Source organism: Lontra canadensis, unplaced genomic scaffold, assembly GCF_010015895.1.
Source record: "Lontra canadensis isolate GAN:19392208 unplaced genomic scaffold, GSC_riverotter_1.0 scaffold1, whole genome shotgun sequence".
NCBI lineage: Eukaryota > Metazoa > Chordata > Mammalia > Carnivora > Mustelidae > Lontra > Lontra canadensis.
Window position 1 is genome coordinate 105,845,461 of NW_022630995.1, and position 144,179 is coordinate 105,989,639.

At 39.7% G+C, this 144,179-nt stretch overlaps 3 protein-coding genes and 1 long non-coding RNA gene across 9 annotated transcripts in view; 3 read left to right on the top strand and 1 right to left on the bottom strand.

Moving 5' to 3' along the window:
• Positions 1-22,652, top strand: part of DNAJB14 (DnaJ heat shock protein family (Hsp40) member B14) — a 52,773-nt gene extending 30,121 nt beyond the window's left edge. For 5 of the 6 annotated variants that reach the window (XM_032860944.1, XM_032860963.1, XM_032860970.1 and 2 more), the window contains 5 exons: positions 6,596-6,781; positions 9,246-9,340; positions 10,106-10,215; positions 11,060-11,232; positions 17,726-22,652. In XM_032860944.1, coding sequence (XP_032716835.1) covers positions 6,596-6,781; positions 9,246-9,340; positions 10,106-10,215; positions 11,060-11,232; positions 17,726-17,850 — 689 coding nt within the window. In that variant the 3' untranslated portion in view covers positions 17,851-22,652. Of the gene's footprint in view, positions 1-6,595; positions 6,782-9,245; positions 9,341-10,105; positions 10,216-11,059; positions 11,237-17,725 lie in introns of all 6 variants that reach the window. The other variant, XM_032860952.1, reaches the window with a different exon arrangement.
• Positions 22,653-28,243: 5,591 nt separating this feature from the next.
• Positions 28,244-43,439, top strand: LAMTOR3 (late endosomal/lysosomal adaptor, MAPK and MTOR activator 3). Its single transcript, XM_032861009.1, has 7 exons — positions 28,244-28,383; positions 28,687-28,732; positions 31,646-31,680; positions 37,587-37,645; positions 39,544-39,677; positions 40,757-40,820; positions 42,670-43,439. The coding sequence occupies exons 2-7, from the start codon at positions 28,724-28,726 to the stop codon at positions 42,741-42,743; spliced, it is 375 nt and encodes a 124-aa protein (XP_032716900.1). The 5' UTR covers positions 28,244-28,383; positions 28,687-28,723; the 3' UTR covers positions 42,744-43,439.
• A 6,775-nt stretch (positions 43,440-50,214) lies between these two features.
• On the bottom strand, positions 50,215-97,925 carry DAPP1 (dual adaptor of phosphotyrosine and 3-phosphoinositides 1). Its single transcript, XM_032861022.1, has 9 exons — positions 97,734-97,925; positions 77,342-77,464; positions 73,409-73,542; positions 61,011-61,141; positions 56,762-56,809; positions 55,428-55,490; positions 54,169-54,254; positions 51,704-51,791; positions 50,215-50,761 (listed from the first exon to the last, which is right to left on the bottom strand). The coding sequence occupies exons 1-9, from the start codon at positions 97,832-97,834 to the stop codon at positions 50,693-50,695; spliced, it is 843 nt and encodes a 280-aa protein (XP_032716913.1). The 5' UTR covers positions 97,835-97,925; the 3' UTR covers positions 50,215-50,692.
• A 275-nt stretch (positions 97,926-98,200) lies between these two features.
• Positions 98,201-100,521, top strand: LOC116869683. Its single transcript, XR_004383088.1, has 2 exons — positions 98,201-98,272; positions 100,341-100,521. It is a non-coding gene; the product is annotated as an uncharacterized LOC116869683 (long non-coding RNA).
• Positions 100,522-144,179: the final 43,658 nt, after the last annotated feature.

Sequence of the window (144,179 nt, forward strand, 5' to 3'; positions counted from 1 at the left end):
TGGAATAAACAGTTAAATGACAGAGGAAAGAATCAGTGAACTGGAAAATAGAAAAATAGACATTACCTAATCTGAACAGCTCCAGGCAAAAGTGGGACTATGACAGTGTTTACTGTTTATAGGGGGTCTTAAAAGGAGAGGAAGAAGAGAGCATAGCTGAAAAGTTACTCAAAAATAAATAAGTAAATAAAGATTGAATACTTCTTATACTTGGTAAAAGATACAAGCTTACATAATTCAAGAAACTGAATGAACCCCAAATAGGTAAAGCCCCCAAAATCCATACCAAGACACATCATATTCAAACTTCTGAAAACTAAAAACAAAAAGAAAATTTTGAAAGAAGCAAAAGAGAAATTACACCTTACCTGTGGGGGAAAAACAATTCAAATGAACAGTGAATTTCACATTCGAGACCATGCAGGCCAGGAGACAGTGGCCCATTTTTCAAGTTTTCAGCCTTTTGAAAGAAAAGAACATTTGTCCAGAATTGTATACCCAGAAAAGACATCCTTCAGGAATGAAGAGAAATTCCAGACATTTCATACCCTAAAAGAAAACTTCTCTAACCAAAATAAAAGAGTAAAAGAAGAAATCTTGAAATATAGAAAAGGACAAAGGAACGTGGTAAGCAAAAATATGGGTAAATGTAATTTACTTTGCTTCTCCTTTTGAATTTCTCGATTGTTTGACATTTGAAGCAAAAATTTTAACATTGCCTGATTTGGTTCTAAATGTATGCCAAGAAAATATATAAGACAGTTATGTTATAAATTGGGAGGGATAAAAGAAAGTAAACAAAAAGTAAAAGTTTCACAGTACCCTTGAACTAGTAAAATGATGACAGCAGTAGGCTGTGAAAAGTTGTGTATGTGTAATATAATACCTAGAGCAACCATTAAAAAGTTATATGAACAAATACACTCAGGAAATACTAGATAAATCAAAATGGATTTTTTTTAAAAAGTTTAACTCATATGAAGTCAGGAATAAAGGAACAGAAAACAAAAAATAAAATGGCAGACATAAACCCTAATTTATCAGTAACTACATTAACTGCAAAAGATTTAAATATGCCAGTTAAAAGACAGATTGGCAGGGTGAATTAAAAAAAAAAAACAACATGACTATGTGTTATCTATAAGAAACTCATTTCATTTATAACAATATAGACAGGCTGAAGGTAAAGAGATGGAAAAAGATGTATCATGGAAATGTCAATCAAAAGAAAGCAAGGGTGGCTATATTAATATTAGATAAAGTAGACTTAGACTAAAAAAAGTTACCAGAGAAAAAATTATATTGTGATAAAAGGGTCAGTCCTTCAAGAAGACATAACAGTATACATGTGTTCACATCAAAACAACAGATATAAAATATGTAAATCAAAAGCTGATAGAACTAAAGGAGAAATAGACAAATTCATTATTACAGTTGGAAACTTCAACACCTGTCTGTCAACAACTGATAAAAAAGATTGACAGAAAATTAGCAAGAATATTGAAGAATTAAACATTGTTACCCAACAAGATCTAATCAACATTTGTAGAACACTCTATCCAACAACAGGAGTATAAATTCTTTTCAAGTGCTCATAGAACATACTCCCAGATAGAGCATATCCTGAGTCATAAAATAAACCTCCACCAAGTTAAAAGACTGAAGTCATACAGTATGTTCTCTGACCACAATGAAATCAAAGGAAAAATTAATCACAGAAAGATAATTGGAATATGTCTAATCACTTGGAAACTGGACAACACACTTCTAAGTAATATATGGGTCAAAGAAGTCTCAAGAAATGTTTAAAATAATACATTAATCTGAACAAAAATGCAGCATATCAAAATTTGAGGGGAACAGCAAAAGCAATGTTGAGAGAAATCTTGTAACACTAAATGCATATATTAGAAAAGAGGAATGGCTCTAAGTCAGTCATCTAGACATCTACCTTTTTATATTTAGAGATACTTAGTACATTTCTGTATACTAGCTGAATATATAGATACAAACTAAAAATGCATTCCCATTTATAATCACACATATACAAACAAGAAATACTTAGTTGTAAATTTAACCTTCTACAGGATTTTTATGCTGAATGCTATAGAATATTAGTGAAAGAAATCAGTGATCTAAATAAACAGAACAATATATCATGTTCATGGATTGGAAGACTCAGCATAGTAAAGATGTCAAGTGTTCTCAAATTGATCTACATATTTAACACAATTCCTACCAAAATCCTAGGAAAACTTTTTTATAGATAAAAACATGTTTATTCTAAAACTCATATGGAAAGATAAAGAACCTGAAGAAATAAAAGTAATTTATTAAAATAATGGAGTAGGAGTCATCAGTTTACCTGATTTCAGGGCTGACTTTATAGGCTACAGTTATCAAAACAGTATAGTATTGGCAGAGGGATAGACAAATAGATAAATGGAAAGGATAGGGAACCCAGATATGGACCTATACAAATATACCCAGCTGATTTTTGACATAGGTGCAAAAGCAATTTAATAGAGGAAAGATAGAATTTTCAGCAAATAGTTTTGGAACAATTAGATATTCATAGGCGAAAAACATTAACCTTGACCTGAATCTTGTGTTTTTTTTTCCAAGAATGAACTTGAAATGAATCATGAAATATAAAACACTTTTTAACTTTTTAGCAAAAATCATGTGAGCAAATCTTTAGGGAACAAATCTTTAGGATTTTGAGCTAAACAATAATTTCTTGTGCTTAACACCAAAAGCACATTTCATAAGAGGAAAAGTTGATAAGTTGGATTTCATCAAATTTTTTTTTTATTTTGCTCTGCAGAGACCTTATGAAGAGGATGAAAAGACGAGTAACAGAGTGGGAGAGAATATTTGCCAAACACATATCTGAAAAGGACTAGTATCTAGAATATATAAAGAACTCCCCAAACTGAAAATTTAAAAAACAGACAATTCAGTTACAAAGGGAGTGAAAGACATTCCACTGAAGATGACATACAAATGAAAGATAAACCATGAAAAGATTTTTAACATCATTCATTAGCCATTAGGGATAATGTAAAGTAAAACCCAAAGAGATATCCCTATGTACCTATCAAAATGGATAAAATAAAAAATAGCAACACCACCAAATAGCTGGTATGGATGTAGAGAAACAGTATCAGTCATATATTGCTGATGGGTTGTAAAGTGACACAGTCACTCTGTAAAACAGTTTGGCAGTTTCTCAAAAAACTAAATATTCAGCTACCATACAACTTAGCAATTGCATTCTTGAGCATTTAACCTAGAGGTAAAAGTTGATGTTTATACATAAACCTGTACATGAATGTAAATAGCAGTTTTATTCATAATACCAAAAACTAGAAACAAGCCAGATGTTCATTGGGTGAATGATGAAACAAACAATAGTAAATTCATTGTTTGGGATACTATTCAGCAATAAAAAGGAATCAATTACAGTAGGCACCCCCCTTTTATTTGCAGAGGAAATGTTCCAAAACCTACAGTGGATTCCTGAAACCACAGATAGTACTGAACCCTGTATATACTGTGTTTTCTTCTTATACGTACCTACCAGGGATAAAGGGTAATTTTTAAATTAGGCACAGTAAGATATTAACAATAATAACTAACAACGATTATAACAATATACCATACAAAAAGTTATGTAAAATTTCTGTCTCTCTCACAATATCTTATACTTCATTCACTGTTGTTGTGATGATGTGAGATGATAAATTGCCTACATGATGAGATGAAGTGAGGTGAATGATGTAGGCACTATGACATAGCATTAAGCTATTATTGAGCTATGGATGATAGGTCAGAAGGAGGATCATCTGCTTCCAGACTATGGTGAATTAAGGGTAACTGAAACCATGGACTGGGGGTGAAGGCGGGGACTACTGTTTTGGCTTACATAACAACTTGGATTGATCACCAAAGAATTATGCTGATTGAAAAAACCCAATCCCAAATGGTTTCATTCCATTTATATGTTATATTATTTTATTTGTATAATATTCTTGAAATGCCAAAAATATAGAAATAGAGATTAGATTAGTGGTTATCAGGGGTTAAAGAGGAGATGAAGAGGGAGAAAGTGGGTGTAACTATACGAGAGCAACAAGATGATGATAATGGAAATGCCCTATATCCTGATTATATTAATGTCAATATCCTATTTGTGAGAGTAATTTTATAAGAAATTGCCATTGGATAAATTAGGTAACAGGTACAGGGATGTCTCTATATTATTTCTTACAACTTCGTGTAAATTTAAAGTTACCTCAAAATGAAAGTGTAAGAAAAAAGAATATGGTGGAAGGTACTTTTGGTGAAGAAAGTGATACTGAGGTAGAAATGTATTCTGTAAACCTTTTGAATACCAAATTAGATTTTGGATTTAATTTTTTAGGTCATAAGGAACAGAAAAAATTTTTGATTACAGGTGTTGCACAAAGTAAATGAATAGAAAATTACTTTAGTCACTGTAGATAAAATAGTCTTGCATATACGATTATGGATTATAACAATATTTTATATAGATCTTCTAAAATATCTTAATGTTTGGAAGTTATTTTTTAAATAGAAAAACTAAAACCTTAAGACCAATATATCAATAGTTTAAAAAGTAACGTATTGTGAAATTACCTGGAATACTCTATTTAGTATGTGAAGGTGAATCCTAAAACTGATATTATTGAAGTACGTCTCTGGCAGCTATTGATAGATACTCTTGATACTATTGATAGATATCTATAACTATTGATAGATATATCAATAATATACTATTGATAGATACTCTTCTTTTTTATTTGTTAATACCTTGGTGTTGTTTATAAGTACATTGTTTGGATCTCTGATCATGCTTTCCCATTAGAGCAATATTATAAATGATGGTTATGTTTCTGAATCATAGATCTGTTTGAGAATCTAAAGAAAGCTTTGGACCACCTCAGATAAATGGACCACCCAACTAATTTTTCATACATTGGGGTCCACAGACCACCTAAAAGCTATCTCTGAATCCCAGGTTTTAGAATCGCCATCAGAAGAAAAGTTCCAGAGTATATGGTATAATTAATTTCAGTGTGTTACATAATCATCCAAAAACAACTACCTAATGAGTGTCTATTTGCTTGTACAGTACCTATGGCAGCTACCACATGGGATCCGAAAAGTATTTTTAAAATATCCCATATTACAAAAGGCTTACAATCTACTTTAAGAAGTAAGCTATATTTATGAAATGATTATTAGACGTGTCAGAATGAGAATAGGGTAATTTCTACTTTTAGATCAAAGCACTGCAACTTTTGTAAATAGCCTCAAGAAGACATTTTGGTAACCAATGTACCATTGCCTCTTTTGGAAATGGGAGTATGAGATGGGAAATAGAATTCTTTACTATAAATGAATTATCACAAAACTAGCAAAATGAGATAGGAATTCTAAAAACTATCTGGATCCATTCAAAAGCAAAATCATACTTTTTACTGGGCCGTGGGGATATTGCAGTGAAAACATAGATACCCTCCCTACCCTCATGGAGGTTACAGTTTTAAGAGGAGTAAATTGTTAATGAATAAAAGAAAAAGTAGTTCACTCTGGGCTAGAGTATACAAAAACAGTTTTATAATGTCAGTTGAATAGAGTATACCTACTATGCTAAAAAATTTTTGACCTTGAACAAGTATCCTAACCTTTTTGAACCTCAGGAGGCTCATCTGTAAAACAGGAACAATAATGAATATTGTAATAACATATTGGGTTCAGAGCCTGTCACTTGGTAGCTACTATAATTATTATTGGTTTGAATAGCACTAATGAATGACCAGATTAGTATATTCAAAAGAAATAGGGTATTAAAGGATGTAGCAAAATAGTAAGAAAGCAAGATGAATGTTCCTTTATGTTCAAGATATTAGGGAGACTTACCAGTTTCCTATAAAAATTTGTATTGGGAGGTAATAATGTGTAATTACAAACAATGTATAAATTTAATGTACAAAGCTAATGTATAAACCTTTTTTAAGGGGGGAAGAGGCAGAGGGAAAGAGAGAGAATCTTTTTTTTTTTTTTCAAAGATTTTATTTATTTATTTGAGAGAGAGACAGTAAGAGAGACCATAAGAAGGGAGAAGGTCAGAGAGAGAGGCAGACTCCCCGTGGAGCTGGGAGCCCAATGCGGGACTCAATCCTGGGACTCCGGGATCATGACCTGAGCTAAAGGAAGTTGCTTAACCAACAGAGGCACCCACGTGCCCTGAGAGAGAGAATCCTAAACAGGCTCCACACCCAGCATGGAGCCCTCTACAAATCTTAATCTCATGAGATTATGTCCTGAGCGGAAATCAAGAGTCTGATGCTGATCATCTGCGTCATCCAGGCGTCATTAATGAATAAACCTTTAAAAGAAATTGTTACTATTTTACTATTTTCTTGATTAGCCTGAAATAGGATTTGTTTTGTTTTACTTTGTTTTTTGAAGGCTTTTTTGTTAATATGACAGTAGCTTTTATATGGGGAAGTCTTTTTATAATAAAAAAACTTTGCTTACCAACTATAACTCTTTACCTTTTCAGAAATTGGAAATGCTTATGCTGTTTTAAGCAATCCAGAAAAACGAAAGCAGTATGACCTCACAGGCAATGAAGAACAAGCGTGTAATCACCAAAACAATGGCAGATTTAACTTCCATCGAGGTTGTGAAGCTGATATAACTCCGGAAGACTTATTTAATATATTCTTTGGTGGTGGATTTCCTTCAGGTATTTTAATGTTAGTTGTAAATAATATATTTTATGAAGCTAGAGATTCTCACCTAGATTATCTACCTTCTCCCCTACATTTCGTACACTGTTAACGATCCCCTGATGATTTTTCATGAAGGTAGAAAAAAGTGTTAGACTTACTACCTTTACTGTGAGTTTACCTTATTTTGAGAAAATGTTTTATCTTTTGAAAAAAAGGAGTACAGGTATTCTCTATTTTATATAAAGCTGAAGAAAGGATGTATAAGTAGGAAATCCACTGGCAGTGTCTTATTTAGATGCCATTACAATTACAGGAGGTATCCTATACCCTAGATGAAAATTTGACTTTGGTTCTCTGAAGATCTGTGTAGATATTTCATTCATAACATTAAAAATTGCTAATTTGGATGTATTTGGAGGTACTTTCCATTGAAATATTAAAAAGTCTGATTCATAGGTTATATATAAAGTAAATGGGTTTTCAAAATTATATTAAGAGAGAAATAATTAGTTGAACTAGGCTATCAAAGTAAAATACTGTATAGAGGTACTACTAAATGAATTGATTTTATATTGATTTATATTGAACCCTACTTATATTTACTATGAGTTCTGTGAAAATTAATTTTCTTTCAGAATAGCTCCTATAAGGTAGTTAAAATTATAGCTCCAGTCATATTTACAACATTTATTTAAATGCTAAGTTTTAAACACTTGATTCAAAATTAGGAGAATCTTTACAAATGTAGCAATATACTTTGGTCTGATGGCCCTGTCTAAATATTATTGAGAAAGATTATGGTCATTGATATGGCATTTTGTAAAGCATCCTTGAAGGGAAGAGAATGTGTAAATACAAATTAATGACTGAATAATATAATATAGCATATATTTTGACATATTAGGACATAATTCTCACAGAAAAATTATTCAGAGTAGTAATTTTGACAGAAAATATGCTAGGAATAATCAGAAATCTTTCATGTAGTAGTTAATTTTGAGTTACAGTTCTTTTGTTTGTTATAATTTACTTTGTGTCAATATTTCTGATTGCTCACCTTATTTGAAAACAACCTAAAAGTCTATCAGTAGCAGAATGTTTGAATAAATTGTGGTCCATCTCTACCATAGTATATTGTATGAATATATTTTACTCTTTTTTTTTTTAAAGATTTTATCTACCTATTTGACAGACAGAGATCACAAGTAGGCAGAGAGAGAGAGAAAGAGGAGGAAGCTAGGCTCCCCGTGGAGCAGAGAGCCCAATGTGGGGCTCGATCCCAGGACCTTGGGATCACGACCCGAGCTGGAGGCAGAGGGCTTAACCCACTGAGCAACCCAGGCGCCCCTATTATACTCAGTTTTTTAATAGAAGTCTTGATTTCTAGAGGTTTTGTGATTCATTGATAAATGAGGAAAGCAGATTTTCAGAGTGATAACTCAAGAATTGTAAAAACAACCAACCACAACAGAAGTCCTCTATGAGTGCAATATTAGGCAGGAACTCTTATTCATGTTTTCATGAAGAAAGAACTTCTACTTTTTAATTTTTTTTATTTTTTTAAAGATTTTATTTATTATTTACTTATTTGTCAGAGAGAGAGGGCACAAACAGGGGGAGCTGCAGGCAGAGGGAGAAGCAGACTCCCCACTGAGCAGGGAGCCCCATACAGGGCTCCATCCCAGGACCCTGGGATCATGTCCTGAGCCAGAGGTGAACGAATACTTAATGGACCGAGCCACCCAGGTGTCCCAGAACTTCTACTTTTTAAAAATGTTTATTTAAATCCTAGTTTATTAACATAAAGTGCAATATTGGTTTTAGGAATAGAAGTCAATGATTCATCATTTACATACAAGACCCAGTGCTCATCACAAGTGCCCTCCTTAATACCCATCACCCACCCACCTCCTTCCATCAACCACCCACCTCCCTCCATCAACTCTCAGTTTGTTCTCTATCATTAAGAATGTCTTGTGGTTTCTTTCCCTCTTTCCTCCCTACTCCCCCCCACCCCACTCCCATATCTTCTTCTCTTTTGTTTCTTAAATTCCACATATGAGAACTTCTACTTTAAAGGAAGCAAAGTCTGGGAAGAATCATTTTTGTTTCTATCCCTCCTTTACTCACAGGAGAAAAGGGCAATAAGCATTCACTACTCAAACATGCATTATTTTAGTAGTTTAAAAAAGTCAAATAAAAATGTAAAAGAAGGGGCACCTGGGTGTGTCAGTCGGTTATGCATCTGCTTTCGACTCAGGTCATGATCCCAGGGCTCTGGAATTGAGCTGCATTGGGCTCTCTGCTCAGCAGGGAGTCTTGCTTCTCCCTCTGCCCCTTCCCCTGTTCATGCTCTCTCTCTTGCTCAGTCTCTCTCAAGTAAATAAATAAAATCTTTAAAAAATGTAAAAATGTAGAAGAAAATATGATTTTTCTGATCACAGTTGCTCTCCTTAATTTAACCTTTTAATTTTTTAGGTAGCGTACATTCATTTTCAAATGGACGAGCTGGTTATAGCCATCAACATCAGCATCGACATAGTGGACATGAAAGAGAAGAGGAAAGAGGAGATGTATGTTTATGATATGATAAGAAATCTCAAAATGGCAGATTTCTGCTCAGCAAAAGCAATTAGAGTTGTCTGAAAATAGGACACGATGTTTTAAAAGAAAATAATGAGTGTTCTCATACCAGATGTATTCAGTAGAGACTAGACAGTTTTTAGGGATATTGAGGGAGCAGGGGTAGAAGTCAAAGTGCAGGGTGGTGGGCAAAATGATACCTCTGAGTTTGTTGTTCTATGATTCTGATGAAAATACTCCTGCAGTATGCATGCTTTGAAGTTCTCATTGTTGGTCCTAAAACATTTAGAACTAATACTGAAGAACTTCAGTTGGAAGTTACTTTCCTTGTTCTAATGTGGTTATACCCAGCTGCATATAGCTCTTAAATTACATGGAGTAGAAAGAAGCTAAATGGAAAGAACACTGGACCAGAAATTGAAAGGCCTGGGCCCTAGCTCTGCCTCTCATCTGCTTCCGCATATCACCCTCAAAGTCAAGGGAAAGATAGTTTTGCAAGAAAGAGAACTTCCTCATCTGTAACAGGAGATCAGTTTATGTCAGTGTTTTCCAAATCGGGGTCTCTACATAAAGCACATGGAAAGTGGTATTTTTAAGAATCACTCCAGGAAGCTGGTATTATCAGGCAGATTTGAAAGCACTGAACCAGATGATCTCAAATGTCCTTTCTGTCTCTAAAAATATATGACAACTGTTAGATTATTAACAACTACAACTATATTACAATTTATTATTTTTTGATGATTTTTTTGTAGGGCGGGTTTTCTGTGTTTATCCAGCTGATGCCCATTATTGTATTGATCCTCGTGTCATTATTAAGCCAATTGATGGTCTCTAATCCTCCTTATTCCTTATATCCCAGATCGTAAGTAGCTAAGTGAATTTTTTTTTAATTGTTTTTTATCTAGCTTCCTTTAAAGGGCCTTGTGTTCTCTTCAACGTCTAAGTAATCTTCTCTTACTACAAGTATACCAGATTTTTAAATTGCTAATTTGAAAAATAGTTACTCAAGTGATAAGTTTGTATTATCATGTTAGTTACATTTCTGTTCCATGTGGATAAAGACAGAAGTACTATTTTTGAACCTGATAGCAATTTAATGTGATAGGTAATATGTTGAAATCAAAGGCAAAAAATAGTTTAAAAGACAAAAATACTTCAAAGACAAAAGTAGGATTATAATTAATGTTATATAGATTTATATCATTGAGGAGTAAATGACTTCATTCTTTTCTTTGTAAAATATTGGTTAAAGAAAAGCAAATATTACTTTTTGTTATATGAAGTATTTTTCCACAATATACTTATATATAAGAGATCAGGACAAAAAGGAAATTTAACACAATATGCATTCTAGAAAACTTTAGTGTAATATGGTGAACATAAAGGAAACTTGATAAAATCATATTGTCAGTGATTTTACAGTATTTAAAACAGAATGGCCTAAAAATGAGAAGTAACTTTTTATTTCTAAGTAAGATTTTTATTAAATAAAAATTGAAAACTTAAAAGAACCATACTGTATTAAAATATGATTACTTTTTATGACATGGATGGTGGTTTTAGGCAATTTGAAATAATGTAAATAAATGATTACCAATATTAACTTTTTAATTATTTTTAAGTGTTTTTGTTAGCTTGGTTTGTTGTAGTAGGATCAGAATATGCAATTTTAATTAAAAAATAATGATCAAGCATTTCTTTTACAGTGGATCAGGACAAACTATTAAAATGCAAACAGAAAATTTGGGTGTCGTTTATTATGTCAACAAGGACTTTAAAAATGAATATAAAGGAATATTATTACAAAAAGTGGAAAAGAGTGTAGAAGAAGATTATGTGACTAATATTCGAAATAATTGCTGGAAAGAAAGACAACAAAGTAAGTTTATGAAATCTTTAACATTTAAAAACTCAATCAGAGTCTTTGGAATTGATTATTGTAGATTTCCCTACTCAGAAAATGTTCTAGAATTGCCTGGCATCATAATTGGAGCTCAGTACGTCAGACAGTATGTTTTATATGGCCTTGTAACAGTATTTGGCACATAGCAAGCTCTTAGTCAATGGTATTTGTGGTGGTTGTTATCAATAAATATTTGGTTGAGTAAATGAATAATACCATATTGTATTTAAGGTGTTGTCAGTTGTAACATGCATCATTATTTTATGTACCACTAAGAAAAAAAAAACTCTAGCACATTAGCTATCTCATCAGTTTTAATATGAATCCTGTTTCAGAGTAAAGTTTGAAACTCTTCATTAATTTAACTTAAACTTTTAACACTTAATGTATAATGAGTTCTGTTGACATTCCATTTTCCTTTATTTATTCTGTACATAACTGGGAACACCTAGTGAATTTGTTTAGCCTTTTCCAGCCTCAACTTCCATAACTTAAGAAGCAGTTCCACCTATAAAAGCTTGACCATTAGAATCTACGGAGATGCTGCATATGAAGCTAGTGTTGTTATGGTTATTGTTTTTCTGAGTTATAAATAATAATGTAGACAGTATACTGTAAACTTCAGAATTAAACAAACTAAAGTTGAATCCTAGCTCTGAAATTTTTAGCTGAGTGATTAGGGCCAAATATTCTAACTTGTTTCTTTATTCCCTCAGGTGTAAAATGGATGATGATGATGAGTGGGAGGAGGAAATAACTATCATTTATATAATACCCATTGTTTCAGTGACTGTCCTAAGCACTTTATATATATTTAACTCATTTAATCTCCACAATAACATGGTAAAGTTATACCCATTTTAGATACAAGGAAACTGAGGCAAAGAGAATTTAGTAACTTGCCCAGGGCCATAGAGGTAGTCTATGATTCAAACAGTCCATTAGTCTCCAGAATCCAGGCACTATGCCCCACAGTCTTCTCAGTAATACCCAACTTTATGGATTTGTTGTGAAAATTAAATCAGACAATAAAGTGTTTCACATGTAGTAAAATGCCCAGAAATGGTAATGGTTATCATTTCTCATCCACTAGCGAGAATTCGATAAAACATAATCTTTGTATACTTCCAAGAAAGTTCTTATCTCTGGCCTTAGTTTCTTCATCTATGTTCTATCTAGTGGCAGTTAGAAGAGATACAACTTCCTTGGTGCCTCGGGCTCTGAGTCTGAAATCAGGGTGTTCTCAGTGTGGAGAATGTTACATTAGACTAGTGGCTTTCCAATGGGAGTGGTTTGCCTCTGCTTCTCATTACGTCTGATAATATCTGGAAACTTTGTGTGTGTCAGCACAGGATGGGGGTGGAAGAGATTATTGATGGCACCTAAAGGCTTGAGGCCAGGGTGCTGCTAAACATCCTAAACATCCCACAATCCACAGGATAGCCCCACAACAAAGATTTGTCTGGCCCAAAAAGCTGACACTGCTGAGGCTGAGAAACTGCGTTAGCAGAAGGTCTTAAAGGCAGTGAATGCCAAATCTTTCTTACTTCATTTCATTTCATTTCATTTCACTTTTTGATGTCTAGTGCCTTACACAATCCTTGGCACATCATAGGCAGATGGTAAACTTTTGATGGATATATGAATAATTAGGTGAAGGATTAATGAATTCATAAGAACGAATACATGAAAGACCTGCTTATTTTGTGTCAAAAGAATGACTAACACATTAAAAATATTACCTTTTGAAGTATCATGCTTAGCAAAATAAGTCAATCGGAGAAAGACAACTATCATATGATCTCCCTGATATGAGGGAGAGGAGATGCAACATGGGGGGTTAAGGGGGTAGGAGAAGAGTAAATGAAACAAGATGGGATTGGGAGGGAGACAAACCATAAGTGACTCTTAATCTCACAAAACAAACTGAGGGTTGATGGGGGGAGGGGGGTTGGGGGGGTGGGGTTATGGACATTGGGGAGGGTATGTGCTATGGTGAGTGCTGTGAAGTGTGTAAACCTGGCGATTCACAGACCTGTACCCCTGGGGATAAAAATATATGTTTATAAAAAATTTTAAAAAATTACCTTTTGAATACAAATTCTAATCTTCAGCCAAATAGCGGCGATTTTTGTATTATGCATACTTAAATCCTATTACCTTAAATAATTGGGACATTGACTATATAAATAGAAAGAAGGAGGGAAAAGATATTCATATTTATGGAAGTTATTATAATGTTATGGCCAAAGTGCAGGCTCTGAGGCTGCCTTGCAACATAAGATCCTGGCTCAACCACATGTTACCTAAGACAAGTTAGTTAACCTCTCTATCTCTCACTTATGTCATCATTAAAATGTGGATTGTAACAGATAATACACGTTACCACTTGGCATAATATCCTGCATCAGTAAGTGTTCAATATTCTTACTTACTCTGATTGGTTTTTTTTCTATCCATACCATAAGCTAAGTGTTTTTGCCTGGCATACTTTAATCTTCTAATCATTTGGCAAGATTGGTGTTAATATTTCACAGACTTTCAATCTGTGTTCTGTTTACTATACCAAGCTATCGACAGCTATATTGTACACAATTATGTGTGTGTTTTTTAAAGTTACTATCAGAAGTTTTAACTAAATCTGATTTTATTAAGTCATTATTTATAAAATAACTTGCTTATATTCAACAATGTCAGTGGAACAAGACATAACTCTTAAAGACTAAAAAGAAAAGACTACTAAATACAACTTATGATCCTGCATTGGATCATGGATGGGGAGGGGAGGAAATGTCTATAAAGCACATCACTGGGGCCACTGGCGAAATATGAATATGAACTATATATTAGATAATAGAATTATAGTATTGTTAAATTTCTGAATTTGAAAATTGTATTGTGGTTATGTAAGACAATGTCCTTGTTCTTATGAGAAACATGCTGAAGTAATTAGGAATGAAAGGTATGATGTCCGCACCTTATTCTCAAAAGGTTTTGCAAAATAATAATAACCACCACAATAATAACAGCTTTTATTATAGAGAGAGCTAAAGCAAATTTGACAAAATGTGAAGAATTGGTCAATCAAGGGGTAGAGAGTTTTAGAGTGTTCATTGTATTACTCCTAATTTTTGTGTAGGTTTGAAAAAAATTTTGTAAGATTTTATTTATTTATTTGAGAGAAAGAGAGATGGAGCACAGGCCAGGGGGAGGGGAAGAGGGACAAACAGTCTCCTTGCTGAGCAGGGAGCCCAATTTGGGACTAGATCCTAGGACCCTGAGATCATGACCTGAACCGAAGTGAGACACATAACCAACTGAGCCACCCTGCACCCCTTGAAATTTTCAAAATAAAATTTTAAAAGTTCAGAACATATAGAAGTTAGGGTTTTTTTTTTTTTTTAAGATTTTTATTTATTTGAGAGAGAGAGAGACAGAGATAGCGACAGAGAGCGCAAGCGGGAAGGAGAGGGAGAAGCAGGGAGCCAGATGCTGAGTAGGGAGCCCAATCTCAGGACCCTGGCATCATGACCTGAGCCGAAAGCAGATGCTTAACCAACTGAGCTACCCAGGCGCCTCTAGAGGTTAGGGGTTTTAAATGAAGATGGAAGTTAGAGGAACTCAATATAACACTAATTAATCCATTGATTGAATGTTTTACTTGTTTATTAGAATGAACTCATCTTGTTTTATAAATTAATGTCATCAAAATGTTGTTGGACAATAGAGTTTTTTTTTAACCAGTGTTTTTTCCGTTTTGCAGTCATTTCTAACACTCTCTAATGTCTAGATTGATACAATAGGTATTTTATAAAATACAAGCAGTAATTTGAAGTAATGGAAAGAATATTGTGTCAGGAGTTGGAAGTTTGCCTTAGAATCTAAATTGTCATTGATTAGCTCTGTGAATTTGGGTTTATCTACCTCATCTGGGAAGACGCATCTGCAAAAGGATTTTACAAGTACCTCAAATAAATGGGATAGAGCCAGTTTTTTACCAAGAAATGGAACAAATAATCCTAAAATTTATATGGAACCAGAAAAGACCCCGAATAGCCAGGGGAATGTTGAAAAAGAAAGCCAAAGTTGGTGGCATCACAATTCTAGACTTGAAGCTCTTATTACAAAGCTGTAATCATCAAGACAGTATGGTAGTGGCACAAAAACAGACACATAGATCAATGGAACAGAATAGAGAGCCCAGAAATAGACCCTCAACTCTATGGTCAGCTAATCTTCGACAAAGCAGAAAAGAATGTTCAATGGAAAAAAGACAATCTCTTCAACAAATTATGTTGGGAAAAGTGGACAGCCACATGCAGAAGAATGAAACTGGACCATTTCCTTACACCACACACAAAGACAGACTCAAAATGGATGAAAGACCTCATTGTGAGACAGGAATCCATCAAAATCTTTGAGGAGAACACAGGCAGCAACCTCTTCGACTTCTTCCTAGAAACATCGCCAAAGGCAAGGGAAACAAGGGCAAAAGTGAACTATTGGGACTTCATCAAGATCAAAAGCTTTTGCACAGCAAAGCAAACAGTTAACAAAACCAAAAGACAACTGACAGAATGGGAGAAGATATTTGCAAATGACATATCAGATAAAGGGCTAGTATCCAAAATCTATAAAGAACTTAGCAAACTCAACACCCAAAGAACAAATAATCCAATCAAGAAATGGGCAGAAGTCATAAACAGACATTTCTTCAAAGAAGATCCAGATGGCCAACAGACACATGGGAAAAAAAAAAGATCAACATCACTTGTCATCAAGGAAATACAAATCAAAGCCACAATGAGATGCCACCTCACACCAGTCAGAATGGCTAAAATTACCAAGTCATGCAATGATAGATGTTGGCAAAGATGCGGAGAAAGGGGACCCCTCCTACACTGTTGGTGGGAATGCAAGCTGGTGCAGCCACTCTGGAAGACAGTATGGAGTTTCCTCAAAAAGTTGAAATTAGAGCTACCCTATGACCCAGCGATTGCACTACTGGTTATTTACCCCAAAGATACAAATGTAGTGTTCCGAAGGGGCACATGCACCTGAATGTTTATAGCAGCAATGTCCACAGTCGCCAAACTATGGAAAGAACCTAGATGTCCATCAACAGATGAATGGATAAAGAAGATGTGGTATATATATATACAATGGAATACTATGTAGCCATCAAAAGAAATGAAATCTTGCCATTTGCAATGACAGGGATGGAACTAGAGGGTATTATGCTGAGTGAAATAAGTCAATCAGTCAATTGTCATATGCTCTCTCTGATATGAGGAGTTTGAAAAGCGGGGTAAGGAAGGAAAAAATGAAACAAGATGGGATCAGGTGAGAGACAAACCATAAGAGACTCTTAATCTCACAAAACAAACTGAGGGTTCCTGGGGGGTGGGAGGGGTAGAGATAGGGTCATTGGGTATTGGGGAGGGTATGTGCTATGGTGAGTGCTGTGAAATGTGTAAGCCTGATGTATTATTTGTACCCCTGGGGCAAATAATACATCATACGTTAATGGAAAATTTTTTTTAATTTAATTAATTTTTCCCAAAGGTAAAGCAAGGGGGGGCGGGGAATGGAGCACTTTTGAAATTTTGATTGAGTTGTTAAATCCTAGCTGGAATGACTGAATAAAAGGTCATTTCTGAAGATCCTTAAAAAGAGGATATACTTTTGCTGAGAGTATATTTTGAATGTGGTCCTGACTGATGTCCTTTACTTTGGCCATTGATTTCCAGAAAGTAACCGACTTTTTTACTGGGTCTTGTTACATCTTTTCTAAGTGCCCCACCCTTTGGAAGTGTTAATAAACAGTGAGATGACTGAGAGTAACAGAAGAGAGCAAGGAACCGTTCCCTAAAGATATATAGTCCATTTATTTTTCTTTAGTAATGCTACCCACATACTGAAGGAAGTCTCAGAAGTACTCATTTGCCAAATAACACTACGGTGATTCTATAGCGAGCTTTTTTCCCTTTTGTGTTCCTTCAGTAAAATTTTCTTTTTTAATTCAAGCAAACTCAGGACAATATTCCAAATTTTTCTACTCAAGTTCTGGCATAATTAATTGAAACCTTAACAAGAGGTCACAGCAAAACAACCACTAGCAGGATTGAATAGCATATAATTTATCTTAAGTATGAAAGGTCAAGAGGATGCTTCTTTAGAGCACTAGGTTTTAAACCATTGAGGACAGGAGTGAGAGAAAGTGTTGGGTTGACAGGGCTTTATTTTCATTTCTTTCCCAGAATAGCTCTCTGTTTGTTTTACATGCTAGGCTTCCAAAGTCTTTTAGAGCAATACTTGGATTTCTTTCTTTCTTTTTTTTTTTTTTTTTAAAGTCAGTTAATAGAAATACTGAAATATTGAAGGGTTTCTATTAAACAGCATTTCAGCTTAAATAGCTAGGTGACCTAAATTATTATGTACTTAGCAAAATATTTTTGTTTGTTAACAGAAACAGATATGCAGTATGCAGCAAAAGTATACCGTGATGATCGGCTTCGAAGGAAGGCAGATGCCTTGAGCATGGACAACTGTAAAGAATTGGAGCGGCTGACCAGTATTTATAAAGGAGGATGAACTGGAATTGTATTTATACCTTTTAGCGTACTCTTTATTTTTTCTGTAAGTAAGTTTAGTTTTATCATGAAAGCTAAAGAAAAAGATTGGATGTTAAAAACTAAACTGAATAGTTGGTCCCTGAAATCTTGGACTGTTTATGACCTACTGGCTCCTTTAAATAGTAGGGAACTGAAAACTAAAATTAATGTTTTAGTTACGCTTCTGGCAATTATTTTCACTTTAAAAGCTTATATTGTTCCTAACTAAAAATGTCTTGAGAAAGGATTATCACACCTGTAGCCGTTTCCAGTTTTAGTGATTCTTCATGTTTCCTTTGGTCATGTAAATATTTATGGAATGATCATTTTGTGTACATATGGGTTACTGCATTTTTATTTAAATTCTTTTAACATTTAACTCCATGAGACACTTTAGTTTAAACTGATAGAATACATGGTCTGTGACAAAATTACGTTTTTCTTGTCAGATGTCGAATGTTTGTGGAGTTTAAGCAATGAAACTTTTTCAAAAAGAAAAGAAACAACAAAAAGCTATTTAACTGTGTAAATCTTGTAGCATTATCAGCTTAGAGGGAATTGATATTTTTAATATTGCCATTATATTCCAGAATATATATTGAGATACATGAACTGGTGTAGAGTATCAGTTTGCTATTTAGTTTTATGAATTGCTAAGCCATGCATAGAAATGAAATGCTATACTGATAGATATTAAAGAAAATATGAGGAAATGGCTATGTAGATATTAAACAGAAATGGTCTTCAACAGTAAATTGAAGTTATGTAATTTGCAATTCCAGTAATTCAGAGGCCCCACTACATGTTTCTATGTCTGTCTTTAAAGGCTGCTAAGATTTATGAAGAAGAGGACCCACCTGTTTTGCCCCCCTTGGAAATTTTAGTTTCTTCTTCGTGATCATTTGAGCAGGATCCAAAGTAAATGGGTTCTTCTATAAATGAGTAATAAGAGAAAAATACTACAAAATTGAAACTTTGTGCCTTTTAATCTGATTGCCAACTCTTAAACATATAAGTAGATTACAGCACACTTACTTGATCAGAGCATGATCTATTTGGCCACGTGCAACAGTGAGCAGAAATATAGCAGCAGGTAGAATAGTGATTTATAGCAAGTTATCCTTACAAAATTCTGAGCTAAAAACTATTTGCCATTGAGAATTCAATTAATCTTATAGGAGTAAGCTCTCTGTAACTCAATCCATAATATAAATTAGAAAAATAAGCTGGAAATTGAAGTTTTTGGTGCCTGTATATTGAGTATGAAACTATTTGATTTCTAGTCTTCTATGTTTATCAGTTCTAATATTTTAATGATTTTGCTTCATACTCAGTTAATGGAACACAAATGCATCTTTGGTAATTTTTTGTATGTGTGAAAGCATGCTAGTTCTAGTGGTAGTATTCTTTTGTTTAAAAATTTTTTTTTCTGACTGTAGTTGATTTTATAGCATTTGTTGAATAAAACTGCTATAATGTCCATTCTCTTTAAAATGTTCTCTTGTATCCCCTTTTCCAGGTGAAATCAGTAAAAATATCTGAATGAATTAGTGAGTTACACTAAACAATATACTGCCCTAGGAAAACTGGACAGCTTCACCAGTTTTCTTTTAGAAATGAAACTTTTAAATTAAAAAAAAAAAGAGCAGTGCTTAAAAGAAAATACAAATTTAAATATGTTCTTGAGCCTGCAGAATGAATTTTTAGAAAATAAGTTCATAGCATTCTCACTTCGAAAATTCATATACATCCGAAAACTTAAAAACTTTAAATGAAAAAATTTCATCCATTTATTTTTCCAGTTATAATGGGAAATTTACACTACTGTGATTGATGCTAATGTGAATTGAACTCCTGTTGAGTGATTCTTTTTCCCTTAATCTTGGCTTTATAAGGATAGATGAAGTTATCAAGTTAAGTGAAGTTATAGATTATGAAGTCATATATGGCTTTTGGACAGTATTATATTTCCGTTGCTGCATTCCATCACATTTCGTAAAATGTTTGGGAAAATGTGTTTGATAAAATAAAATTTTCAAACAATTGTGAGAAATAACTGATCGAGTGCCTGATAATTTAAACCACATACAAAGTATGCAATGAAAGATTAAGTCTTCAATGTCATCTATATTTTGGTGTAAAGGCCCAACCAAGTAGTCTGAGAATTTTGTGTTAATTCTAAAAAGTAAGATTTGACCTGTCTTGAGATGTAAGGTTTTCATGTGTGCTGTTCTTACAATAAAAACCCCAACATTTTGCCATCTTATTTTTACTACACAAGCTTTGCAATTTCATTTGATAAGTTGTACTGTTCATTTTAACCATTGCCTGAAAGCTCTCAGTCTTTTAATGCTGCTTTACTAGCCTTTCAAACTGGTATTTTAGAAGTTTGGCAGCAACTATATTTATTAATGCTTTACACTTTTATCTCTTTTACACATACATATGAATGTTGTCCTTGTGAGGATTTGGTGGAAAGTAAATAGTACATTTTCTCCTCCTTTTTTGGTTCCTTAGTTCCGAAGTAGACTGGTGCTAGTCGCTTATAAGCTTCAAAATTTGTTTTGATCAAATCTGAGAATTTCATTCTCAATGAGAATAATTCAAGTTTTAATCCATCTAATAAAAACAATATATTTTGGGAACAAATTTCATTTGAATGCTTAAATATTTGTTTCATAATCATTGCATTTTTCTTTATAATTTACAGAGATTTGATAGATGAATAAAATCCTTAAGGCATGTATATTGCCAGTGCATTAAGCCACTCTACTTTCGTGTCAGCTCAGGTGTTCACAGGAACAGGAATGTGGAGGTCCAGCCCTTTACTGTGATTGTACTTTTATGCTCAAGTTTTCTTCTTGTTAAATCTTAACTTCACTAGTATTTAAAATAGTGTATAGTGAGAGAAATGATTACCCTCTCCAATTTTTCTTTGTTGATCTGTAATAGTTTTAAATGCAGCTGTTATATTTAATAACTGTGACATATTATTAATAATGCATTCCCATATATTTCCTTTAAAAAAAATCTCCCACATGTTAAAGCAGTGAAATATTTTTTAATGTTGACCTGAGAACCAAATGAGCCATCTTTCCAGTTAAGTAAGTGTTACGTCAAAGGACCATATGATTCAAAAGGAGAATCTGTGCATTTATTCAGCTTCCCCACATGAAGCTTAGGTTCATGTTACCATCTGTCTTCATCCTGAGTGAAGCAAACTGAAAGGGCATTCATAATCCTTTTTCTTATCTGAACAGGAAAACTTCTGAAAATGAACAATTAATTGGAATTTTAATCCTTACTAAATAGCTAAAAAACTGTCTATTGGCTACATTGGACTATTGCCTAGTTAAAATCTGTAAAATTCTCTATAAACCAATGAAAAAGGAAAGAGTAGTATAACAGTAACCTACAAAACTTTTTAAGTTCTAATTTGTAATTACAAAGAAGTGAGTAGAAAGGATCTTCAAGGAATTCTTGCATGTCCCTTTAATAATCAGACGGGCAACACAGTCCTAGAATTCAGGCTTCCTTTTTGGTTTCCATTACTATTAGAGACATTTTCATATAAATGGAAACATTTTCCCTCAAAACAGTACTTCAAAACATACTCCTTATATTAAGGATTATATAACCATGTTTTTTGTAAGTTCTCTGTGTGTAACTTTTTCCTGTTGGTATGTGATTCATTCTCATTTAATTTTATTATCTGCTGGTTTTGGGGCCAATGGACTTGTGAATATTCTGTGGATGTGTCTATGTATAGGTGTATATATATATATTTTTCCAGCTAATACCTCAAATGTGTGATTGTTTAATATATACCACACTGTGTTTGCACAAAGCAGGGCTTCCATTAGTAGTGGATATTCTTATTTCTAACTTTGAAAATCATTCCACAGAATTTCATTGGTGTGAATTCTTTGCATTGATCCTTTTCAAATTTTACAACTGAGATTCCTATTAGAAGTCCCATACTTCAAAATATATTTGTATGTTTCTGTCTCTAGCAATGGAACTATGTAGGGGTAAGAAGTGTTTCTCAAATTGTCTAGTTTAGTAAGTTATTATGAACAATTGGGATTATTGGTTGCCAAGCTGTCAAGCTGTCTCGTAACTGCACAGCGATGACACCCGGCATGAATTTGAGCAAGTCTTACTCACTTTGGCACAGGAGTTGGGACATTCCAGTCTGATTCTACTTTGCCATTTAAGAGTACCACTAAAATAATAGAGGTTTTCCGGTGACATTGGAGTATTTTAAGCATCAATTTCAAAATGAACTGTTTTTGAGTTGGCTGACTATACCAATGATAAGAAAGAAACTCACACATAAGTTATATTTTGTAATTTATTTATATTAAGAAATGCTTCTTACCTATTTTTGTTTTGTTTTCATTTTTTCAATGGCTACATAAGACTTTCTTCCATTTAAGGTTTAAATCATGTGTTTTTTAAAAAGCTACGGTAATTTTCAAGGTGTGATGAAATTTTAATGGAAGCCTTGTGTAAGTTAAATGAAGTGAAACTGGTAAAGGAGATCTTACTTTGTCTATAGTGCATTTAAGATTATATAATTAGATTTAAAAATGTCTGATTTGTAAAATACTTAATGTGATATCAGACTTATAAAATAAAATTTTCTGTGTGAGAACTCTGTTAAAGAAACTGCATTTGATTTTTAATGAATGTTCTGCTGAATGATTTGTGATGAATTTTTGTCTTTCAGTCTCTGCAGTTTATCTCAATATATGAATAAAAAGAAGGTCTGTTCTCACTATAAAGGATGTGTTTTTATCATGTTTTATATTCTTAAAGATTTTATTTATTTATTTGACAAACAGAGATCACAAGTAGGCAGAGAAGCAAGCAGAGAGAGAGAGGGAGAAGCAGACTCCCTGTCGAGCAGACAGCCCAATGCGGGCCCGATCCCAGGACCCTGGGATCATGACCTGAGCCGAAGGCAGAGGCTTTAACCCACTGAGCCACCCAGGCGCCCCTGTTTTATATTCTTAATATACACTTTCTTTCATTCATTTAACCATTCAACAAATGTATGAAAGCTTTATTGCAAGCAGTGAGCTGAGTGCTGGGAATTAATCACTGAACAAGACAGAAATCCTTGCGGAGTTTACATCTCTTCAGGAAAATAAATGTCAAATAACTATGGTGAATGCTACAAAGAGAATTACAAGGTACAATGAGAGCACATATCTAGAAGACTTAACCTACTGTGGAAGGATCAGGGAAGGTTTCTCTGAGAAAGTGAGCTTAAGCTGAAACCCAAAAGACAAGAAAAGTAGGAGTGAGGTGAATGCTAGAGATGTATTTCAGGCAGAGTATGCTAAGTTGATAAAGCCTTAGAAACTTTGTGGAAGTGAAAACAAACTTACATGAGAACAAACTTGTATGATAATAGCATAGGAAATGAAGGGTAAGTTAGAGAATTAAAATAAGATAGGGGCCAATTTCCATAAGACCATATATAAACTGTGATGATGATAACTGGACTTTATCCTAAGCCAGTAGAAAACCTTTGAGATTTTTGAGGATGGCATTACATAATGAGATTTGAGTTTCTAGAATATCATTTTAGTTTTTGTGCAGAGAGGACTGGAGGGCAAACATGAATATAGGAAGATAGGAAGTTACTGGCAAAGGAGAGATGATCATGACTTGGATTAGAATAGGAATACAGATAAATGAGTGATGTTGAGAGATAGTCAGGAAGTAGAGCCAAGAGAATTATTTGATTGATTGGATTTGGAATAGAGACAGCAATTAAAAACTTAACAAAAATTTGGCTATGAAAGGGAGTAGAAAAAGATATTAGCTGAAAGAGGATGTGGTTTCTAAAGAAGGCTTTTATTTTTTCAATTATTAATTACGTGAGATCTTATTTATTGCATGAGAGATCTGTTTTATTCTGTTTTTCATTCTGATGTAAAAGTGCAGGTAGAAAGTGAAAGTAAAGATAGAGGAAAAGAGGGATAGTAGCAGTAAGTGCTTGATATGTCCAGGAGGATATTATGTCCACTCGACAGAAGAATACTTTAGCTAAGCGACCACCAGCATTCTTTCAGAAAGGAATGCATGGAGGATAGGTAAAAGGCAGGCAGATCTGTAGTGTTGGTGGTAAAGATGCCACAGCTTTCACTGGCTTGATGAATAGGCAGTTTATCTGTGTAAAGTGGGGGAGGGAAAAGAAAAATAAACAGCCTTGGAAAGAAGACAGTTTAAGGGAAATTTTTTTTTTTTTTCACTGAGTCAGCTGACTAGTGAAAAAGTCGGATTTTTACAAGTCCCAGATTGGTGACAGAATTTAGTCTATATAGTTGTGTGTGTTTTCTCCAGCCTAACCTGTCAGCCTAGGCATAGGCAGTGGAATACAACTCACTGAACTCATCCAAAGTTGGGGTTCTATCAGGCTGGAAGGAAGGTAGGGGAGTTTAAGTTGTTGACATGTGAGTGATTCAATTGTCTATTATATGCAAGCCAGAGATCAGAGGAATTAGTAATTTCTCAGGTGACTGGCTAAATCCAGAGTGTGATGATAATGAGTGGTGGTATAAAAGAGAAAGTTATTGCATATGACCTTGTAATTGTATTCTCAATGGATCAAATCCCATACTGTAGCCAGAATCAATATTATCAAGACATTTTCCTACTTGGCCAATCTAAGTGATAAAATTTTCATATTTGTTGGAAAATCAGCAAGACTCTCTCTTCCCCATGAGTTTGAATACCAATTAGGATTTTCACACAAATAGTGGAGCCAAGCTAAACCAAGACGACTGGTAATTTTTCATGGGAAAGAAGAATAAAAAAATTAAGCTATCTCTGGCAATATATAAAAGCTAAGAGAAGCAAGCTAAAAATAAGCAGAAACAAAGGCAAACAATAAAGTTAGAACTTTAACAACATGTGCACGTTTAACTGTTTCATGTATTATATATACTAATATACTATTTCTCTGGTATGCTGTGTACTAGAAAATTTGAATGGTGAGATAAAAAACTTTATGTGCATGTGTACAGTTTCTACTAGTTACTTCCTGAACCTCAGGGATCATCTGGTACACCCCACTTTGGAAAACTGTACATAATGCTGGTAATTTTTTAGGCCAGTAAATATTTCCCCTAGTCCTATACCAGTGGCAGTGAGTAAATTTAAATAGATTAATCTCCCATTGACTGCCATAATTCAGAAACTATCACACTTGGAAATTAGAAATCTTAGTTCTTTCAGTTTGAGGACAGAGTGGTATTTGGAAGCTTGGAAAGCTATGCTTTCCCTTTTTTGCCACCCAAGATGAAGAAAAAAAAATCACTATTTTCCAGGTCAACTATCATTTATTAAGGTCAGTAGGATGGAACATATTAAAATGAAAAACCACTTCCAGAAATTAAAAGAACTTGCTAGAGTTCATATTTTTACTTGCCTCTAAACTTGGAAGCAAATGGTGAGGGGTCAGGGATGGATAAGAAGTTGTAGTCAGGCCCAGGATTAGAAGTTTCTTTTAACCACTTTTAGTCTACAAATGCTGAATGAGTTGCCCACAGAGTGCAAGACATTGAGGCATTATAGGAAACTGGAAAAAAAAGTCCAAAACATGACCTGGCCTTCTAGGGGTTATGGTGTCATTGGGAAAGCAAAACTATGACACATAATTATGCACAAATATCAATCATTCTTGGTAACATAAAGCAGTATGCAAGAGAATGGGATATGTGAGATGTTATCAGAAAACAAGATTTAAGTATCTCAGGTAGAGGGGCACCTGGGTGGCTCAGTCGGTTAAACATCCAACTCTTGATTTCGGCCCAGGTCTCAGGGTCATGAGATTGAGCCCCTGCATCGGGCTCTACTCTGGGGATGGAGCCTGCTTAAGATTCTCTCCCTCCCTCTCCTTTTGCCCCTCCCCCGCCCCATGTGGGCATATGCATGCTCTTTCTCTCTTTCTCAAAAAAAAAAAAAAAAATGCATATCTAAGAAAGTGAAAGGATTCAGAACATGCCACCCCAAAATATGCCACTTTGGCGTTTTTTAAAAAGATTTTATTTACTTATTTGAGAGAGCATGAGCTGGGGGGGGAAGGGTGCATATGGAGGGAGACCGGCAAACTCCCCTTGGAGCTGAGAGCGCAATGTGGAACTTGATCCCAGGACCCTGGGATCATGACCTGAGCAGAAGGCAGACCCTTAACCTATTGAGCCACCCAGGTGCCCACCACTTAGGCATACTGATTATTTTGAGCTGAAGGAACTAAGAAAACAGATACAGGAAGGATTCTTTGACCTCCCCTTTTACCAAAAACAGGTCATAAAATTTCCTGTGAGAAAGGTGCCCTCCCTCTACCAGGAAGAGAACATTCTTATCACCAGACGTGAGACTGATGCCAAAATGGACCTTTACAAACAAGCCTACTAAAATAATCCTTATCTTCCATTGGTTTCACCCACATTTCATAATCACTGTCCCACGATTTACTGTCCATTACCCAAGCCCCTTTCCTTGTCACATCCCCACGATTTGTTGTTCTTTGTATAAAAAGGTATGTAACTTGGGCCTAGTGATGTCTTTGGACCTTATCTCCTTCTGAATACTCCCATATACACATTAAAATATTAAATAAATGCTTTTTTTCACTGGATAATCTATCAATTCTTAGGCTCAGCCATAGAACCTAAGAGGGTAGAAGGGCAGATGTTTTTCCTTCCCTACAAGAGAAATAAGCATTTCAGTTTAAAGGACCCTCCAGAACCAGTGTGGAGAAATAATAAACAGTGATGGAAAGGTGAAGTAATCAATTTGGCTGGAGTATAGGATTCACCTTAGAATGTGCTCAGAGGTAAAAGATTAGACTGTCAACTTTATCAGTCTGCAGTGGTGCATCACTGAAGATTTTTTTGTGCAGCAGTAATGTGCATTGTTTTGGGAAAGTTTATCTGGCCATTACTAAGTGGCTATTAATATCATCTTGCTAGATAATGGTTTGAGTGAGGAATTAAAAAAAATATATAGATGAAAAAAATCTGTTACAGAAAAGAAGACACGAGGAACAAAAGATAGCAGTCAAACATGACACCTGACTAGTAGAATCATGGAAATGATACAGGCACACATTATGAAAAATGTTGATGGGAGAAGTTTTTGGAGCTTTTGAGTCAGAGGTGACTATAAGACATATATTTAGAAATATGCAACAACCGACAAGCAGCCAAAAATGTGAACCTAGAACTCTGAGGAAAGGTGCAGACTTAGGACTCACGTTCTCAGGGAAATGTGGAAAGAGAAAAACAAACTAAATACAAGCTTTAAACGCAATGATCTAAAGAATTAGGAAACTAGAATGGGTGAGGACCTAAAATAAGTAATACAGTATCTCAAAGCTAGGAAATCAAACGGTTTAAATAAGGAAAAGGAAGTGAACTTCAATGACGTGAGTTGCTATGGAACTGTCAGGTTCACTTGTAATAATTAGATCATTTTAAGAGCTGGGAGCTCTGTAGTTTACCATTTCGTCTTCTCACGGATAAACAGGAAATTAGTATCCAACTCTTCCCCCTGTCTTAAGCTAGAATTCCTTTTGGGATTCTACTTTTAGGGACTGGGAGTTGAAGATGAGTCAACAAGCTCCCATAGTCTTTGTTTTCTTACCAGCTACCATAAGTTTTTGTTACATGTGCAAATGAGCAAGGCCCCAAACAAAAAACATGACTGCAACTAAGTCACAGCCTTCTAAATCATGAGGCAAAGGAGGAAGGTCGTCCAGTATTTGCATATGCTGAGTCCCACAAATAACTGTTAAAACTCCAGAAAGCCCACGGCTGCTCTATTCAGTCTAGACAAGACCTTGAGTAACCACCCTTGGAAAAGCCAAGGCAGAGGAGGTCATCAGGCTCAGAAATCTATGAACCTGGGTTTTGTTTTAAGATTTTATTTTTAAGTAATCTCTTCACCCACCGGGGCTGGAACTCACCACCCCAAGATCATGTCATAAACTCCACTGACTCAGTTAGCCAGGCGCCCCAGGAGCCTGGGACTTCTAGACACAGGCAACTCCGCTGCAGTTCCCCCTGTAAACAACAGCCCTTCAAACGTTTTTTACCTACAATAAAAGATCTTAAGATAACAAGCCTTGAAAAACTAATGAAATCTGTGCACCCTCCCCACACAACGTCTTCCTGCATACATTTTCCGCAGGTCTTTTAGTGCCAGACGATAGCCAAGGAACCCTCTAACCTCGGGCCGGCGGCCCCACGTCCCTAGGTCTGCGCAGGCGCAAGGAGCAGCCCGCCCAGGGGCGGGGACGGGCGGGGGTGCGCCGGCGCAAAAGACCCCCGCGCCTCCCCGGAAATTTCATGTCACCGGGCTTCGGAGGCGTCGGAAGTGCTTCCTGGAGCACGGAGGAGGTCACAAGTCATGTGACGACGGCTTTCAAGGGAGACTGTCTTTGAAGCTGTCCCTGAACTTACAGCTGAGAGAACACCGCAGCCCAGAAAGCCGGGTAACTTGAGCCGCTATGCGTGGTATTGAGCCCGGGGCCCCCCGGTGGCGCCGGCGGAGACTCAGAGGAGGGAGAGGACTTGCCTTCGGGCCTAGATCTTCGCGGGTGGAGGGTGGAGTGGACAGAGATAGGGCATGACAGCTACCGTCTGGGTATTTGGGAACTCGCTCTCATTCCGGCTTCCCTGGTGCGAGTCCTAGAGCCGCGGATTCTTGCCTGGCCTTAATGAGAGCTGACCCCGCTTATTAGGTTGGAGGTGGGAAGAAGTGTCGAGGGGAGAGTCACCAGGAGTTTCTCTTCCAGGAGTGGACATTGATCCTGCGGGACAAAGGGGTTCGTCATGGCGGATGTGAGTTAACACACCCACACAAGAGGAAGGGGAGGATGGGAAGTTTAGGGGAGGCCTCCTGGGCGGGGAGAGGTAAAGCTTGCCAAGGAGAAATGTGTTCCCTTTTAGACCCCCACCCCCACCCCCACCCCCACACGGTTTCTGTAGACTCTGGAGTGAGTGACTAAGATGAAGAGATTTGCGGAGTCCCGAGTTTCTGCCCACAGTGGGTGTGTTGATGTCTTGAGGTTGAGAGAATTGTTTTCTTCCCACTCCCCAGTCCAGCGGGCAGAAGAGAGGCTCTGAATCCCATTTGAATTTCTAAATGTTTTGCTGCTGTGAATCTACTTTTTTCCAGTAAGTGGTCATGATGTCTCTCTAGATTCACTGGAGCAAATTGAGATGATTTCTGACTGATACCTCTTTAGCACAGCAGTAAAACCCAAATTTTAAGTTTAGGAAACTTAATTGTACTAGTTACTAGAAACAACCGGGAATTAATACTACTAATGTTTGTGTCTATATTTTCATTCTGTTTTATTACTTACATGCTGGGTACTCTTCATTGAACATACACTTATTTAATTCTTACAACTTTTATGAAGTAGGCACTGTTACTGTCCTTGTGTTCTAGATGGGGAGGCTAAGGCATAGAAAGATCATGTAACTTGCCTCTGGTTACACAGCTGGTAAGTTGTAATGTCAAGATACCACCCCAGGCAGTCTGACTCCAGGGCTTATGCTCTTAACCACTAGGCTAAATGATCACTCAACATTAATATTGAATGTGATTTTTCTTTTTAGGTTGCAAGACTGTATGTTTGAGTATTTAGGAACTTTGTATGCCTTTATCACTCCATTTTTGAGTGTCTGTCATTATGTTCTTGAGAACATATTCTCCAGTCATAGTCAAACACTGTGTATCTATTGATTATCACCTTGCAAAGTTTGTTGTAATAAGGGCTGTGTGTGAAATAGAGATGATGAAGGTATAATTCCTCTCCCTAAGGTTTTTTTTTTTAATATTTTATTTATTTGTCAGAGGGAGAGCTCATGCATGTGAGCACACAAGCACAAGGAGTGGCAGGCAAAGGGAGAAGCAGACTCCCCTCTGAGCAAGGAGCCTGATATGGGACTCCATCCCAGGATCCCGGAATTGTGACCTGAGCCAAGGCAGACACTTAACCAACTGAGCCACCCAGGCATCCCTCCATGAGGGTTTAAAAAAAAATTTTTTTAAGTATAATAGGCAGGTGGTCATAAATGTATTAAATAATTGTGTGAAAATTCAAAAGAAAGAGGGATTACATCTCGTTGGTGTGTATCAGGAAGGCCTATTTGAAGTATTTGGTGGTTGAGATTAACTCTAAATAATGAGTAACACTTTTTCTTAAAGTAAGGTTGATAGAGAATTACTATTAAAATGAATAGTGTAAACAAAGTTTGAGAGATGGGAAAGGGAAAGGTATGTGGAGTAGCTGTGAATAGTCCACTTTTGCTGGGGTTGAGAATATGTATGAGGGAGTGATAGGAAGCAGGACTGTAAAATTAGCTGTAAACCATATTGTAGAGAAGCCCAAATGTTGCAAGAATTTGTAGAGAATTTATTCAACAGTGGAGAGTCATTCAGACATTGGTTCTCAACCCCAGCTGCACAGGGGATCATCTGGGGAGCACCTGTAGCACAGGTAGAGAAGGAGAATAATATGGTTATTGGCATTATGTAGAACTAACTGTATGGGATAGAAGTGAAAGATCAGTTTACCAGTTGGGAGGCCAGCACAAGTCACAGATAATTTTTAAAGTGAAACTAAATTGTAATGTCGGTTGAAAAGGAAAGGAAGAGGGGCACCTGGGTGACTCAGTTAAACGTCTGCTCTTAGCTCAGGTCTTCATGCTTCTCCCCCTCCCTCTGCCTGCTGCTCCCCCTGATTGAGCTCAGTATCTCTGTGTGAAATAAATAAATAAAATCTTTAAAATAAAAAAAAGAAAGAAAAAAGGAGAGGAAGAGGTCATTTTAAAAACATTTGACTTCACAAATCATTTAAAGGTGATAAAGGTGAGGTTAGGGTTGAATGTTACTCTGTGTTTCAGACCTGAGTAATGGGATTGGTAGTGGCATTAGTAGAGACAAGAAGAGATTGAGGAAATCTGGATTCTTCATGAAACATAATGAGTTGAGTTTTAATGTGTGTGTTTAAGATAAGAGCAGAGGTAAGGTGGTGGTCATAACATGAAATAAAGTGAACATTCAGGTCTCGAGAATAGTAGGGAATAGAGGTTCAAAACAACAGATTCCTGATTTACCTATGTAGACCTCATAATTCCTACCTGGATTGTCAGTGAAATTCCCTGGGTGAGAAATTGTAACAAGAGGAAATAAAATAGTCTTTTTTTTTTTTCTTTATTCCTAATTATGTTCCATGCTTAACACTTGATACATGTTGTCATTTATCTTTAGTCATGAAAAGAAACAGAATTTCAGAGAAGTTAATTTACCCAGGATTGCTAAAAAGGAATGTGAGAAAGTTTATCTGCAGACATGGAAAGATGTTTATAATATATTCTCAAGTTAACAGGACAATAGCAACAGGATGTAAAATAGTATGAAAAATGTGATCTAATTTTACAGCTAATATGTATTTGTCCAGATATGCTACTCAGTTTACATACATCTTCTCAATAAATGTTAAAAACAGTCTTATGAGATAGGTTCTGTGATTATCCCTTCTCAACAGATAATGAAACTGGGGCTTAGAGAGAAAAGTTAAATAACTTGTTTTAAGTCACACAGTATCAAAATCAAAAAAAAAAAAAAAACCACAAGCAAAAAGATTATAAATTATGATTTAAAGTACCTGAAATGTGGGTAGGACAGTTTCTAGAGAACCAGTACATATTGATATAACATGACTTTTTTATATTCTCTTTCAGGACCTAAAGCGATTCCTGTATAAAAAATTACCAAGGTAAAAAATTACTAATTTGTTAATATATGTCGATTTTATGTAGCATTTTGTTTCTATTTATTTTAGACTAATAGTATGTGTATATTATATTGTTATTTAACGTTTTCAAATACTTGGCACTAGACAGTACAAGAAATGTTCTTTGATTTTGTGGATAAATACTATCAGGCCTAGAGAAGTTACATGACTTGTTGCCTGAGGTTAAATAGCTCATGAATGCCAGAGAGCTAGAACTCCTATTTCTTGCCACTTTTAGAGTTTTTTCAAATATACTATCATAACAGTTTACTGGGTTATATTTTGAGATAGAACAATTTTAAGGAGAAAAACGCTAGAGCTTGCCTTTTCTTTAGTATTACGTTTAAGACCTAATTGCAGAGTTTGCATAATCCAAAAATGCTAGATGTAGATAGCAGTTCATACTCGGAAAAATCACAAGGCTTTCTTTTTGCCTGCCCCCAATCCATTTGATGTACCATTATCAATTTGGCTGTGTGTGGAGAACAGCAGACTTCCTTTTAGATATTTTTATGGTTCAAAGGACTTTGTCATTTTAGTTATATTAAAATTCACATTTAGTTTAGTGTAAAGTAATACCTTAGAGTTAAGGACATGAGAGAGAGGAAGACATCCATTTTCACATTCCAGCATAATTGAATAACCTTTGAGGTGTAAGGTAGCAGAATATGTGGTGAGATCCTTTTTTTTTTTTTTTTTTTACTTCTTTTTTTATTCTCCTAATGTGTGAATTTAAAAAGGTTTTGGATGTCAGTTCATTTCCGTAGGTAGTTAAAAAGAAACAAAAAGAAAAACAATTCTCATTTAGATTTTTGCCTGAATTGTTTGATGTGGTTTGACTATTAACTTGTGCCTTTACCCTGACTATAAGCCAATAGAAATTAATGGTATTATCTCTTAGGCTTGATTTATGTATATTTGTCTGTATTCAGGAAAAAAATACTATTATATTCAGGAAGAAAATATTATTGAAGTGTTAAATAATTGTTACCTTTGGCTTCCCGTTAATGTAGTATTTAAATTCATTTTTACTCTCTTCTTTCTAGTGCAAACTGGAACACTGACTCTGTTCTCAACGTAATGATGAGCAGGCAGTCTTAGCTTTGCATGGTAGTTCAGGGCAGTAAAATGACTGTACATGCTGAAACTGTCCAAAGCAATTTTAGTAATCCCTGGGAAAAATGACAGTTGTTTTCTGATGTTTAGAAAATTTTGTCAAAACCTTAAAACCTCTTTTGTTGGTTCTGTTTGAGGGAATGGAAACAAATGCTAAAAGCAGTATTTGTTTAATATACTGCAGTTTAAAAACAGTGGAATACTGAGTACTAATGTTTATTTCTTCGTAGAAAACTTCTCGAGTATAGTTTGAACAGTGCCTACTTCTTTGCATATACAGTAAAATAATATGAAAGGTATAACCTTAAGATAAGGAGTAGGCATCTTTTCTGTGCCTTCAAATGAACATACTCCTTTCTAAGTTTGGATCAGCTTCCACCATTTTGTCCTTTGTACTATCGATGTTGTGTGAAGTTTTTTGCCAGCGTCAGTTCCTCTGGGCTGTCTTCATCCTTTTCATCCCAAGCACTTGCCTAATTACTGTCCGTGAACGCACTTGCACGAAGTTCCTCTGGCTGCACGTCTTGTGCACAACAGCACAACAGCAAAAGCGTCAACATTCTTTTGGCCGGTTATTTCTTCTCGAGGTGTTGACTTTCTGCTTGAATTTCACTTCCAGCATTGTCACTTTCCTTCCTTTGCCTTTGCTTCCTTTCCTTTCATCTTGATGAGCCAGTTCCCTATTTCAGTTCTGTTTTTCTTTTAAATGTCATATACTTTACCATTAGAAAACAAGGAGATAATACTCTGTACTTTACTGTCCCTGCATACACTGAGGAAGGGATGCTCGGTGACCAGTCACCAACACATTTTGAAAGAAGTGATGTGGCTGGTTCCTGATACAGTGCGATCTGTCACTTACAAAGTTGTTCATGTTAGTGAGGTTTGTACTGTATATATTTACTCACTATACCATACTTCCTAAAATTTGAGCCTTGCTTTCAGGGGGAGTGGTGTTATTTAGTTCAACCGTGAGAACTAAAATGTGTCCATATTGGAACTGTACAAAATGAAGGCTTTCTGTGTTTCTCTGTATCTGCCTTCTTGGAGATCTGGCATATTAAAAGGATGGTAAAATTGACCAGTAGAGTTGGAGGGAAATCCTGCACTGGCAACAGAATATAGGAGCAGAAGCATAGTTGATATTTGTAAAAAGGGTAATTGTTAAAGTGTCATGAAAATATTTCTATAGTGGAAGAAAGGGCTTTCCATGTACTTTGTTTCAGTTTGGTTTCCCCCCCATAATGAGCAAGGCCAGTTTGATTCATATTCATTCATGACTTTTTCTTGAAAGTAGGCTTAGTGTATCCCAAAAGCTAAAGGACTGAAGAAATAATATTGAACACTTACAAAGAAAAGTAATAAAATACACATTTGATTTGTTGCTAGATGTATGTAAAGTGAAGGGATTTGGACAAAGGCAACTTGGCTTCAGAGCTGTGGGTTCATGCTTTTAATTGTTAGAGCTATACTTCTCAACACGGAGTCAGTAAATGGAATACGTTTTTGTTCATTTTTAAATTCTCTGCTAAATACAGTTTTTGAATTTCTATTTTTAAGTCTAGTTGTGACCCAAAGTAGGCTCAGCTTTAATAGTCACAATTTTTGTGTTTTAAAATAACCAGAAGTTTCGTTATTATATATGTAAAAGGAAGTATGGTGTCTGATTACAAATACAATATTTGAGGTTTTTTTTTGGAATTAAAAATGTTTGTTTTATTAAGTTTAAGGTTTAGATGTCTGCAGAATATTTCATAACATTTAATTCCTTCCAGAAATGCAGTGTACCTATTAACGCATCATGCTTATTTTCAACTACTAGTAAAATCTACTTATGTTATTTTTTGTTCACTCTATGTAGAATTGGAAACACCTTATATATTTGTGACCTGATTTCTTTTAGTGGGTATTTTAAGTATATGAGTAATTTTTCTACTTTGTTGGGCATTTACCTCTGTGAATTTAAAATCCATTAAAAAGAAATTCTTTATTTCTTTTTTTTTTTAAGATTTTATTTATTTATTTGACAGAGATCACAAGTAGGCAGAGAGGCAGAGGGGGGTGGGGGAAGCAGGCTCCCCACTGAGCAGAGTGCCCTATGCGGGGCTTGATCCCAGGCCCTAAGATCATGACCTGAGCCTAAGGCAAAGGCTTAACCCACTGAGCCACCCAGGCGCCCCAAAAGTCCTTATTTCTGCCTCCCCTTTTGGTGCACTAGTTGGCATTTAAGTTAATTATCTTGAAAATAAGAGAAAAGAAACTATGGTGACACAGATATTTCTAAACATTTTTTGGTAGTACTCATTACCTGCTTTTTAATTTGTTTATCTTTTGAGTAGGCAGTACATTCATAAAGTTCAAGATTCAGAAGGTAACTGAAGGACAATAGTGAAAAGTTTCCTATCCTGTCCCCCAGCCACACAGTTCCCTTCTCAGGGATACCCAGTACCTTCAAAGATACTTTACACACCTGCAAACAAGCATGTATATAAACATACATAGGTCATAGTTGAGACTGTTAAAACAAAATACCATAGATTAGATTTCCTATAAATAACCAAAATTTATTTCTCACGGTTCTAGAGGCTGGAACTCCAAGATCAAGGTGCCAGCATGATTCTGAATTGCAGATTGCAGACTTCCCATATCTTCATACGGTAGAAGGAGGGCTAGCTATCTCTCTAGCCTTAAGTAAGGGCACTGTATGATATCTGAGGGCTCCACCTCCCCCCCCATTCCGACCTCCCAAAGGCCCCGCCTCCAGATACCATCACAGTGGGATTTAGGTTTCAACATGAATTTTGCGGGCTGACATAATCATTCAGTCCATCACAGCATATACATACATGTACCTACCCTTGTTATTATGTAAGTTTTGCTTCCTGTACATACTATTCAAAACTTGTTTTCACTTCACAATATACTTTTGAGATAAGTCCTTCGCAGTACATGCAAAGAGCTGTTTCTTTGTTTTTTGGCTGCAGAGTATTCTATTGTGTATGTGTGTTATAATTTATTGGACTCGTTCTTCTTGATAGGCAGGTTTCTAGTTTTTTCCTATTTCAAGTCATGTTGCTCTTGATAACTGTACAAAGTAGTTTCTGTGTGTGCAAGTATCAGTAGGATATACTTTTATATAACCTAGTTTTTAATTAAGAAGAATTTGTTTTATAAATTAACCTTACAAGAGCACATTTTAATGTATAGATAATTCCAGGATTGAATGATAATAAAAAATAATACCAGTAAATGTTTATACAGGTTATTTCATCATTTTTACTTTTAACGTGAGGTTCATAAATGGTAGTGTTCATAACATTTTCTCAAAAAAATTTTTTTTTAAGAATTTTTATTTATTTGACAGACAGAGACCACAAGTAGGCGGAGAGGCAGGCAGAGAGAGAAGGGAAGCAGGCTCCCCGCTGAGCAGAGAGCCCGATGCGGGGCTCGATCCCAGGACCCTGGGACCATGACCTGAGCTGAAGGCAAAGGCTTTAACCCACTGAGCCACCCAGGCGCCCCCATTTTCTCAAAATTTAATAACACTTCTCTTAAAAGTTTCTCTTAAAAGACTTAAAAGTTGGCGATTCATAGACCTGTACCCCTGGGGATAAAAATACATTATATGTTTATAAAAAAATTTTAAATTTTAATAAAAGGGAAAAAAATAAATAAAGTAAAATTGCAGTCTCAAAAAAAAAGACTTAAAAGTTTTTGCCACTGGGATCTTTAAAATTTAATTTCAGTGTATAATATGACTCTTCCTTATTTCTAACTTAAAACATTAAGGTTAACACAATAAGGAATGGATAATCTGAGTTAGAGTAGGAACGTTGAACGTATTTCTGAGTAGCAATCTTGGATATTACAAGATCATGGAACTGAAAGTTTGAGAATGTTTTCCCATTCTAATTTTTAGCACTTTAGTTTTGTAGCTCTAGAAATTCTCTTATGAGTTAATACTTAAACTGCACTAATAAATTGTCAGTGTGTGCAGATGACACTCTGATGCTAATTACTAATAATTAATATTTTTGAATTTTAACTATGTACCAGCCTCTACATTATTATTTTATTAAATTTTATAATAATTACATAAATACAGTTATTCCCATTTTCATATTGTTAATGGAGGCTTACAGAGTTTTCATAATTGGCCCAGGGTAGTGTAAATAGTACACTAGGCTGGACTAGATGGTTATAGTCTTGACCATTCCACTCGCTGCTTCTTATGTAGGCATAGCTGAAGAGATTGCTACATGACCTTCATTCTTTCCATTCTGTTCCTTCAGCCTAGATCAGTCTTTCTGACCCTCTTCTCTTGACCAGTGTTATAACATCTCAGCTTAGCTGTCACCGTCTCAGGGAAGCCTTCCCTGACCCACTTGTGTAGATCAACCACCTTTTTATAGTTTCTTATAACCCACAGTTATCTTGATGGCACTTGATACCATTGTCACTGTAGCTGCTGCTGATAACCTGTCACACTTGCATAAATAAAGGAAAGAAAATTAACAATTATAATGGAGAATTATGCATGTTTTAGATCTTTATCAATAGCATAAATTTGTGAAGATTATAAGCATGACAGTAATACACATGTTTATTCAATTTCTAGAAGTTTTGGCAGACATCTAGGAACTTTTGAGGTCAGTAACTGAGTTGACATAGTTTTTCAGAAATGTACATGAAAATCCCCAGAATGATTTGAGGTACATATTTTGAGAAAATGAAATGCTTCATAAGATTTTAACTTCTTTTTTTCCTTCTAGTGTTGAAGGGCTCCATGCTATTGTTGTGTCAGACAGAGATGGAGTCCCTGTTATTAAAGGTAAAACTGTGCCTGCCTGCCAGTGTCATGTTTGCTTTTGAATAAAAACATACTTAGGTCTGAGTAGTGCAGAAGGCAAGCATGTAAAAGCTGTTTCAATAAATCCAGGAGATGGTCTTAGTTTGGGGGAAGATGTTTGCTTTTGTATGTGGAAGGCTTCATTGGAGCTTATAACTGACTACATGTTGAATGATTGTGTCACCGTTGAGAGTTTAAGCGTGGATTTATCACAAGCCCAGTTTTTCATGAAAGACATTAGTGGCGTAACGTCAAGAGTAAATGTCAGTGCTGGGGGACTGGGACTGTATGTAGCTACATATATTGTACACACAGACTTCCCCTGACATCTGTTTTTTAATTAGTACTGCTGGTGGTTTGGAGATAAACTTTCATACATTTGAATTGACATATTGATTGTTTTGCTGAATCTTTATTGATTTTCTCCTACTTACTGGAAATAAGATTTTTTTTAAACTTTTAACTTCACAATTACTTTAGTTAACCAGACTCTAACAAGACTTTCTTACCTAAAGAAGAGCTTGTTAACCTAAAAAAAGAAAAAAAAAATTTGCGTGATTTTCAGGAGGTTTTTTTTGTTTTGTTTTGTTTTTTAGATTTTAGTTATTTGAGCGAGTGTGTGTGTGTGTGTGCATGTGCTTAGGCAAGCAGAGGGAGAGGGACAAGCAGACTCTGGCTAGAGCTGGAGCACAGATCCCAATGTGGGGCTCTATCCCTGGGCCCTGAGGTTATGACATGAGCTAAAATCAAGAGTTGGTCGCTTAGTCGACTGAGCTACCCAGGCTCCCTTGAGCTTTAGTCTTTAAGTATATATGATGTCACTGAGTGACTGTGTATTAAGACCATTTTTAATACTTGTGTCTTAAGGCAGTATCACATGAATGTTCATAGTTCTATAGGGATGCTATAATAGCTTTATCAAAGAAAGATGAAATGATTTTCTTTACATTTTATTTACAGTTTTCCACCTGAAGTTATCATATATGTCAGATCATTTTAGACCTTAGAATTAAAAGGAAGTTTAGAAATCACCTAATTTAGTTCTTTCATTTTGTAAACAGAGATGGTCAAGTGCAAAGAGTGCATTGTTAGTACAAAGTTGCACATGAGTCAGTGACAAGATAATACTAGAATACATATATTATGTATATTATAAATATATGTTATAGTATAACAAATATATTAGAAACAAAATACTATAATTATAATTGTAATAGAACCATTATCTTCTGATGTGTAGTTCAGTGTGTGTTCTAACCCACCATAAAACATAGATGGCTGTGGGCAAGTAAGGTGCCTGCCTTTTTGCCTTTACTCAGTTCTGAACAAAATTAAAATAATCGGCAGCTCTAATTTTCTTTCTTAGGAGCTCTGTGTTAAAGCTATTGATACAACTAACTCCATTCAGGCCTTTTAATGAGTGAAAGAAACTTAAAACAGATGGCCACCTCTAAATTTATTAATATCTATAAGTAATGCTGCTATAGGTTTTATGAGAGAAAAATTTTCTGGAAGCTTTTTTCATTATTCTAGCTTGGCTCTCGGTTAACCAGAATATTCAGTTTATTAAACATACTGATTAATTTGTGTTTTAAAGTAGATATTAAGAAAATTAAACATTTAGTATTCTTTAAAAAAAAAAATTGTGAGAACCAGTATTTCTTTCCTTAGTTATGATCACTCAATTTCTGGTGAAGCAGTTTTTTTCACCTAAACTGATGAGACCCAGTTAGTGATACGATTTTCAGTATTGTGAAGCATAATAGCCCTTCTCTCAGTATTTTCACTGATTTATGTTTAAAAAAAGAAAAAGTGCGGTAAACTTCTCTCTGTCCTATCCACTGCATGATTTTTTTTTTTTAAATCGTTTGTATTTCCAGTGGCCAATGATAATGCCCCAGAGCATGCTTTGAGACCTGGTTTCTTATCTACTTTTGCCCTTGCAACAGACCAAGGGAGCAAACTTGGACTTTCAAAAAACAAAAGTATCATCTGTTACTATAACACCTACCAGGTAGGTTCATAATTATAGAGCAGTTTGCTGTTTTCAACTGTTGTTATGCCTTCTATATAAAATAGCTTGTGTTTTTATTCTAAATTTTAGTTTTGAAGCGTGGATGACATTTTAAAATTTTAGTCTTCAAATTGGTTGTGTTGAATTGTAGTAATTGTCTTCATATTTTATACCAGGAATTAATTAATGTGGAAAAGTAGTCAAAAGATTTATTAATAAAATATGTTATTCTAAAAAGGGAAGTCAGGTCACTATTACCTCCAGTAGATGGTGCCCTTAGCTTAACAAATGTGATTTCTCAAATAACACACTTTTTTTTTGTTGTGACAAATAAAAAATTTTCCCTTGACAGTTAGGATAAGTTACTGAAATTTGTTACTGCTGCTAATTCCTTCATTTGGTTTGGAAGATGTATTTTCAGTGAGGTTATCATGAAGGAATTTCATTGCTACATACCTCTTGGTCCCCAGCTCCATTTTCTTATTTAGAATAAATTAATTGCTTCTGCTTTAGAGCAGTGTTTCCCAGAGTTTGATTCGTGTACTGCTGATATTACAGGTTATATTTTTATTTTAAAACTTCATATTTTCATGTGTATTGGACAGAAGATAATCAACCCTTTTGATCTTCAATTTCATCAATAAGGATTAGTTTGAAGCTAAGTTTTTTTAAATGATAGTTGATTTGAAGGTAACTTAAATTTAAATTAATAGTGGTACCCAGGAGGCAGGGAAATCATGAAGGTATAAATACTTGAAGGAGAAATACTGACTTCAGCCATTTAATAATCAAGTGTTTGTGGAGCCCCTGCCATGTAATAATTGACACACCACTGGTCTTTGGGAGGTAAAGAGGTGAAGGTGGCATAGTCCCACCTTTAGATCTCTCCAGGCTGAGTAATGATAATGGCTCTAAGAGATACTCAGTAAGTCTATTGAATGGAAATACTTGTTTTCAGCTCTTTCATATTCCATAATGGGGTAGGTAGTATCTTACACATTGGCCATTTAAATAAAAGTTTTGAAAGATTAAGGTATTTCATTTGAATAACATTATTTAGATCTTAACTTTCTTTTTAGGTTGTGCAATTCAATCGTTTACCTTTGGTGGTGAGTTTCATAGCCAGCAGCAATGCCAATACAGGTGTGTTTTAACTACCTTAAATACAGCTTTTAATTTCTTATAATACCATATCTGAACAGTCTAATATGATCGGAATAGTAGATTTAGAGTCAAAAAAGCTGAATTCATGACCTACCTCCACCATCTATTCCTTGGTCTCCAGAAAAGTTTAACTTCTGTGACTTCTGTTTTCCCTGGCTATATAATGGAGCTAATATCTGCTTTCTCTGTCTCATGGGGTTATTTTCTAGTTCAAATGAGACATTGTATGGGTGGGTGATCCTTGAAGATAGAAAGGAAAATTAAATTATCTTCACCTCTTGAATGCTACATCTTGCTCACATTAAAACAGCTTAAGAAAACACAAAAAGAGTAGAGTAGATAACCACACACATAAAATGGTCAAGGATGAATTCAATTCTATGTAGACCCATCTATTAGTTGGTAAAATCTTGAATGATACTGGGCAACATTAATGTGATTGAGAATTCTAAGAGCATGACTAGGATGAATTTAAACATGTGTTCTTCCTGAGGTTTGAAGAATTTGAGAACAAACACCAGGAAGCTGTACTTTCTATGGCAGGTCATAAGATCCCATTACATTCAATAGCCCTCACTGGATATTTATGTTTAAAATAATGACTGTATTCTATAATTAACATGCTCCCTTTTGGATAAAGTGGGTTTTTTTCTTTTTTTTTTTTTAAGTATTGTCTTCTTTAGATTTGGCTGCCATTTAGAACTATTATGCATTCATTTTCTGTTTTTTTTCTTTCCAAGTTGTTTGACCAAATCTCTTTCCAGCTATGTCACTGAAACATGTTCTTTAGATTCCTCATCTTTAAAGTGAGCGGTTTAGATTTGATGATTTAGAAGGTCTCTTCCATTTCTAAATGTTTTGAAGCTGTAAAATGCTCTGTGTGAAAACACTTTGTTAATTATGTAGGATAGTAGTGGTGTTGACATTTAAAATATACTAAACCTTAATTATGATGTCACCATCATGTTACTAAATCATCACTTGTTATAAATTTTGATAATATAATAGAATTATATTTTAGTATCTAGAGTAATTTTCTAGATTTTCTTAATTGTGATAAGTCACCATCATGTACTAAATCAACACTTGTTATAAATTTTGATAATAGAATTATATTTTAGTATCTAGAATAATTTTCAGAATTTTTTAAGCAAGATCTTTGAGCATTAAACAGTGTCTAAGATATATAAGATATATAGTTTTTCACTCTGGTAAACTAAGGATAAGCTAGATATGCTCATTTTTAGACTACTTTGTCTCCCAGATTCAGCACTGAATTTTAAACCTGGAAGTTTATATTTTATGCTCCTACCATTCATCTTTAAAATTAATTTTTTCACTTGAAAGACCTATTTATGCTTTAGCTTTACTAAATTTATAAAATAAACATAATATTTCTTTGTTCAAGGTTGAAGCAGGTGTCTTCCTCTGTTTTGATAAAGTCCATTAAAATTTGTTCAGGAAAAAGGGTACCTTTTTAGGTAAAAATCTTGTATCATTTCTGAATGAGTACAGATTTTGGAACAGTAGAGTATGAATTAAAGTTTTCCTTTCAAAACTAACAAAATTACAGTGCATATAATTCATTTTATACCTTCTAATGCATATAAATATTTTTCATTTATTTACTCTAGTAATAGATGAAGAAAATAAGCTTCATAATGAAAAGGGTGTTTGATTAGTTAGAATTACAGTATTTTGCTTTATGGGGAGTAAACTAGATCTTGTTTGCTTTTTAGTAACTAAATTTTAACAGGAGGAAACCTAAGTCAAAAACTTTCTTAGGAACATTTCTCTGATGTTCTAATTTTCTTAATCTCTGTTTTAGGACTCATTGTCAGCCTAGAAAAGGAACTTGCTCCGTTATTTGAAGAATTGAGACAAGTTGTGGAAGTTTCTTAATCTGGCAGTGGTTTTGATGTACACTTTATTTTCATTATAACCGACAAAATATCAATCCAGCAATCTTTAGACCACAACAGTCCTTGTATCCATGTACTCAAGAAAAGGTCCCTTTTCCCACCTGACACTAAAGAAAGAGCCCATAGAAACAATTTATGGACAGACTGATTTTTATCTTTTCTTGTGTAGGGTCTTTTCTTGATGTAGTGAGATCTGGGGTTACCACAGAGATGGTTCAGTACGTCACAGCTCCCATGGAGTTAATCCAGTCACAAATATGCATGAGATTCTATTCAGTGGGTCAGAATCAAAATGGTACTTTGATCCACTTAAGCCATGAAGTGCTCCCTATTATATAGTATGCCCAGGCCTGCAGAATGAGGCAGACCCTTTTTATTGTGAATAGTAATGAGGACATATTTTTCTTTATATTGTTTTATTTCTTTGCATTGAGTGTGAGGAAGATAAAATGGCTTAGTAAAATAAAATCAGTACAATCACTAACTTTTCTTGTATATATTATTTTACAATATAGATGAATATTACTAATTGATTTGATTCTTCTCAGAGGGTGCTGTGCTGCTCTTTAATTAAATTGAAAATGATAGCTAATGTTTTTTTTCCTCCACTCTGCTTTCTATAACCAGTCAGTGTTTTAATGGTTGTGTGTTCTTTATAAAATTTAGAAGTGATTCATAATTGAATTCTGCTTCCCGTATTGGTATTTATGTAAACATGGTAGTAAAGCCATTTTTTTCATACGTAAGTATAAATAAAATAGTATTTTTTAAGTATACTTTGAACACTGAATAGGTTTCTTTCCTGGCTTCTTTCAAAAGTTTAAAGACTATAATTAACTGAATTCACTTTCAACTATGTGCATAAGCAGTGAGTGTTGCTTGTAGATACTGGTTTGGAGACAGATTTACCTGGTGTCAGTTGGAAAACAAACCTTATCCATGAGCTTCATTTAATCTCTACGAAAGAAGTATCTTGGTTCTAGAATATGCCCTTTATATTCAGGAAGGCAGTCCATCATTGAGAGTTGTTGGTTTCCTCCTAGGTTCTTTGACAATCAGAGTTAGTCACGGGAGGAGTTCAGTGCATGTGCATTGAGCGCCTAGGTGTGCCATGTACCAGAGCGGCCACGTTGCAGGGTTCGAGGAGTATAATTCACATCCTGTTTCTGGGCTCCAGGGCCTCTCATGGGCAAGGTGTGAATGCTGTCCCTGTAGTTGTACAGTGAGGAGTCAGCCAGCACAGGTAGTGCTTGCTCCTCCCTCCCTACCTCTGTCCCTTCCCCTCTCTCCATTTCCTTTTTATGCAAATATGAAACTAAATTGTGGTTCCTTCCTTTAAAGAACTTAGAGCTCAGTAAATAAAGACAGGTAGAGGAAGTACTGTGATAAAAGCTCTGCAGCTGTCAAGCTGTAGAGTTCCAGAAGGGGGGCATTTAAATTGGCAGGAGAGACAGCCTGTGTGGGGACAGAGAGGCAGGAGGGCATGTCTGACCTGCAGGGAGCTAGAAATAGTTCAGAAAACCTAATAATGCATGCTCTACACCCGTTACCATCTAGAATTACCCCCCAAATAAAATAAAATCTAGACTTCCCATTATCTGGATTATTGAATAGTGTTCAGGACATCATTGCTAATGTGTAATATAGAACTTTAATTTCAGGGAATAATTATTGTAGACCTAAAAATCCCAGAAAAGGAAACTATCCTAAATGGAGGTATGTTTAACCTTTGCATGGTGAATACTGCTACTATTAAAATTTCTGTTTGAAGGAGTAGATAAGTTGCTCAACAGTTTATGTGGGAAAATAGGTAGATGATCACTAAGGGATGTTTGCAAAGCTAATGCAAAACTAGATGAACTACTTTTATTTATTCATTTATTTATTTTAAATATTTTACTTATTCATTTGTCAGAGAGAGAACACAGGCTGGCAGAGGGAGAGGCAGACTCCCGCTGAGCAGGGAGCCTGATGCAGGGCTCGATCCCAGGACACTGGGATCATGACCTGAGCTGAAGGCAGGTGCTTAACCGACTGAGCCACCCAGGAGCCCGGGTGAACTACTTTTAAAAGGTAGTCTAAACTTCATAATTAGATCAGTGGAACAGACTTAGCCAGAAACAGATTTTGGTAGATACATGAGGACTTAAAACATTTTGAGGACGACTTAAGTCTGTGCAAAAAAGATTATTCAGTAAGTAGGACAGGCATTTTTTATGCCTTGCTGGTAGAAGTATATATTGTTATATACCCTTTATATAGGACTGTTTGCCAATCTCTGTGAAACTTGCAAATGCACAGAACTTTGGCCTAGTGTATTAGGATTCTCTAGGGCAACAGACCCAGTAGGATACACGTTTTTTATTATGTACAAGTTTATATTATATATGTCACACAAATGTAAAAGACTTATTGTGAGGAATTGGCTCTCATAATTCCTGGAAGCCGAGACCTGCCATGGTCTGCCATCTGTAAGTGGGAGAACCAGGGGAGCTAGTAGTGTGAATTCCAGTGAGGCCAGATGAGATGAGATTTCCCAGCTCAAGGCAAGCAAAAGGGGCAAATTCCTTCTTGCTCCAGCTTTTGTTTTAGTCAGGGTTTCAGTAAATTGGATGATGTCCACCCCCACCATAGAGGGCAGTCCACTTGTCCATAGCTTGAATGCTAGAGGAACATCCCCCCAGACCTGAAATAATGTTGATTTGGGCACCCTGTGGCCAGTTGTTGATAAAAAGTCACCATACCCAGCAATTCCACTTCTAGAAATTTCTACTGATGTAAATGGACATGTGCAAAATTATATATTTGTAGGTATATTCGTTGCAACTTGGTGATATTAGGAATGAAAACAACCTAAGTAGGGGCGTCTGGGTGGCTCAGTGGGTTAGGCCTCTGCCTTCAGCTCGGTTCATGATCTCAGGGTCCTGGGATCAAGCCCATGTTGGGCTCTCTGCTCGCTGAGGAGACTACTTCCCCCTTTCTCTCTGCCTGCCTCTCTGCCTACTTGTGATCTCTCTGTCAAATAAATAAATAAATCTTTAAAAAAAAAAAAAGAAAACAACCTAAATATCCCATCATAGATAGGTTGAGCCCTATGTTCTGCACTTCCTAACAGTACCAGATTATACCTGCTATTTTTTGTGTAATTATTAATGCTCCTTTTCTCTCTCTCTCTTTTTTTTTTTTTTAAGATTTTTATTTTAGAGAGAGGGGGAGGGAGACAGAGGGGGAAAAATCCCAAATAGACTCTGTGCCAAGCCTGCCATGGGCTCTATCCCATGACGCTGACCTGAGCCAAAACCAAGAATGGGTCACTCAGCTGACAGCCACCTTCGCAGCCCTGTGAATGTTCCTTTCAACTCTTAAGTGTCCTCTTTAGATGAGAAACTATTTAGTCACCCTAATCATAGAGGACTGGTTAAATAAATTACTACATTTGCCCAATGGGGAAAAGAATGGAGAAGTGCTTTAGTTACAGAGATAGAAATGCAAGACATGATGTTCAAAGAGAAAAGCAGAATGTGAAATTGCATGGTGTACTGCAGTTTATATATAAGAAGAAAAAATATACGTGTACATTGATGTTTGATTGTGTATGAGAGGAGGACATGGTCATACTGGTAGCCTCCAAGGAGTGGAGCTAGATACCTGGGGCACAGGGATCCCGGAAATGAGCCTTTTCACTGTAAACCACATTGGTGGTTTTTTAATTTTTCACTTCAAAAATCATAAAATATTCCAGCAAACAGAATTTATAAAAATATGATGATAGGGTATTTGGAGAAGAAAATTCTATCAGTCAAGGATTGCCAAAGAAACAGAAGCAGGATAGATAGGTATTAAATGTATTTCAAGGAACTGGTTTATGTGATTGTGGGAAGTGAGTGGTCCAAAATCCATAGGGCAGGCCCGAAGTTTGGGCAACCTCAGGAGGGAGCTGCGGCTGCAGTCTTCAGGCAGAAAGCTTCTGATTTCTTCATGGAAACCTCTATTTTGCTCTTAAGGTCGGCCTTTCAACTGACTGGATGAGGCCTGCTCATATTAGGGAAGATAATCTCTTTATTTAGATTCAGTGGATGGTAGATAGGTGCTAAGCACATCTATAAAATAACACTGCCACATGTAGATTTGTGGTCTGTTGAATAACAGGGCACTGCAGCCTTGCTAAGTTGATACCTAAAACCTTCACAGTCTGCACTTGTTAGCTTGGCATTATAGACATCTTCCTGAAGCACACTTAACGTCCAAATAAAGTCCGTAACCAAGTTGTATTTCTGTCATCAAACATCAAACAACTAACCCACATACGGAGGACATGTTCCCTCTCCCCAGAAGAGGATGCAGAGTTCTTGGTTCTCCTTCCTATATTACAGTTTAAATGCTGTGATGTAAGGTTAACCATTTTTAATACGTCTTATGTTAGATGATAAGATGGTACAAGAGGAAAGGAAACTTTGCTAAATATGTATTTATAATACATATTTATGTACACACATTCATAACAAAACAAGGAAGAAATGTAATAATCACAGTCCTTGTCTCTCAACTGAGTGTGTGATTGTAGCTGGTGTTTATAATTATCTCCCATTACCCCACGCCATACTCCCTGTGCCCTCAGCAAGCCCCTCAGCTGGTTACAGCTCTGCCTGTGGGGTGGCCCAAACCTTTATTCCTGAAGAATCCAAGCCATGGGCTGTCCTGCCTGAATTGGATTATAGTTTTCCACTGACTTCCATCACAGGACTCGGTGGCACTGAGATCCCCTAGATGTCCTGTGTAAACATACTCTTCCATGGTGCAGTCACAGCCCAGTTTCCCCCTGGTAATGAGGCTGTCACACCCACCAGTACAGCCATTCCTCCCTTACCTGTTGAATCACAGATAGGAGCCCAAAGCTGGTAGCAGTCTTAATGTCCAGTTGAATAGATACATCATTGTTCTCCTGCTGGAAGGAAGCATTCCTCCCTTTGGAACAAGAACCCCTAAACTAGCACAGCCTAAGAACCTGGGGATACTGCCCCTGCCCAGCCAGGCATTGCCACCCAGGGAGTGCTGTAACTGAGTCTTCAAAACGCCATTCCACCATTCTGTTGGGCCTGCTGCTTCAGGATGAGAAGGAACACGGTAAAACCAACAAATTCCATGAGCAATATGAGAAATCTGTTACTTCCAAAATCCAAAGAGGCCCAGTAGGTATTGTGCCTCTTTTTTGGTTTTGAAAGGGGCCAGATGCAACAAGTTACCCTTTATCCCAGAAAAGCTCTCTTGACCTGTCCCATGCCACCGGACCCCAAGAATCTCAGTGAGGTGGAAAGCTCCTGAATTTTTGCTGAATTTATCTCCCACCCTCAAACACATGATCTTACCGCTATGTCTAGAACAGTTGCTACTTCTTGTTCCTTAGGCCCAATCAGCATCATGTCCTCATCAATGCAGTGGACCCATGCAATGTTACGAGAAATGTGATCAAGGTCGGTATGGACTAAAAGATGGCATAGAGCTGAACTGAAGTCGGATAAACCTCCGAGACAGGATGGCGAAAGGCGGCTGCTGACCTTTCCAGATAAAGCCAGCTGCTTGTGGTAGTCTTTACCAATAAAAAAAATAATTTGCCAGATCAATAGCTGCATGTCAGGGACCAGAGGATGTGTTAACCTCCTCAAGCAACGGAATCGTATCTAGAACTGTAGCTGCAGTGGGTGTTGCCACCTGATTGATAATCCACTGTCATTCTCCAAGATCCATCTATTTTCCGCACGGGCCAGATGGGTGGGCTGCATGAGGATGTGGTGGGAAATCGCCTGCCCTGCATCCTGCAAGTCGTTGATGGTGACACCGAGCTCTGAGACCCTTCCAGAAATGTGGTATTGCTTCTGGCTTACTGTCTCCCCGGTCAAGGCAGTTCTGGTGACTTATGTAGTACACGTTATATTATAAGTTAGTTTGACCTCTTCATGTCAGAACCCCTCCAAAAGTGACTCTACCCCTGCTGAGGTGTACTCTCTCCATCACAGAGCTTCAAGTGCCTCACGTGCAGAATTTGTCTTATTTACTTCGATACGTTATCATATATATATACTCTTTTTCCATATTTAACTGAGAACTCCTTCAGGACCGGGACTGGCTCTTCAACCCCAAATTCTCTGTAGCACACAGTCTAATGGAAGTGGGTTCTCTTCATGGCCATTTATGACATTAATCAGTCGTTATTTCTTTTTAAATTACAGATATTAAAAATATATTTTATTAGCAAAATGTTACAGGCACAGCAAAATGCTTGTTTTAATAAACTTAGCCAAATAATATAAATAAACATGGCATATTTTACAAAAAGTAAGGACAGTAATATTACCTGCACAAAGAAAAACTCTGGGTTCTATGAAAACAAAACCTGAACCACTCATCTCAGTGAGGATTCATTTGCAACTCCTTACTTGGCGAACCTGACAGAATACATTTTAACTTGACATTTGCTTTATCTCATGTGATACACACATAACAAAATACATTAAAAACCTTGTGGAAATATACAAAAATGTAACTTCGGAGTTCCGGATGTTTAAATAACAAGAAACATATCAATCAAGTTATGCACTTGGACTGCAAAAGCAGTGTTGTAGCAGATCTCTGCGCCACACTCGTTATTCTGGGCCCTCCCTCCACTTTTATCTCCCTTCAAACGTCTACCTAAAAAAGCAGTATTAATAAAGATAAGAGAAGGGGTTAGAATCTGTGAGCTCTGGATGCCAGCATCATATTTCCTGATTTCAACCCCCTTATTCTAGCTTGCAAATGCGGTGTAACACGTCATCGTATAATTCATGTGGATTTAGTGTTGCTCCTTCAACTGACCACGGAAGTCTGCTCTTGAGGAAGGGCTCAGGGTGCTCAGCGATCTCAGAGCTAAGGGGCTTCTTACCTCCCTTCAGCCAACAGGGACCGCTCACCCTGGGGGGAGAGACTGGCATAGCACCCTCTTCTCTGCCTGAGAAGTCTCTCCGTATGTGTGCAGAAATGTTGGATGGAGACAAGCTGGTGCTTCCAAGTGCTCTATTATTGTTATAGTGCTAATAGTAATCATGCCGACTATTGTTAATAAACTAACTACAAATTATCTACTATTTTATTCCCTTCCATTTATGTTTTCTTATTCTTTAATACCGTCCCCCCCCCCCGCACCCCACTCCGCCAAATGATTAAGAGATGTTTTTTAGGTTTTACCTCCCTTTATCTTTCTCATCCTATCTGAGGTTCTACAGGACATTTAGTTCACACAGATTTATCATTAGAAGGGAAGGCAGCACCCACTAGATTTCTGAGCCTTTAACGAAGAGAAAATAAATAACCGCAAACATTTCCCATTTTAGTTTTGGAAATGTTTTGTTTTCTGTATAAAGAAAAAAAAAAAAGCAAAAAGAATGCACGCACCCACCCACCCCACCCCACCCCGCCGCCAAGTCTTTGGTGTTTGCTAGTTGCATACACTTTCTATAGAAGCATCAGAGGACATAGCTGTTCCCTTCCTGGTGGACAGCACAACCTGGATGTCAGATGAGCTGACCATGATGCAGAATGAGACCCCAGGCAACTAATGTCAACCAGCTAGGGGACCGCAGTGAGGGAAAACAAAAACCCTTGATCTTCTCTCGCCCATTTTAAGAGTGAGCATGCCTGAGTTGGTGGTGTCATCAGTTCCCATCAGAACGGTGATGCTTTGGTATTCTCAAGGAGACGACAACATCTTGAAGGGCAAGCAGTGACCCATGAGTTCACAAATGCGGTGGGTTCTGAAAGGTCCGAACCCGCATCTGCATTCGATTTGTTTCGAAAGAAAAATCCTTAACCTTCCTCTGAAGCCTGCTGCAGATCACAGCATCAGGGACCATGCCGCCCTGGTCCTGGGTCAGGACATCCTGGGTCAGGAAAGGTCTATTTAAAGATGAATGACCGAGATCGGATTGTGCCTTCCCTTTGGTCGAGCTGCTTTCTTATTTGAGACTTTAATAAAGCAAACACATATGCGTATTGATTATTGAGCAATTTAAGATAACGAACTTAACATTAAATAAGACATGCTGTTACTAAGGACACTATGCAACTAAATCAACATGTGACAATTTTCAGTATGGTTTTCTTATTTTTCTCAGGATAAATATTGTAAAGTCACTGCTAAAACATACAAACTGGGAATTGGCCTAAGACTTAGGTAATTCATTAAATGCAGTACTACTCAATGAATCAAAATGAATACTTGGGTCTAAATTTATTGATAGGGAATATTGTTTATTATACATCGTCAGTGGAGTGCACAGGTAAAGAACACTAATGAATGATTAATTTTTTGTTTTTGAATATTTATTTGTATAGGGAGAAGTCTACAAGTATGTGAATCTGATCTATTTTTGCCTTAATTTTTCTCTAATAATGTGTCATTTGCATAATTACAACATACGAAGAATAAAAAGTTCATTCATATCTGAGCAAATGTTTCACATGCCAAAGTATTACTCCACTCAATATCAAATACACTGAGACTGTCTCAAAATGAGTGGTGTATTTATTTGGGTTTCAAGCTGAAAACATAACCAAAAGCAAAAGTGCCTGCATCTAGAAAAGAATATTCAACGAGTTTCTATGTGTCAGTTAATTACATAAAAACAGATAAAAAAATATAGGACTAACGACTCACTAAGACTAATGTACTTGAGGGCTTGAGGCTAAGGCTCTGGGGCTGAGATCCCAGTGCAGCTCTGTCCTTTCTCTTTTACCCCCGTCTGCATGCCTTCTTTGTCTTTCAGGAATGAACAACTACTCCATAAACCTGTCAGTGGACATCCCATTGACTCTAGGGATAGTCCGACAGTTTTAGTAGCAATATGTTTGAAATCATCACTATGTTACTTCTGAGTACTAGGCATCCAGAGGATTTGTGTAACTCACCAGTTTCCAACGTAGTATCTTGATCCACTCATCAGCTTCTACTCCTGTCTTTGCACAGAGATAAAATGTCCTGAATGGAAACACCAAGCTGATAAGACAAAAGAAAAACTTAAGATATTCCAGGTGGTTGGTTGAACATATTAGTTGAACAGAAATTAGACTATTCAACAGAAAAAAAGAATCAATAAAGAGCAACCTGAAGACTTGGTAGATACAGAGCGATTCCTGCCAGCAAATGGCAGAAATGTTGAGGAAGCTGGAGACTCATATTATTATCACCGGCCAGATTTGTATTTTTGAATGAGAATTCAAAAAAGAAAACATGTCCAGGACATCCCCAGATCCTTTTGTCACTGACGTCTTTGACTGAATACACTTGTGTGCTCATTCAGCTGATGTGTTAAATGACTCAGAACCTGTACCATGAGTCAAAGAATAAGCAGGACAGATAAGAATTTACTTAAGAAACTCATTTGTGTTGGCTCGATTCCATGAGAAATAAGCTATCCTCTGTGGATGTAAGCAGTTTTGACTATCTGGGACAGGAAAAAAAAGATAATAAATCTCATCAACTATTCTTTTTGCCTACTCTGTAATGAGTTACTCTCTGCTAGAAGAAGACAAACTCTCCTACTGGCATGAACAGCTTATTCTAGAACTATGGTAACTCAATGATTCATTGACTCTCTTTGGCTCTATGGGCAAATCTTTTGACTAATAAGGTCAGCTTTAACTTACATCTTGCCCATACTTCCTGTCCTTACAGCTGAGATGCAAAACACTTCAAATCCTTTTTCCCTGCCTCTCATGGGGGAAAAAAAAAAAAAAAAAGCTTCGAACTGAAATTCAGGAGGGTTTCTATATTCTAGAACCAAAGCACCGTATCTTGTTCGTGTCTGTAATTCGTGTTGAATAGACAAGACCTAAGTCCCTGTGTGTAGAAGATAAACCTTGACATGAGGTCCTGTTGGGTGGTGAGGGGACAGTGGGACTGGGGTGCTGTTAACCTGTCACATTGTGCGAAACTGCTTTCTGGAATTGTCATTGCTCAGTACTCCCTGTGAGAGACATTATTAATCGCCTATTAATGCAGATAATTTTCCCTTTCTTCTTGCTAACAGAGCCCCAGGCAATAAATGGTAATTAGTTGGAGCCAATTATGATCTTACTAGTTTTCTAGCTTCCCCTGTTGCTAGCGATGGCCATGGGACCTAGCCGTGGCCAATGAGATGGGAGGGAAAACCCAATAGAAGATTTCTGAGAAAATGTCTGCCTTCCTGATAAAAAGGGACAGATATGGCTGATACCATCCCTACATCCTTCTTTGTGACTGACCTGAAAATGTGAGGGCTACAGCTAGAGTAGCTCTCTTGGACAATAAAGTAGCAAGTGAACTGCTAAAGCCCAAGAGAACTGTAGAGACGCTGGTACCGATCTTGTCAAGCTAGCTGTCTATTTTGTTATATAAGAAATAACCCGCCCCACTGGCTTGTGTGGTACATTTACGTGAATTTTAAAAAGATATCCGTTATTGGTTGAGGTTAATGTTAATTAATTAATATTAATTTGGGGGAGTATGTAATGTGGCATTTTTATTCTTAGGAAATGCATACTCAGGTATATAGGGGTAAAGTGCCATTGTACCTCCAACTTACTCTCAACTGGTTTAGGAAAAAAGTGAATCAAAGATAAAGCAGGTACAACAAAATATTAATGATGCATGTAGCTGAAAGCTATATGGGTACGTAAGTCTTTCAGCATTTGTACATTTGAAAAACATTAAAATAAAACTTTGTGGGAAATAAGACACTCCTTTTGCAAGACACTACTTCTCCTAGTTAGAAAATTGTCATGATCTACTAATGAGGTTAAACAAAAACACTTTTCTGCCATCTGCCAGAAATTGTCATAATAATATAAATCACCCACTGTTGGAGTCAAATTTAAAATTAAAATTGAGTAAAAAACTTAAAAGGGATAAAACATGAATGGAATCCTGTTATGTATATACTTATATGGTACACAACATAAACAGCTGTAGCCACTGGGCCTGCCTATTTAAGTCACTTTATTTATTTTTAAGGATTTTATTTATTTGAGAGAAAGCATGAGCAGGAGGAGGGGGAAGGGCAGAGAGAGGGAGAAGCAGACTCCCCACTGAGCAGGGAGCCTGATGTGGGGCTCCATCCCAGGACCCTGAGATCATGACCTGAGCTGAAGGCAGACCCTTAACCAACTGAACCCCCCAGGCACCTCCCAGTCTAAGTCACTTTAAATGAGATATTATGTCATAGTCAGCTGGAAGCACTGCTGATATATATACATGCCCTGTGTGCTAGTTAAATCCATGCCCCTCAGATCAAGACACTCATTTACATTAAGATATACAGGTTTTTCTTTAATTCCCCAGCTAAAATAATTGGCAAGAAGACTTTTAAAATCATTTTCTTTACAAAACAACTTACCAAAAACAGTTTACTCTTTCCTGTGAATAATCAAATTGCACAGCCGAACATTCTGTCAAGTCTAGGATCCGAATTGGTTCTGGTGACTTGAAAAAAAAAGCAACCTATGTCATCACAAAAAAAGAACACACAAATTTGCTCACCCCTTAGTCCCCTAAAAGTCTTCCACTGTGTGCACCTGTCAATTTTACTTTCACTAAGGAGACTGATCACAGAGACACTTACTCAGGTTAGTTATAACCCCTGGTTTGGGGGTTGGCTATTCATGAGACTGGATGTTGGGAAGATCGTCTTTATCAATTTAAATTTAGTGGAGGTATTTTAAACATGGAAGGGAGTCATATTTTCTTTCATGTTTTTAAACTCGTGCTTTCTCAGAAATTTTGTATAGGGAAAGTGAGAAGAAATAAAATAATTTCAAATTGGCTTAATGAAATGGGCATGGGAAATGGACATGGGTTTTTTGGTTTTTGTTTTGAGTAGGCTCCATTCCCAGCATGGAGCCCAGTGCAGGGCTTGAACTCACCATCCTAAAATTAAGACCTGAGCCAAGATCAACAGTGGTATGCTTAACCAACTGAGCCACCCAGGCATCCCAGAAATTGACATACTTTTTTTAAATTTTTTAAATATTTTATTTATTTATTTGTCAGAGAGAGCACAAGCAGGGGGAGCAGCAAAGGGAGAGGGAGAAGCAGGCTCCCCACCGAGCAGGGAACCCAATGTGGGGCTCCATCCCAGGACACTGGGGTCATGACCTGAGCCAAAGGCAGACGCTTAACCGACTGAGCCACCCAGGCATCCTGGGGACTTATTTTTAGTAAAACAAGAAACTGCAGCAGAGAGAGCTCATACATCATGACAAGAGAATAACTCCATTGCCCTAAACAAGGGGATGATGTATCCTGGGGAGCTAGTTTAGCTAGTTTCTGGGACACACATCTCATCCTTGCAAAAGCACTCTGCTCAAGGTTCCTGGCTGACTGGCAAAGCATGCTGCTCTTGATCTTGGAGCATGAGCTCGAGCCCCACGTTGGGTGTAAAGCTTACTTAAAAAGAAAAAAAACTCCGCCCCTATCAGGAATCAAGAATTCACATTTCCAGTCATTTATTGGTGTTTCAGGAGCTCATAAGGAAAATTCCAGAGATTTCAAAGGCAGATGTTCCTTGCATCTAGAAAGCTGATTTTTTGTTGTTGTTACTGTGTTTATTAGTTAGAGCTGATTTTTAAAGGGAAAATGTGTTATCATATTTCTCACCATCTGGTCTTTGAAGTATTTCAGTTCATTCCTGTGCAACGTGAACCATCTTGTTTTCCAGGTCTGAGGAAAAAAAATAATTAAAACATGTAGGTTTTGAATTGAGGAAGACAATATTGAACTGGACGATTTCCTTTCACTTGAAAAGTATCTAAAAGATTAGATACAATAAAACATTGTGTGGTAAGTCATTTCTGAAGGGAAGTTTCAAAATAGCTACAAAAACTAAAATGAGTCCATGCATGAAGTTCATAATGAAGGCAGAGATATTGACATATTTAAATAAATAAGAAGAAATAGCCTGTCATAAATATGCAAGGTGTTATAACAAACCACTAGATATCTGTCTTATTAACTCTATGATAAGAACAAATACCATTTTGTGGGCACCTACTATGGGCTAGATACTATCTAGCCAATCTTAATACAATGCCAAATAGTCTCATTTCACAAATATGCAAACTGAAGTTCGGGAACCTCAAACCACAGGATTTTCTAAGACTTGCCTAAGAGCTCCACGGTATTGGTGGTGGGAACTGTTGTTCCCCACCTTCCCTCTCTTATGTACTAATAGAACCCTCCCGTTATCTTGGGCAGCAATGTATCCAGTTAAAAGAAGTAACAGAGAACTTAAAAATAAATATGCCACGAATATAAATACTTCCTATCCTTGGGGAGCATCCAGTCTAGTAGGGACACAAATAACCAAATATTTAGGTTGAATGCAAGCAGGCCAGTACCCAGGAGAGAGGTTAAGTGCCCTGACTCTTAAAATAGGGAGGAGTAGACATATTCCATGAAGGCCTTCTTGGATATTAAAATGAGGCATCATAACTTAAAAAATACAATTACATCAATGGAGGGACAGTTGGATACCCCAGACTCGTAAAGTTTTGTGTTTTCTTTAGGATTTTATAACAGAATTACATTAATGCCATAATGTAACACATAATGACGTTTTGGCCTACTTTTAGGCTAACATTTTATGCAATTTTGACTTCTTAGTTTAAAAAAAAAAAAAAAAAGAAAAGAAAAGAAATATTCTAGAGTTCACTTGCTACTTTTCATCCTGGCTTGTTCCATTTAAAGGACTGTACGTTTTGGGAGGTCTTAATGGTAGACTACTCTCACACATTTGACTTTGCCAAAGAAAAGTCAAGTGATTTTCCAGAATTTTGGCTAATACTAGTCATAAAGACCAGCTTTTGAAACAGAAAAATAGTGCAGCAGCTCAAAATAGGCAATTGTGCTTTTTAAAAATGTCAAAGTGAGAATCGAGTCTACAGGAGCTGTCTCTCTGTGTGGCCGGGGCTAGCAGAGACATGTTTCCTTACCTTGACCAGGCCCCCCTGTTTGGTGAGGTAACCTTCTTTGGTGCCCAGCTGAAAAAGAAAGAAGCACCAAGTGAAGTCCAGAACTATCGCCACATGATTTGTCTTTCTATTCCTGTCCCATTTTAAAATGAAACACCAGTTTGCCTTTGATCTTTAAATAATCGCCCTACATTCTTCACCGAGACACTTGAAAATCCTCCCTGTGTTGTGAGAGACTGTTTTCAGATTGGGTCGTTGGTGGGGAGTTCTGTAGCAAGAGGCAAAAACTCAAAGACTCTTCTAACTTGAGTTAGCAATTTGCAAACAATAAGCCACATCCCATCACTTCTAAAAGCGTTGGGCAGAGTGTGTCATGTAAAACCCAGCTGCTTAAATTGTTGCAGGGGTATTATGCACAAATGCGTGCCCAAGTGTGTGCACACTTTGACATTGGGTCACACACACACATTGACATTGGGTCAATGCATTTGGAAAACTTTGGATGAAGTAGAGGGATTTCTTTACTTCCCAGAGAATGTATTCTGCCAGTATGCCTTGTGAATTTTAAGAGGGGACATGAGAAATAGCATATCCAATATTTATTTTATCACATGAACCTCCCCCATTACAGCCCTCCCCCCACCTTTTTTTTCAGAGACTGTCTCTTGAGACCTCTATTCTGTGGAAAAGACTTCCAGGAATGCAGATTTATTTACACTTGATTTATCCAAAGGGGATCTGAAGTGACAATGAGTCATTTCTTAACTCACACAGCATTAATTCAAGGGTAATAACATCACACATGTAGCTAGTGCCTATAAAATGTAAGCAATGGTAGAGAACCATGCAAATAGAAATATGCATAAAATAAGGACCCTAAGATAAAGAAATTTAGAACTTCATAAATTCCCAAAGAAACTGTAGGACATTTTGTTCTAGTATGGTGTTACACTGTTTCTTACACCGGTAGAATAACAGAACAAAGAGAAAAAATTTGCAGAAGTAAAGGGAATAGAAATCTCAAAACAGGGAAGCTAAGGAAACTGACAATTTAGATTGGGACCTATTCTATGTCAGGTTTGCGAATCAGATCATCTCAATCTCCACCAACACAACCAATTGGTATTTCACGTTTCCTGGGTCCAAAACAGAACTGCTCATTCCCATCCCCCAAACGCAACTCCACCATCTTGGTAAACAGCAGGAGGACCACTGTGAGACTCTATTGCACATCTCACATTCGATCTGTCCTAAGTCTCGTCTCTTCTACCTCACAGAACACCGTGAAGTTCACCAGTTCTTACCCCTGTGTAGTTTCAACTATCACCATCTCTCACTGGACTGCTCCAACAGCCCCCTCACCGGTGTCCTTCCTCCAACTTCGGCCACATTCCATTTTCCACTTAGCAGGGGCAATGAGCTTTTTAAAAATTTTAAGACTTAAATTATGTTGCTCTAAACTCTTATAATTTCTCCTGGACATTTAAAACAAAAATCAGTCCTTTATCTTGTCGTACAAGGCCTTTCACGTTGTTTAAATGTGACACAGCTGACGTTTTGGACAGGAGAATTCTTCCCCATGTATGGCAGCATATTTAGCCTCCGTGGTCCCTGCCCATTGCTGGGAAACAATTCTCCAGAGCTCTCATGTCTCTGTGTGTCTTATAAGCAAGGCACTAATAGCCCTTTGTTCCAGACCCATTTTTATTTTTTTAAATGTTTTTTTATTTATTTGAGAAACAATTTTTTCTTTGAGAAATAGAGGGTACATGAGCAGAGGAGAGGGGAAGGGGGAGAGGGAGAAGCGGACTCTGCACTGAGCAGGGAGCCCGATGTGGGGCTCAATCCCAGGAGTCTGGGATCATGACCTGAGCTGAAAGCAGATGTTTATATGACTGAGCCACCCAGGTGCCCCACAGACCCATTTTTAAAACATGTTCTTAGGGCAAACAACTTTAGAAGATGGAGACAGTGTCTCCTTCCAGAGGAAATGACAGCCAACCAGCAGTCTGCCGTGACGCCGTGCAGCTCTATTAGTGTGCAAGCAGGCTAAAGTGTCAGGCTCTTCATAGCTCCCAATACCCGCTAATGCCAGCAGCGCCCCAAAGCACTGTGAATTTCCCAGCACTCAGCTGAGGGATGGGCCCTTTGAGAAAACCACCACCTGACATGACTGACCCCTCCTTCCCTCAACAACCTCATCTCCTACCACATTGCCTCTCCCCACTTCATGCCAATCATTATAATTTTCTTGCTAATCTTCAAAACACCTCAATTCAGTTCCCACCTCGGGCTTTTGCACTGTTCTCTCTCCCTGCGACACTAGAAAATGTTGATCGTTTTCTGCCTGTATTAATGCACAATAAACTCCATGGATTTGTCATCATACAGTGTGGGTGCAGCCATGCCCCACCAATCCCTCAATATTGTTTTAAAAACTCCATTATACAGAACCTTCTGTGCACAAGCATACTGAGATACTTGGGCAGGAGAACCTGTCAGATCCTTGGAGTGTGCAAAGAAGGTAGGCAATAAGGCTTGCAGAATTTGTTTTCAAGACGTCTGTCTCTACCTAAGGATGCTAGCTCTCCTGCTCACAGGTCTACAGATTAGATCCTACATTTTACTGTTGATAAAGAGCACACATAGTAGGGTATATGGTACAACTGACCCTGGGTGGGGATCTTTAAGGGAAGGGTAACTGAGGAGAATGTGAAGTTACATGGAGAGGACAGATGAACGAGATGTTGAGGTGACTGGTGGGCAGGAAAGTCGGGGAGGGGTGGGTTGGCTGGAAATTGAAGAATCAATTAGGACGTAAGGCTTGACTTTTTCTTTGGTCCGTTTGGACTTGGGACTATTTATGGTCTTGCTTTCCTCAGTTTTGCTAGTTCTGGGGTTTCATGCTTCCTCCTCCAACTCTAACAAAGCTAAATAAAATACCTCCTTCAACCATTTCCAGGATTTTTATTTTTGATTCGATGGGGCACAGAAACAGAAATGTAACGTGCGCCATGAACCAGGCTAGGCTCCAAAAAGCCACAAAGACAAGTTATGATTTTTGTCCCCAGAAATGTTAGGCCCACAAGGGGGTGGGGAAGGGGGTGAGCAGACACATGCGCAGGTGTTAGCAATGCCCTTCTGCCCTGCCCCATGAGGACTGCAGGGTAAAGGCAAGCAGAGGGTGCTGGGAACACAAAAGAGGGCCATTTTAAAGAATGCTAGGAGGGGCCCAGGAGGGCATCCTGAGAGATACTGGTCTCTGACATCCGTCTTCAAGGCTGATGAAGGGACAGCCACCATGTTGGCACATGTCAGTGACGGGGAGGGGAGAAGGAGCCCAGTCAGGGGAACGCACGTTGGTGTGAGCATGGGAGGAGCACAGGTGAGGCCAGAGAGAGAGCAGGGCCAGGAGGACGGGGAAGACATCGGGCACCGCCAAAGATTGAGCAGGGAGGTCATGTGACCCATTTGCTTTTTAAAAAGATCTCTGTGGTGGCTGGATAGGTCCTACAGTAAAATGTAGGACCTATTTTTTTTTTCAAGGTTCTTTGTATTTCCTTTGTGTGTTGTCTTTTTTATTACACACACAAATCCTGACGTCTTACGCCAGGAGTATTCGGCAAACATGGGAGAGAGGAAGAAAGGGAGAGCCGCCAGCACAGTGCAGGGGAGAGAGGAAGCGGTGCCAGGAGGCATGTTTGCGGGGTCACAGCTCACAGAACAAACAGGGATGGGCTCCTGAGGAACAATGAATGCTCGGGCTGCACAGAAACTGAACAATGGTCCGCACTGCCAAGAAGGGCAAACGTGCTCTATCTGTACCCTCCCTTCAGTGAGGGAGAGAAAGAACAGGAGAAAACAACATCCTGAGGTTTTATAGTCCAAGTGGGGAATATTTATCCTTCACAGACAATTGAAATATTAAAAAAAAAAAATTCTTAATAGAGGAAACTCGTAGAAGAGTAACAGCGTAGCCAACTGTGTGAACATCAACATCTCTCCCCCTTCTAAGTAAGGACAGGAATTTAAGCAGTGTTTTCAAAGTATTTAGAATCCTATCTATCGCTATGGCATTGTTTTGTTTTTTGTTTTTTGTTTTTTTTAAATATTTTACCCTGGATCAGAGAAACTGAGTCATGGGCTTCACGCTGGATGTTCCTTTCCAGGTTTTAGTTCTCAAGGTAGAATTTTCACGTGAACAAATACTTCTTAAAGTATCTTAACACTTCCTTGCACATTTGTGAGGGCACCACGGTCAGCTACTTACGGAAGGTGCGGTGGGCACGAGGTCACTTTCCGTTCTGCCCGTCTGCATTGCTGTGTGAACCCGGACAGACTCATAAATGGAAGGTTCTTCCACTTTTCTCGGGTAGGGGTGTTTCAGGACAATCAGGGTGCCTGAGTGAAGACAAAAGAACATCGTCAGAGAGCAGCCCCAGAAAGAAGGCCCACAAGCTAACAACCAGAGAACCATGGCTAGATTTTAGCCTCTTATGTTCACATCTTTTCACTTGTTCATTTTCTCGACGTTTCCTGAGTCGCACCCATGTGCCAGGCACTTAAGGTGGACACTAGATATAGAAAGCATGAGGAGATGATTTCTGTCCTCCCAGTGCTCAGACAGAACTAGCAATGGATATTACTTAACGATTGCCATTTAAATGAACAGGGTGATAAGACCAGGGTCAGAGATGAGGATGACGCATGCTGGGGGCTCCTGGGGGCCCCAAAGACCCCTTCCATGGAACACTTCGGAAAAACTTTCGTGGAGGGGGACACATGGATCTAGACCTTAAGCTGTAACTGGAAACTTACAAGAAGGCTTTACAAAAGCCACAAAAGTAAAAGCGAACAAATGCACTGAGGTATGAGAGGATTTATTCCACAGTCCTTATTGCTCACTAGTTTCAGAACAAACTTATAACAGATCAGTGGGTCTCAGAAAAAGTGGACTCGTTGCATTATCCCTACTGTCTCCTACCACCCAATTAACAAAATAAGCTACATGAAAATTTGCTTTGCTCTAGTGAACGTGACTGAACTGGCTTATGCATGATTGCCCTCACTTCCACCTGGAGGAGAGGGTCAGGCAGAAAAAGGACTCCAACAGGGGCCAGTTTTGGGGGGCTTCGGCATGTCCCTCCAAGCCTGAGAGCACTTCTGACTCAACACTTTTGGTCTTCCCCCAGTCAATCAGCTGATCAGAAACTAGACACTTTACAAAAAGAGTAAGTTAAGGGATTCTTCCTCCTTGCTGTGGTTTCTTGCTTTTATTTCACTGGTGTCTTGTAAAGGCAGGCCTGAGATTGTACTATTCAGGAAGATGTAAAGAACTCAGTAATACATTCAACAAATATTTACTGGGCTCTCCTATGTGCCAGACACTCATCCAGGCAGTGGGAATACAACAGCAAACAAAGAAGATACAGCACCTGCTTCTCTGGTTGGGGAGCCAGAAAAAAAAAATGAAAAGAAATACAATATGTTAGGAGAGAGCAGTGTTTTAGAAACCCTAACAGAGCAAGATAAAGGCATAGCAGGTGATGAGGGAGGGGTCAGGAAGAGGGTGTTATTTCATAAGGGTGGTGAGAAGGCTCCTTTGAAAAAGTACTTCGAAAGATTATAGAAAGTATGGGCCTTGGGCACTGGGTGGCTCAGTGGGTTAAGCATCTGCCTTTGGCTCAGGTCATGATCCCAGGGTCCTGGGATTGAGCCCCACATCACGCTCCCTGCTCAGCGGAAAGTCTGCTTCTCCCTTGGCCTCTGCCCTTCCCTCCTGTTCATGCTCTTTCTCTCTCTCAAATAAATGAAGGAAAAAAAAAAAAAAAACGAAAGTATGGAACTTGAACTGGTGTAAGAGAGACAATGAGGACAGAGACCACCTCTGCAGGTAAAAAGTACATTATAATAATAATACGCCTACAAACAAAGACAGCCGATTATAGTGTTGGTGCTTGGTGCTCGAGTATGCGTGACCTACTGACTGCAAGAAACACCTGTGGCCTCTGACGACAGGCCCATGGGACCCCCTCCTGTCCCTTGACAAGAACCACCAAGAAAAGCCAGGGGAGGGTCTCTGACCTGGGCCCCAGAGAAGAATGAGACCCTGGCCTCCTTCTTCTGCATCCAGGTCACACCTGAAGCATTGAGATCACAATGAAAAATGGCTTTCACAGGGACCCGCAGCCCCCATCCCATGCTTGCGCATTGTCAGCGCTCTCTTATTAATGTGATCCTTTCATGAGAACAGATCCAGTCATATCAGGACAAGGGGCTAGCGACAGGTTTACAGTTTTAGAGTCATAATGAAAGCAGAGACACCTAAATCAAGAGCAGACGTTGCGCGGGCTTGGGGGCCGTGTTACACCATCATAACGGTGCCAGGTGCTCGTGAATGTGGGCCTGGCTCCAAGGTGCCCCCCGCAAAGATGCCCCTCCCTCCAGTGATGTGACCGATGGTCACCATGGCATCATGGAAAGAGCCACCACTGCCACTCTGTTCCTGTGGATGCTGGACAATCGTTCTAGCTTCTGTTTCCTCCTCGGACACGTGAGAATAATGACCTTTCTTCACAAGGCTGTCTGAAGCACTTAATAAAAAGTATTTGTGAAAGGATTATGAAAATGTGAGATGTTATTATGCTTTGCTATAGAGTATTTTTTAAATTCTTAAACGAAAACTCAATGATCGCATCTCTGGAACATGCATTTTTAAATGTCGAGTTAAAAAAGCCCCATGTGTGACATTCTGCCAAGAATGAAAATGACAGAGTCTAGTAGCCGCCGACGGCCTTTCTTAAGCCGCACAGGCCCCTCCTAAACCTTCCATCTGACAGTGGAGGAGAGGGGTCTGGAGCCCAAGGCTCAAAGCAGTTTTCAAGATAGAAAAAATGTGAAATCTCGCGCTTTCTCTTCCAAGAGGATGCTAGATTTTCATCCTTTTCCCTATGTTTAATATGAAAACAATTTTTTAAATGATGTGCTGGAAAGACACACTGAATCAATTCCGGTTTTGCACATAACCAAGCATACTACCTGTAGTGACTTCCCTTTGTTTCTGTGACAAATCACTACCACCATAGGGCTTAAAACAACTCAGATTTCTTATCTTACAGTTCTGGAGGTCAGAAGTCTGAAATGGGTCCCATTAATCTAAAATCAAGGGATTGGCAGGGATGCTCTCTTTCTGGAAAGGCTCTAGGGAAGAATCCATTCCGTCTTTTCTAGCTTCTGGAAGCTGCCACCATCCCTTCCCTGGTGGCCCCATTCCTCCATCTTCAAAGCCAGCAACAATGCGTGTGAGGCCTGCCCACTCTGCCATGTCTCTGGATCTCCCTTTACAGCCTCCATCTTTTACTTACAAGGACCCTTATGATTACAGTGTGCCCACCTGGAAAATCCAGAGTAACCTCCCTATCCAAAGTCAGCTGACGGGTAGTCTTAATTCCACCTAGAAACTTAATTCCCTCCTGCTACAGAACGTAACATATTCACAGGTGCAGGGAGAGAGGTGGGCATCTTTGGGGGGGTCACCAGTTCCTGGAAGATAAGCATAGCCTTGGGGGCCCACTGTGTTACAATATAAGGACCTCTGGGCAGGGGTGCTGCCTGAGCCACAACGCTATAACCACTTGGTATTGTAAACCCATTGTCTTTTCAAAAGGTGCAATTCCCAACCCTGAGAGTCCCTTCAGAGCAGGTATGGTGCCAAATTTATATTTGTGTCCCCGCCTCCCAGTAGAGATGCTGACATAATGAAGGCTTGATCAGTGAGGGGATATATGAATGCCATAGCAGGTCAGAGTTACATCAGAGAAGAGCCTGGGAGGAGCCAACCTCCCAGGGTCATGATCACCCTGCGCCAGAATAAGGACGGGACCACAACGTCAAGTACAGCTGTCCAAATCTCCACTGGGGGGAATAATATTCTATTTCAAAAACCTCTTCTAAACTTTAACCAACAAACGCTAAACTGAGAGAAATGATAATGAGTCAACAGGAAAGCAGAATTGAGTTTAGATTGATTTTAGCTAGTAAGACCATGAATGAGGCTAGACTGAATGGTGGAATGAAAAAAATGACAATCTACTTATAAAATGATAGCTCCCACTGGTAATCCCACCTCCTGAGGTCTTCCTAGCTTGATGGTTCTGGTCAAGGAGAAAACAATACATAGATTCCTTGGCACGGCTGCTGGGCTTACGATGATTTCCCCTTCTGCAGAGACTGTCCCATTCTTGTACACCAGGGTAGATCCCCACAGATCCTGGGTGTCCCCCACAAACACCTCCCCCCAGTGCACTCACAGGACTCACTTCCCAGGGATCTACCAGAGAAAAGGCCCACTATCTTCAGTTTCTGAGCTACATGAAGGAGACTGTTCTTTCCTGCCTTTCACATAAAACCTGGTCTCAGAAATGTCTCAGAGGTACATTTTTGAGGTGATCAGAGCAAGGCCAAGGGAGGCTTTTTGGTTTGCTGAAAGCCTCAGACTTGCCGTGATCATGGGGCTGATTCTTTATTGGCTCTTGGCGTTCATCCTGCCTTTATATTATGGACAAGAATACGAATATCCTTACCAAAAAAAAAAAAAAAAAAAAAAAATCCACTTCTCTCACTGTCCTCCTCTTCCCCACCTTTTTTGTTTTGTTTTTTGTTGTTGTTTTGTTTTTTTTTTTTTGTTTTTTATTTTTTTTTAAGATTTTATTTATTTATTTGACAGAGAGAGATCACAAGTAGGCAGAGAGGCAGGCAGAGAGAGAGAGGAAGGGAAACAGGCTCCCTGCTGAGCAGAGAGCCAGATGTGGGACTCGATCCCAGGACCCTGAGATCATGACCTGAGCCGAAGGCAGCGGCTTAACCCACTGAGCCACCCAGGCACCCTGTTGTTTTGTTTTTAAATTCATCTAGCCAAGGTGGGTTTCTGTCATTTGCAATCAAAAGAAACTTAGAAAATGTAGCCACCATAAACTCATTATATTTCCACCTAAGGTCCAAGGTAGGCCCTTGATCCCTTAAAGGAGGAACTCCAGGTGAGTGATAGGCCAAATGAACTGCAGGATCTGTTCGGAGAATTCAGCTACAAAGTAACAGGAGGCAGGGGCTGGTAGAGGGAGGAGAGAGGAAGCTCTACGACCACAGGTCTGGGAAACCTGGCTGCAAGTTTCACTTCAGTTTCTGAGCTACATGAAGGAGACTGTCGTTTCCTGCCTTTGACGTGAAACCTGGTTTCAGAAGCGCTGCGTGGAGGTACGTTTTTGAAGTGATCAGAGCAGGACCACGGGAAGCTATTCTGCTTGCCGTGGCTCCACCGTTAACTTACAGGACGCCCACTCCGACTGTGCCCTCGTGACACTGCGCAGAAGCGCTCCCTGGCTTGTATTCCCGCGGGACTCCGCGGGACCTCGCGGGACCTCGCGAGACCTCGCGAGACCTCAGCGACACGGGAGGAGCAGCCTCGAGCCCAGGCACTGGGGTGATCTCTGCAACAGAGTAGCTCAAGAACACACGTAGCTCCTAAAAGGGAAACTTTTTTTTTTTTTTTAATTAAAATTACTTAATGGGAGCAGAGCAGGGGCCTCCCTTCAATCCTAGGAGCTTGCCATTGCGTTGTGTTGCTAATGTATTTTCAGGATCAACAGGATAAAAGGAAGCAGAGAGAAACACTCCACTTTCCTGGAGCAGCGTTAATTACCTGGAAGCTTCTCCTCCTGAAAGTGCCTAGAACCACCAAAGTTTCCTTCAATCTTAAAAGCGAAACTTTTATTCAGAGTATTTCTTTTATGCACTAAAGCACCTGCTTACCCACCAGGTTTCTCGGCCAGACTGTAAGATGTTTGAGGGTAAGAATGATGTCTGATTCATCACTCTACTGTCAGCAGCATCATAGCGTGGCTCATAGTTGGTACTCAGTACCTATTTGCTCAATTAAAATAGGACCACATCCAACCGTGTTTTGTCCTTGCCCTCCGGTTCAGAAAACAAGCTTGGCAACTGGCATATCTATGGCAGTTTCCTCTGTCACCTCCTTCTGGTGGGAAGGAGCTTTCCAGAGGGAGTGACAGGAATATTCGAGATCTTTCTCCTTTCATCTTTGCAACCTGCTCTGCAGATGAACTTGAACCCATCATAAAATGATGCTGGGGAAACTGTGTTCATTTACATATACAGGGGCTTTAAGTTCCCTTGTCCAGTCTCCTAGGGAGAACTACACAGAGGAATGAGAGGCAGGTCAGTAAGCCAGGTCGGAAGATTCTGTTAAAATACCCACGTCAAGTCAGGTCACTCTTTGGAGCGGCCACTTGATCTGACCTTTCATCTGAATCCACTGCGGAACTGGCTTAAAATTTGGAGAGGACATAAACATTTGATAAACACAAATTCAATCATCCCTCACTAACTCTTCATGATCTACCAAAGAAGGTAGAGTTCTTGCATATAATACGACGGAGTGAATTACCATAAACTGCTTCATGGAAAGGCGTGTTAAAAATTATTTTTATAGCCTTACATACCTAATTCCATCCAATCTTCACCAGTAAGTCATGAACTATTAGATCATCGGCTCTAATTTATAAGATGATGAAACTGAATCTCAGAGAGGTTACGTAATTTGCCCAAGGACATCCAGCTGGTGAGCAGTTGAACTGGGAGTTCTTGTGTTTACTCATTTTACGGTATTATTCTCAGGCATGGTGGCCACGCCATGGAAACTCTCTCCAGCCTGTGAAATATGCTCTGTGGTAGGCAAGACAGCATACACAGGGATCAAAGTTCGAAGAAATGGGTTCTTTACGAGGCAGCTTGAGGAATGGAGATGTGTGTTTTTGCCTCAACATTTCTCACCAGGCCTCAGTTTCTTCATTTGTAGAGGAAAAATGAGATGGTCTGCGGGCTCCCTTCCCATACTAATAGCCTATAAATCCAGTTGAACCCCGAGGCCCGAGGGAGGGGCAAGAAGTGCGAGGACACTGAGTGACCAGAGGTGTGTCCTGTTTCCTGTAAATGTATGCTATCCATTGGAAGACTGTCCTCCTGGGGCCATTGTGTCTTTGTGCCTCAGTTTCCCTTTCTTCCACCTTCCCGTTCAAACTTTACATTTCATTTTACCTGACTGTATTTACAGAGGCTGTTTTGTATCCTTTCTGGAAGGACATAAATAAGATGGGCCTCTGTATGTTTTCTAGTTGACTTTTTTTCTGTTTTAAGATATCCTCTTGATATCTTGATATCCTCTTGAGACAGTATCATTTCTCAAAAGGCCATTCATGTAAATAAAATGAGAACAGCAGTAAATACAAAGACAGAGGCTCAAACTCATTCACATTCTTTACATCACATACCAAAAATATCATTACAGACCTTAAAAAAGGGAGTGGGGGAGAGCCCCGCCATGTCCTACAGACATTCTCTTAGGTCACTGTGGCAGGGAATCTTCCCATCCAGACCCACTCGGGGTCACACTGCCATGGCGATGGCATGCTGCCAGCTCACTGGTAGACCAGAAGACATGATGTGAATGGAAAGCCCCTGTGCTTCAGAGCAAGGTTGGCCTGGATTCCACTCGCAGCTCTGATGCCTGCCAGCGGTGCCCCCTGGCCAAATAACTCAGAATGCCTAAGTTTTGATCGCCTCATCTGAAAATAGGACCACTTTCACATTTATGGTGGGTGGTACAGAAGAGTCAAAAAGAATTTGATATATGTGAAAACATCTGATAGAACACTAGGAACTCAATGAGCACTCCGCAAATGTTGCTTCCCTTCCCTTCCCTGCCTGCTTTTTCCTTTTTCAAACACACCTCATCACAAACTAAGAAAATTTCCTTTTTTGGTGAGCATAAGCTAAAGAAGTGATTCTTGGTTGTGGTTTGGCAGAATTCTGAGTTGCACCAATAATTTTCAGAAATGTCACACAAGTCTCAAACTATAATTAATTTTAACTTCATTATTCTTAAATGTCACCTGGGTAAAAAGGCTGGGGTTACAAAATAAAATAATAATAACTATAGCAGCTATCAAGAGGTTGGGAATCCCCACATCAAGACAAAAAGAGAAGTGGAAATTTGACATTTAAGAAAGAACCAGATAGGATCTTCAAAACTGAGAACCAATTATTATAAAGGGTAAGCACAAACATAGCACTTGACTTGTATCATGCTGGGTAGGTGATTAAAGTCCCAACACAGTAATTCCTATAATACATTGTGTATGACTATTTCATACACAGAAGTATTCTTTTTTTTTTATTTTAAAGATTTTTATTTAGTTATTTGACAGACAAAGATTACAAATAGGCAAGAGAGGCAGGCAGGGAGAGAGAGGAGGACGCAGGCTTCCTACAGAGCAGAGAGTCCGATGCGGGGCTCGATCCCAGGACCCTGGGATCGTGACCTGAGCTGAAAGCAGAGGCTTTAACCCACTGAGCCACCCAGGTGCCCCTACACAGAAGTATTCTAATAGAAACAAAAGGTAATAGGAAAGGTAATTTTTGTTCTAATAATATTTGGATATTTAAGGATAAAAGTAAATGCTCTCTAGGGCCACTTGGGTGTTTGAGTCAGTTAAGTGTCCAACTTGGGCTCAGGTTATGATCTCAGCATCCTGGTATCAAGTCCTGCATTGGCCTGTGCACTCCACATTCAGTAGGGAGTCTGATTCTCCCTCTTCCTTTCTCTCTTCCTCTACCCTTCCGCCTCTCCCTCCACCTTCCCCTGCTCCTTTGTGCATGCATGTGCTCTCTCTCAAATAAGATAAAATAAAATAAAATAAATGCTGTCTAAATTTTCAAGATTATATATATGAAACTTAGCTAATTACAAGAAGATACAGTAAAAATTAATAATGGACCAAACATATCCATGCTAATAAAAAAGTCTCCAATTTCCAAGTCTAAATTGAATTGAATTTAGAAGCCATGTACACACATGAAGGAAGTTTTACATAGAAGCTTATGATTACAAATGAAAGTCAAATTCTGAATTTAATCATTACTGACCATACATACAACACAAAGCATCATTTCAAACGACGCTCCGCATAAACTTTGGAAGTAAAAGTTAATTGTCGGAAGTTTGCTGGTTAGTGTTGCCGTGCACGTTGCAATGCAGCCTTGGGCAGTGGATCAATGGGAAACCAACATGAAATGATGAAATGTGGATAATTAGCAGCATTTATTCTTTTACGTACTGGGACGAAGGATCAGGGTACAAAACTGACAAAAATCTCTCTTCTCATAAGATTTACATAGTAATGCAAAGATTTTTAAAAAGAAAAATTTTGCAAAGATTTTTTTAAGTGAATTATGCAATATGTTAGAACAGAAAGAGCCACCGAGGAAAGTAAAGGGAGAGAACATGTCAGATGTCTCTCTGATATACTTAGGAAATGACTTGGATTTGACAGTCAGAAATACCTTAAGAGTATTTATGGGTGTCAGTAAGGAGAAATTAGAGGGAACAAAAACTTTCATGGAGATTGGAAAGGTTAAATGCAGATTATAGCAAGGGAAATTATAATAATAGAATACTGAGGCTGTCAGGGGGCTTAGATCTTGCTTAGGAAATCTTCACTCTTCCAATGAGGAAACAGAAATCCTCAGAGTTTAAAGAGTAGAGAATAGGAATAGAATAGGAAAAAGGATATCTCAAAATAGTATTCTTCCCTTGAGGTAAACACTTTTATGTCTCCTCAATGCAAAGATTTTCTTAAGACCCAGAGCCTAAGGAAAACCTGGGATCCCCTCTATATTATGTATGACTGTAAGGTGAAGTGTAAGGCTATTTTTTATTTTGGAGGTTCCCCCTCTCTCCCCCCCACAGCTCCCCACTGCCCTAGGAGGTAATGTGTCCAGTAGATTGAGTGTGGGAAGTCTCTCTTAAACTCACTCCCCATGCACTGCAGGGGGATGCTGGCCTGATGGGGGTCTGGGCTAAAAGGAGTGGACTGACATACCCAGTTCGAGTCCTTTCCATTCCTAGGATCTGGAGGTGAGAACCCTTGCAAGCCTCATCCATCGCGCAGGCAAATACCTCCCCTGGTAATCTTTAACTGAATGAAAACTTTAGGAATTTGCCCTTCCTCTGATGGTGAACAAGAAATCATCAGCCTGGAGGTTTCCCCATCACTGTGGGTAAACACCAGGAGCCAATACTTAAATGAATAAGAAGAGACCTATTTTTGGAAGGTGGCATCCTGGTTTCCATTCACTGTTATTCACAGGTCACAGTGCTGACTGTGGCTTCTGAAAATCTGCTGGGCTTAAGAGTCATCATGACTTCAGCACGTTATCTTGTTTCCTGAGGCCTATTACTCTCAGAGGGGCAAAACTAGAACACTCACTTGTCATGGGTTTTCCCCTTGTTCCCAGCCTCAGTGGCTTTGCCTTCATCTGGCTGGGACAGATAAGAGGAATATTTCAGAGTCAGTAGAATGTAACTCAAAGGCTGGAAGTTAGTAAGCCAAGTACAGACTCATAAGCATCAAGAGCCTGTGACAGGGGTTCAAATAATATCAAATTCCCTGTTGGATGATGATAGAACAGAGAAGGTGCAGCAGAGAGGATAAAAATCTTAGTTTCCTGAGTTTCAGTGCAATACATAAAGTAGTTATGGTTAATGTTAATAATACTAGCTTTGGATAAAACTACCCCAGCAGTCAGGATTATACTTTTTTTTTTTTAATAATCCCTAATGGATTAATGGTAAACCTTCTTTAGATAGACTGACATATTTACAGAGAAACTTAATGTATTTACAGGAAATTTCATTGTCCTGAATTCAATGTCAACGAGTCTATACTTCAGCAAAATCTTAGGTGATCCTCTTGTCTGGCGATTAGACCTGCGCCAGAAAGGTTCAGCTAAAAACCACGACATGCACTTTGGTCTTAAAGTTGTTTGTTTGTTTGTTTGTTTGTTTGAAACATTTTGATAGGTAAGAGTACACCTTTTCTCTAACTTGGAGAAAGTTCAGGAAGGAGCACTGAGAATGATCCAAGGGGTTAAAAATAGAATCTAGGAGGAGGGTTTAAAAGAAGGACACTGATGTTGCTTGGAGGAAGAAAGAAGGCTGCAAGATAACACTTTTCATGACTTTGAGGCGACACAGAGTCCTCACTCACAGTTTTCCACCCACTCACCGATTCATTCACCTGATGCATCATGCACCATATCAGGACCTGGGGGACGTGGAGAAGGGCACAAGTACAGGCAGATAAAAACAAAGTCTTTTGCTTCAAAGCATCTCTTCTCAAGTTCTAGTGACCAAGAAGTGAATAAAACTGAGGGTTGGAAACAAGAAGTCAGTCCGAAGTAAGGGATTTGAAAAACTGAAAAGCTTGCCAACACTGGGAGCGATGGAAATAAATAATACAGGCCACCTGCCATGTGTGATGAGAACTATTGCTGGTTAAATGAGGAGGTAACTTCCAGGACCAACTGGAAGAATTTCCATCAGAAAAAAAAAAAAATTATAGCTTCAAGTTCATAGTTTGGAATATTCTATTACAGGCCTTGTGCAGTGAGTATAAAGTAAGGCAACTATTTTGTGGTTTCCACTGTGCTTTTCGTCTACACTTGATACCGTATGATTCATCTCAGGGTCTATCCAGGCCACAGAAACAGCAGAAAAGGAAAAACCAGTGGTGGCATCTCTCCCCACCATAGTGAAGTTAACAGAAAGCCCAATGGCCATGTTTACCCAGAAAATGAGTATGTACAAGTTCATGGTAAAACAGTGGTGCTGCTAAGTCTTGAGTTCCTCTTCTGCCGCAAGTTCTGGAATTGCCCAGCTTTCGATTAACTAAAAGTTACCATCACTCAGGTCACATAATAATGTGATTCTGTATCACAAATACAGGGGTGATCTTCTGCTTACTTAATGGAACTGGTACAGAAAACCAAGTCAGATAATTCAAATACCAAGGTCGCGTGTTTTTTGTTTTTGAACTTCAATATTCTAGTTTGACTTTAACCACTCAAACGGGGAAATTCAAAATTTTCTATCCGTCTTTAAGTCTAGTGTAAAAACTTAAAAAGCCAAGATAAGAGAAACAGAACTTTATGATGAATAAAGGCCTTGCTCAAGAGAGCAATTTCTAGTCAATACTTGCAATATTCAGTGATGTTTGTGGAAATTTAAGTAAGAATTTTATTTTTTTAAATGCTCAAAATTATCTTTTATGGGTCTCCCCAATATACAAACAGCCCGTACTAAAATCATGAGGAATTAGAAAGTTGTTCCAGCCTTTCTTCTTTCTTTGTTGATTATATTTATTGTTATAAAATGAAAAGACTATTTTTAAAAAATCATGTATTTTAAATCAGTCCATTAACTCATTCTAAGAAACTATTTTGCACGAAGCACATTGTTTTTTTCCCAAAGATAATACTGATATAAACATATACACATACATACACATATATGTATATATGTATGTATATATAATGTGTATATTAAATATTAATATATATTAATAAACTATGTGAGTAGTTTATTAATGTAACACATAGCAGAGTAATTGAAAAAAATTGTTTCTAAACATATCTAATTGTTTATCATAAGCACATAATTCAACAGAAGTACAACTATTTAATGAAATCCTCCCTGTCCCTCCTTCTATCCCGAAATAATGTCTCCTAGGTGAAGTCTATCTGTTCATTGCTTACCTGTCTCACTTCCAATCAAAGGCTGATTTGCAAAATGCTTGACAAAATCCTTCAAAGATGAGAATTCATTAAAGCCAAATTTAAATGAATATCCAGTATATTCAACATGAAAGTGTTTGACAGAGTCTTTGGCTCTGAAAGGGAAAAAGAAATGCTTAAAGTTATTTAAGGTTTTGAAGAAGAAGAAGAGAAATATAACCTTAGGTATTAGCATCACCATTAAACCCTTCTAAAAACCGACACTTGCAACGCAGCTATTGAAACCACTGGCATTTTTAAAGTACTAGTGCTTTTTTGGCAGGGCTCTTCTCAGTTTTTCACTGTAATAGAAGACAAGAGGAGATTCTCCCCGTGCATTCTCTGGCTTACCCAAAGTTATCCTTGACCCATAACCCCCTTCAGTATTTAAGACCAGCAGAGAATAGGGAATGATAGAAATGGCAGGTCACACCCTCCCCAAGTTCTCCTCTTTTTGGCTCTTCTCTCTTACTTGTTTGGGAGTCCATCTGAATTCTGTTTCTGTCACTTAATTTGCCCTTTTTTGCCATGCTGGTTCCACTGCCTACTGAATAAAATACCCAATTTCCTACAACATCATTTGCCACCTCACTTTTGGAATAAGGCAGAGCACTAAATAAATTATAAATTGTAAGTATATATAGTTATATATAAATATATAAATTATGTATTATTTATAATATAAATTACATATATAAATAGAAAGCATATATAAATTCTATATTACACATAATATATATATAAATTTTATATGTCTTACATAGAGATACATTATTTGACTCCCACTATTCTTCTGTCTCTATGAATGGCTGCTCCAACTTTAGCACGCATCAGAAATCAGAATCACCAGGAGGGCTTGTTAAAACCCAGATTTCTGGGTCCTACCCCCTGGATTCCTGACTCAGTACTTCCAAGGTGTGGAGCCCAGGAATTTGCACCCCTAACATGTTCTCGGTGATGCTGCTGGTCTGGGGACCACACCCTGAGAATGGCTGCTCTAAGCCAAGTGGACCTACAGTTCTCCTAGAAGTTCCTGCTATTGTCCCTTAGCTCTTACAGCCCCCAGCCCCCTTCACCTGCAACAGCATCCCCTTTGTTTCTGATCAAGCATCAGTTCAAATACCACCTACTCTGTCAGTCACTGCATGATCCTTCCATCTTAAGTTACTTGCTTTGCTCTCCTCAACCCTCCAAGCGCAGATCTTGCTTTTTTTCCCGTGGGTTACTACATTCTACCTTGTAGACAGCTACCTGTGCAGCGTCCCACCCCCCATGAGGCTATACTTCCTCAGAGCGAAGTCTGAACCTTCTCAACACTCACCACCAGGGTCGGCATAGAGCGGATGCTCTCAAACACTGATTATTAAGGGAGTGAACCAGGGAACGAGTCAAATCAGCCCATCTTCTGAGCCAGTCTATGGTTTCTGTCACCTCTGCTGATGGTTATTTCTTTTTCTGAAAGCATTTCCAAGTGTTTGTCTTGGAAATTGGTGAATTGAATTTTACATTTTTATACAGATGGGATATACATGCACCACCTATTTGTAAGAAGCTTCTGATCTAATTGCTCACGTGAAACATCTACAGGTGAGAAGTTAACATTCTTTGATCCAATACTCCCGCAAGTTTGTTAAGTGATTTGGGGGAGATCTATGCATTAAACGATTTGCAGCCTAACGACCTGATGAGATTTTCACCTGTAGCTGTCCATCAGAGAAAGCACCATTCTTGCTTCTACCTGAGCAGAATTTCATGTCTGATGGATACTTTTCCCAAAAATGTTATTTAGAAAAATTCTAAGCAAAATATAGCAGACTAACATGAAAAATGTTAATGAATGTGTGTGTGTGTGTGTGTGTGTGTGTGTGTGTTTTCTCCATGACCTCTTATTTATCCCATCACCCTCCCACGATGTGGCAGGCAGCTAGCTATCGCGACCCTGATTCTCAGTCCCTGGACTACATAAACCTTTCCCATTTATTCAATAAAATGCTAGTGTAGATGCTACTATGAAGGGATTTTGCAGATAATTCAGGCCCTGCATTAGCTGACCTGACAACAGGGAGACGGTGTGGGTGGGCCTGACCTAATCACGTGAGAGTCCTGGTAAAAGCAGAGAGTTCTTTCTGGCTGGTCACAGGAGAGGAGATCAGAAAGACTGTTCTAGAAGGAAGCAAACATCTGTGCTGTGAACTGCCTGTGGGGGCCACTTGGCAGAGAACTAACTATGTGTGGATTCCAGAGGATGACCCTGGTTCCTGGTCAATAACTACATGGAAAAGATGGAGCTCAGTCCTACAGCAGTAAGGAAATGAATGAAAAGGAATGAAGCAAAAAAGAAGAGATTGAGGGACGAGGACTCTGAGTCCCCGCTAACCACAGTGTCAGCCAGCACCTTGGTTTCGGCCTGGTAGGAGCCCCAGCAGAGAAATCGGAGAAACCACCTGGGCTTGTGACACACAGAGACTGTGAGATGATCAATGGAGTTGTTTAAAGCCACTGAGTTTGGGGTAACTCATTACGGACACAGAAAATACGGAAGTCCAGAAGCACAAAGAGAAGAAAAGAAAATTAATTCTTGGCTTTCGAGCTCATAGAAACCTGCCATCAATTATTTCGGGAAATACTTTTGAAGCCAGTCTTTGCCCCAATCAGAGGGAGAGGAGACTTAAAAAAACAAAACAGAAAAACAAAAACAAAAACAAATGGGTCTCTAAACTGGATCAAAAAGGATTCAGAGGTAAAGGAGTGTAGATGTAGATGTTGAGTTAGTGACAAGGAGGCCTAGACCACGTGGGGCAGAAAAGAATAGAGGAAAACCTCATGTCAGATCAGCATGAGGGGTGCTACATCAAGGAACACTTTTTTTTTTTAAGATTTTATTCATTTATTTGACACAGAGAGCACAAGCAGGGGGAGAGGTAGGCAGAGGGAGAGGGAGAAGCAGCAGGCTCCCCAAGGAGCAGAGAGTCTGGTCTGGAGCTCGATCCCAGGACCCCAAGATCATAACATGACCTGAAGGTAGTCGATTATCCAACTGAGCCACTCAGGAGCCCCCCATGGGATCTTTTCAGGAGCACATGGAGGTGCTATTAGAACAGCAAAAAAACAGTAACAGTTTGAGGTTGTCAATTTCATGGATCCTCACATCCCCAGTCTAAGCAGAAGGCAACTCCCCATAAACCCAGAAAGCCTTGCTACACACCCGCAGAAGCCAAGGTGACAGATGCTGACCGAAAACCAATGCCTCCCCCCGATGATCACCAGGCGAGGTCAGCTTCCCTGATCAAGAGGCCAGCTAGGAGGAAGCAGGGGAGGAGAGAGACCCTAGAAGGACTGGACTATCACAGATTAGGTCTGTGTAGGGGCCAGATTAATTCCATTAACACTCAGAGGAAGTGGAGCTTGGAGAAAGGTCAATCCATTTACAGAAAGAAAAAAAAACCTTAAAATTTGCCTTACTGCCTGCTTGAGTTTGTGATTATGAATGTTGCACAGTCACAAATCATTCTGATTTTCCAGGGATAGTAGAACTATTAAGAGGACACTGGGCCAGGTTCCAGGGATTTGGATTCCGGTGCTGTTTCTATCGTTGATTAATCGGGTGCAAAGACAATTTAGCACTTTGGGTTTCAGTTTCTCCATTAGGTAAGTGAGACACTAAACAATTCATAAAGTGTCTTTAGGCTCTCCCGTTTCCTTTCCTGCTGAGGGAAGGAGAAAGAACAGTTCTCACAGTCCACCATTCAGGCCTTGGAATCCTTAGAGCTGCAGGTATCCCAGGAGTCAAGAGAATTTTTTTTTGGCAATGTGAGAATGTTGTTACCTGGCAATGTGAGTGTGATGATAAAGTCAATGCCTGTGTAAGGAAGAGTTGGAACAATGTTGAATTCATAGAGTTCATCAGCGTCCTACCTCACAGAGAGAGAGTACAGCCCTGTCCTTTCATTGCTGTCCCTCAGAAGGTAGCTGCCGTCACATCCGTTTGAGAGGAGAAGAGCCTCGGCCGCGTGGCGTGTGAGGTTGCCATGATACCACCTAGGAAGGAGAGAACCACACTTTCACTTGGGACTCACCACAGGCAACTCTTCCTTTACTGGGTTTTCCTCTCAGAGATGACCTCAGCAATGTTCTCCACCACAGGTAGCCCAGAGACCAAACATCAGGACAAGGAACTCTCTGGGCCGGGCTGAGGGGAGAGCAGAGAACTGGCGAAAAGCAAGGTTATGGGTTGAACTGTGTCCTGATAATTCGTATGCTGAAGTCCTGAATCCCAGTACTTCAGCATGTGACCTTATTTGGAGATAAGGTCTTACCTTTAGCAAGATTTTTTTCAAAGTCCAAGTCAAAAATAACCGTTAAGGATAAGATTTGGCCAATTTTCTTTCTCTTGATCTCTCTCTCACATGCTCTTTTGCAAGTATGGTCCTGCCTTTTGCAGTGTTGGCAAACCTCTGAGCTACTATACTGAAGTCCACGGTCATCAGTGAGATGAAGTTGAACACAAGGAATTCCGACGTTTTATACTGACACGTAAACCCCATCAGATCGTGTTTCAAACTGACAAGTATCTGAGGAGCCAGAGAAGTCCCAAGGAGTTTCAAATCAATCTGTATGTTTTTTAAAAAGTTTGTTTTAGAAAAGGTAACAGATCCACGGTAGAAGAAAAAACCCCAAGTGGCTCAAAAAGAAGACTCAATAAAAAACCTTGTTCTCACCCTGTATCCCCAGTTCCCCTGTTTTCTTTCCAGAGGACACCAATGTCAGCCATTTTCCCATGTTTCCCCCTCAGAGACAGCTATGCATCTGAAGGCATTCTAGTACGACCCCCCACCTCCTAACTCTGTGGAAATAAGAGCATTCTAGGCACACTGATCTGCTCCTTTCCCCATAGATCTTACACGTTTTTTTAATGACTCGCTAGAGGCGGTCCAGTGTGGTGAGATGGGATTGTGGCCCCTGGAGTTGGTTCACTCGAGTCCTACCCAGGTGATAGACACCTCCGCTAGCTGCACAACCCTGGGCAAGTTATGTAACCAGTCAGAGCTTCAGCTTTCTCACTTCTAAAACAGGATTCACACTAGCCATATCCCATGGGCAGTTGTGAGTACCACTCACATTCACACACATGAAATGGCCAAAACAGTCTGGCAAACATCAGAACTCAGGACACAGTAGTGGTTACATGAAACCACTGAGACCCACAAAACCTAACTTGTGCTACATCCTCATCAGTGTGATTTTCTTCGGCCTCAAACATTTTTTTATTATCTTGAGTTTATTTTGGAAAATGGGAAGCTAGGTACAGGGGATAGTCGCCCCTGCAAGGGACCCCCAGCTCAGGGCAGCAGAGAGGAAGGGGTCACAGGCAACTACACAAGTGATGTCAACTATGCCAGTTACTGAAGAGCTATTGAAGATGAATGGGTAGTGTACAAGAACCTCAAGGAAGACGGGTGCCTGGGGGGCTCAGTCAGTTAAGTGTCTGCTTTGGCTCAGGTCACGATCCCAGGGTCCTGGGATCCAGCCCTGCCTCAGGCTCCCTGCTCAGCGGGGCATCTACTTCTCCCTCTCCCTCTGCCCTCCCCACTTGTGCTCTCTCTCTCTCTTTCAAATAAATAAAATCTTAAAAAACAAACAAACAAACAAAACTTCAAGGAAGAGTCCTACTCTGAGGGTGAGGGCTCCTGCTGTCGTCTACTGGGACATCCCTCTGGCATGAAACTTTAGCCTGATAATAAACAGTCCACGTAAGACCATCTGTGGAAGGAAGTTTCTACATAGGTCTCCAAGCAATCTGTTTTCTAAATCTGCATTTCCCAATACATCTTTCTTTAGCATATTTCCTCTGTGGGGCACAGATGCCCCCATCCAGTATTAGAAATGTACCTGTGGGCTGGAAGCAATGGCAAAGAGAAACATTTCTATAGGATCACCCAGTTGTTTATGCACAAAGAAGCCCCCCCCCTTCCTTGAACTGATTCAGACAAGTTCAAATCTTCTCATTACAAAATGCTTTCAAAGGACAGTTGGAATCTGGAACGAATACAATGTTGTATGTCAGTTATGCCTCAATAGAAAAAGGACAATTGTGGAATTAAAAGTGAAGCTATAAAAAATACTTCAGGTTTGGCTACAGCCAAAATTCTAATTCTTTTTGACAAGTGAAATCTCCACAAGGTCACAAGTCCTTAAAAACATCATGCCAATAATTACTTTTTAGATGAACACTTTGGTGTAAGATTCTGTTTTAGCCAATAGGTTACTTCTTTGAAGTGATAAAACTTGATTAATGAAATTCTAAAACATAAAGGGCTTGGACATTTTGTTGGATTCTTTTCAGTGAGATCTGAAGTCTGTGTTGAAAACATTTACAGAATTCTTCTGGTAATTACAGCCGGATGGCAGTTTTTACTAAGAATTTTTTTACGCTCATCTTTCAAATCCTAACGATATATCATAAACATACAAGAAACACTTGAGCGTAAAGCAGGGAGAATCACACTGTCCTAAATGTGGAATATCTCAGCATGGGTTAGTTTCTGGGTGGCAGCTTAGCTGAGTCACTACTGCCATCCCGTTGGGTTTTATCGAGTCCTGGGCCTGGGCTGACCTAAGACAGAGACTACCAGGCAGCCTCCCACATTTCAAGATGTCTCTGGGGCAATGGGATCCTCATTCCCCGAAGAGCTCTTCCACATCTGACCTTCCTCTTTTAGTTGAACTAAGTATCCCTTTCCTAGAAATTCTGATGAACGTATCTTCTGGGAAATTGACTCTAGATCCAAATAAGATTACATGTCCTTTCTAGGTCTATGTCCACTTTCGGTAAGGATCATTCAAGACCGTGTCCACAAAGAGCCAAATGTTGAAAATAAAGCTGACAGTTTTCTCATAACAACCTTCTCTACCTTTTATCATTCCAATCTTGATTTATTAAGCTTCAAATCTGTGCCACACATTACACAAGGCATTATACGAGGCAGGTCAAAGAGAATAGAAATGGAAAAGCCCCGGTCTAGTCTCCACTAATTTAGTCAGGAGGGTAAGCCAAGTACTTTGCAAACTACGTTCCAGAGAATGGTTCCAGGAAGTAAGATCAAGACCATTGTTTGAATGAGCCAATATCTGAGTAGGCCGTGAAGGACAGTAAGTTATTTTGTAAAGTGTGTATTATTTTTTCCGATTATAAATCATATGCAGTAAAAATTAAAATATGTACATATATAGAAGAGAAAGTGGGAGTCTTTCACAAAGGAGCAAATAGGAATTTCAAATAGTCTCAATACTAATTAGAGAACTGTAAATCAAGACAACAACGTGATATTTTCTTTACTCACTAGCATGGCTAAAATTGAAGAATTAGACAGTATTAGGTATTGAAGAATACAGGGCCGTGGGTATTACCATTCACTGCTGGTAAGGGTAGAAGGCTGGAGGGGAATCTAGCACAGGTGGGCTGAACATGGGCATGTGACCAGGGATTCCTGTTCTAGAGTCAGCCTCTTGCAATACTCACACATAAGCTGAAGGAAATAGGAACAAAGGTGTTTATTGCAGACTTGTCGGCGAGAGTAAAAATTTGGAACCATCCTAAATGTCTGCCCGCAGCAAAGTGATAAATAAAGTTGAGAGCTCCTAGAAGAAGATTATGTAAGAAGTTAACCGAGGATGAAAAGGCATTGAGAGCATTTTGTTGATGACGGCAAGGGGTCAGGTGCTATGAGCACTTTGTGCAAAGGGGGGCCGGGGGGTGGTGGGGTGCCCGGAATGCTTAACTTGCAACAAAGAACAATGCAGTCCTAAACACCTGAAAATTGTTCTGCTCAGAAGCCAAGTGCACCCCCACTAGGCATAACTGAGGATGCTTGTGTACAGGCACACATCAAAGCTGATGGATCCCAAAACACGTTATTAAGTTAGAGGACTAGTGACAGGTACGGGATGACACCTCTTATTTAAAAACAACAACAACAACAACAACAACAACAAACTTTCCTTTCCACCCAAACAATACCACACATACACATAATCATATACAGGTATGCACAAGCATAAAATAGAAGTCTGAAAAAAATACAACACCAAACTCAAATCCTGGAAGGAACCCAGGTGAAGGGTGTTGTTAAGGAAGACTGTAGCTCCATCACAGTTTCCTGATTTGGCTTGATCTAAAAAATAATGATAAAACAGATTCATCTATCCACCGGGAGACTAGAACTGGAAATAAAGGGAAGCAGTTAAGGTCTTCTTTACTCCAACCTCCAGAGACAGCCCTGCTAATAATTTGTTTTATTCTTTCCTTTATTCCGCTGCTGTTTATTGAACACTGGAAGTGACCTAGCACTCGGGGGGAAGCGGGGGAGAGAGAGAAACTTTTTCTCCATGTAAAGCACAGTGAGATTTGGAGTGACCGTTGTTCAGGGAAGGGAATGACGGGAGAGCAGGCCTGGAACCCCGAGAATGGTAAGTGTGTCTCGCATCAGAGCAGCACTCGGTGGTGTGAGCAACTCGGGATGGGTGCAGCGGGCAGCCGTCAGGTGTGGTGACGAAGCTGGGAGGTTGGCCGAGTGACAGAGGGCGTTGGGGATTGACAAGTCCTTGGCTGATGCTACAGCGATTTTTATGGCTTCATATGCACACTTGACAGCTCCTTACATAAAGACCTAATTGCACGGAACTGTATTCCAACTAAATTCCTATCACTGGAACCGTTTAAAACGTTGTTGTTGTTGTTATTCTGATTATTAGGCCAAAGAGTCAGATTTTAGACAGCTTGAAGCTTGTAGAATTTGCAATTCTCTTTAAGAAAATTGATATAAAATTAGACAAAATTAAATAATTATGTAAAATGAAAAATCACACAAAAAAGACACATTTAAAAGCTAACAAACATTACAAAACCAAGAAAAACAACTTATCTTCATTAACTGCCTCACATACCCTTATACTTTTTTCCTCTATATTTTTGGTTGTATTATCTTTATTTCTTTACATGACAACAATTTTATAATATAGTTTTCTAGAGAGAGACTAGAATAATAAGTCAGTCTTTCATCTAGAATATTTTTTTAAAAATTATTCACAGCATAGAAAAATTATTTTCAGGCTTATGGGTAATCAAGTTGTTAAAATCATTGCCAAATTCTGGGACCTCTATCACATTTCTCTCAAATATGAGTTCTAAGATTCCAGAGTGTTTTACATTTTCATGTATAGGAACTAATCTTAAATACTCTTGAATGGATGACATTTATTAACTATATGACTAGGGTCCGTACCAGGGAGGGGCCCTGAATCTGCGGCCTCATTGGCTTCCCAGTAAACTTATTTCTAGTGACTCTAAAAATTACATATGCTTCTAAGCTCTAAAAAATTAGACTATTAAAAATGTTTAGCTTAGGGGCATCTGGTGCTCAGTTGGTTAAGCACCTGCCTCTTGTTTTCAGTTCAGGTCATGATCTCAGGGTCATGAGATCAAGCTCCATGTTGGGCTCTGTGCTCAGTGGGGAGACTGCTTAAGATTCTCTCTCTCTCTTTCTCCCTCTGCCCCCCAACCTTACTCACCCCTGCACACACATCCTCCCTCTCTCTCAAATAAATAAATGGATCTTTAAAAAAATGTTGAGCTTAGGGAATAAAATCCATGTACAATCCCCCACCATCAGGTTGGTTTACAGTTTTTTTTTTAAATTTTATTTATTTATTTGACAGGCAGAGATCATAAGTAGACAAAGAGGCAGGCAGAGGCAGAGAGAGAGGAGCAGGTTCCCCACTGAGAAAGGAGCCCGATGCGGGACTCAATCCCAGGACCCCGGGATCATGACCTGAGTAGCTGCTTAACCGGCTGAGCCACCCAGGCGTCCCTATAGTTCTTTTTAAGAATTCCTTTGTACAGTGGGTGAATAAAGCCTCAACCCTAACAAGACTCACATCCAACCTTTGCTACATATCATCAATGACGGGAACTCACTATCTATATATAGGCAAGATCTTTCTATACCGCCATTGTTGATGGCCACAAAACTCTTGCCTATATTGAATTGCTGTTTCCTGCTGTCTAGCTTTCCACAGATGGTCCCAGAGCTACTTCTTGGAGTTATATACATGATACTTAAACAAACAGTTGAAGCATTTAGATTGTACTCTTTTCTCTTTCCATCACCTTCAACTTCTCTTTTCATGATGGGCACCAAGGGACATTATCCCCTCTGAAACCTTCTAAATTTTTAAAATCTATGTTAAAGGTAAGCTCTGACTTGGAAAACTAAGCCTCAAAGGATCCCTCTTATTCTACTGCTGGGTCTGTAGTAAGGCAACCCCAGGATTGTGTTAGTTTCTTGACAATTGCATCATGCTGGGGATTTACACTGTACCTACTGTTGGTTGATTAAAACTCCCAAGTAAGTCATTTTCCTCTGCGGTTCTGTCACGTCTTTCCCAACTGCATCAGGAGACCGATGTTTTTAGAATTAAGGGCAGTAAGAAACCTTTTTACAACTGGGAAATGCCAACTGAAAAGAAATGCGAAGAAGCAGACAGCTTCTATCACAAATGTCCATGTAGCACGGCACGTCAGGGAGAGTTCTGCTGAGGAGGGACCTTGCCTTCGCCCCCAGTCACCTCCTTAGCTTGTCTGTTTGCTCCAACTTCCTACTTGTTAGCTATGTGACCCCACACAAATAGCGACTTTAGTTTTCTCAGCAGTCAAGGTGACTAATAACTGGTGCTATGGTAAGAAAACCCTTTTGTTTTCATGTATTGGAACAATGTCTTCTTTTACAAACTTATTATTATTATTATTTTAGATTTTATTTATTTGTTTGAGATAGAGACGGAGAGCGTGCAAGCAGGGGAAGGGGCTGAGGGAGAGAGAGAAGCAGACTCCCTGCTGAGCAGAGAGCCTGACACTGGTGGGGGTGGGCCTGGATCCCAGAACCCTGGGATCATAACTGGAGCCGCAGACAGACACTTAACTGACTGAGACACCCAGGCACCCTTTAGCAAACTTTTTTTTTTTAATGACTCTTTAACTTTTGCAGAGGAGAACATGCTACTTATAATATGTTTTATATTTAGCAAATCTTGTATCTTATGATAGATAAAATATGGTAGGCATTGTGCTAGATATGGGAATAGTGTGGAATAAGGTTCATCTTCCTGAAACAAAAAATTAAAAAAAAATTCTTTTGGTCTCATTTTTTTCTGAAGTAGAAAAGAGCAAGAAACTACTATTTATAACATACATTCAAGCAATGTTGCATTCTTCTTTTTCCCCGAGGCCCACACACATTGCTATAAATATGTCTCAAGGCTAATGGAGGTAACAGAGCAGAGACTCATCAAGCTTAAAAAGAATATTTGCACTGGGTATGAGATTACCAAAACCAACAGTTGACCTTGAAGGAAACAGTGGTATTTATCCCTTCCATGATATAGTAACAAATTAGGAAACACCCACCCACTAAAGAATTTTCATCATTGCCTCCTAGTTAGGTACAGGAAGTGAGCTCAACCACAGAGAGAGGCAGCCCAGTTAGATCCAGCAGGCTGGTCCACAAGTCAGCCCCTTCTCCCATTCCAGGGCAGTGGCCCTTGGTGCTAGAACCTTCTGGGAAATTGCCCTGGCATTTTGGAGCCTTCACAGTTTTTACCCTGTTGGGTTTTTTTGTCTTAACTTAATCCACTGATATAAACTGATATTTCATTTTGCCCTATCCTTTAAAGGAGAGGCTTTCAAACTTCTTCAATCAGCCCACAGTATAAAATGCATTTGTATCTCTCTCTCTCTCTCTCTCTCTCTCTCTCTCTACACACACACACCAGAATATTATAAGAAACAACACTGCTCTTCCCTAGGATACTTACTATTTACTATTTTCTTTTCTCCACTTATTTTTGACAAACATTGATTATGACCCACTAAACTGACTTTATGGACACAAATGAGTTGCACCTGGTGTTTGAAAAACAATGCAAAGCCTTGCTACTCAGTGTCTGGCAATCTTGATAGAAATGGACATTCTCAGACCCCTACACTTGTTGAGCTATAATTTATATCCATCAAGATATGATTGTTAATGCAGTTTAGAGTTTGAAAAGCACAGAGCTCAAGGACTCTTGGTCCTAAAAACTTTAATTTGTTTCAGTAGGTTTGATAGCTTGAGTTCACAGTGTGTCTCATCTAAAGAAGAGTACACAGAGGGTAAAGAAAGTACTAAGTGGCTTTGAAGTACCAACGGAGAGGAAAAGAGAAGGATTTGCAAGCTAACATGGGCAGAAATTTCCCAAATAGCTGCAATCATAGTGATAGAGATAGTAAATGGTATAGGAGGGGAAGCTCACAGGGGCTGGCATATCAGGGAAAGCTTCATGGAGGAGGACGATAATGAACTGGAGCTTCAAGAATAAATATAGGCTTAAAAAAAAAAAAAAAGAAAAAGAAAAAAAGAAAAAAAGGGGCGCCTGGGTGGCTCAGTGGGTTAAAGCCTCTGCCTTCGGCTCAGGTCATGATCTCAGGGTCCTGGGATCTAGCCCCGCATCGGGCTCTCTGCTCGGCGGGGAGCCTGCTTCCTCCTCCCTCTCTCTCTCTCTCTCTGCCTGACTCTCTGCCTACTTGTGATCTTGGTCTGTCAAATAAATAAAATAAAATTATTAAAAAAAAAGAATAAATACAGGCTTCATTAAGTAGCAAGAGAAAAGAGCATTTCAATGAGAGAAATGGCATAAGCAAAGGCACTGTGGTTGACACATGCCTGACATATATAGGAAACAGAATGCCTAGTTGAAACAGAGGCTTTAAATTGAGGAGTAACACAAAAGAACTCTGGAAGAACAAGTGGGCACAGGAGTGGTCTTGCATGTTAAAACATGAGCCACACACCCATTTAGATTATATATTCCTTGGTGAGAAAATTTCTTAGTGACCCATATCGACAGATTATTCACATAATGAATGACTTGTTCTTTCCCTTCCTGGCAAAGAGAAGTGACACAGAACCTACATTCGGTCCCATCAGAGTTATAAGAGAAAACATATAATGCAACCTAAAGCAAGAATAGAGACTTCTGATTGTGTGACAGCAGCTAAACATCCTTGGAATTGAACAGCCAATAAAAACCCTCTTTACAGAATTTTCTTTTTTTCTTCATTTTCAAACTTATCCTCACTTTTGAATGACATGGACACACTCTCTGTACCCTCTAGAACAAAGACAGCAAATGTGTAACAGAGGATGCCATACCCCTTTTTAAAGGTCATGGATAGCCTAGATGTCCACCAACAGATGAATGGATAAAGAAGATGCAGTGTGTACACACACAAACCCCCCCCCCACACACACACACGCAATGTACTATGCTGTCATCAAAAACCCCTGAAATCTTGCCATTTGCATCTATGTGGATGGAACTAGAGGGTATTATGCGAAGCGAAATAAGTCCATCAGAGAAAGGCAATTATCATATGATCTCACTGATATGTGGAATTTGAGAGGCAGGGTGGAGTGTCATGGGGGGAGGGAAAAATGAAACAAGATGGGACTAGGGAGGGAGGCAGACCATATGAGACTCTTAGGAAACAAACTGAGGGTTGCTGAAGGAGGGGGTAGGATAGGGTGACTGAGTCATGGATATTGGGGAGAGTATTGCTATGGTAATTGCTGTGAACTGTGTCAGACTGATGATTCACAGACCTGTACCCCGGGACAAATAATGCATTATATGTTAATTAAAAATAAAAATAAAAATAAATAAAAAGTTAAAAAATAAATAAAGAAATAAAGGCCTTGGATAATGGCACCAACTGATCCATTTTCTTTCTTGCTAAGGTTATGTACTTGGGCCTCAGAATCCCTCCAAACACAATGGGGATAGAACACAGGATGAAACCATAGGGCGGTGCAACTCCAAGCCATCTTAACCTGGGTTCACCTGTCCTTAGCACTTGAGTCGTTCGGCAGGACTGCTTGGCTGCTGATTTCCTTCATGCTCGTCTGGTCATATGGTTGGTGCTAAATACTGTGATGTTTTGTGAAAAATAAAGCTCTTGGCCCTCTATGACATCAGAAATTGTGGGTTACAGATAAGGAAAAACCTGGCCAACTCAAGAGCTATCAGTGCCAAAATTTATATTATACTAAGGTCACGACAACGTCTAAGATAAGACAGTGCTGTCCATATAAATACATGAAGTCCCCTATTCACAAAGGTGAGCGTATTTTTTCATTGGCCCTGTCCCAGTGGAGATAATCAAATGGGCTTTGCAAAGTTTTTGAACATTCAAATGAGGCCTAAGAGAGGTGTTAAGTGTGATGCTGAGGTTAGATCAGCTCCCCACAGTCCTTCCAGTAAGGAGGTTTCTGTCATGGAACCTGCTGGTCTGTGGCTCTTCGTATTGCCATTCTGAATGCGCACATTTCCATGTGCTAATCGCGGACCTAAACGGTGAGGCCAGCTACCCTGGGAAATGAGGAAACATACTTGAGTGATGACAGGGCAGGGTGCTGGCTAGCTGGTCAGACGAGGAACTGAGGGTGGGCCCCAAGGTTTGTCGGTTTTTTTCTGGGTGGGAGTCAAGGCTCAGCTAAAGGCAAACAGGGCGGAAAAAAAGCAGAGAATCCTGCGGGGGGTCGGAGGTCAGGGCAAACCTGTTCCCGAAGGAGTCCGAGGAATGAGGCCAGCGATTCCGAGAGAGGGAAGACACACAGAGACAGAGGCAGAGACTCTGATATTCGGAGACACAGACTGGCACAGAGAGTCAGAGACACAAAAGGGAAGAGCCGTGGACAGAGAGACAGAAAAACTCTGAGCCAGCTAGAAAGGCACAGTGGCTCACACAGATAGCAGAAGCACACGGGGCGGTTGCTGAGGGCACATGAAAGAGAGGGACCCAGAGTATTCAGGAGAGTGAGGCAGAGAAGCCAAAGAGAGAGGAGGACACAGACACATAGAGACCCGCAGAGCCTGGTGGGTCGACACACCAGGGAAAATAAGGACTTGCGGAGACCAGAGGGGCCGTGCCATGGCCTGGGGGGCAGGGGGACAACCTGCGTCTCATTCCAGCACAGATCCTTCCATACGGTCCCCAGTTCAGACAGCACAGGGCAGGAATGGTCACAAGACTACAAGAGTGTTATTGGTCCCTGAGGGGCTGGAGCTTAGCGGCTGTTGGATTTGGACAAAAAGCCAAAGCTCAGAGATGGACTGGTGAAACTATTTCATGGATAAGAACTTGCAGAGGCCTGGAATGGCTGGGCAGAGACCCACACCAGAGGTTTTCTCAGGAGGGCTCATCCCTAAGTGGAACCGCGCTGGCCTCCACACTCGTTCTCATTACTCGGGTCATTTGTACCGCATAAAATGCTGCTTCCAGGTTATGTCCTTGCTGCGGGCTGGCTGCCATTGCGGTCTGCTACCAGAGACAGAGAGGTCCACCTTCAGCAAGCTACAGCTATAGGAAAGAGCCCCAGACTTTAGGGGATGAAAAAAAATACAGACAGATCCTTGTTTTTTGAGTTCTTCCTTCTGGGTTGCATGGTTCAGATGAGGCCTCTCAGCAACGTCGGTTTGTCCCACCAGAAAAAACTTTTGGGTTTAAGGGGACAGAGCGAGTCTGAGGGTAATACATACAAACATATCGTCAGGGTTGGTGGGATAGAGGGCTGAAGTCAAGGACCTTAAATTCTGGTCTTGCCTTTGACTCAACTTGGGGCAATTCAAACCTTTGGACACATCTGCTCTTTGCCGAGTGGTGGTCTGGGGTGAAACAGTCAGAGATGAAGAAGCTACAGTCTTGCTCCTAAGGAGCTCGCCATGGAAAGGAGTTGACTGTGCTCAGCCTAGAGCAGGGGGACAAACCTCTTGGTGCTTCAGGACTGCCATTTGCAAAATGATTCTTATTATCTGGAGAATCAAACCCAAAACATAGACTGTACTGGCAGTGAGTCAGAACCCTACAAGCCGTAAGATGAACCCCAGACAACTTTAGAAGTGTACCGTGGTAAAGTAAACAAAGAATGAATTAAAAGACACTGATGGCATTAAGATTTTTAAAATTCCTTTGACGTTATTTTGAAGAACCATATGAAAGCAGAACTCATTCTTATTTGGATGTGAATCGCTTACCGTGCTTTCCGAAGTGGAATGACTGGTTTCCACCTCTGTTCCTTTCTTGCTCTCCCAGGTTGTCACTCAAGTTCCTTATTCCCCTATCTGTAAAGTCCCTGACTAATTAGCTTTCTTGGCTCTGGTCCCATTGTTACTTATTGTGCTCAACTACCAGATTCATGTACCAGATTAATCTCAAAACAAAACATGATGGCCCTGTAATTCCACATTCCTATAAGCATTCAGTAAGTCCATATTGTCAAAGGGAGTTTGACCAAAGTCCAAACTCCTAACCTATATAAAGCCTTCTGGAATTTGGACCAACCTAAATATCCAAACTTTAATAGAGGGAAACAGGCTGACCTCGGGAAAAGCCAGACCCAAAACAGGCTTTGACACAGACTAAAACATAGATGATGGAAAAATATCCTACTAGAAAGCAAAAGAAAAATTGTATATGTGCTATGGCCATAATTCAATCTGCGTGTGTGTGTGTGTTTATGTGTGTGTGTATTTACAGAAAAATATAGATTTTTTTAAAGTTTTTTTTTTTTTTTTTTAAGATTCCATTCATTTATTTCACAGACAGAGATCACAAGTAGGCAGAGAGGCAGGCAGAGAGGAGAAAGCAGGCTCCCCGCTGAGCAGAGAGCCCGATGCGGGGCTCGATCCCAGGACCCCGAGATCATGACCTGAGTCGAAGGCAGAGGCTTTAACCCACTGAGCCATCCAGGTGCCCCTATTTTTTAAAGACTTTATTTATTTATTTGACAGACAGAGATCACAAGTAGGCAGAGAGGCAGGCAGAGAGAGAGGGGGAAGCAGGCTCCCTGCTGAGCAGAGAGCCGATGTGGGGCTCGATCCCAGGACCCCGAGATCATGACCTGAGCCAAAGTCAGAGGCTTAACCCACTGAGCCACCCAGGTGCCCCCAGAAAAAATATTTTTAAAAAGATTGGAGACAAGTTGAACAATATGTCATTCTGGGTGGTTGTACCTGGCTGACTTTTTGGGTGCTCTTATTTCCCAAATTTTCAATAATTTACATATAGTTATTATTTTTAACTGTTTACTGTGAATAACTTCAGGAAGTAGAAAAATAGCATAAGTAATAGAAAAAGTAATACACATATTTAAATAATACCCATGTTTTAGGTAGAATAATTTTCAAACTTTTGCCATATATTCTTCATATATTTTTGGAGGAACATTTTAAAAGTTAATTATAGATATCATGATGCTTTAAGTAGTTCAGCATGTGTCTCTAAAAAGTGACATTCTCTTGCCTAACCATACTTTTATCAAAACAAATTAACTTACTGCTCTTACATTTTTAAAAGCCATAAATATTTTTTACAAGGTTTTGTTTATTTATCTGAGAGAAAGAGAGAAGGTGGGGTTGTGGGGGGCGGCAGGGCGGAGGAAAAGGGACAAGCAGACTCCTTGCTGAGTTCAGAGCCTGACACGGGGCTCGATCCCAAGACCCTGAGATCATGACCTGAGCTGAAATAGTCTGATGCTTAACCAACTGAGCCACCCAGGTGCCCCTAAAGTTATCAGTATTTTTAAACAAAAAAGTCTGAAAACAGGTAATGCGGGCAGGCTCTCGTGGGCAGGTGGTCAGGGAGAATGTATGACCCAGAGAGACTCTGGAGTTGAGGGAGCCACACAGTGAAGAGCCCACCAGGTGGACTGTGCTGGTTCTAGACAGTTCCGTACCAGGGTGTAGGAACCAGAAGCCTGTGGGCTCAGAATAGGAATTTATCCTCCAGGGGAGCTGGGAGGAACAAGAAATGAACGCAGGCTTTTTTCCCCTCTTTTGAAGGCCAATGACACTAGAAACTAGAAGAGGAAAAGCAGGTGGACATTTCTCAGACAGTGAGGTTCTGGGTGGAGACTCTGAGACGTAGAGCCCAGAACCCACTGAATGAGCACATTCCCTACCTGCTGGTCCCTGGGATGAGAGGCTCTGAGTCATGTGGGCCTCTCTGGTTTTCTGAATACTCCCATGTTATACCATGTCTACTCCTTCATTCACATCACTTTCTCTTCAGTAAATGTCATCTTTTCTGATGTCAACTGACAAATACCTACCGGTTCCAAAGCCCTATTGTCCACGACCAGTGGTGTCCTTCCTTCCTGCCATACACCGTGCGCTTCGCCTAGATACACTCATGGCCTTCAGCCTCTCCACCCTGCATTCTAACTACATGTGTGTGCTTTCTCTGTCCTCTGCCCTGTAAACTCTTTGAGGGGACAGGCGTTTCTTCTTCATTTTAGGGACCCCCCACACTGCCTTGTCATCATTTAACGGCTGGATCTATGAATGGATAAGAAGAGTTAATGGGTGAAACAAAGTGACCCCACTCACCGTGAAGAACGTTTGTGGACAGATTTCCACATGTAAATAAGTAGGAGGAAGTCACCGTCACTCATAGAGGAACAGAAAACACAACAACTGAAGAGGAAATTCATTTGAGTCAAGGAGAGTTAAACTGTAAACCAGTTACATATTCTCATACAGCTACAGGAGAATCACCTTCTATTTTCAGAATCCAAGATTACAGAGTTGTGCACAGAAGAGGAACAAGTTTTATTACTCTACTTGGTATCACAGCTCTGTAAACAGATTCCTTTAAAACTTTGACTTCAGCAGCACTTGGGTGGCTTGAGCTTCTGACTCTTGATTTTGGTTTGGTTCATGATCTCAGGGTTGTGAGATTGAGCCCCACACCAGGCTCCATGCTGGGCCTGATGGGTTCTCCCTCATCTTCCCTCTCTGCCCCTCCCTACCCACTCTTTTCTCCACTACAAAAAAAACAAACAAACCAACAAATAGCAAAACATTGACTTTACTACACTTTTCTTAGCCTATTCTGTTTGTCTAGCTCTGAAAAATGGAATCCACAAAAAATCCAATGAAGTGTTTTGGGGGGCACCTGGGTGGCTCAGTCAGTTAGGTATCTGCCTTCGGCTCAGGTCATGGTCCCGGGGTCCTGTGACCAACACCCACATTGGGCTCCCTGCTCGGTGGGGAGTCTGCTTTTCCCACTCCTTCCTGCTCATGCTCTCTCTCTTCGCTCAAATAAATAAATAAAATCTTTAAAAAAGAAATCCAATAAAGTTTTGATTAATTAGGGTATTGGCCTGGCTTTGCAGGCATGAGCATGCATATTATGTGAAGAAAACAAAAGACTAAGGTCTTTTGATAATAACATTTGTTGGCTGTAGTAATCACAGAACTTTCTTTTTGTCTCTCAGTTCTTACTAGCACCAACAAATAGTGCTAATATAATAAGAGGAGACAAGTGTGATGAAAAGTAGCAAGTTGCATTAGTGGGTATGCATCTGGGCTTCAGAGCCAAACTCCTGGATTTAAAGGTTTTTGAGCATGGAACTTTGGACATGTGCTAAAACTCTATCCTTCACTTTTCTGGTTTGTAAATGGAGATGGTATAGTATTTATCCCACAGTGATGTGTAAATTTAATAAATCCTACATACAAAGGCTTAAAACAGTGCCTGGCACATAATGACATCCAATAATTCCCTGTTGCCATTATTAGAACACAGAGCTTCTTAGGACAGTGGAAAGAGGATCACTTTGGGGTAGGCTTGTAGGAGATGTGTTCCTCAGCTGCGCCACTGAGTTCTGTGACCTGCACGGTTCACCAAACTTGTCTGAACCCCCTCTCTGTCTCTATGAAATGGGTATAATCGTACCACATTGAAAGTATTACTGGGAAAGCTAAGTGACATAATGGGCAGAAATGGCATGGTGCTGGCACATAGTATGTGGTCAGTAAATAATGAATTATCACAAGAATTTCTGGGACTTCAGGCAATGTGATTTTGCTGCTAGTGAGTCTCCTTGTACATAAAGTTGGAGTGCTAGTACCTTCTGAAGACCACAGCTGGTGTATGCAAAATGTGGCTCCTAACTAGGACTCATTTTCGTTATGATTCTGTTCCCTGAGTCAGCAAACCACCACCTGAGGGCCAAATCCCACCAGTGTACAGGTTTTTGTATTTCCTGCCAGGGTACAAGTTTGTATAGACTCAGAGACAGGAATGATCTTACATTTTTAAATGGTGGGAGGAAAAAAAAATAGAAGAATATTTTGTGACTCATGAAGATAATATGAAATTCAAATTTCAGTGTCCACAAATAACGTTTTGTCTGAGCATTGTCACGGTCATTTGTCTCTGTGTTATCTATGGCTGTTTTTGCATGTCAGTGGCAGATGTGAGTACCTGTGGCCGAAATCACAAAGCCTGCAAAGCCTGGAAAATTTATTATCAGTTTTGTTTTTTTTGTTTTTTTTTTTTAAAAAAAAGCTTGCTGACCCCTGATCTAGTCTAACCTTCTCTTATATGTACAGTGGTAGAGAAATTAGAGACTTGCTTACTGACTTACTGATTGATTGAATACATTGTCTTGTAGCAAACTTTGTTATAATAATCAAAGACTGTCTGAAACTTTAAATTATTAACTAACTAGCAATTTTAGAGCTAGTTATTTATTGAGGTCACCTCTCTAGCATTCACTATTTGTTTCATTTCCTCATTGCTCCATTTTGAAAGCAACAAACAGCCTTACTGTTCCCAGCCGACCTCTTCCTTATCACAGACCATTCTCAGCACCCTTTGCCCCTCCTGTTCTCCCCACAGACCACCTCCTCCCCAAATCCCATCCCGCCAAAGTGTAAGTAAAGCTGAGCGACAATCACAGATGGGGTTATTTCTCCTTTGCTTTGGACACATTAATATATTTAGGATTAAAGAACATAAATGTTTTTATTTAAAAAAAATTTTTAAGATTTTATTTATTTGAGAGAGAGAGCACACACACAAGCACAGAGCACCAGTATGCAGAGGGGCAGATGGGGAGAGAGAGGCAGGGAGCCCAGGGCGGGGCTGGATCCCCTGGGATCATGGCTTGAGGCACAGGAAGATACTTAGCCAACTGAGCCACCCAGGTGCCCCAGAAAATAAGTGTTTTTAGATTGGTGCTTTAAAAATGAGACTCAGAAATGCATCTGAGCTGCCTGATTTAGGTACTTTAGAAAAGAATAAATCGATGCTCTGAGTAAGCCATGTGTGTCCTAGAAAGGCAAGTGACAGATTAATTTGCTGAAGCTCAGGGTTTAATTTTCAAAAATCACATATTCCAGAGCCTGAATAAAAATAGGGACCCAAGAATGAGGATGTATGATATCACTCTAACCAACACATCATCTGTTTATATCTACCCAAAATACGACATAAGAATCTACCTAACAATTCAAGTAATATATTTAAAATAATTTAAAAATTAAATCTTTAAAACCAGCCACCTATTATTTATCAATTACATGAAATCATTTTGTTTTTATGGCACTTTTTAAAAACTGAATTTGGTTGAAGTTTTGGTACAGATCATACTTAACCAGTGACTTAAAGTTTCAAAGAAAAAGCTTCATTTATATTCAGAATTCTGCCAGGGGCAACTGGTCCTTTTCAAGTTTTCTCAGATATTATCACTTGCAAAAGGTCTATCAGTGACGTCCTGAAGGGGCAAGTACTCACTCAAGTCCATTATTAAATTTTCAGGAATTATACAGTTAGGTTGTTAAACTGTTGGCAGCTTGAAATTGCCCACGGTAGAAGTATTTATACCAGGGAAATAGGCAGACTCTAGAAATCGCCGCTTGTCCAAGTGGTTTATTGATACCCTATTATATTTTAAAATATACTTATTATATTTTTTTAAATTATATTTAAAAAACCATGCTCCTGAAGGTTCTCATTAGGGGGGTGAAAGTGTTCTAAAATTGATTTTTTGTGATGTTTGAACCACTCTTTAAAGTCGCTAAAAATTGTGGATTTATACACTTGAAAGAGTTTTATCTGCAAAGTACACCTCAATAAAATTGTTAAGCAAGCTTCCAAACCAACAAATAAAATGTCAACATTTATTAATGGTTTTAGGATTCAGGGACATACCCAATAAATGAAAAATAAAGCCTCATTTTTTTTCAGCACTTCCGATGGATTTATACCCTATGCAGCGACTCGCAAACTTGGTCTCTCTCTGGAATCACTTGGGGAGTGTAAAAAGGAAACACTCACTCCCGTGATACTAATGTCATTTGTCTGGCATGTGGCCTGGACAGGAATTTCTTTTTATAATTGTTATTTATTCACTTGAGAGAGAGAGAGAGAACAAAGGAGAGCACGAGCTGGGGAGAAAGGCAGAGAGAGAGGGAGAAACAGACTCCCTGCTGAGCAAGGAGCCCAATGTGGGGCTCGATGTGGAGCTTGGTCCCAGGACCCGGAGATCATGACCTGAGCCAAAGGCAGACGCTTAACAGACTGAGCCACCCAGCTGCCCCTGGACAAGAATTTTTTAAATAAAAACTTCTTGTGTGATACTAGTACACAGCTAAGGTGAGAACCTCCACTGTAGAGTAATTTTCCAATTTAATTGTAGCTTCTCTGTTGTTATGGAAACCATTCTCAAATATTCAGTAAATTTTCAGGCCTTCTGAAATCCAGAAGTTTGGACATAAATGTACCTTTTTGGGATGTTTCTGGGTTCTACTGAACGTCCATTCTCTGACCACGGAGTGAAGGCAGAATTCTGTTTTCCTTGTGGGTTTTACCCACAGTCACTTCCTGTTATGGGCATATGGTGGAGAGAGGAGACATCATCTAGCTCATCCTTGTCATCCAAGGAGGTGACAACGTCACTCGAGCATAGAATGTGGGCTCAGGATGGCTTAATTAAAGAACAAGAATTGAATACCTCCTTTGTTTATCTTCTCCTTTGGAGCTTCCTGCTGATCATGGGCTGGGAATATTGATAATGAAGCATGTAAAGACTTATACTTTAATAATTTAATAAGGCTATAAGTGAGAGCCCCAAAGTCCAGCTTTAGTGCCCAGACTCGGTGACACCCATTTGGCTGCTCAGGGGCATTTTGCCCCTTTCTTTTTGGAGTTTCAGCCTGGAAGAACAGTGGTATCCTAAACTCCAAATTCCCAATAAGGGGAGTTGACTTTATAGAAAATTCTAGCTGTTATATCTGATTTATGTTGTGAAGGTAGAGTTGAATTCCGAGACTTCCATTTTAAAATCTGAAGATACGACTTTACTGAGAACTTTGACAATTATAACACACAAAAAGATACAATCTCTGCCATCTTAATGCAGAGATTTCATCCCTGTTTCAGTTTTTCTCTGGTAAAGAACACAGGTGTTTGCAGCTTGCCATCCCAGCTTTGCCATTTGTTGATGTGTGACGTAGGCAAGTTTTTCAACCCCTGTGGTGCCATTTTCTTCCTTTGTAAGATGGAGATGACAGTTTCTATGCCCATGGGTTGCTGCAGAGATAGTGCTGTTTACAAAGAGGCTCTGGTCTTGTCCCTTGTGAAGCACAGGTGTCAAAGCCGGCCTCGTTAGGATATTTCTGATGCTTTAGGGTAAAGGTCCAGTTTCTCTAGAAACCCCCTACACCTCTCTTCTGTAATACTTGCTTCTTTTATAAAATACCCCAATGGGTTGTCTCATCTGGTCCCTTCTTAAAGACAGGACTACGATGACTCCACCTACTTAAACTTATAACCTGCTTGAGGCATAAATTTTATCCTCTTCCTGAGCCTGATTTAAAAGGCTCAAAGTTGTGCATACAGATGTATACATACAAGAGCTCATAAATGCGGTGTCAGGAGAGAGAAACCCAGATGGAACAGGGCAGACACTTCCTCATTCTTTCTCTTTTGAAAAAGTCCCTTCCCTAGCGGTAGGCTGGGCTGTTTATCTTCCTGGCAAGACAGCCCTCTTACTGTCAACAGCTCAGAGCCCCAAACATTTGAACAGCACTTTTATTCATAAACCAGATCCATATCAAGGAAACCAAACAACATCAACTCACACCTCTCCATTCTGACCCTAGGCTAAAAAGAACACCCAACATTGAATTTTCTTCCCATTCTCTCCACTTGGATGTCCTCACACCTTGCGAAAATACTATACGCTTTTGAAATGCGATTGGCCCCTAGCAGAAAGATGCTTAACGGGCTCAGATGAGTGCGGCGGAAAGCAGAGAAGACCGATATGGCAAGGTGCTAAAGAAAATCAACCAAGGTGAGCCTTTGGGTGGGAGTTGGGGGTCAGGGCTCACCCAAGCAGTACCAAGAAAAGAAGACCTGCTTTCTTACCCCAAGTCCTGAAGCAGCTCAGCTTCTCCATCTGATCTGCTCCACAGATCTGAAGGATCCTGGGTGCTCATCTTCCCTTCTAGAGATTCTGCTCTGCCCATTCGAGCTCCTCAGGTCTGCTGAGCCCCTGCCAGGTGCTACGGGAAGAGGCAGAGAGAGAGAGAGAGAGATGGGTCCTACCACTCCTCACTCTCTCCTCCTCTGAGAAAGGAGCCCACTGCAGCTGAGTCTCCAACCAGCAAGGAAGTGAAACTTGGTTACTCCTCCCACTGACACTCACCACCCTGGCCCCAAGGCACGGGCAGGAGTGTTCTGTCAGCCAGGAAGTATGCAAACTTAGGTAGCTACCCTGAGGACAACACGTAGTTTCTGTCAAAGAAAATAAGGATGAGGTCACACCAGCCTGGTTTGGGACTATCCATTCCAACTCTTTTCACGAGGCCAACCAGTTTCTCTCAGCCTTGGAGAAGCACCCCCTCCTTCTGTCTCCCAAATGCAAGGGTCTCTGAGGAAGGTTCTGTTTTAGGATCATATTTACGGTGGGTGAACAAATCAGTCAAACCACTAGCCTCGATTCTGAAGTCTGGTTTTTAGCACCGTATCAGTATGTCTGCCTCCATTATCCAGGCTTTCCAACACACTCGCAACATTCAAATGGGCATGATTCAGAGACAATCACTGTTTTCTCTGAGGACAGGATTGGAGAAGCCAGCCCGGTGCCCAGAGTCTCTGAGCTCCACGTCCTTCCCTGGGCTGACTCACCATGGGCACTGCTTCCTGGGGGGTGGCTAGACGAGAAAGCCCACCCACCTGCAAGTGCTCACAGAAAACAGCTGTCTCTCTGAAGGCTGGGGGGTCGGGCAAAGGGCAGCAATGAATGAATAAGGAACCTGCCCAGCTTCCCGCCTTCTCTCTATCTCTTCTTGCCGGAAAGAATGTGCTTCTGGATTCTTTCCCTTCTCTCTCTCTCTCTCTCTCTCTCTCTCACACACACACACACACACACACCCTCACTCACACAGGGATCACCAGCCTGCCCTGGAACTGAAGACCAACAGCACTGGCATGGCCGAGGGCTTGTTACAATGCACAATTTCTGCCCCAGCCCATTGGAACCAGCACCCACATTGAAACAAGATCCCCAAGGTGACGCCCATGCCCGTTAATGTCTGAGGAGACTGTCTTACAGAGCACCGAGACAGAGGAGCTGTTCCTAAAGGAGGGGTTCTGTACCTGGTACCATTTCACCTTCCTTCAGGTTCTTCCCAGCCCCTCTGTTGGTCAGTGACTTATGAGACCGGGCTACTCTGATTGCGTGGGAGAAATTCTAGCCCTGATAACACGTAACCGATTGTACAGAAACATTTAAAATTCTTTTTGCTACAGCTTGTACGGAGAGGAGCACAAGGTCCACTGGCAAACAGATGTCAGCCCCGGCCCGGGAGGGGCTGGTATACGCGGCAGAAATAGGAGCAGCTGGGCAGAGATTTCCTGTTCTCTTTCTAGAGCGTTTTGTTCAGTGTTTCAATATCTATTTTGTTCCCATTTTAGCAAATTCTGGTTTTTCTTTTACTTAACCTCTCCTCCTTGTTTTTTTCAGGAAAGAAGCAAAACTGGCTAAGATCACCCTCTTCCCATTTTCAGTCTTCCTGCCCTCTCCTTTTCTCATTTTGCTTTCCTGTCTGTGACCCTCTCCTTTGAGGTTATTCGTTCTGTCACTTATTCCATTTTCCCTAGGCTCCCTCCCTTCCCTACTACCTCCCGCTCCACTAACTACACGTTCAGTATTGGAGTGGTACCAGTTGCCGCAGTGTTAAAAGATGGTTTCAACAAAATGATGGGTATACATAAAAATATTTGGTAATATATTTTACATTAGATTGTTTGGATATAAATATATTTTTGGATATACATATGTGTGTATGCACACACACACACATATACATACATGTTATTAAAGAAACTGCAACTTTTGCTTCCAAATATGATATATATATGTATATATATATATATATTTAATACCACATAACTTACTTTTGACTTATTTCAATATTCTTTTTTTAAAGATTTTATTTATTTATTTGACAGAGAGAGAGAGAGCACAAGCAGGGTAAGTGGGAGAGGGGGAAGCAGACTCCCTAGTTGAGCAGAAGCCCAATGCGGGGCTCTATCCCAGGATGCTGGGATCATGACCTGAGCCAAAGGCAGATGCTTGAGGACTCAGCCACCCAGGTGCCCCTTATTTCAATATTCTTTTTGGTGGTACCATCCTAGCACTGAATTCTTTCATATGGGTTTTGAACATAGAAATGGATACAAACATTCAAGCAGTTTTAACAATTCTGGTATATCTTATGCTTTGTTGGAAAATTTTTCTTTGTTCAAGAAATCTTGGGCCTTTATTTGAATGACTATCATATCCAAACCATTAATTGTCTTATCAAGAGAATTTGGAAGAAGTATTGTGTCTAGATTTGAATTTCTTTATTAGAAGAATAGGCTTCTAACACTTGAGACTCCTCTAAGGAGAACTTTAAAAAAATGACTATATAGTTAAAGATCCTTTTTGATCTTATTCTGTTTTGTTTTTTTTTTTTCTCTCTACAGAAAGCTTAAATATCATGACGTCTGCTTTTACCTGGTTACCTAGCAATGGCAATTCTACTCATTCTCCTCACAGAAGGAACAGTGTTTCAGCTTCCTTAGTTAAGTGTGTTATTAAATAAACATGATCTCCCCTTCACCATTTATGTTGGTGAGAAATAAAGGATACATTTTGTAAGGGAAACCATGGACTGGGGTAACCATAGCTTGGGATTGAGGGAGTCTTACTCTGTTTCCTACTGTCTGCTCTTCCAACTCATGAAAAAGAAAAGAAAAAAAATCACCATTTCATATTAAATTAGAGCACAGAAACAGCAGAGAAAGAAAGAACTGACCACGTTTTTCAGCTGCAGGCCAGCTCTCCAACGGAAGAGCTGCCAGCTCTCCCTTAATTCTGTAGCAGGCTCAGAGCTGCCATATTGCTTTTAAAAATATGCCAATTTAGTTTTGCTTGAAACCACCACCTGTGTGTTCTCTGCCACAATTATGTGATCGTTTAATCCAGTATCAAGGGCTAAAGTAATTGGGTTGTCTTGAATTAACTGAGACCCTGTTTTATTTTCTTCCCTTGTCTATAACAGTCCTAAGTTCTTTGTTGCATAGGCTGTCTGGATATGGCTATAACTCACTAACTTCAGGGTGTAAAATTTACTCGGGTCTTCCCAACCCTTCCTCTTGCCTCTTTCTTATTTCCCCTTTTCTCTATTGCTTTCCTACTTTTCATTTTCAATAGTCAATCTTGAACTCCGTTCTCAGCCTTCTTTATCTAATGTGAAATATTGGTTTCTTTTGCTAAGCAAAAGAAGTGGTGTGGTTTCATTCCCTCATATAATCTACCAGTGTTTGAAAGTTGTACAGAAGTAATATAGCAGGACACTTCACAAAACGCATCAGAGAAGGTGGAGAATCAAGGGTTCCCTGCAGCGGTGGGAAATCCTTGTCTTGCACTGAAGCTCCCTCGGAATCACACTATGGTACGTCTACCAGGAAAGCTCCATTCTTTCAGAACTTCTCGAGGGCCATACATGTGCCCACATCCACTGTAATCCACGGTCGAGCCAAGTCCCAAGGGCAAGGATCAAGTTCATGGGTGCTGTGGACTTCATCTCTATTCCTACCAGTATTTTCAGCTGCTGTGTTATTGAAACAGGGATAGGGTATCTCCTCGACATACACGTTTGGCATTCTCCTCGTGCTCTTCAACCTAGCTTTGCCATCCTCCTTGCTCTTTCTTGAATTTGGTTCATTTTTGCCTCAGGGGTTTATAATTGCTTTTCCTTTTTCCTGGTTTTCTCTCCCTCTAGATCTCATGTGGTTTCCTCTTTCACTTCACTCAGGTGTTTTGTTCAAAGGTCACCTTCTCAAAAGAAGTTTCCTTAGCTACCATAATAAAATGCTTCCCCTCTGTCCCTGGCCAGTCCTTCCAGTTCCCTTACACTCCCTTCCTGTTTGTCAAACACTCAATGTTGGTTGTTAAAAGACTGAAATACTTCCATCCAAGTTTCTAAATAGCCACTGCCCTGCACCCCCGAATGTCCCCAGACATCTTGGCCAACCCTGTTCCCAGATACCTGAGACCCTTCCACTATCCAGTACATGAAGGGGATCTCTGGGCCTCTGTTCTAGGAGGTTTAGCACAGCCCAATAGAGTGGATTATTAGGCAGCCTTGAAAAATGTGCTTTTTTTTTTTTTAAGGGTCTTTACTATAGATATACAAATGACCTCAATCACATAAAGAAAAATTGATAGGAAGGAGGACATGGAGGAAATAGGCCTTTCATTGGCTGGAAGCATCTCTGGATAGGGGAATTATGGACACATTTTTAAATGCTTGTTTATGTTGTTTTTATATCTTCTAAGTTATAAAATATTACTTTGAGAATTAGGAGATATAAAGTAGAAAATCTTTTGGAAAAAAAAGAAAGGAGTACAGTCTTAGGTAATATTAAGTCAGAGGCCAGAGAGTGTAGAAAGCCTGGGAGTCAGCGGGGCGGGCAGGGTGGGGGAGTGAAGGTGGTCTGCCCCTGCCTGGATCAGCATCTTAGCATTGACATTGTTTGGATTCGAGGGTCACTGCTGAGAAAAACAGATGGATTTCTTCTTGTTTCTCAATCTTCTTGGCCACTCTCGGGGTTGGATCACTACCAAACCTTCCTTACCCCTGCCTTGTAGCTACTAGTGAAGAATTCTTATATTTGGAGGAAGTAACTTTTAAGATCCCTTTTAACTGTGAGATATTACTGGGGAAACAATGATGCAGGACTGCGGAAGTTACCCAGTGCATGCTGAGAATGCATTCTTCTTTGTATTGAAGCCTGGCGATTAAGTACATTTCCCAAACACCTCTTCTCACAGTGAATCAGCATGCCTTCAAGACGCAGCAGGGTTTGTACGTGAATCCAATAATTTTAAGAGAGCACACGTGCCTGTGGTTTAAGGGGAGGGCTTCATTTTATGTCATCTAATTTCCTAGAACTGTAGCGAGGCTTTCTTATCAAGTCATTTGAACAGATTATGTGATATGAGGCTCCCTTCTGCAAAGCCTTGACTCTGGTGCTCCTTTTACCATTTTTAGACACTAGTCTTACAAATATGCAAACATCTGCATTTCAGGGCTGGTGTGACAGGTGCTGTTTGCACTGGCGAAGGGAGGCACCATCTGTATGGAAAGGTCATGCCTAATCGTCTTGGCACTGATTTCTGAATTCTGAAAGCAGGGACTGAAATGAAACCTTGAACACACCAGCATTTGTTTTTAAGTTTGCAAAAGTAGCTGCTCACTCAACAAAATGAAACTATGTCAGGTTACACACTTTTGAATCTTGTGGGCTTTACTCAAAGCCTTTTGTCTTCTTAGCCAACTTCATTTGAGAAGCCCATAGATAGAAATGACCAGGAGCAAAGATGATTTGACCAACTGGCCAGTTGAGATATTTCTGTGATGCTTCATTTCCCAGAAGGGATAGAATCAGGTTATGAAAATGGGTCAGCTTTGAAATCACCCACAGTAATGTGTGTGCGGGGGTTGGGAGGGTGGGAGCCGGTGCAGCGCCCTCAGAGCAGCCTAGCTGAAGTTTCCAAATGTTTTGGTCCACCGTAGGGTGGAAATTAAGAAAAAGAAGTCTTGGAACTTTTCATGGAGAGCATCTTAGAATCTATTTCAGCTCCTCTGCTTAACAAGTGGGGCAAATGGGTTGACAAGTAATAAAATACTCACCTAAGGTCCCACAGCAGGTCCAAGTGAAGCTGACTTAGTCCACATTCTTTCCTTAACTGATTCCAATGCTACAAACATCAGCAAACCTTATTGTTGTTGCTTTTTTTTTTTTTTTTCTTAAATCACTAAGTGTTTCCTGGGCTAGAATGAAACCGAGAGGAAATCTGAACCATATATATATATATATATAGTCTATTTGGAGCCTCAGTGAAATAAAGATAAATTTCTGGGAGTGGAGACCCTGATTTACATGTCCCTAGAAAACTTCTTTTGAAACTGTATCAATACATACATATTTCTTAAAGTATCCCTAGAAGCTCTAAGTGTTGAGATGATGGCAAATACCACTCGACTGTAGTCACGTGGTGGTTTTCCTTTGTAAATTAGCCTTGCAGTCTGGGCACCTGTGGTAGCCCTCCTCTGCTTCCACGAGGCAGGGCTTCTGTGGTGAGGATATGCTGCCACTAGGTGGCGGTCATACCGCACTGCTCTGGAAGCTATGACTGTTTTCTCTGGAGTGGAGATTAGCTCCATTGGGTTTTTTCCTCCTATCAGCTTAGCTCTTGAGTAAAAAAAGCGGAGTATTACTCAACACCACATTTATAGAAGATACATTAAAAACCAAACTATTAAATGATTTAGATGTCATTCATGACCTGCCTCATTAAGTTTTAAACAGTTCAATCCTTAATTCAGCAAGCTGTCCTTTCCTTTAAAGCTTTGAGACCTTACCAAAAGAATCTGAATGAATAAAAAGTGATTTGAATCTAAAACTTCAATTTAATACCTAAAAAATGATTTCTTTGTTCCTGTGATTATGATGTATTTTAAGCACTTTTTCCACTCGCTTAGTAAATATAAATCTTCAAAGTATTTTCTTTTTCATTTAAAATAAGGAACGTAGGCCCTATTAAACTGCTAAATTTACAATGAAAGGGACCTTTCATTGTAATGGTGACTGGGAACAGTGAGATCTCTTTGGGTGCTCCCAAGGCGAAAGCAGGTGGAGGGCGCCCCCCCCCCCCTTAGATGGTGATTTGGCCACAGCAACAATTTTGAGGCAGGTTAAGTTTGTCAGGGCTCCTTCCATGCCCATAGATCTGGAGTCAAATAAAGATGGAGTCTTGGTATTTAAAATATGTTAATGAGAGAAAAGAGAAGTTTCCCTTTAAATGTAAATATGTTTCAGTCAGTTCTGAGGTCTGTATAAAAGGGACTATTACCAAGGTGAATTATTTCCAGAAGGTTAAGTGGAGAGAGGAAGCAGCAGAAAGGGCAGAATTATAAGGAGCTAGGTGAGGGATTTGAGGAGGAAACATTGAGAAGGAGTCAGAGAAACTGAAAAAGAGGAACCTGACCAGGCAGGGCAAATAAGTGGCTCTTAAAGTAGGAATATGCCAGAAGCAAAAAGCATGAACCTAGCCCTGAGGGGAGTTTAAGCATCCCAGTCCAGGGAGGAGCAGAAATTTATGACTCTGAAAGGTGGGGAGCTTGGAGTTGGCACGCTGAATGGCCCAAGGCCAAGCACAGGAGGAGGACTTCTCCCCGTGGGTCCACGGACCACCTGCCTCCACATCCCAACTGGGCTCAGGTCCCAGGTATCTGCATCTTTGACAGTCACCCCAGTTGATGCTTATGGCCTCCAAAGATTGAGCACCATTGGAGACGGGAGGCAGAGCCCGCAGACCACGAGTGGTGTGGATAGATTTTTCAGGCTTCTAGGGAAATGAGGGCTATGAGACTGAACAAAGACAACCAAGCATCTCATGACCTACCCAACCATACCTGTTTGCACCAGTCAACACTCCCGCACCAAAGAAAGCTCGGTCATTCCTCTGAAGCCTCTGGTGTGTGCTGGCAGGCAGTGTGCGCTGGGTAGGTAGAGTGAGGCCATCTTCGGAAACAGGAAAGGCAGGGATCTTTCCATTCTTGCAAGGGCCAGCTAAGTTAAACCAAGCTCTCTTGCCGCCATGTCTCCACAGCTCAGCTGAGACTCGGCTAGGCAGGTGTCAGGACGTGGTCGTTCCTGTGGAGATCCTCCAAGTGCATTCCACAGACAGAATCTTCTTAGGGGTTATGCATTATGCAATATCACTAATGATTCTAGAACTTCGGGTTCAGACAGATACTTTGTGTCTGACAGAGAAGGGGCTGAGGGGAAAGTGTTGAAGCAGGATTTGACAATGGTGGTCCTCAAGGCTGGATGCAGGCAGGCCCACAGTGGTTTTTCCTGATCTCCATTCAACCTAATCTCTCTTCCCCTACAGAACCTTTGTGTCCTGGCAGGAAGTATAACTGTTCAGTAGTATCACTCTTTCCTAGGTGATCCAAGTCCCTTCTGGGGGCACTCGTTCTTTAATTTAAAAAAGTAATTTGTCCAGGCTCGCCCACCCCATATTCTGTGGCAAATACAGGGTTTTACCCCCAAGATCTCTACAAATCTGGGGGGCTTAGTTACAGGTCTCAACTTCATAGTTATAGGACTCAACTCTTGCTTCCCCCGAAATCGAGGTCACTCAGGCCCCTGATGTGCCTTCTAGGGTGAGGAACTATCTCCTCTCACCACACCACCTGACCGCAGGCCAGACGTGGTCCCCGAACCTCAGCTCTCCTGCCAAGGAGATGGAGATAGCAGACTTTTCTAAAGCCTTGCTTGAGAAATGGAGGGAGGCTCTTAGTATAGCACAGCTCAGAAAGAAACTTCACATGAAATAGCAGACTGTCTGCTGAATTTCTTCTTCCCCATATGGGAAGAAGCATCCTCTGGGGACCAACTTTGCCCTCTGGCCACCACTTCCCGCCATCTTGCATGGGGCCCCTTTCTTCTCCCAACCCTGTCACTTCCTGGCCCCCCCTCCAGAAAAGAGGTTGAAGAGAGATGTTTTTGCTTGAAAGAGAGGTGAATATTAGAGCCCAGGAAGCAAATAGCCAAGGGCTCCATCTAACAGAAGAGCAGATTGCAGCTGCCCTGGGCCTCGGAGGTCTGGAATACACCCCCTTTTCTGTCGGTGGTTGGAGACTATGTCTGTGGCAGCATTGCCACTTCAGAGACTGGAAACAGAGGCTGCCCAAGAAGAGAGCAAGAGCTAGAGCAGAGGGGAAGCAGCGCCACTCCATTCCCCAGCTGGGAACCTCAAGACGGAGTCCAGAAGGGGGATGACAGGGACCTGGTCACTGGCAGGTGGCGGGGATAGGTCCAGGCAGCACAGGGACAAACTGGTAAAGTGCCCGGGCTGAGGCATCATCCTGATGGGCCCTCGAGACACGCAAGTGAATCTCTCAAGGCATAGAAGGGGGTGCCTTTTCTTGTGTCCTCATATCCTCTTTCAACATCCAGAAATGATCCATTGTCTTTCTAATGTGCAAACCAAAATTGAATAAATCTACATGGAGATCTGAGCCAGTGCTTCTTAAACTTTAATGTGCACATACATCACCTGGGGACCTTATTAAAAAACAGATTCTGAGTTGGTAGGTCTGGGCTGGGGGCTGGAGACTTCATGCACAGCAAGTAAGATGTTAATGGTGATGTTGCTGCCCATAGGCCGCACTTTGAGAAGCAAAGGTGTAAGCAACCTGATGTTTCCATTGACCTTTCCCTGGGCCTGGGCATTTGCAAATAATGACAAAAAATAGACACTCAGGGTTTGGAAAAAGACAACCAATACTTAGCCCACGAGGTTGAATGTTCATGGTGGACTGTAAGCTGGACGGTTGAGCGACGCAGTGGGAGGAGGATAAAGTAGCCATCTTGAGACTCCTCAGGGTTACCCTCAACTGGAAAATTTACTTTATCCTCATTGCACTAGCCCGGGAATAAAATGTATGAATAAGTTCCTTACTCCAAAGCCTCTCCTTCTAAGGGGATTGACCCCATGTTGTCTCCTCACCGCTGCTTGAAGACCAGCCAGTGACTCTTTCTCAAGAAGTGGTGCACTATGGCTTGGGCAGGGATTTTTAGATTCCACAGTTGACCTTTCAGCTAGAGAATGAAAGACTTGCCCCATTTGGGGGGCAACCCCTTGGTGCCCCTAAATTAGCATAGGGAGGCCGTCTACTTCACCCTGCTTCAGAGTGCTACATTCCTGTCCTTTAACCAGGCCCCCTTCTAAGAGCCCAGTACAATACAACAACATGTCACAGCAAACCTTTGTCCCACGGTTCCGTGTTGTGGCGTTAGTGGTGGCAGCTGCACCCAGCCCCAGAGGGACACGCATGTTTAATCCCTGCCAGCCTGTCAGTCCACCGTCCAGCTCTTCTTGTATACAGCACTTTGCACAGCAACTCCCCAAAGAGTTATAATTAGAATTTTCAAAGCACATAAACAAAATCCAAGCCACATAAGTCTACCCGCCCAGCCTCAGGGAAGCTAAAAGTTTTAGGGAAAAACCTTTTTTTGGAAGAACAAAAAAAATGTTTGCAGGAAGATAACACAAAGGAGTAGACTTGGATCCAAACAAAAACAGAAAAGGAGCTAACAAGTGGCAACAAACAAACAAAAACCAAAAAACCAAAAAGAAAAAAAAAAAAACCCTAAGAAACAAAAAACAAAAAACAAATCCAAAGCAACATAAACACCTGCTTGTTTATTGAGGATTATAGTTAAACACAGAAATTTGGACGGAGAGAGTGGCTTTGATGAGCTGGGGAACTCAGCTTGCAGATTGTGACTTTGGAGAAATCCCCTCAGCGGTAAATGGTTCCACATGCATCCAATGGTTCATCAAAGAAGAAGAGTTCACTGAGCACAAGCTAGTTACCTGGCTAGGAAACAAACAATGAGAGAGGTGCCCAGGTGGCCCCTGCTTTTGAGGAAGGGGAAAACGCATAGGAAAATATGGAAGACCCCTAACTAACGGCAAACAGGTAAACAAGCAGCCGTTTTGGCATAGCTGGCCTCCCATAGCGGAATGCCACCTTAACTTCCAGCAGGAAACAAATTCATATGACTTTAAATTGAGAGAGAAGGGGGAAAAAAAGGAGACATTTGAAATGCCATTTAAGAATAGTTTTCTCTCTCTATTTCTGGCAGTGATACAATAAGCTATTCTCCATGAGTTATCCCTTGGAACCACTGTCATTTGCTAACTAACCCAGTCCCCAGTACTCTATATCTAACATCAAATCGTGTTTTACTAAAGTGTTTTATTTATTTCTTTTTAAAACATTTTATTTTTGCATTATCTCTGCACCCGATGTGGAACTCGAACTTACAACCCTGAGATCCAGTCACAGGCTCTACCGATTGAGTCGGCCAGGTACCCCTACAGAAGTGTTTTAGATGGAGTAAAAGCAACAATGATTCCCTAAATTGTTCAGGAGTAATATTTCCATGCTGAGCAGGACCCCCTAAAAAGTGTACTGACGATGATATCCCCGGCAGGGTCCTTTGTGGATTACTCTATGCCGTCCCGTCATCTTTTCTCACAGCCTCTGTTTCAGGGTCTGGTATTATTATTGCTGAGGTAGAAACGATTAACCTGAGGTTTGCACATGGGCATGGCAGTAAGAAGTGAAACCTTGGTTCGACTCCTCGGTCTATCTGACCCCAAAACCCTTGCCCATACCCACTCTGTTCTGCCACCGCCCCCTGCACGCAGGGAGGCTGGGGCTCCCCGGAGGGTGAAGAGACCTCTCTGGTCCCTATGTTGGGTTCATCTCACCCACCGTGGGGTTAGCACCTCAGGGTGGCATTTGACAACTCTGAAGGTGAGGCAGATAGAGCAGGAGCCTTATTCCTGCACCTGGACAGCGAGGAGTCACACTTTGACAGGTACACTTCTTAGGCTTTCACAAAACAAAAAGAATACTGTAAAGGAGAAGTTAAGTAGGTGTCTGTGAAAATAATTTTTTTTTTTAAAGAAGCAAGAAAATCAACTTTAAAAATCATTCCCTAACAACTCATGGATGGTAGCTCTGATTTCTCAAGAATGAACACCTCTTCTTTCTCCTCCTCACCACTACCTCTTTTTATCCTTAATTTAAAAAATGGTAATACAGTCAACGCTCGGAGTTAGACTGATGAAAGATTTTCTTTTAGGGGAGATTTAAAAGAACTATGCCATCCACCTGTGCCATTAAGGCTCCTAGAGTGGTCTTGTGTCGGCCCCTGGAGCTGGCCCTCTGAGCACCGGCTGTCTTCCAGCTGGAGCGACTATACTTAGCCCTCCTAAGAGTTCTCCCCTGCACTAGAGCCCAAGGCCACATTTTCATTTCCCGAGTTTGCATGTAGGGTCACCCACTTCGTTGGAGGCCCTCCCCACCTTATGAACTTGGCTTTGTCTTTGCTCTGTAGGGATTTTCAGAGGGCAAGTCATTCAATCCTAGAGATTCAGCCTGACCATCTATAGAATGGAGTGATTTGTGGACACCTGCTATGAAAAATCATTCATTCCTGGAATCGACTCTGTAGGTCTCGAGTCCTACATGTCATCAGTGTCTTCCAGCCACGGAGGAGGGGAAATAACATGTGCAGATGGTATTTTTCCACTAAGCGTGGGACTTGGGGGAGCTGCCAGATGTAGACAAGGTTGAATATGAGAAGTTGGGAACAAGCCAGAAGGAGGCCTGCGGCAGAGCGGACTTAACTTGAGATGGAGTCCAAGGCTCTGAGAAAGAGTCTGGGCTTTCTATTCCTAGTCCCATACTGAGCCTGCATCACGAGAATTTGCATCACAGCCTGCTATAATTCCCAAACATATTCTTGTTGGTGGCAAGAAGGCATTTTTACAAAGAAGGCGACTGTTTGTTTCCCCTAGCTTGGGAAGTTTTTATCTTGGAAATACTTGGTTTTAGGACCAAACACAGGGGTAAAACTCAGTCTTGTTAAAACATCTTCTTTGTTATAAATGTGTTCATTTCTGTTGTGAGAGAAACAGACACACACACATACACATACCAGCTTTGTGGAAATCGCCTTCAAATCAAAGAGTGAATTTCCTGCATATATTTTCCCTTCCAGATGATGTTTCCTTCTCCTACAAACTGTCAGGTGATGATATAGCACAGGACTCAGGTTCTATTTTTTTGCCGAAAAGCAGAATTGTCGGGGCACCTGGGTGGTTCAGTGGATTAAAGCCTCTGCCTTCAGCTTGGGTCATGATCCTGGGGTACTGGGATCAGGCCCCAGGTCGGCCTCTCTGCTCAGCAGGGAGCCTGCTTCCCTCTCTCTCTCTGCCTGCCTCTCTGCCTACTTGTGACCTCTATCTGTCAAATAAATAAATAAAATCTTTAAAAAAAACAAAACAAAACAGAATTGTCTCCCACATGGCAAATTTACACAAGTTTTCATCTGTAAGTAGAGGCAAACCTCAAACACACACATGTATATACACACACGTGTGTGTGTGTAGGCACACACTCACAATTGCTCAAGAATCCTAGGCTGTGAATACTTTTTGGTAGGTAACAAGTATCATAAAATGTTAATTGGATCAACAAACTGCTAAAGAATAACTACAAAAGAACACATCAAAATTCCCAGAACTGCGGTACCAAATTTACTTTATATTTTTGTTTTTGTCATTCAAGAATATATTTTTCAAAGTTATGTTTCAGGGGCACCTGGGTGCTCAGTCAGTTAAGTGTCCAACTCTTGGTTTTGCTCAGGTCATGATCTCAGGCTCCTGAGATTGAGCCCAGTGTTGAAGCCTGTGTCAGGCTTCACGCTCAGGGCAGAATCTGCTTGGCACTTTCTCTCCTCTCTCTACCCCTCCCACTTGTGCCCTCTCTCTCTAAAATAAATAAATGAATAAAATCTTTTAAAAAATTATGTTTCACAAGGGTTTTAGAGGCTGTAAAAGCAAGTATTATAACCTAAATTGTTCTAGATGATCAAGATGTTCAAGAGATCATGATCACTTAAATGTATTAATTCCAATGATCTGAATCTTTTTTAACGTTCCAACCAATAAAGGCTTTAATAATTACTCTGGAGGTACATGAGGGCATTAGGTTTATTTTCAGAGGAGTTGGAAACTCTGCAACACATTTTCCATCAAACTGTTTCACTTCCAGTTACTCCTGAATAAGATTTTTGGATGAAGTGCTGGCTGTCCCTTCTGTTCCTGAGGCAAGGCATGCAGGTTGCCCTGGGCAGAGGTGGGCTCTTGGAGTGCTGCCTCTTTGGAGCATCCAAGATCACAAATGAAATGCCCCCTCCTCAGAATCTTTGGGAAAGAGGATGTTCTGGGGTTGGATTCAGGAAGGCATAAGCTGTCATAATAGGCCAAAAGCAATTGCTTATGTAAATTAGGGCCTTAATAAATGAAAGTAAAATAAATGATCTTCAACCTGTGCCAAAGGACCTGACTAGGTCAAAGGCCCGGTCTCCCCCTTAAGAGACAAGGTTGTGACCTTCATACTTCTGTTACAAGATTTCCTATAATGTTTATCTTAACATCTATGAAGTTTTCTAGAAGAGATTCAGTCTTTAAGAGTATTCTCTATCTTGTCTTCAATATGGAAGATTCACTAGAACTGAAATTTACGTTTCCCCAATAGTTAATTTCCAAAGAAACAAATGAAGAATCACAAACAAAAGATTACCCTAGACTTTCACAAATACCTGAAACAGCAGTAATCACCTCTGTCAAATGCTATAAGAAAACATCAAGTAAACATTCTTAATTACCATGGTGCCATCTCTATACTCATGACCATGAGGGAGCTGAACATCATCTCTTTCTTCACAAACTGGTTGTTGTTGTTTCCTCTTTTTCATCTGAAAGTATCTCTACTGTCCTATTTACTGATTTGAAGTCAGATCCTCTGCCATTCTTAGTCCACTCATAGCTAATTGTGGTCTGGGAAGATATAGAAGGTCTGTAAGTTTAAGTTTTTTTTGTGATTAGAAATAGGTCAAAGTCCTATACTAGAGATGGCCATTCATAGCGTGTGGTAGAAGATGACATGTGAGCCCCAACTGAAGCTAAATTTGGAGCCAACCTCTATTCTTCCCTGTACCTCGGTCTGCATATTGAATCTGTCCCTTGTGGCCATTCTCACTGTCTCTGGGCCAGGTCAGGCCTCCGTCATCTTCTTCTAGAAATATGGCGATTGCTGGTCCTTACTGGCCTTTTCTTTATCTTGAATCCATCCATCATGTTCCTGGTAGCAGAGATAAGGAAGGGAAAATTATTTTCTTTCTACCCATCTTAGCTTCATTGCCTGAGGCCCTATAAATTGGATTGACAAACACAGATCAATAAGAGAAAAACAAACAGAATTTTAATAATAAATGCATTGTGCACACACATGGGAGCATCCAACAGCGAGTAACTCAAAAGGGTGCTTAGAACTTAGGCTTATGAAGCTTAACAAAGAACAACTTTTTAGAGCAGTGACAAGACAGAGGAAAAGGACTTTGAGTCTCTAGGAGTGGCAAATTGTGGGAAGGGAAATATATGGGGTAAGTAATGGTACCTAAGTGCTAGTTTCAGCCAGTTTTGTTGTGTAAATTCCTCTTGTGTAGATTTTTCCCAGCAGGTGAACGCTAGAGCTGTCTCCAGTGATTAACTTCTGTTCTTTCTGAGAGAGAAGGAAGGGGACACCTTCATAAATTTATTTCCTGCTTTTAGGCAAACGGGGAGGTAGGGAGCTATTCTATCTGCTTCTTCTCAATTGCCTTCCACTCAAAATAATCCTTATGCCAAAATAGCATATTTTGGAGGGGCATATTTTGCCACCCTTCACCTACTAATACTTATATATGGTCATGCTATATCCTACTGCTCAAAACTTTCAGTAACTCTGTGTTATTTGTGTATAGAAAAAAAAATTTTTTATCTTCTTAGCTTGGCACTCAACTTCTTCATCACCTGGCTTTAACCTACTTTTCAAAACATATTTTTCAGGTGTCTGGGTGGCTCAGTCAGTTGAGAGCCTGACTCTTGATTTTGTCTCAGGTCATGAGATCAAACCCCTCTCTTTCGATAGAAAGAGATTCTATCTCTTTCCCTCTCTCTCTGCCCAACACCTCTCCATGCTCTCTCTCTCTCTCATTCTCAGTAAATAAATACATAAAATAAATAAAATAAAACAAAAATAAAAATCACAAAAAACAAAACATATTTTTCATTATATCACCTCCATCCACACCGGGTTCCTGGTCATTTCCCAAATACATTATGCATTTTCATATTTTGTGCCTTTGTTTATAATCCTGTTGTCATGCTATGTTGTTTTTTTTTTTTTTCCCCAATTAGGGTATGTATTGTCTATTCTGCAAAACACAAGTCAAAAAATACCTCTGAGGAGTCATCGCAGAACTTTTCCCTCTAAATTAATCACTCCCTGCTCTGCCTCCCCTTGGCATATTCTGTACCCCTCTTATGACTTCAGCCTTACTCTACCCCACTGAGCTACCAAAGGAGATTTCACACTGTTTGAGGACATAAATTGCCTCATTCATCTCTGTGTTTCCCCTCTTCATTCAAACTTTTGGCAGAGAGCCTTGCACAGAGTAAGTGCTTGGTAAACGTGTGCTGGCAAATAGAAAAAGTAATAACAAAGAAATAAGAAAGAATGATAATAAGTTGCATCTTTACCTAAATTACTTAGAGTTAACTGGGAGCTCAGAGAGATGCAGGAACTTTCCAGAAGTCACTGACCCTGGGGCCAACAGCTTAGAGTCACTCTTTCCAGGTTCTCAGCTGCACAGTGTTATGCTGTTATAACTTTGTGATCCTTTCAGGATGAAATGGCAGCTTCAGATGTAGCCATTGACTGTGACAGTTAATTAAGTACAGGTGTCCTCAAAAGCCATCTGTAAAAGAAGGTGATCTTGGCCCTGCTGTGTACTCACTAATCCCCGGGGCTGCGGAGGAGCACAGTGTCATTTTCAATCAGTTTGGCTAGCAGCAACCTTGTTTAGACACCTGCTCCTCCTCAGTAACCAAAGGTAACTGATATCTGTGTGCTCGTACGTGCCCAGACAGGCTTCCAGGCCCAAGCAGTCTACTAAAATTATCCTTCTTGAGGGATCTATTTGAATCTGACATTTGCTCATTTATAATTTTCAAAATCTAGTGGAGAAACCAAGAGACGACTCACCTCTTATTCCAGGAATAGACTTCCACCTGCTTTCTCACCTGATGCGTGTGAGTTTTTGTCTTGGGGAGCTTTCAAAACCCCAAGGCAATCATGCATTTGGAGGAGGGGAGGAAAGGGCTGGAGCCTGAAGATGTTAATCCTCCGCACAAGAGAGTAGCGGGTCCTCCTCGGAAAGACGTCTGTGCTACAGCTTATGGCATTTCTCTTGGCTACAGTGTCCCCCACTTCCTCCTCTGTCAACCCTAATCCTATTCTCCCCTAAATCTCAGTCTGACACACTGTCTCTTTCCTGAGGCCTTTCCTGATTCCTGCAGACCACTCTGCTCTCCTTCCTCTGAACCTCCCCTGTCCTGCTGAGTAGTACCACCCAATTTGCATTTTTTGGCTTCTCACTGTTTTAAAGATGTTAATTTGATCTTCTCTACCAGAAGGCAAGCATTTTTAGGGCTGACATTATGCATCTCTTTTGCCTCCCACCACGGCCTCACTTGGCAAATACTTCTTGGAAGCCATTGAAATCAAGTCAAAGAACAAAATGTAATTGAAGCTTCAACTGTTAAGGCAGTGTCTTGATAACCTTGATTCCTAGAAAATCCTTTAGAAACTAAAAAGCAGTCTGAATTGCTGCTTGAAAATACATCTCCTTAAACTCCAAAAATATTCCAACAAGGGATCTTATACAAATATTCCAACAAGGGATCTTATACAAATAACGGCTTAGGAATTTTGTGGTCAGTTCCTTACGCAGCATGAGCAACATTCATAGAATCTTGATGGAAGGGACTTTAAAGAAGGCATGCTCTCTAATCTGGTGAGTCACAAGGTGGTCAGGAAAGCAACAGTCCATTTCAAAGGCAGACAGGATTAGCTCAGGGGCTTACTGGGGTCAGAAGAGTTTGAAAGCTGCAGTTTGCCCCATTGGATGCTTAAAATCATTTCCAGGCCATATTTTGAAAAACACAGGGTTTGTAACTCTCTCTCAACAGGTTTAGAATATGGTTCAATCTTTGAAAATTAAGAAATCTGTTAATGTTTAGATTTAGCATCCTGTGAGGGCTATAATGGGTTTTTTTGCTCAGAATCTCTTTTTCATGCAGAAAGCAAGAATCCATAGCTTTACTAGGAAAGCAGACATTGTACATTTGTTGCAAAAAGGCACTGAGAATTTTGACTATTAATTCCATGGAAAGAAAACAAAGCGATATGACTGTAGCAATTCAAATTCTATGAAGTAAGAATAGGTATATGGAATAACAGAAGAAACCTTGCGAATGGGTGTAAGAGGAACTTTAGAACAGCAAAGAAATTACATTTATTAGATTTACTTGTTTAGGGAAGAAGGATGATGAAAGAGTCATTGGCAGTTATGAAGAAAAAAGACTTCTCCTTCTCTTTCAAAATGGATTAGGGATTTTAAATGATATTTTGCCATGGTTAAATATGGTGTGGTAAGTTAATAGCACTGGTAAAGCCATCAGAGTTTTGCGTTACAGTGTGTTGTCAAAGGAAAGGATGAAGGTCCTAATATCAGCAAGGCTTTTTATTTAGGAAGAAAGAAGACTTCTAGCTGGTGTAAAGAATTTTTTCATTCACTAATTCGTTTATTCACTCAAGAACTATTTATTTATTGACCATCAATTATGTGTCAGGCCCAGTAGATAAAGGAGTGAGTAAAATAGTAAAAAATCCTTGCCCTGTGGAAGGGGCATTTCATTTGTGTTTGAGTAGATTGGTAGACAGTATTAAAAGATGAATAAAAATGTAGCCTTGTTAGATAGTTATACAGACTAAGGAGAGTAAGATTTCAGGCAATGGGAGAGTGGAGTGTGTGTGTGTGTAGGGGGGACTGCAATTTTAGATTAAATGGCCAGGAAAGGCCTCACTGAAGAGATTCTACCTGAGGAAAGGCCTGAGGGAAGTGAAGAGAGAGCCAGGGCAGAGAAGAATCCTGGGAAGAACATAGGGCAGAAGGCCAGCTGTGAAAAGACCCTGAGGTCGAGCCAGGGCCTGGAGGTTGAGGTACAGCAAACAGGCTGCAGTGGCCAGAGCAGAAGGAGTGAGGGGAGCTTTGTAGGAGAGGGAGTTGGGAAGGCAGCAGGGGAAAAGAGATCACTGCAGGGTTGTGGAAGGATTTTGGTTTTGGGCAGTTTTCACAGAGAAGAGGGGTGATTTGACTTGGGTTTTAACAGTGTCCCTTGGGCTGCTGTGTTGAACATAGAATGAAGGAGGCTAGAAGAGTCTAGTTGGGAAGCCATAACTAAGTACCACACACCGAGGGGCCGACACAACAGAAACTTATTTTTTCATGCTTCTGGAAGGCAGAAGTCTGAAATTAAGATGACAGCACATTTGGTTTCTTCCAAAGGCCATGAGGAAAGAATTTGTTTGAAGCCTCTCCGCTTGTAGATGGCTATCTTCTCCCTACGAGTCAACCTAACCATGAGATAAAAGGCCTATACTCTGAAAAGTATGAGGCACTGATGAAAGAGACTGAAGACACACATAAATGGCAAGATATGCCATCCTTATGGGTTAGAAGAATTAATATTGTTAAAATGTCCACACTACCAAAAGCAATCTATAGGTTCAGTGCAACCCAAAGTCATTTCTAAAAAATAAAACTAGAACAAATAATCTTAAAATTATTATAGAACACCAAATGAACAAACAAAGGAGAAACAGACTCACAAATGCAGAGAACGAACAGGTAGTTGCTGGAGGGCATGGGGTAGAGGCATGGGTAACATAGGTAAAGGGGATTAAGAGGCACAGATTTCCAGTGATGAAATAAAGAAGTCAGAGGGATATAACACAGCATAAGGAATATAGTGAATAATACTGTAATAACTTAGTACAGTGACAGATGGTAACTAGACTTATGGTGATCATTACATAATGTATGTAAATGTCAAATCACTATGGTGTATGCCTGAAACTAACAAAGATTGTATGTCAGCTACATTTCAATTTAAAAAGTTAGAAATGAAATACTTGTTTAAAAAGTGACATAGGCCATAAGAAGAAGAAATTCCATGACATTATGGAAAAGGAGGAGGAAGGTAAATGGGCAAGAAGGCAGAAGTGAGTACTCCGTACAGAGGCCCAAGAACTGGAGGCCCAAGAACAAAGAGCCAAATTAATTGCCATCACTGAAAAATTAAGAGCTATAATTCAAAAGCACAACTTTCTGTCTTGTCTTGAAGAATCTGAAGGTCTGGAACATTGCATGGCACACAAATGTTACACCAGGGCTCCAAGACTGAGTGCTCAGCCAGCTGGGCTCAGTCACTCTTGGATGTGGGGCTTCCCAGCCTTTGTTCCGGGCAGCCTCATGTTCAGTTCTATCCACGTGCCTGCAGCCGGGGGATATGAGGGTCTAGGATCAGTTGCCACTGCCATTTAGCTCACATCATTGCCTTCCTGACACATGGTTTGTCTTGCTCCCTCTTATTACCTGTTTGGGCTCTATAGGCTTTTGAATTTACCTCAATCTATAGAAATTCCTGAAGAGTAAAATTGAAAAACATAAGAATAATAGATTCTCCAGTAGAAGCTGGAGCCAGGATCCGAGTGTGGTAATGAGAAAAGACAATAGTCCTTAAAGTCAGATAAACCACGTTTACTCGATTTGTGGGGAATTTATTTAAACCCCTTAAGCCTCCGTTTTCTCATCTATGGATGGGTATAAAGAAAACCACTTCGTTTGATCCTGAGGATTGAATAAGATCATGCATGAAAACAGATGCTGGATCAAACAAGCCATCAGTAAATTGTAGATACAATTATTTTCTGAAGTTTCATTTCTCAGTTGTAAAACAGGGGCACTACCACGTTTCACAGCTCTATTGTGTGGCTAAATAAACATTTGATAAAGCATTTCCTCTTTCCTGACTTAAGAGCCAATCAATATACATTAGTTTCCTTTCTTCTTTTCTAAAAAAATGTAAAACAGATTTTGATTTTAAAGTATAATATTTTGTCGTGATTATGATAAAACAGGTTTAACTATGTTGCAGAAATCTTGCAAACACCATCAGAAGTAATAATTTTAAAAAAAAGTGAAAGGAAACCAAATACTTAGAACCAACTTGCATGAGTAGAGGATTGAGAAGATAGCAGTGAACAGTCTGTAATATTCCAAAAAAGAGTAATCACCAGTAGAATTCCCAGCACGTATGTGCCTAGAAGAATAGAGATCATGAGAGATGCTATACTTCCTTTCTAATCCTGCTAGGCTAGAAGAAATTAGATTCTCAAAAAAATGGTAATTTGGGCAAAGGGAAGAAGAGATGAAAAAAATTATGGCAAAATAAGAAAAAATGTTGGAAGAAGAAGATAGAAAAACATGAGTTGCAACGTAACAATATACCAGAGGATGGATTCTGGATTCTGGAGTTTGAATTTAAGCTCCATCTCTTATTAAGGCCACTGTGTGGCCTTAGGCAAGTTACTTAGCTCTACTGAGTCTCAGTTTCTTCCTTCCTCGGTGCCTTATTTCCATCTTTAAAATGGTTAAAAAGATACTAGCTGTCTCATTAAATGGTTGGGTATAGTAAATAAGTTAGCTTAATATATGTAAAGTATTCAGAACAGTGCCTGGAACATTGTAAGCACTACATAAATGTAAGCTTTTATTATTTTAGAGTTAAGATCAATGGAGAAAATTCTGATTCTTTTTTCTAAATATCAGAGACTGGGAGTATGTGTTATAAATATGTCAAAATTCCCTCAAATAAAAGAGTCGATCATGACTCTAATGGAGAAAGTTCCAAAGACAAAATTTTTCCCCACTCCCAACTACAGAAGCAAAAAAAAAAAAGTAAAATTTAAATAGCAAGTCAAAGCATCCGAAGATAGAAACATAATAGAGCTGTTAAAAGAAGCAAATAAGAAAAAGTAGTCTCCTATGGAAAATTTCAATGACGTATTTTGCCTTAAGATACATAGTGGTGGGGTGCCTGGGTGGCTCAGTGAGTTAAAGCCTCTGCCTTCCGCTCAGGTCAGGAGCCCCGCATCCATCGGGCTCTCTGCTCAGCAGGGAGCCTGCTTCCCTTCCTCTCTCTGCCTGCCTCTCTGCCTACCTGTGATCTCTATGTCAAAAAAATAAATAAAATCTTTAAAAAAAAAAAAAAGATACATAGTGGTAGTGGTGATGGTAATGTTGGGGAAGGGACAGTGATGGGGAAATATGGCATAAGAAAGTTATATCATGGGGCGCCCGGGTGGCTCAGTGGGTTAAAGCCCTGTCTTCGGCTCGGGTCATGATCCCAGCATCCTGGGATCGAGCCCCGCATCGGGCTCTTTGCTCAGCAGGGAGCCTGCTTCCTCCTCTCTCTCTGCCTGCCTCTCTGCCTACTTGTGATCTCTATCTGTCAAACAAATAAAATCTTAAAACAAAACAAAACAAAAAGTTATATCATTTTGTGAATTGATTTTTTTAAATGTGTATAAGTAATCCATGTTTATTATATAGAAATTTAAAAATTTACATAGAGTGAAATAAACAATAACAGGAACAAAATCGCCCATAATCCCACTGTGGTAGGCAGAATAATGGCCCCCACAGCTGTCTGCAGCCCAGTTCCAGAACCCGGGACTGTGTTAGGTTACATGGTAAAGGAGAATTAAAGGTGCAGGTGGAATTAAATTTGCTAATCAACTGGCCTTGAGGTAGGAAAATTCTTGTCTTCTTTTCTGGTAGGCTCTAGGTAATCACAAAGATCCTTAAAGTACAAGAGGAAGTCCAAAGACAAAACCAGGGATGGCAGCAGGAGAAGAATCCGGCCTCACATGAAGATGGAGGAAGGGACCAGAAGCCAATGGCCATGAGTGGTCTCTAGAAGCTGGGAAGGGCAAGGAAATACATCCTCCTCTGAAACCTTCAGAAATGTTCACAGAAAGTAACACAGCCCTCTGACATCTTGATTTTTAGCCCAATAAGACTCCTTTTGGACTTCTGAAGTACAGAACTGTGAGATGATGGATTGGTGTTGTTTTAAGTCACTGTGTGTGTGGTAATTTGTTACAACAACCACAGAAAACCACTGCATGTACTCTCCAGGGCTAACCACTAGCATTTTTGTGTGTGTACATTGTGTTTTGCAATGCTAGATTTTTGAAAGTGGAGTTCTTTAAGGGACTACTTTGGTAGTAGGGAAAGTAAAGAGAGAGGGAAATAACGCAGGTTGTAGTTTAATTACCAGTCAAACATAGTTTAAACACAGTGGAGTGCTTCCTTGTTTTCCTTCAATACCCTTTTGGGTCTCTCAGTCCACTTGACTTTAGCATGAGAACCAGACTGCAGGTCTCTGATCTCATCTCTGATCTCAATCTGGGTACTGTGTAGATATTACGGTCCCTCTTTAGGGTCTCTCTCTCTTTCTCTCACTCTCTATTTTTTAGGCTGGACCCTCTTTTTTGGTACTGTACCATTTTCAATATCAGTTTCTGACAGATTCAAACAGTAAGTAGAGTAAGTATAGCATCTCTTTCAGCTCTAGATTTTGCCCTTTGGGCGACGAACTTTTTAGGTCCCTTTTACACAGCACGTAGGATACCATGGAATGCCAAGAATCTGGGGTACAGACGTGCTCAATGATACAAGGACAGTCAATTTCACTTAAGCAAAAGGAAATTGGACATTGGAAGCTACTAATATTTTAGACCCTGTTCAAAGAGGTTTTGAAGTAAACATGCTGCAAAGCTGCCAAGAACAGCACAGGACACGTCACTGATGGAGCAGAGGTACAAGAAGCAGCAGAGAAAGAATAAATGTGCCAAAGGAGGGGTGTGGGACAATATTTATTAGATTACGACTACGGAGAAAAGTTGATAAAGCAAATGTAATTCTCTCCTTAAGATCATCCATGGCATAGTTTGCTGGAGAAGATGCTGATAATATGACCTTCATTCACCCTCATGCTCAGCTGGTAGGGAAACCAATCCAGTGACCAGCAAAGAGAGGAGAGATCAGGGCATCAGAAAAGACATTTAAAAGACAAGCTTTTGAAGGTAAAATGGTGATTAGAAGATGTGCCCAGTGCTCAGTTATAACTTAAAAAGCTGACATCCTTCTGGCAAAAGATTTTAAGAAGGACAACAAAGGGGTGCCTGGGTGGCTCAGTGGGTTAAAGCCTCTGCCTTCGGCTCAGGTCATGATCTCTGGGTCCTAGGATTGAGTCCCGCATCAGGCTCTCTGCTCAGCAGGGAGCCTGCTTCCTGCCTCTCTGCCTACTTGTGATCTGTCTCTGTCAAAGAAATAAATAAAAAAAAAATAAAAATTAAAAAAAAAAAAAGAAGGACAACAAAGAACAACAGCTAATTGTTGAGTGTTTAGGACCTGCCAGGTACTGTGTTAAGTGCTTTATACCTGTAATTTAATATAATATACCTATTTAAGTAGCCCTATGGAGGAAATTGTAGTAGACAGAGTTCTAACAATAGAATATGGAACAAGTGATGGTTTGGCACTCATCAATCCCTTGATTAGGTTACACTATGTGGCAAAAGCCACATGATCATGTTACATTATTTAAGACTCCCTTTTGGCAAACTAGAGCTAGAAAGTCTCCTTTATGGCTTAGAAATAAGTGGCCACGTTGGAGAAGCCATGTATCAAGGAACTTCAGATGACCTCTTTCACCTGAGGGCAGTCCCCAGCCAACAGCCAGTAAGAAGCTAACATCCTCAGTCCTGCTGCTGCAAGCAAATTAATTCTTCCAACAAACTAAGGGAGTTTGAAAGCAAATTCTTCTCTAGTCGAGCCTCCAGATGAAAACACAGCCTAACTGATGCTATGACTGCAGTGTGGTGAGACCCTGAGCAGAGGACCTGGCTAAGCTGACTCCTGACCTAAGGAAACTGGACAACAGTTCGTGTTGTTTTAAGCCACTAAGTTTGTGGTAATTTGTTATTGGAAATAGAAAGCGAATATAGATGTATTGTCAAGGACAATGAAATCTAGAAGTTCCATCACTTGCTCAATGTCTCACTACTGGAAAGTGGTAAGGTGGGTATTTAAGTGGTATGTCTCCCGCATTGCTGTGTGTTTATCCATTGTGCTCTCCTGCCTTCCCAAAGCTAAGAGTTCAGGAAATAAAAATGCTTCAATCTGCTAAAGATGCAAGAGCGGAGGATGGTTTAGAAAATCTTGATTTGCCATTCAGAGGGGATGAAGGCAACAGAATAAATACAGAAATAAAAATTAAAATGTGGAAAAAAAAATATCTTGGAGAGGGAAGAGACTGGATCAGAAAGTCCTCAGAAAACATGATAAAATTAGTCCTGGGGTTCCTGGTGCCAAATCTCTCCCCCAGTGGCCAACTTTGGCTGGGCCACCAGGATAGCAATCTGTGGAAGGGATCTTATTTTGACCCTGTAGTAGGGAATGGTAGAGTATGTCTTCACATACAGGCTACTAGGGGATAGAGGTCTTTTATTTTTAAGGCAAAAGATGACAACAAAGTAGGCACGTTTTCCCAGTTCTCAAAAAAGGTGCAGGAAGTGTATGTTAATCTGTTTTGCTAAGAGATAAAAGCATCTCTGAAAAAGGATGATAGGAGATGGCTGAAGGACGAGGGCGGAACTTTCCAAAGAGAAAATCAGGGAAATGTATCATAAAAAAACTCTTTAGGATAACAGATATAATGACATTTCATTAAAGAAGCCTTTTTTGACCACTCTAAACAGGTCCTAGCTCTTTTATTCTCCTCAGTGATCCTTGTTTATTTCCTTCCTGTCACTGAGCATTATCAAAATAATATTTGTTTACTTTTCTTTTGCTCCATAATAAGTGGGATGATGTCTGTTTTGTTCATTACTGGACGTGTAGAGGTAATACACCTGTGCCTGGGGCATGCTAGAAGTTCAACATACACAGTGTTTGTCAGATGAATGGATGAAAAGAAATATATGAAATATATGTAATGAAATACATGTAATAAGGTTTCATATATTACAAAGAAATAAAGAAGATCTTTAGAAAGGAGTGAAGTTGAGGATGAAGCGTGAGCTCAAGGGATAGATGGCTTTAGACAGCCCTAACACACGGCAAACTCACATAGCCCCCTGCTGGCCATAGGCAGTGAAGCTCTCAGTGCCAAGAGCAAATTTCTGACCAAAGATGGAGGAGCCTAGAGGAAAGACAATTATACAGGGTTTCGGAATTCTTTGAATAAAAATTGGTGAATTGAAGGAGGAAAGGAAACACACAAAATCACACTTGTGTGTGGATGAGGTTGTAGAGCCAGAGGAAATGTGCAAGTCAGAGACATGTACAGATCCAGGCAACTAGAAGGATAGGACACATTCTTGAAAGAGAAGATTCTAGAAGTTGAAAGGAAAATAGTGAAAACTTGAGGATAGTGCAGTTATAGAAAATGGCTGTCAAATATTTATGGGGAGTTCTTGTAATTGGAAGTGTACAGATATTGTAGTTAAATAATTTTTTGGTATTACAACTTACATATTTAAAATAAAAATATGAAAAATGGTGTACCTAGAATAATTTCAAAAACATTATATAAATGTAGGCAATTTTTTTTTCTTTTAAATCCCAGCAGTGAGGAAAATTGATCATTGATGTGAGTGTCCCCTGGGGGAGATGAGACACCCTTATCAGTTGTGCTGTAGGCATGGGATTCTTTTTCTCACAGAAATACTCTAAGTGAAGCAACAAAATGTTCAGTGCAGGAGATGTTCTGTAGAAGCAAGATAGAGTAAAATGAAATACCAGTTGTCAACATATAGTTTGCATTTTTCCTCTGAATCTTACTTCTAATAATGTTTTCCTTTTTTTTTCTGTACCAACTTTTTAAAGTTAGTGTTCAGTTCTTTCCCTGATGTATTCTGTAAACATTCAAGAAAGAGTTAATATTTGTGAAGCTCTTACAATAACGCCAGTAAGCAGCTATATAAATATTTGATAAATAAATGCATAATACAAAAATATCCAGCTTTGAGATATGCATTTAGCCTTGAGATATGAATTTAGCTTTCTCCATTATACTTGAAATAACATGGCTAACTGCATGAAATGGAACTGATAATTTATGAAACCAGTGGAAAGAAGTATGTAGGGGGGTTGGTAAGCTTATAAGAAAAAGAGTTAACTGTCTCATTTTCTTATAAAGACCTTCTTTATTCTATGTTCCTCCTTCATACTTCTCTTCCCCACCTCATATGTCCAGGAATCTCAACTAAACACAATGTGAATTTTACTCTGATATTCTTAAACACGGTAGCTCCCGTTTATCTATAAAAATAACTTCTTCCCTTTCATTCATGGCTAATCACTTCTCCCTTGCCATTCTTAAAACGTGACCAATAAGTGTTTATTATTCCTGTGTCTATATTCATTTTAGCGCTCTAGAAAAACAGGATACAGTTTGAAGAAAATGGATGCTTTGTCATCAGCAGATGAACCAAGACCAAATTTATGTCTCCTCATCGCCAGACCTCTGACTACATTAAAATCCTGCTGGTGAGCCATGGGAATTGTTTCCTTCCCAGTTGGTTGCTATCTGAACTACATTTAGAACTCTGCAATGTGTGCCTCCGGCCGTGCGTTTCTTCTTTCTGCCCAAATGTGAAAGGTGGACTGAAGTAAGGGGAAGGACTCAGAGGCAGGACTATCCCACCCGCACTTGCTGGAACGGGAGTCCCTGTGGTTCACTCCTAGCCCCTCGCTCATCATGTCCACCTCTCCACCTGTGCAGCTGCCACCCCGTTCTGCACTGGCTTGTTTCTGGCCCTAGCTCCTACCTAGTGTCTGCAGGCAGAAACCATGTGTGAAAGGAATGAGTTAGGGAAGGCGGAGGAGCCACATATTCGAGGGACTGGTGTGTAATGAGGTTGTGTGCCAAGTGACCTGGAGGGGCAGCTGTTACCCCTCTGTGAACCACCACCCTACTGATTCTACCTTGGAGAAATAGTATTTCAATCCAGCTTACTTAGTGTAGAAAAGAGGATACCGGGACACCTGGGTGGCAGTTGGGTAAGTGATTGCCTTCTGCTTGGGTCATGATCCCAGCATCCTGGAATCGAGTCCTACATGATGCTCCTTGCCCTTCAGTAAACCTGTTTCTGCTTCTGCCTGCAGCTTCCCCTGCTTGGGTGTGCGTGCTTTCTCTCTCTCTCTTTGACAAATAAATAAAATCTTAAAAAAAAAAAAAAAAAGGAAAGAGGATACTTCACATTTTCACATAAAATGTTAAATTAGGGAAGAATTGATTTCATTGAATTAGTAAAGAATGATTAGTCATAGGATAATTAGTAATATAAAGAGTTTATTTCTAAGATAATGGCAACAATGAAATACTAAAAACTGTATTTTGCTCCAAAGTGAAAGGAAGTTCCATGAAAGAGTTTTTTGTTTTTGTTTTTTTTATACTTTTATTTTTTATAAACATATATATATATATTTTTTTTTCCCCCCAGGGGTACAGGTCTGTGAATCTCCACGTTTACAAACTTCACAGCACTCACCATAGCACATACCCTACCCAATGTCCATAACCCCCCCTTCTCCCACCCCCCTCTGCCCAGCAACCCTCAGTTTGTTTTGTGAGATTAAGAGTCACTTATGGTTTGTCTCCCTCCCAATCCCAACTTGTTTCATTTACTCTTCTCCTACCACATTAACCCCCCATGTTGCATCTCCTCTCCCTCATATCAGGGAGATCATATGATAGTTGTCTTTCTCTGATTGACTTATTTCGTTAAGCATGATACCCTCTAGTTCCATCCACGTTGTCGCAAATGGCAAGATTTCATTTCTTTGGATGGCTGCATAGTATTCCATTGTATATATATACCACATCTTCTTTATCCATTCGTCTGTTGATGGACATCTAGGTTCTTTCCATAGTTTGGCTATTGTAGACATTGCTGCTATAAACATTCAGGTGCACGTGCCACTTCGGATCACTACGTTTGTATCTTTAGGGTAAATACCCAGTAGTGCAATTGCTGGGTCAGAGGGTAGTTCTATTTTCAACATTTTGAGGAACCTCCATGCTGTTTTCCAGAGTGGTTGCACCAGCTTGCATTCCCACCAACAGTGTAGGAGGGTTCCCCTTTCTCCGCATCCTGGCCAGCATCTCTCATTTCCTGACTTGTTAATTTTAGCCATTCTGACTGGTGTGAGGTGGTATCTCATTGTGGTTTTGATTTGTATTTCCCTGATGCCGAGTGATATGGAGCACTTTTTCATGTGTCTGTTGGCCATCTGGATGTCTTCTTGGCAGAAATGTCTGTTCATGTCTTCTGCCCATTTCTCAATTGGATTATTTGTTCTTTGGGTGTTCAGTTTGCTAAGTTCTTTATAGATTTTGGACACTAGCCCTTTATCTGATATGTCGTTTGCAAATATCTTCTCCCATTCTGTCAGTTGTCTTTTGGTTTTGTTAACTGTTTCCTGTGCTGTGCAAAAGCTTTTGATCTTGATAAAATCCCAATAGTTCATTTTTGCCCTTGCTTCCCTTGCCTTTGCCGATGTTCCTAGGAAGATGTTGCTGCGGCTGAGGTCAAAGAGGTTGTTGCCTGTGTCCTCCTCAAGGATGTTGATGGATTCCTTTCTCACATTGAGGTCCTTCATCCATTTTGAGTCTATTTTCATGTGTGGTGTAAGAAATGATCCAATTTCATTTTTCTGCATGTGGCTGTCCAATTTTCCCAACACCATTTATTGAAGAGGCTGTCTTTTTTCCATTAGACATTCTCTCCTGCTTTGTCGAAGATTAGTTGACCATAGAGTTGAGGGTCTATTTCTGGGCTCTCTATTCTGTTCCATTGATCTATGTGTCTGTTTTTGTGCCAGTACCATGCTGTCTTGATGATGACAGCTTTGTAATAGAGCTTGAAGTCCGGAATTGTGATGCCACCAACTCTGGCTTTCTTTTTCAATATTCCTTTGGCTATTCGCGATCTTTTCTGGTTCCATATAAATTTTAGGATTATTTGTTCCATTTCTTTGAAAAAAATGGATGGTACTTTGATAGGAATTGCATTAAATGTGTAGATTGCTTTAGGTAGCATAGACATTTTCACAATATTTATTCTTCCAATCCAGGAGCATGGAACATTTTTCCATTTCTTTGTGTCTTCCTCAATTTCTTTCATGAGTACTTTATAGTTTTCTGTGTATAGATTCTTAGTCTCTTTGGTTAGGTTTATTCCTAGGTATCTTATAGTTTTGGGTGCAATTGTAAATGGGATGGACTCCTTAATTTCTCTTTCTTCTGTCTTGTTGTTGGTGTAGAGAAATGCGACTGATTTCTGTGCATTGATTTTATATCCTGACACATTACTGAATTCCTGTACAAGTTCTAGCAGTTTTGGAGTGGAGTCTTTTGGGTTTTCCACATATAGTATCATATCATCTGCGAAGAGTGATAGTTTGACTTCTTCTTTGCCAATTTGGATGCCTTTAATTTCTTTTTGTTGTCTGATTGCTGAGGCTAGGACTTCTAGTACTATGTTGAATAGCAGTGGTGATAACGGACATCCCTGCCGTGTTCCTGACCTTAGCGGAAAAGCTTTCAGTTTTTCTCCATTGAGAATGATATTTGCGATGGGTTTTTCATAGATGGCTTTGATAATATTGAGGTATGTGCCCTCTATCCCTACACTTTGAAGAGTTTTGATCAGGAAGGGATGCTGTACTTTGTCAAATGCTTTTTCAGCATCTATGGAGAGTATCATATGGTTCCTGTTTTTTCTTTTATTAATGTGTTGTATCACATTGATTGATTTGCGGATGTTGAACCAACCTTGCAGCCCTGGAATAAATCCCACTTGGTCGTGGTGAATAATCCTTTTAATGTACTGTTGAATCCTATTGGCTAGTATTTTGGTGAGAATTTTTGCATCTGTGTTCATCAAGGATATTGGTCTGTAGTTCTCTTTTTTGATGGGATCCTTGTCTGGTTTGGGGATCAAGGTGATGCTGGCCTCATAAAATGAGTTTGGAAGTTTTCCTTCCATTTCTATTTTTTGGAACAGTCTCAGGAGAATAGGAATTAGTTCTTCCTTAAATGTTTGGTAGAATTCCCCCGGGAAGCCATCTGGCCCTGGGCTTTTGTTTGTTTGGAGATTTTTGATGACTGTTTCAATCTCCTTACTGGTTATGGGTCTGTTCAGGCTTTCTATTTCTTCCTGGTTCAGTTGTGGTAGTTTATATGTCTCTAGGAATGCATCCATTTCTTCCAGATTGTCAAATTTGTTGGCATAGAGTTGCTCATAATATGTTCTTATAATTGTCTGTATTTCTTGGATGTTAGTTGTGATCTCTCCTCTTTCATTCATGATTTTATTTATTTGGGTCCTTTCTCTTTTCTTTTTGATAAGTCTGGCCAGGGGCTTATCAATCTTATTAATTCTTTCAAAGAACCAGCTCCTAGTTTCGTTGATTTGTTCTATTGTTTTTTTTGGTTTCTATTTCATTGATTTCTGCTCTGATCTTTATGATTTCTCTTCTCCTGCTGGGTTTAGGGTTTCTTTCTTGTTCTTTCTCCAGCTCCTTTAGGTGTAGGGTTAGGTTGTGTACCTGAGACCTTTCTTGTTTCTTGAGAAAGGCTTGTACCGCTATATATTTTCCTCTCAGGACTGCCTTTGTTGTGTCCCACAGATTTTGAACTGTTGTATTTTCATTATCATTTGTTTCCATGAATTTTTTCAATTCTTCTTTAATTTCCTGGTTGACCCATTCATTCTTTAGAAGGATGCTGTTTAGTCGCCATATATTTGGGTTCTTTCCAAATTTCCTCTTGCGATTGAGTTCTAGCTTCAGAGCATTGTGGTCTGAAAATATGCAGGGAATGATCCCAATTTTTTGATAACAGTTACGACCTGATTTAGAACCAAGGATGTGATCTATTCTGGAGAATGTTCCATGTGCACTAGAGAAGAATGTGTATTCTGTTGCTTTGGGATGAAATGTTCTGAATATATCTGTGATGTCCATCTGGTCCAGTGTGTCATTTAAGGCCTTTATTTCCTTGTTGATCTTTTGCTTGGATGATCTGTCCATTTCAGTGAGGGGAGTGTTAAAGTCCCCTACTATTATTGTATGATTGTCGATGTGTTTCTTTGATTTTGTTATTAATTGGTTTATATAGTTGGCTGCTCCCACGTTAGGGACATAGATATCTACAATTGTTAGATCTTCTTGTTGGACAGATCCTTTGAGTATGATATAGTGTCCATCTTCATCTCTTATTATAGTCTTTGGTTTAAAATCTAAGTGATCTGATATAAGGATTGCCACTCCTGCTTTCTTCTGATGTCCATTAGCATGGTAAATTCTTTTCCACCCCCTCACTTTAAATCTGAAAGTGTCTTCGGGTTTAAAATGAGTTTCTTGTAGGCAACATATAGATGGGTTTTGTTTTTTTATCCATTCTGATACCCTGTGTCTTTTGATTGGGGCATTTAGCCCATTAACATTCAGGGTAACTATTGAGAGATATGAATTTAGTGCCATTGTATTGCCTGTAAGGTGACTGCTATTGTATATTGTTTCTGTTCCTTTCTGATCTACTACTTTTAGGTTCTCTCTTTGCTTAGAGGACCCCTTTCAATATTTCCTGTAGAGCTGGCTTGGTGTTTGCAAATTCTTTCAGTTTTTGTTTGTCCTGGAAGCTTTTAATCTCTCCTTCTATTTTCAATGATAGCCTAGCTGGATATAGTATTCTTGGCTGCATGTTTTTCTCGTTTAGTACTCTGAATATATCATGCCAGCTCTTTCTGGCCTGCCAGGTCTCTGTGGATAAGTCTGCTGCCAATCTAATATTTTTACCATTGTGTGTTACAGACTTCTTCTCCCGGGCTGCTTTCAGGATTTTCTCTTTGTCACTAAGACTTGTAAATTTTACTATTAGGTGACGGGGTGTGGACCTATTCTTATTGATTTTGAGGGGGGTTCTCTGAACCTCCTGGATTTTGATGCTTGTTCCCTTTGCCATATTGGGGAAATTCTCTCCAATAATTCTCTCCAATATACCTTCTGCTCCCCTCTCTCTTTCTTCTTCTTCTGGAATCCCAATTATTCTAATGTTGTTTCGTTTTATGGTGTCACTTATCTCTCGAATTCTGCCCTCATGGTCCAGTAGTTGTTTGTCCCTCTTTTGTTCAGCTTCCTTATTCTCTGTCATTTGGTCTTCTATATCGCTAATTCTTTCTTCTGCCTCATTTATCCTAGCAGTGAGAGCCTCCATTTTTGATTGCACCTCATTAATAGCTTTTTTTATTTCAACTTGATTAGATTTTAGTTCTTTTATTTCTCCAGAAAGGGCTTTTATATCTCCCGAGAGGGTTCTCTAATATCTTCCATGCCTTTTTCGAGCCCAGCTAGAACCTTGAGAATAGTCATTCTGAACTCTAAATCTGACATATTACCAATGTCTGTATTGATTAGGTCCTTAGCCTTTGGTACTGTCTCTTGTTCTTTTTTTTGTGGTGAATTTTTCCGCCTTGTCATTTTGTCCAGATAAGAGTATATGAAGGAGTAAGTAAAATACTAAAAGGGTGGCAACAACCCCAGGAAAATATGCTTTAGCCAAATCAGAAGAGATCCCAAATCGTGAGGGGGGGGGAAGGGGATAAAAAGAGGTTCAGAAAGAAAAAAAAAGAAAAAAGAAAAAAGAAAAAAGAAACAAATAAAAAAAGAAAACCAATAATGAAAAAAATACAAAAAGGAAAAAAAATATATATATATTAGATAAACTAGTTAAATAACGTTAAAAAAGAAAAGGGTAAAAGTTTAAAAAAATTTAGCAGAAGAAGAGAAAAAAATTGAAAAAGAAAAAAAAAATTAAATTAACTGCAAGGCTAAAGAATCATGGGGAGAAAGCCATGAGTTCCGTGCTTTGCTTTCTCCTCCTCTGGAATTCCGCTGCTCTCCTTGGTATTGAAACTGCACTCCTCGTAAGTGAACTTGGTCCTGGCTGGGTTTCTTGTTGATCTTCTGGGGGAGGGGCCTGTTGTAGTGATTCTCAAGTGTCTTTGCCCCAGGCGGAGTTGCACCGCCCTTACCAGAGGCCGGGCTGAGTAATCCGCTCGGGTTTGCTTTCGGGAGCTTTTGTTCCCTGAGCACTCTCCGTAGAGTCCGGAAGATGGGAATGAAGATGGCGGCCTCCCAGTCTCCGGCCCGGAGGAGCCGAGAGCTCGGGGTCCCACTCCTCAGTGAGCCCTCAGGGAACAGCACCCAATTACTCCCGTCACCCTGGCCTCCGGCCGCGCTCCGAGCTCACCGAGCCTGCGAGCGGTTCAAGGTAAGCCCGAGCTGTGAGCTCACTCCTCAGCTCTGTCTCTGTAGCCGGCTTCCCTGTTCTAATACCTGCGAGCTCTGCGACACTCAGACACCCTGATCCTTCTGTGACCCTGCGGGACCTGAGGCCACACTGGCCCCGTGTGGGCTTCACCCCAGTTAAGCCTCTGGAGCGATGTCCCTCAGCGGAACAGACTTTTAAAAGTCCTGATTTTGTGCTGCGTTGCTCCGCCGCTTGCCGGGAGCCGGCCCCTCCCCCCGGGGTCTATCTTCCCGTCGCTTTGGATTCACTTCTCCGCCAGTCCTGCCTTTCAGAAAGTGGTTGATTTTCTGTTTCTAGAATTGCTGTTCTTCTTCTCTTCGATCTCCCATTGGATTTGTAGGTGTTTGCAATCTTTAGATAAGCTATCTAGCTGATCTCCCGCATCCTGAAGTAGTCTCAGCTGCTACTTCTCCGCCATCTTGACTCCATGAAAGAGTTTTTTAATTTGCTGTTCTTTCCTGTGAGAATTACTGTGTGTGGGCAATGCATCCAGTCCATTCTTCCGCAGAGTAATCACCAATTGTGCCTTTAAAAAAAGTTCTAGCCTGAGCGGCTTTTCAGATGCTATTTAAATTCTCTGGACCTCATCTTTCTCATTTGTGAAATCAAGGGTTTAGTCTAGACAAGGGGTGAGGAAACTTTTTTCTGTAAAGGGTCAAATAGTAAAGGCTTCGTGGTGCACACAGTCCCTGCTACAGCTCAAGTCTGCTGCGATAGCATGAACGCAGGCGGACAAGAAGAAAAAGACTTCAGGTCTCTGTGTTCCAATATAACTTTATTTACAAAAACAGGCAATGGGCCAGATGTGGCCCCTGGGTCTTAATTTTCTGACCCCTGATCAAGATCATCCACTTCCCAAGTGTTCCCCGGAGATTTCTGGGGCTGCCTTAAGGGAAGAAGGAGGAGTTAGGAACCTGAGCAGGTGGGATTCTGTGGCTCTCACATCCATTTCAACCAGAGCAACTCTTTTTTATATATACAAGTAAGATTATTTTTAAAGCATCTGTATTTGGAAAGCATGTAAAGAAAACATCAACTCTGGGCGCCTGGGTGGCTCAGTGGGTTAAAGCCTCTGCCTTCAGCTCAGGTCATGATCCCAGGGTCCTGGGATCAAGCTCCGCATCGGGCTCTCTGCTCAGCAGGGAGCCTGCTTCCCACCCTCCCACCCCCCGACCCCCCCACCCCCCGCTCACTCTGGCTGCCTTTCTGCCTACTTGTGATCTCTGTCTGTCAAATAAATAAATAAAATCTTTAAAAATAAAAAAAAAGAAAGAAAGAAAACATCAACTCTGTAAAGTTCCCTTGAAAATTATGTGCTTCTCAGTAGTGTCAATCACTCTCTTGCTTTGGAGGGACAGCCTGTTCCCACCCTGCCTTCTGACGATCTGAGGGCCCCCGGATTTCCCGTTCCAGTTCAGAGTCCTCCCTGGATTAGACTCCTATATTCACTTTCCTCCTGGATAACTGTCTCTGTTGGAAGGTTCCACAGGCACCTCATAGTCAACACACTCAAGATATAACTATTTTCACCCCAAACCAGCTTCTTTTCTCTTTCTTTCTTTGAGTTAATGGCTCCAAATTTCCCTCTGGTGATACAAACCAGAAGCCTGAGACTTTCTTCTCCTTCTTCTCCACTGAAAAAATCAGTTTGACCGATTTTATCTTGTGATTCCCTCCAACTGATTTAGTACCTGGGTCTTAGTTCAGACTGCCACTGGCTCTCATCTGGGTTATCATCCAACGAGAGAAAAGGAGAGAAACGAGATGGGGAGCAACTGGTTTTGACCACCCTCTTCACCTGTGACAATGGTCTGTCTAAAGTACAGATCTGAGTTAGAAACTCACCCAGTGAAAATTCTTCATTGTTTCGACCCCATGTAAGAGAAAGCACATGTCATTCAAACTGGAATTAATCCAAAGTTGTCTAACTGACCCCACTGATTAGGTGGAACCACACAAAACAGTCATTTCTGTAGGACAAATGGTCGAATATAGCAATTTGTTATGATTCACCTACAAATCTGACCTACTGTCATTTTCTTACTCACACTTCACATGAAAGGGTAAATTCTTTTGCTAGATGAACATACCCACCTTCCTCACTGGCCTGATTGATTCACACACAGCTCTCACATCTCAGTTCTGGTGGACATTTCTTCTATATCTTCTCCAAACTGCCAACTAGTAAAAGGTTCCCTCTCTGTGTTCTCATAGCAACCTGCGCAAAGGCCAGCAGGAACATTTAGGCACTGGGTTGAAATGATCTGTTTGTGTTCCAGGCTTCCCCAGGAGACATTCAGGTCTTTGAGGTCATCTTTGTCTCCCCTCTGCCTGGCATGATACGTTCCATTTCGAATGGAACAAAACTAGCAAGTTCTTAGCAAATACTGATCATTAATAAATTAAACGTACTTTGGGGATTTGAACCTGACTCGTGTTTTCATATGTTAATACATGTGATTTGAGGTGTGAAGCATTAATTAAATGAACAGGTACCTTTGAGAATTGAAAGATAGAATAGACCAAAGGCCAATACTTTCAGCCACAATATTTAAATCCCACTAAACGATTTGAGTAAAGGACTTCCTGAATTCTGTTGTGGGAGAAAAGCATTTTTATAGTATAAATAATGCAAACTTTCATTTCCAAGGTCCCTGAACGTGCAAATTGCTTCTTCCTGAATCTCCTCTTTAAATACACGTTTGCACTGATGAAGATGAAATATTTCAGTCCCCGTCTCCTAAAGAAAAAGAAAAAACATACTGAGAATATTGTAGGCAAATAGTAATATTAGTTTAGATCAAAAATAACTCTCAATTGTAATTATAGCAACTCAGCTGTGGAACTATATGCAGTGTGGGAACAGACGTATATATCGGGCTGTTGGCGGAGGTAAGCAAACTTACTCATGCCAGGAGAGAATGTTCCCAAATAAAGCTCTCCTGCCTGGTGGGGAAGTAGGCAACAAACCAGCCAGCAGATGCATCTAATTGGTCACAAAGTTATGCAGAGCTCCTAGAGAAGAGAGCCAGAGGAAGAAGGCAGAAATTCATCAGCAAGTTCATTTTGAGGGCCACAGCCTGCCACCCTGTAGCTAGAAACATGCGACAGCTCCACAAATTTGAGGAACTGTAGTGAAACAACAAAAACTAGCAGGCTTAGACAAGGGGCAAATAATGAACACCTATCCTAGATACTGTGCCTGATGGGGGCTCTCACAGATAAAACCTCCCTGTGGCATCTTTCCCTTTTCTTGAAATGCCTATCCCAAACATTAAGCCATCTCGTTCCCATAAATGTCAAGAGCCATGTCCTAACACAACACCAGGCAAAGCAGTTAGTAAAGGTTTTTCAATAGTCAGAACTCTCTTGCAGAGGAAGACAGGAAATGAAACGCAGGAAGTGAGAACAAGGCCCCGGTACAGAAACTCCAGGAGAACATCCCGGTTGCCACACATCCTGTGCTCTGAGAGGGCTTCATGCTCTGCATCCGGAAGTTCCGTGTGGGGGGGATGTATAGAGGATGGCATGGCTCTTACTGTGATCGGTGTAAAATCTAAATAGAGTATATGCTGTTTTTCTCTGCTTCTTCCTCTTCTTCCCCTCTCGCTTCAGAGTTGTGTGGCTCAGCAGAGGAAGCAACACGACCTTTCTAAGCTCTGCTGGATAGAATCTGAATTTACTACCACATCTGGTTCCATATCCATAAGGAACTCATAGATATTCCCATTTTTCCTTTGCCTTCCCTTGGAGTTTTATATGTCCGGTGCCTTTTCTAATGATAGTGGTAGTGATGATGATAATGGCCACAGTGATGATGACGTGTGTTTAGCCACTGTTTACTGAACATCGATTATATGCCCCACAGTACTTTGAAGAATTTACATATGTCACTTAATTTCATTTACTCATGACCTCATTTTTAGTGTCTGTATAAAGCACTGTGTTAGGCATTATCATCACTGTCTTTTAAATGAATAAATGGTTGGTGAGAGAAAGGTTTGGTCACTTCCAGTTGTCGTATAGTCAGTAACTAGCAAAGCTGCATTTCATTTGCATTCTGTTTGATCTCAAAGATCCATCTACTTGATACCTTTTAAAAGAATTTTTATTTTATATCTTTTCAGTGTTCCAGAATTCATTCAGTGTTCCAGAATTCATTGTTTATTCATTGCACCACACCCAGGGCTCCATGCAATATGTGCCCTCCACAAGGCTCATCCAACTTCCCACCCCACTCCCCTCCAAAACCCTCAGTTAGTTCCTCAGAGTCTACAGTCTCTCATGGTTCATCTCCCCCTCCAATTTTCCCCAACTCCCTTCTCTTCTCCATCTCCCCATATCCTCTGTGTTATTCCTTATGCTCCACAAATAAGCAAAACCATATTATAATTTGACTCTCTCTGCTTGACTTATTTCACTCAGCATAATCTCTTCCAGTCCCGCCCATGTTGATACAAAAATTGGGTATTCATCCTTTCTGATGGAGACATAATGTTCCATTGTATATATGGACCACATCTTCTTTATCCATTCGTCTGTGGAGGGCATCTTGGTTCTTTCCACAGTTTGGCGACTATGGCCATTGCTACTATGAACATTGGGGTACAGATGACCCTTCTTTTCACTACATCTGTATCTTTGGGTATAGTACTGGGGTAAATACCCAGTACTGCGATTGCAGGGTCATAGGGAAGTTCTATTTTCAATTTCTTAAGGAATCTCCACACTGTTTTCCAAAGTGGCTGCGCCAACTTGCATTCCCACCAACAGTGTAAGAGGGTTTCCCTTTCTCCACATCCTCTCCAACACACGTTGTTTACTGTCTTGTTAATACTTGACACCTTTTGTTGCAAGTGGTTGCATGTGGTTCTCCACTGTCATCCCTTTTAGTTCCTCTCACTCGTGAGTTGGCTTCCTTGACTTTTCTTTCAAAGTATCCTACATATTCCATTTAGTACTTTTGTATGGCTATTTCCAAATTTGCCCTTCAATTCTAACTCTAAATCATGGCACATCACTACTTAGACTTCTCAGAGAATATTCTCAGAATATATTCTTCTAGAGCTCTATAGAAAGACAGCATCTGGTCATTTTTCTCAAACCTTCACTAACTGAGATGTTTTTCATATGTTTTTTTAAGATTTTATTTATTTATTTGACAGACAGAGATCACAAGTAAGCAGAGAGGCAGGCAGAGAGAGAGTGGAGGGAGCAGGCCCCCTGCTGAGCAGAGAACCCAATGTGGGGCTTGATCCCAGGATCCTAGGATCATGACCCAAGCTGAAGGCAGAGGCTTTAACCCACTGAGCCACCCAGGTGCCCTGTTTTTCATATTTTTGGAAGCCCACATAATATGTCCTGCTCCCTAATGATATGATCATTATGCCAAATTTCAATCTTTTCTATAACAATATACTAAGGAAATATAAATAATATGTCTTTGAATTTCCTTTTTTTAAAAAAATGTCTTATGTATTTATTTTAGAGAGAGAGAGAGCAAGTGCAGTGGGAGGAACAGAGGGAGAGAACATCCAGCAGACTTTGCACTGAGTGCAGAATCCAATGTGGGACTCGAGCCCACAAGCCTGAGATCATGACCTGAGCCAAAACCAAGGTTGGACACTTAACCTACTGACCCATTCAGATGCCCCATGTCTTTGAATTTTCCTGAACTGACTTCCCTTATATCTTCTGAAGAAATTCATTTGATACCTCTGACTAACTTGTTAGGGAAGTTTTCAGATTGTTGCTGCAGGAATATCAGAGAAATAAAGGGTTAGTATTCATCTTTTGGCATTTAAACATAACTTTCAATAACAAATCTGAAAGGTAATCATTTTGGAGAAAGAAAATTATAAAATTCCTCTGTCCTCACCTTTAGTATATAAAAAATCAGGCCCAGTGTAGCTGTTCATAAAGATTTATTTAAGGAAAGTCCTACTCTGGCAGAAATAAGAAGAGAGAAAAAACTTCCTTCTTCTGCTGGGAATGGGCTACGAGACAAGAAGGGAGACACAGATGGTGATAGGGAAGGAATCACCTGGAGGAATCCTACTTGCCTGAGCATGCTGGAAAAAGGGTACAAAGTACTAAGAGAAGCCAGACTTGTGACCACTTCCAGTGACATTCAAAGAGATGGTGGAGAGGTACCAGCAGGAGTGAGCTTAAGAGATTGTACCTTTTATCTATAATAGTCAAACTCATAGAAGCACAAAGCAGAATGATTGTTGACAGAGCTTAGGGAAAGGGGGAATGGGAAATTGCTACCGAGGGGTATAAAATTACAGTTATGCAAGATGAATAAGTTCTAGAGATCTGTTGTATAGCCTTGTGTTTATAGTTAGTAATACTGTATAGTACACTTAAAATTTTGCCAAGAGAATAAAGCTCATTTTATCATTCTTTTTTTAAATTTAATTTTATTTCTTCAGTGTTCCAAGATTCATTGTTTATGCACCACACCCAGTGCTCCATGCAATACGTGCCCTCCTTAATACCCACCACCAGGCTTACCCAACCCCCCAACCCCCTCCCCTCCAAAACTCTCAGTTTGTTTCTCAGAGTCCAGTCTCTCATGGTTCGTCTCCCCCTCTGATTTCCCTCAATTCACTTTTCCTTTCCTTCTCCTAATGTCCTCCGTGTTATTCCTTATGCTCCACAAGTAAGTGAAACCATATGGTAATCGACCCTCTCTGCTTGAATTATTTCACTTAACACAATAAGAAAAAGAGGTAATTGCCTCAGTTTACACAGAGTATTCATGGGGTACAAACGTGTCCAAGTCCTGACTGGGAGGAGCAGTTTTTCTTAGAGCATCACTGGTCTGTGCAGCCTGGTGTTGGGAAAAGGAGGTCCCTGAGAGTGAGGAGCCCAATGACCAAAGACCATGTGGTCATTTGTAGTGGAAATATTTCTCCAACAGGTCAAATAGGATCCATTTTATCTCAGTATTTCCCAGTGCAAGGAGCTGCTGAGACCAGCTACTCTGTGACAGAGCTTGGCAAGATCTAGAGGGCTCTGCATGAACTCATGCCTTCCCCATCCGCCCAGGAGCCAAGAGGTTACATGAACCACATATATACCTCTCCCACATATATAAAGTCATTCTGAAAAGGATCAAGGAGAAGAAAAGATGTTTGAGAGACTAAGCAATTCTAATGTTGAAGCCAATTTGGTCATTATAGAAAAAAAATAAAAATATATGCTCAAAAAGAAGGAAACAATATTCACAATCCCCTTATAATTAGATAACAACTTTTAACATCTAGGAGAAGATCCTTTTCAATGTAATTTACTAATCTATACCTCCCAATCTCTCTCTGTTCTCTCTCTATCTCTCTCTTTCATTGTTCTGCCATTTACTACCTATCTCTCTCTTTCATTGTTCTGCCATTTACTTTCTGCCAACCTTCATAATTTGAGAACGTTCATCATTTGTAAAGTGAAGCTAATAGTAAGAGTAATATCTACTTCTTTACTACTACTACTACTTCTACTTTAGGATTAAATAAGAAGATGCATACGAATGTTAATGTCTAGTAAATATTCAACATATTTTAGATGTTTAATTGTTTTATAAAAAATGAGCATAAGATGTATTTTTAAAGAATATATGCTGAATATCCTTTTATATCAATACATAATTTTTCTGTAACATCACTCTAAAGAATTGAATTGTACTCGAGGATATGACTGGGCCAAAGTTGATCTAACCAAACATTTTTGTTGGGCATTTAGGTTACTTCTGATTTCTCATTACACAAAAATAATTCTCATGTGAATATTCCTAGGGGTACACATCTGGAACAAATCCTTAACTGTTTCTTTAGATTAAATTTCCAGAAGTGCAATTTCTTAGTTAAAGGACAGGCAAAATTTTAAAACTTGGAATACATATTTCCAGATAGCCTTCCTGGAAGACTGAACTCAAAATTAAAGTGCCTTTTAACAAATTCCGCAAGAACATGTCCAGCTACATACAGATCCTTCTTCATCCTGACAATGTAGCTACAATGCACAGCAAGATAAAATTCTGCTCTGAGGTTAAGATACTCCACTGGGAACAACAGGACTGACATTTACATTTCCAGATAGAGTGGAATCTGAGAGAAGTGGGGAAGGAGATTCTCAGTTTACCCCCATGGTCTTTGTGGCTGCTAGCCAAATGGTAGGCACAACAGACGCACCCGTCTTTTCTTTGTAAATCATTTTGTAAAGGCTCTTGTTTGAAAGATAACTGCATTTTAATTGGCTAGCATTCTACATCATTACGTTAGCATCCTATCTGAAAATGACATGAAACAAACAAACGAACGAACAAACAAAAAAACCTATTACCCTAAAAACCCCTCCGGTCTTGAGTTTAGTTCTCACCCCCGCTTGGATCATCATGGCCATCACCTCCTTAGGGATTACTCACAGGAGGGACAACAGTCTGCTTCGTGCATGGAAAGACTGAAAGCCACTAATCTACGGAACTTAATTTAGAAACAACCTGCAAAAGATAGTTAGCAACTAATGAAGGTTAACTGAACCCTCCCTGGGGATGGCTCTCCTGGCTGAGATAGAACTGTGCAAAGCCTTTCTTTTGCATCTGTTACACCCAGGAGGCCCGAGAGGGAAAGAAGACCAACATGAGACAAATAGAGTCAGCTCTTCTGCCTCATTCCCACTGCCCTACTTACAAAAGGAGTTCAGTTCAGTCTCAGAAACTAACACACACTTTCTCAGCTGTTCATGGTCATTCTCTCTAGATTAGAGCCCCATGGTACAGTCATTACCAGATTCGATTGCTTTAGCCGTCTTAGGACAAACCTTGATGTGGGAAGATACTGAGCTATAAAACGACGATGGTATCTTGGTCATTTGATTCAGATGTTTTAAAGAAATTTCTATATTAGATTTCTTTGGCAGTAGAAGGGGTGGCTTGATGGTATTAACATTCTTAAATGCATGAATAACTTCAATAAGTTCTTTTCCTTTCCAGTTTTTTTGAGAAATAATTGACATACTTCACTGTATAAGTTAAAGGTGTACAGCAGGATAATTTGATTTACAGATATTGTGAGATGATTACCAACTGTAGATTCTGCTAACACCCATCTTTCATAGAGACATGATAAAAACAAAAGAAAGAGAAAAAGAAAAACAATTCTCTTTATGGTGAGATCTCATAGGATTTACTCTCAACAACTTTCCTATATATCCTGCTGCTGTGTTAGCTAAGTCATCATGTGGTACATGCGCTCCTACTGGTTACTTAAAAGGTTTGTACCCTTTGACTGGCTTCTCTACTCCCCACTTCCCCCTCCTGCAACAAACTACAAATCTAATCTCTTTTACTACAATTTTTTTTTTATTCCATATGTAAGCGAAATTTTTTCAGTCTGATTTATTTTCTTCTTCTTTTTTTTTTTTTTAGATTTTATTTATTCATTCATGAGAGACAGAGAGAGAGGCAGAGGCAGAGAGAGGCAGACTCCCCACTGAGCAGGGAGCCTGATGCGGAACCGATCCCAAGACCCCGGGATCATCACTGGAGCTGAAGACAGACGCCCAACCATCTGAGCCACTCAGGCGCCCTGATTTATTTCCCTTAAGTATAATGGCTTCAAGGTTGTTGCAAGTGGTAGAAGTTCCTAGATTTTAATGGCTGAGTACTATTCCCCTGCATAAATAAACTGCAACATCATCATCCATTAATCCATTAATGGACAATTAGTTTCTTTCCATGTCTTGGCTCTTATAAATAGTGCTGCTATGAACACAGGGGTGCAGATAGCTTTTCAAGTTAGTTTTTTCGTTTCCTTTGGATATATTCCCAGAAGTGAAATTGCTGGATCATATGGTAGTTCCGTTTTTAATTTTTTGAGGAAACTTCATAATGTTTTCCATAGTGGCTGCACCAATTTACAGTCCTACCAATAGTGCACAAGTGTTCCCTCTTCTCCACATCTATGCCAGCATTGGTTCTTTCTTATCTCTAATGATAGCTATTCTAATAGGTGTAAGATGATACCTCGTTTTGGTTTTAATTTACATTTCCCTAATGACTAGTGATGTTGAACATCTTTTCATATACTTCTTGGCCTATTTTATATCTTCTTTAAAGAAGTGTCTATTTAGGTTCTTTGCCCATTTTTATTTTTTATTTTTTTATTATTTTATTTTATTTGTTTATTAATTTTTTGGTGGGGGGGGGCTAGATAAAGCAGAGGGAGAAAGAGAGAGAATCTTAAGCAGGCTCCATGCCCAGCAAGAAGCCCTGTGCAGGGCTCGATCTCATGACCCTGAGATCATGACCTGTGCTGAAATCAAGAGTCAGATGTTTAACTGACTGAATCACTCAGGCACCCCACCCCATTTTTAGATTGAGTTACTTTTTTTTTTTTTTTTTTGCTATTGAATTGTATGAGTTCTTTACATATTTTGGATATTAACCCCTTATCAGATATATAGCTTGCAAATTTTTTTTCCCCCTCTGTAGGTTATCTTTTCATTTTGTTAGTGACTTTTTTTTTTTTCCTTTGTAGAAGCTTTTTAACTTGATGTGGTCCCAGGTATTTATTTTCAATTTTGTTGCTTGTGTTTTAAGTGTCACATCCAAAAAATCATTACCAAGACTCATGCTAAAGAGCTCTATTCCTGTGTTTTCTAGGAGTTTCATTGTTTTGGGTCTTACATTTAAGTCTTTAATCCATTTTCAGTTAGTCCTTATGAGTGATGTAAGATATGGGTCTAGTTTCATTCATTTGCATGGGAATATGCAATTATCCCTGCACCCTCTATTGAAAAGACTGACTTTTCTCCATCAGGTATTCTCAGCTCCCTCATCAAATATTTGTTGACCATATATGCTTGGGTTTCTTTCTGGCTCTCAGTTCTGTTCCAATGGGCTACTTGTCTGTTTCCATGCCAGTACCATACTGTTTAATGACTGTGGCTTTATAATATAGCTTGAAATCAAAAGTGTGATGCCTCCCGCTTTGGTCTTCTTCTTCTTCTTCTCCTTCTCCTTCTCCTTCTTCTTCTTCTTCTTCTTCTTCTTCTCCTTCTCCTTCTCCTTCTCCTTCTTTTTCTTCTTCTTCTTCTTCTTTGAGAGAACAAGAGGTGGGGAGGGGCAGAGGGAGAAGCGAACTCCTCACTGAACAGGGAACCTGCTGTGGGGCTTGATTCCAGGACCCTGACCTAATGACCTGAGCTAAAGGCAGATGCTTAACTGACTGAACTACCCAGGCGCCCTTCCTTCCGTCTTCCTTCTCAGGATTGTTTGGGCTACTCAGGGTCTTTTGTGGTTCTGTATACATTTTAGGATTGTTTGTCTACTTCTGTAAAAAATGCCATTGCAATCTTAATAGAAATGAGACTGAATCTACAGATAGCTTTGGTAGTGTTGATGCTTAAATATTGATTCTTTCAATCCATGAACACAGGATTCTTCTCCATTTTTTTGTGTCTTCTTCAATTAATTTCATCAATGTCTTGTAGTTCTCAGAGTAGAGATCTTTCACTTCTTTAGTTAAATTTATTCCTAAGTATTTTATTGTTTTTGATGATACTATCAATTGGGATTAGCTTCTTTATTTCTTTTCAGAAAATTTGTTGTTAGTGTATAGAAATACCGTTGATTTTTGTATTCTGCAACTTCACTGAAATTAGTGATTAGATCTAACAGTTTTCTGGTGGATTCTCTAAGATTTTTCTCTATATAAAATCATGTCATCTGCAAATAGAGACAATTTTACATCCTCCTTTCCGATTCTGATGCCTTTTATTTCTCTACCTTACCTGATTGCTTTAGCTAGAACTTCTAGTACTATGTTGAATAGGAGCAGTGAGGGTGGGCACCCTTGTCTTGTTCCTGATCTTAGAGGAAAAGCTTTCAATTTTTAATTTTTGACCATTGAGTATGATGTTAACTGTGGGCTAATCATATGTGGCCTTTATTATGTCGAGATACATTTTTCCATTACTTATTTTTAAGAATTTTTATCACGAATGGATGTTGAATTTTGTCAAATCTTTTTTCTACATTTATTGAGAAGATCACATCATTCTTTTCTTTCATTTTATTACTGTGATTTATTACTGTAATTAATTTGCATACATTGAACCATCCTTGCATCCTAGGGATAAATATTACTTGATCATGGTATAGGATCCTTTTAATGTGTTGAATTCAGTTTGCTGTTGTAGTATTGAGAATTTTTACAACTATATTCATCAGGGATCATATAGTTTTGTTTTCTAGTAGTGTCCTT

What these genes read in the sequence shown, in the direction of transcription:
- DAPP1 (XM_032861022.1), bottom strand. Translation starts at nt 97,834, where the DNA reads ATGGGCAGAGCAGAATCTCTAGAAGGGAAGATGAGCACCCAGGATCCT. An exon ending in TTTGATTGGAAGTGAGACAG is followed by an intron (nt 61,142 to 73,408) that starts GTAAGCAATGAA and finishes GTCTTCACTCAG; the next exon opens with GCACCCTGATTGTCCTGAAA. An exon ending in GAAAGAGTAAACTGTTTTTG is followed by an intron (nt 51,792 to 54,168) that starts GTAAGTTGTTTT and finishes TTGTCTTATCAG; the next exon opens with CTTGGTGTTTCCATTCAGGA.
- LAMTOR3 (XM_032861009.1), top strand. An exon ending in CTGTATAAAAAATTACCAAG is followed by an intron (nt 31,681 to 37,586) that starts GTAAAAAATTAC and finishes TTTTCCTTCTAG; the next exon opens with TGTTGAAGGGCTCCATGCTA. An exon ending in TGGAGTCCCTGTTATTAAAG is followed by an intron (nt 37,646 to 39,543) that starts GTAAAACTGTGC and finishes TTGTATTTCCAG; the next exon opens with TGGCCAATGATAATGCCCCA.